The 119576-nt window shown below is 40.7% G+C and overlaps 6 protein-coding genes across 9 annotated transcripts in view; 2 read left to right on the top strand and 4 right to left on the bottom strand.

Moving 5' to 3' along the window:
• LOC311059872 (protocadherin-15-like) overlaps positions 1-6350 on the top strand; it is a 240989-nt gene extending 234639 nt beyond the window's left edge. The window contains exons 39-40 of the mRNA XM_084077970.1: positions 1552-1681; positions 5174-6350. Coding sequence (XP_083934096.1) covers positions 1552-1681; positions 5174-5980 — 937 coding nt within the window. The 3' untranslated portion in view covers positions 5981-6350. The remainder of the gene's footprint in view (positions 1-1551; positions 1682-5173) is intronic.
• Positions 6351-24276: 17926 nt separating this feature from the next.
• smarcd2 (SWI/SNF related BAF chromatin remodeling complex subunit D2) lies at positions 24277-44991 on the bottom strand. Its single transcript, XM_084077972.1, has 13 exons — positions 44131-44991; positions 36980-37191; positions 35899-35941; positions 35688-35810; positions 34773-34892; positions 33750-33845; positions 32985-33086; positions 31854-32015; positions 30801-30898; positions 29190-29325; positions 27139-27261; positions 26013-26114; positions 24277-25768 (listed from the first exon to the last, which is right to left on the bottom strand). The coding sequence occupies exons 1-13, from the start codon at positions 44338-44340 to the stop codon at positions 25715-25717; spliced, it is 1581 nt and encodes a 526-aa protein (XP_083934098.1). The 5' UTR covers positions 44341-44991; the 3' UTR covers positions 24277-25714.
• A 1665-nt stretch (positions 44992-46656) lies between these two features.
• Positions 46657-51923, bottom strand: atxn7l3b (ataxin 7 like 3b). 2 transcript variants are annotated; one of them, XM_084077975.1, is made up of 9 exons: positions 51800-51923; positions 51161-51221; positions 50819-50942; positions 50384-50516; positions 49515-49686; positions 48660-48760; positions 48533-48555; positions 48115-48160; positions 46657-47658 (listed from the first exon to the last, which is right to left on the bottom strand). In XM_084077975.1, exons 3-9 carry the CDS (start codon positions 50867-50869, stop codon positions 47579-47581), a joined length of 606 nt encoding a protein of 201 aa, XP_083934101.1. In that variant the 5' UTR covers positions 50870-50942; positions 51161-51221; positions 51800-51923; the 3' UTR covers positions 46657-47578. The 2 variants fall into 2 exon arrangements, with proteins under 2 accessions (XP_083934101.1, XP_083934100.1); XM_084077974.1 differs by having other exon boundaries at positions 48497-48555; positions 51800-51922.
• Positions 51924-53067: 1144 nt separating this feature from the next.
• LOC311060794 (nucleolar transcription factor 1-like) lies at positions 53068-62088 on the bottom strand. 2 transcript variants are annotated; one of them, XM_084079118.1, is made up of 15 exons: positions 61724-62088; positions 59936-60111; positions 59570-59650; positions 58912-59067; positions 58476-58540; positions 58234-58283; positions 57835-57892; positions 57314-57455; positions 56852-56911; positions 56665-56717; positions 55328-55517; positions 55104-55151; positions 54902-55000; positions 53967-54032; positions 53068-53421 (listed from the first exon to the last, which is right to left on the bottom strand). In XM_084079118.1, exons 1-15 carry the CDS (start codon positions 61767-61769, stop codon positions 53362-53364), a joined length of 1350 nt encoding a protein of 449 aa, XP_083935244.1. In that variant the 5' UTR covers positions 61770-62088; the 3' UTR covers positions 53068-53361. The 2 variants fall into 2 exon arrangements, with proteins under 2 accessions (XP_083935244.1, XP_083935243.1); XM_084079117.1 differs by having other exon boundaries at positions 57835-57896; positions 58232-58283.
• An 878-nt stretch (positions 62089-62966) lies between these two features.
• LOC311060101 (beta-1,4-galactosyltransferase 6-like) lies at positions 62967-64061 on the top strand (the record flags this gene model as incomplete). The annotated part of the gene is made up of 1 exon (XM_084078225.1): positions 62967-64061. One exon carries the CDS (start codon positions 62967-62969, stop codon positions 64059-64061), a length of 1095 nt encoding a protein of 364 aa, XP_083934351.1.
• A 2179-nt stretch (positions 64062-66240) lies between these two features.
• slc4a1b (solute carrier family 4 member 1b (Diego blood group)) lies at positions 66241-86439 on the bottom strand. 2 transcript variants are annotated; one of them, XM_084079115.1, is made up of 18 exons: positions 86350-86439; positions 84066-84112; positions 82657-82834; positions 81398-81533; positions 80727-80799; positions 80176-80218; positions 79450-79634; positions 77003-77213; positions 75256-75459; positions 74242-74390; positions 73063-73257; positions 72038-72280; positions 71540-71629; positions 71079-71245; positions 69881-70122; positions 69351-69520; positions 67964-68137; positions 66241-67795 (listed from the first exon to the last, which is right to left on the bottom strand). In XM_084079115.1, the coding sequence occupies exons 3-18, from the start codon at positions 82808-82810 to the stop codon at positions 67715-67717; spliced, it is 2517 nt and encodes an 838-aa protein (XP_083935241.1). In that variant the 5' UTR covers positions 82811-82834; positions 84066-84112; positions 86350-86439; the 3' UTR covers positions 66241-67714. The 2 variants fall into 2 exon arrangements, with proteins under 2 accessions (XP_083935241.1, XP_083935240.1); XM_084079114.1 differs by lacking the exon at positions 86350-86439 and having other exon boundaries at positions 84066-84322.
• Positions 86440-119576: the final 33137 nt, after the last annotated feature.

The raw sequence follows: 119576 nt of genomic DNA on the forward strand, positions 1-119576 counted from the left end.
AAGAAACTGCAATATCTTGCACACACGCGCACGTGCACACAGACAGACACGCTACATAAAAGCATCACAGAGCTTCAAACGGCCTCCAAAGAGTAAGACAAATCACAGCTCAAGTGTGCTTCTGTGTGAGTAAGAGAAAGAGACAGAGAGAGAGAGCACCTACTCTGCCATCTGTGATGCATTGTGTAATTTTTATCATTCTGTCTCCCTCTCACATGTACATAGTCATCCTTGTATCTGTCTTTTCCACACTTAACGGATACACACACACGCACACACACACACACACACACACACACACACACACACACACACACACACACACACACAAACACACACACACACACACACACACACACACACACACACACACACACACACACACACACACACACACACACACACACACACACACACACACACACACACACACACACACACACACACACACACACACAGACTCAACTCTAATTCCGCTCAGTCTAACATAAGTATAATCAGTCAGCCAGCCATGTTATTACACAATGGCCCAGATGCTGGTGGTTTAGAGCAACATCAACACAAACTCGCGTGTGTGTAGGATACGCTTCTAAAAATCCATATTTACACTCATTCTTAACCCTGTGTAAAACAAAGATTTAATCTTTTGTTTTCCATGTTTTTAAAGACCGTGTTATGGATTTTTAGAAGCGTATCATACCGAAATGGATGAGCTAAGCTAAGATCCTTCTCAGTGTCCCCTTAACTGTTGCAAAAGAAAGAAATGAGTAATGTAACAGCTTGATATGGATTCGTAAGTAAGGGGGGTGCGCGCATGAAGCACGTGTGAGATCAAAAAAAATGTATTATGTATATTTACAGACAGCAGCTGAAGTCCTTGTCATGTCTGTCTGTCTATCAGTCCCTCCCGGTACACACAACACCACTGACCACTTTCTTAACACGCTGAGGAAGGCTTGATACCGACACGCTATTATAGTAACAGAAGGTGTGTTTTTTTAAATGGCAGTCTTGACTGAGGGGGCGAGATGGTCCGGTTGAGGGGGGCGACGCCCCCACGTGATGCCGGCCCTGCCCATGACGCAGTTTTGTGCCAAGTTTGAGGCGTAAGCTCAGCGCAGCGGTGATACTATATACCAGTGGTTCTCAAACAATGGGTTTTGGGTTGACATATATGTGTATTCTTTTCAAAATATAAAAAAATAATTTCGTTGTGAACTTGTAGATCTGCCAGTGTCATTTAAAAGAAAATAGGACCTTTGTAAGTGTGGGTCCTCCAGGGGAGACACCATATGTACAGTATCTTTTGGGTCTTGAGCTGAAAAGTTTGGGAACCCCGTACATTAGTTGCACTGCACTGCCCTCTGCTGGTGAATCCAAGAGAGGCAGCGAGGGCAGACTGACAGTGAGAGTAGAGAGAGGGAGACGGATTAGAATTTCTGAGTCTTGTGTGTCAGAAAGAATCTCAAGTTTAACACCCATGTCTTATTCCAATGCCAATGTTTTATTCATCAACGCTCTCTCCTTTTTCATATACCCTTCTGCCTGCAGCTATGACCTTCCTCAGTACGGCAGCCGTAGGAAGCTGATCTCTCCTGCAGGCCTGTACGATGAATACGGAGAAGTGGTGGTGGACGATGACGGCAGTTATTACTACAGTCCACAGGACTCTGAGGGAGAGGTAAACACTATGAACACACACAACAGTTATTACTACAGTCCACAGGACTCTGAGGGAGAGGTAAACACTATGAACACACACAACAGTTATTACTACAGTCCACTGGACTCTGAGGGAGAGGTAAACACTATGAACACACACAACAGCAGCAGTAGAATACAATCAAGAAGCTTCACTGAAGAAGTGTGTGTGCAGTGGTGGACAGTGGTGGAAAAAGTACTCCATTTTTACTTAGTGTAGGATCTAGCCTAGCGGCTGCATCCTGCACAATCTGGAGCTCTAAAAATATTTTGGTTGAGAAATATAAAGGGCAGTGCAGGGAGAAGATAAAGGCTTGTACTGTATGATTGCCCCAATGTCTTTTAAATTCAGAACAGATCTAACGTTTACAAAACTTTTACAAAATATGTCGATATCTGTCTGGAGATGTGCTGAGGTCCAGTAACTGGGATCTCAATTTTAGCAGTTAAGCTGGAGAAAGTAATTGAATCTTTCACTTCGACTAAGCAGTCGTCTAGTGAGACCAGTGTGATTGACTGGAAGATACAGCTGGGTGTCTGCAGCTTAGCATTGAAAAAGGATACCGTTAGTCAGGGGTGGAAGACGTACTCAGATGTTCACTCAAGTAAAAGTAGCAATACCACAATTTAGAGATACTCTGTTACATGTAAATGTCCTGTATTCAAAATTAAGTTAAAAAAATAGATATGAAATCAAAATGTTTGAAATAGCACATCCACAAGCTCAAGTTTTTATTTTAATATAATAATGTGGTTCAGAGGAGAAACACATGAGAATTAACCCCCAAATTAATCACACGAGAGGAGACATGATTAACAATAGTCATGCATTATATATCTCTTTTTATGTATCTATTCATTATTATTTTAGCATTTTGCAGTTGTGTTATTTCATGTTTGCCATACTTCACATGTGTCATGTTTGCATATATACATTAGTTGACATGGCTTTGGAATAATATCACCATGACAACAGGTGCTGGGGCACGGGAGGAGACCAGTTCGAGGGGGCAGAGCTCACCCTGCCAACCTCCAGCCCCCACATGGTGCCCCCCTCAAGACCCCCGGACCCCCTACGACAGATCATGACAAAAAACAAATAATAAACGGTGGTACGACAACTAATACAGAGCCCCAGGGTTCCAGAGCTGCCTCCGCACTCAACGCTGTGAGGAAGCTGAGTTCTCTGTTCTCTTCTGGGAGTAAACCAGCCGCACAGCCCGCTACTGCCCACCCACCCTGGAATAACAGAGTGGGACCGATGGAGGACAGGAATGGGGTGACTAAAGAAGAATTAGGGATTGAGAAAGGGGCAGGAGACAGAATAGGAGGGAAAGGAGGGACAGCAGACACTGAAGGGGTTGGAGAGAATACACTTAAAGGAAGGGACGATACAGGAGGAAGAGGATGGGAGACGAGGGGAATAAGTGAGCGAGAAATTGAAACGAGGGGAAGAAGTGAAAGAGAAATTGAAACAAGGGGAAGAGGTGAAAGAAGCGATATGCCGAATGGTGGAGTTACATATGGCGGAGGAAGAGAAGGAAGAGGGAGAGAGGACAGAGGAGAGCTCCCTGGAGCAGCCGCTTCTCGGCGAGCAGCCGCCTCGGATGGCGGTGTGGTCATCGACGGCAGTTACTTCCAGACTTCCTTGGAAGCCAAGAGGCCGCCGTCGGGCAAGCAGCGCCTCAGCCAGGCTCTCAGCGTCATCTCCCTCACCCGAAGGCTCCACGGACCTGCAAGGGTGGGAGACGCAGGAGAGGAGGGATGGAGAGAGGGAGAGAGCTGGGGTTCGGGAGATGAAAGCAGGCGTAGACATGGATCCATTGGAGACATGAGTGTGTCAGCGGCAGTGAGTGACAAAGACTCTCCCTTAGAATTCAGCTTCTCGGAGCAAAGTAGTCCGAACTCGTCTCTTCAGGGAGAGAGCACAGAGGATTCCGATGAAGAGGCCAAGTCTAAAACCAACTCTGACACAGAAACTGAGAAAAACACAACAGAGTCTGAATCCGAAACGGAGCAGGAAGAGGGAACGTCCGACGGGGGGTCGGACAGCGAGGGGAGTGAGGTTTCGTCTGAGAGTGAGGAAGGAACAGAACGATCTAGAAGGAAGAGTAGCAGTCATAGTACTAGCAGTGGTGGCGGTAGTAGAAGTAGTAAAAGTGGTAGTAGGAAAAGTAGCAGTGCCAACTTAGAGGAAGATGGCGGTACCACTACCTCAGAAAGCGCTGGTTCAGACTCAAAGAGTTCCAGCTCTAGAAAGTCCAGTTCTAGCTCGGTCAGTGGAAGGCCCAAAACTTCTAGACACTCTCGCTCCTCTGGCTCGCAAGAAAGCATAGAGGAAGATAGCGAGGAAGGGGAGGATTCTGAGGAAGAGGAGGGCCTTTCACCCATCACCGAAGATAATGAAGAGGAAGAGGAGAATTCGGAAACTTCAGAGGAGGACGAAGAAGATTCCGAAAACAAGTCAGCCGATTGAAATGCAGAATGAGGCCTTAGTCTTCTAGATTCTCTCCCACCAAGTAAGATCTTCCAGAAAATGCCTGGACTGGGTTTGCAGTTCATTACCTGAGTGGATTTATCACTGTAATCTCTCTCTCTCTCACTCCCACTCCCTCAGTGTTATTTACAGAGAAGAGTTTACACAGCTCGCATGTCTTCTCTCAGCCTCTTTGAGAACGTACTTCCTCTCCATCATCGTACCTCATCTCTCCCTGCTGTCTTTGTGTCTATTTCTCTTATATTTTATATGTGAAAAAAATTGGTGACCTTACATTTCTCTCTATTGCGTGGCTCTTTGTGTGATAAATATGGGAAAGTTGTCTTGTCATGTCAGCATCTGTCCTTCCTACTGCTGTTGCAGCTCAATCACTTAAGCCTGATACAGTATTAGGCTTTGGCGACAATGGAAAAAATGCTTTCAAATGAAGACATAAGCATTTTTTACCTCTATGCTCTGACTCTTTGTTACACTGTTGTATTCCTCTTATTTCTGTTCATTAGTCAGTTATTGTATATGTATTTCACTCTTTGGGTTTCATTTTGTTTTGTTGCAGTGCTTAATTTTTCAGGGTTCTCTTTTCGTAAAATTGGGGAATGGTTGAAATGATTGTTAACCACGTGATACGTTGGCTTTTTAAAAATGGCTGATATACAAGCTTTACATCACATGTTATTGAAAACATTTGGGAGAAACTTTGAAAAATAATTAACAGATTTTTAACAGATTTTTTAACAGATTTTGTCGGCACGCTTAAACATTTCTTGTTTAGAGATTTGGTGTATGCTAATGATATACATGCAGTAACAACAATTCAGTCATCAGTCGTGTGTGTGTGTGTGTGTGTGTGTGTGTGTGTGTGTGTGTGTGTGTGTGTGTGTGTGTGTGTGTGTGTGTGTGTGTGTGTGTGTGTGTGTGTGTGTGTGTGTGTGTGTGTGTGTGTGTGTGTGTGTGAATGCCCTTCCTTCCCACCAGTATGGCAATAGGAAACGTCGGATCAAGCTGGTGTTGGACCGCGAGTATGAGACCAGTTCCACGGGTGAGGAGAGCGCAGCAGAGGGCCAGCGGAACCGCTTGTCCTCCAACCTCAACAGCCACAGTAACGCCAACGGCAGCATCTACGTGGCCCAGAACGGCTCCATCATCCGGACCCGGCGCTCGGCGACCGGCACGGGTCCCTCGCACACACACGCGCACACCACCAACAACAACCTCAAACACAACTCCCCCATCCTCAGCTCACGGCTGGCCAAGCACTTTAAGAAACTTGACAAAATGGCTGCCACGCAAGAAGAATGTATCCCCCTGAACAACCCCAAAGCGGCCACGGTCGGCGGCCACAACAGTTTGCGTAGCTTCAAAGGCTTCGGAATGACGGCATCCGCCACCGCCACCTCCTCCTTCTCCAACACGGACAACAACAAGACGCTGAACACGTTCAATGCTCGGCCCTCCAGTGTCTCTTTAGGTTCGAGCAGCACCAATAACACGGGCCTCGAAAGCATAGCGTCCAAATCGAACCTGCTGAAAGCTGCACAGAGCAACATTGAGCAGCCACAGGACACACCGGAGCGAGAGAGTGGGGAGGGGGAGAGAGAGCAGGAGGAGAAAGAGGAGGAGAGCGAGGCGATAGTGGATGACTGCAGCGATGGCGGTGATGCTGAAGTTGTTGTGAGTGAACCCACGGATTGTCCGACTCCTAGCGACAGAACCCAGTCGGATGAGGAAGAACTATGGATGGGCCCGTGGAACAGCCTGCACATACCCATGACCAAACTCTGAGTGACATACATTCCATTGTGTTTGATCCTGATTGCCAAGATGATTTTAGCAGTAAGACTCATTCATTTGGGACTAAGTAGGGATGCTCCAATCAGTCAATCACTATCTAAAGCAGTGGTTCTCGAGGGGGTTCCAGGGGGTTCCCAGCAAAGTGAGGAACAGTTTAAAAACGTACAGTTCATCCCCAAAATTACTCTTCTTTTTTTGTCGCATTAGTGATCCAATATTCCAATATTGGATGAATCGAAGTAGGCCAAGGCAAAACTATATCAAAAATAATTTATAAACTCCAAAACAACTGCAGAGGTTATAAGTGAATGTTTTAAATGTAGTTTTGCGCTTGTTAAGCTTAGCCTCCTGTTTACTTCAATTCATCAAATATTGGAATGTTGGATCAGGAATACGACAAACAAATTATAACCTACTTGAATTCAATGCTTCATGGGTGAGTAATTGATAGAAGAAAAGTATTTTGGTGGTTGAGCTATCCCTTTAAGCTCTATTCTTTTTTTCGACTAAATTTGAAAGATTTTTTACCAGTCTTGACAAATCTTCTCGGTAAGACTTTATATTAAGGTCGGGTCTATAATGCGTTATAAATGTTTATAATCATGCATACCAACTTAAAACAAGGTTTATGAAGTATTATAACTTATAATAATACAATTTATAAGTGCTGGTCATAATGCATTACAAACTCAGTGGAACAGCACATTATAACTACCAGGTAACACTTAAATTAAAGGTTGTGTCTATAATCCATTATAATCACGCTTATAATGCATCATAATGCATTCCAATGCACTTATAATGCTTCATTGTAACACTGGTTATAAAGGTTTATAATTATGCATAACCACTTATAACAAAGAAACTTTATATAAGTTATGGTAGTTATAATGTTCTGTTCGTCTGGGCTTATAATGATGCACTATTATGACCAGCACTTATTATAATACGTTATAAGTTGTCATACATGATTATAAACATTTATAACGAGTGTTATAATGCCTTATAATGCATTATCAATGTGATTATAATGCATTATAGACTTGACCTTAAGTATAATTGTAAGTGTACCATCTTCTCTTATGGAGGGCCCTGGCACCCAATACTTTCCGATAGGGGTCTGCGGCCAAATATTAATTGTGGGTCCTTGACATGAAAATGTTAGAGAACCGCTGATCTAAAGAATAGACTGGTGATTAGCCTTGCGGTGAATCAACCTCTCTCCTCAGTCCAATGAGATGCCATTGTGCTGTAACACATCATTGCAAATATCTTTTATTTATTATGTTTGATTTCCAATAGTCACCGTGAAGCATTTACAGAGGGTAAAATAAATACAAAAATGAATAATGACGGCAGACTAATCCACTGGTAAAAGATTGGTAATATTGGCCAATGCTTTTTATTGTACTTGCTGTACTTATTATTTATAGACTTTTGGTACTAGCTCAGACATTCCCAAATGGAGCATCCCCCAGAATCCATATTACTACTGTAACACTGAACCGTGAACTATACTGAGAGGACTGTTTTCTACTTTGCTAATACATAATGAAGTCAACTATGGAAAGACAATAGCCCTTTAAATGACTGAAGTCGCTTTGTGGAGCTGCACTTTGATTCAGTATCAAGGCTATTGGCACAGATCCAGTCTTAACATCCACACGTGATATCTTGTGTTGTTTCAACTTGCCTTTTTTACGTTATCAAGTTGCTCTGCAACCTTTATCCAAATAAAAGAGTGGCCAATCAACCAGTTGTTGACAATTAGCTTGAAGAGAGAGTTTGTCGTAGTTGCACAGTGGATGTCATACTGGTTTTACATGTTTACAGATATTTTTCAACTTTGGCTCTAATATTAGATAGCCCTGATGTAAATTAAAAAATGAGTGTAAAAGTATTTTCATTTAGTGCCTTCTATCGTTTCCAGGTTGTTTTTTTTACTTTTTCTGTGGGCACTCTGGTCATTTTGTAAATATGTCGTTTTCCCCACAACCAACGGGTGATATTCAGAAAAAATAAGTTACAGGAGCACCACTGGTATCCCCAAAACCGCTGCTCATGGAAGGGAACAACACGCAGGAGAGAGGGAAAATGATGTCAAAAAGGCATAAGAAATCCAGGTCCAGGCACTCAGGGTGGATTTATAAGGCCTTTATTACATTTGGACAAAAACACACCAACGTGTGTCGGCTTGCGCCTTCACTCTGAAGCACACACCACACCGCACACAGCAGGTGGTCATCTGCTCTGATTGCCCTGATGGCTCTGTAGGGGTCACAGGTCAGGCCAGATCTCATATGTGAACTCCTCACAGCACTATAGTGGGGTTTTTATAGGTTTCTGCTCATGTGGGGGTGGAGGGCAACGAGGCTGTTGATGGGGCAAGAAAAGAGTGTGGAGGTGGATGTGGGCATAGCCTTGGGCCTCAGAGTACCGCAGAATAAGAAAGGACAATATAACCAGGAGGTGGAAGAGGGAAGAGAGAGGAAGGTTTTATTGCAACATACAAAATAGTGTTAGTGGAGGGAACATCACTCTGGGGAACAACAGAAGAGAACAGGTGATCATGACAAGGTTGAGATTTAGACGCTGGCTTCAGCATGGGGACTGTCTCGCACTGGGAAACATGAAAATGGACCATGTGAATGTGGGAAAGAAGAAACTGCAGCATGTGATCATGGAGTGCTCCAAATACACAACGGAGAGGAATGTGCTATTCTCTGCAGTGCTTGATTCTGGGCTAACTTGCAGCTCTATGATCTGCTCAAACCTGAGGAACATCAAAGTGCAGTGGTGAAAGCTGTGGTGGATTTTCTTTTTGACACAGCACAATAATAATAACTAGAAAGTACTGTTCCTGAAGAAACAATGTGGGATCACTAAGGATGTTGAGGGTATTGAGTATGGATAGTTTTATAAGTGTTAAAGGTGTTAAAGTATTAGTAGTGTTAAAGGTTTAAGGTTCTAAAGGTTTGAAAGGTTTAAGGTTCTAAAGGTTTAAGGTTTGAAAGGTTTACGGTTCTAAATGTTTGAAAGGTTTGAAAGGTTTAAGGTTTGAAAGGTTTTAAAAGTTCTAAAGGTCTACGGCATAACTGCCAACTCTCCTGTTTTCACCAGGAGACTCCTGTTATTTGACAATTTCTCCTGGACAACTCCTGTTCTTCCATTTCTCCTATTTTGGGGGATTCCACCCTTTTTGTGTGACCCCTCACTGATATGCAGCCACGGCCATTCATGTTAATTTGCTAGATCCTTGAGTTTTTGATATAAATCATAATGGCAGTATTTGATTGTCCTTTTTGTTGGAAGGTGTGACTGGGCTCTCTCTCTCTCTCTCTCTCTCTCTCTCTCTCTCTCTCTCTCTCTCTCTCTCTCTCTCTCTCTCTCTCTCTCTCTCTCTCTCTCTCTCTCTCTCTTTGATTCTGGCACACTCACCCTCTTCCTGAGAGAATGGGAATGTTACTCTTTTACTGTAGCTTTATGTATATTATGTCTGGATAAACTCCAGACATAATGGAGCCTTTTGCAAAGGCTAAAATGTAATTTAGATAGCATGTTATGTAAACAGATGCTAGGTCATTTGTAGACCAGCCGCCTTACACAAAAGGAGAATTAAAAAAGCCTGGATTTAAGTAAAATCCAGGCTTGACAAAGTCTATATATCGTATACAGCCTGGTTTATTCCGTTCCATGAACGCCAAGCCAGGATGAAAAGGAGCGACTTTGCCGAGCTAGACCTTGTCAAGCCAGGCTGTGTCGAGCCAGGATGGTAAAGCCAGGCTTCACGTATTCCTATAAAAGACCATGAAAGTCGATAGCAGAATAGTTGAACTTGAGCAATCATGGAGCCCAAAACCAGAGCGGCGTTCTTCTCTGTGGCTGAACAGCAGCACTGCAGCAGCTCATGGAACAGTGGCGTTCCCCGGGGGGGAACTCGGGGAAAAATATAGGGGGAAACAAGTTAACAGCAACACCACACTGACTACAAAACTGAAAAACGTTAATAAAAACAATAGAGTACAGAAGTCCTGACGTCACTCGTTCATCCCCAGGTTCGTAAAGTAATTTCGCTATGGAGAATGACATTGGGTCATCATCATATCGTCTCGTATAAGAATTGTGGTCCAAAAATAAACAAACTGTCTTGGCGATATTGTCAGGGAGGAGGTTCTGTATCGTTTATAGTAGTCAGTCACTTATATTTGATACAGTCTGTTTCTGGCGAAAATTTAACTAATTCGGCGGAAGTAACATTAGCGTTTTATCACCGTCAGTTGATGCTTCATATCCATAAGAGTAAAACCGCCGGGGTCATTTGGAACACAGTTCTTATTTGACGCGATATTAAATACGTCTATGGGGATTCAGAATGGGGGTGGAAAACCGCGAACGAGGTAGACAAACCTAGGATGTATAAATTACGTCAGACTTCGGTGCTCTATATGCAAGTATAATCAATCAATCAATTCTTCAGCGGTGGTCTCTTCATGTTGCAATTTAGTAATGAATGGCTCAAGCTGCTCTCAGAGCCCCTTTTATGCCAGGTGAGTAGCCTACAGGTGATGGCCCAGACCCCCACCCCTGGCACTCCTGGTACCCCATGAAGACAAAGACATACATTTGCATCACTATAGTATATCCTACTGTAGGGTCGCTCTGCTGAATGGATACGGTGGTGATTAGCTGCCTGCCCGCGTGAATGGACGAGGAGGCGGGCTTATGGCCCGACGGCCACTATTCTGTTTGGATTTTTTTCACTGCTTGTTTTTCAGTCAGTCTTTTACTTCATTTTCTAGGGGAGGCGAGATTTTAGTTCCTGCCTCTACGGTGGGTACGCCACTGATAGCGTCACATTTTTAACCACTTAGCTTTGGCTGTTCAAAAATAGCAGATCTACAAGCTCATTGCGTGCCGCGCTATGAGCTTGTAGATTAGCTATTTTTGAAAAATCTTGAAAATCTGTGCATATCTTTGAAATATATATACACTTTAAAGCGAACATTTTTAACTAAAATCTTTGCTTCTGGGGGTTCCTGGCACAAAACATTTTCAGATGGGAGTCCGCGGCCAAATGTATATCAATTTAGGGGTCCTTGGCATGAAAAAGGTTGAAAACCACTGTTCTAAATGGCAGTGGTTCACAAACCTTTTAGCTGAAGAGTCTTGAGGCTTGGGTCCCGGCTCCCGGGGAGACATCAAATTTCTCTTTTGGGTCTTAAGTCCCAAGACTCAAAACCCAAAAGAGTCTTGAGTCAAGACCCAGGCTCCCGGGGAGACATCAATTTTCTCTTTTGGAGAAATTTGATATCTCCCCGGGAGCCTGGGTCTTGACTCAAGACCCAAAACAGAAATTTGATGTCTCCCCAGAATCATACGAGGAAGTAAAATGTATAATAAGCAAGAAAGGAAACACAGCCGCAATAAATGGATCCAGGGAGAAAGCGGGCAAAGTATTGCCGACAAATTAAATGCACAAGTCGTCCAAAAATATATACAATTTATATACAAGTCCATAAATATATAATTCAGTTAGGCTTAAACATGAGGAGTGTATAGTGAATATTAGAATTATCGCCTACTAATCTACAATGCGATAGCCTATTATATGCGCCATGCATCCAACCAATATGTCTGAGTCTGTGCTCAGGAATGTGTCAAAAACAAAAAAATCTCCATGAATTGAATTAAGGCTTCATGGAGTGTGTCATTGATAGAAAATAAGAAAATAAGGGAATCTCGCCTGCCCTAAATGTAATTCCTTATGAGCTGCTGTTCAGCCACAGAGAAGAACGCCGCTCTGGTTTTGGGCTTCATGATTGGTCAAGTTCAAAGATTCTGCTATCGACTTTCATGAATACGTGAAGCCTGCAGGCTTTACCATCCTGGCTCGACATAGCCTGGCTTGACAAGGTCTAGCTCGACAAAGTCGCTCCTTTTCAGCATGGCTTGGCGTTCATGGAACGGAATAAACCAGGCTGTACGGACCAGACTTTGTCAAACCCGGATTTGACTTAAATCCAGGCTTATTTAATTCTCCTTTCGTGCAATGGGCCCCAGGACTAGTAGCCTGCCAAAGTTTGGCCTTTTACCCCAGTTTAAATATCCATTGCTAATGCATTGGGCGCTTAAAGTTAAATATTTCAAAAACTACAAATCATTTTAAAGTAAGACATCTCAAGGATAAATGTCCACAGTAAGGTGGAATTATTGAACTGTGAATGGAGTTTCTAGGTGAAAGTGTTTTTTTGAGGTCCCAAAATGTTCCATCGGCCTCCATTATAAATCTCTGAATTTTTAAAGGAGTACAATTCTAAAAATATGAAACATTTCAAAGATTCCTTTTCAGGCAAACATGTCCACAGTAAGATGAACATTTTAAAGTATGAATGGGGTTACTTGCAGTAAGTATGTAGGATTAGTAGCCTGTACTCGATTCCCTTTGCCGCATCCACAATGCATGGGGCGCTTAAAGTTAAATATCTCCCAAACTACAAATGATTTAAAAGAAAAAATATCAAGCATGCATGTCCACAGTAAGGTTGATGTTTTGAACTGTGAATGGAGTTTCTAGGTGAAAGTTTTTTTTTGTTTATTTTTTAGGTGCCAAAATCCTCCATCGACCTCCATTATAATTCTCTGAACTTTTAAAGGAGTACAATTCTAAAACTATTAAACATTTCAAAGATTCCTTTTCAGGCAAACACGTCCACAGTAAGATGAACGTTTTAAAGTATGAATGGGGTTACTAGCAGTAAGTTTGTAAGATTAGTAGCCTGTACTCGTTTCCCTTTGCCGCATCCACAATGCATGGGGCGCTTAAAGTTAAATATCTCCCAAACTACAAATGATTTCAAAGAAAAAATCTCAAGCATGCATGTCCACAGTAAGGTGGAATTTTAAAATTGTGAATGGAGTTTCTAGGTGAAAGTTTTTTTTTGTTTATTTTGTAGGTGCGAAAATCCTCCATCGACCTCCATTATAAATCTCTGAACTTTTAAAGGAGTACAATTCTAAAACTATTAAACATTTCAAAGATTCCTTTTCAGGCAAACATGTCCACAGTAAGATGAACGTTTTAAAGTATGAATGGGGTTACTAGCAGTAAGTATGTAGGATTAGTAGCCAGCACTCGTTTCCCTTTGCCGCATCCACAATGCATGGGGCGCTTAAAGTTGAATATCTCCCAAACTACAAATTATTTCAAAGAAAAAATCTCAAGCATGCATGTCCACAGTAAGGTTGATTTTTTGAACTGTGAATGGAGTTTCTAGGTGAAAGTTTATTTTTGTTTATTTTTTAGGTGTCAAAATCCTCCATCGACCTCCATTATAAATCTCTGAACTTTTAAAGGAGTACAATTCTAAAACTATTAAACATTTCAAAGATTCCTTTTCAGGCAAACATGTCCATAGTAAGATGAACATTTTAAAGTATGAATGGGGTTACTAGCAGTAAGTATGTAGGATTAGTAGCCTGTACTCGTTTCCCTTTGCCGCATCCACAATGCATGGGGCGCTTCAAAAAATCACTAAGTGTAGAGGCCAAAATCGTCCTCCCAAAACTTTGTAGTGGAGTAATTTTTTTTTCACCATTGTGTCACTACCGAAACGTTTGTGTCACTACCGAAACGAAAGTTAAATCCGAAAACATCACAGAGTGTGGAGGCCAAAATCGTCCCCCCAAAAACCTGTTAGGTGTACGTTTCAGGCAATTTAGAGTTGATTGGTAGTACTTTGTAGTGGAGTAATTTTTGTTTTCACCATTGTGTCACTACCGAAACGTTTTTGTGTCACTACCGAAAGAAAGTTAAATCCGAAAAAATCACTAAGTGTAGAGGCCAAAATCGTCCCCCCCAAACTTTGTAGTGGAGTAATTTTTTTTTCACCATTGTGTCACTACCAAAACGTTTGTGTCACTACCGAAACGAAAGTTAAATCCGAAAAAATCACTAAGTGTGGAGGCCAAAATCGTCCCCCCAAAAACCTGTTAGGAGTACGTTTCAGGCAATTTAGAGTTGATTGGTAGTACTTTGTAGTGGAGTACATTTTTTTTTTCACCATTGTGTCACTACCGAAACGTTTTGTGTCACTACCGAAACGAAAGTTAAATCCGAAAAAATTACTAAGTGTGGAGGCCAAAATCGTCCCCCCAAAACTTTGTAGTGGAGTAATGTTTTTTTTTCACCATTGTGTCACTACCGAAACGTTTGTGTCACGACCGAAACGAAAATTAAATCCGAAAAAAACACTAAGTGTGGAGGCCAAAATCGTCCCCCCAAAAACCTGTTAGGAGTACGTTTCAGGCAATTTTGAGTTGATTGGTAGTACTTTGTAGTGGAGTAATTTTTTTTTCACCATTGTGTCACTACCGAAACGTTTTTGTGTCACTACCGAAACGAAAGTTAAATCCGAAAAAATCATTAAGTGTGGAGGCCAAAATCGTTCCCCCAAAAACCTGTTAGGAGTACGTTTCAGGCAATTTAGAGTTGATTGGTAGTACTTTGTAGTGGAGTAAATTTTTTTCCCACCATTGTGTCACTACCGAAACGTTTTTGTGTCACTACCGAAACGAAAGTTAAATCCGAAAAAATCGCTATTTTGGAGGCCAAAATCGTCCCCCAAAAAACCTGTTAGGAGTACGTTTCAGGCAATTTAGAGTTGATTGGTAGTACTTTGTGGTGGAGTCATTTTTTTCCCCCACCATTGTGTCACTACCGAAACGTTTTTGTGTCACTACCGAAACGAGAGTTAAATCCGGAAAAATCACTAAGTGTGGAGGCCAAAATCGTCCCCCCAAAAACCTGTTAGGAGTATGTTTCAGGCAATTTAGAGTTGATTGGTAGTACTTTGTAGTGGAGTAATTTTATTCACCATTGTGTCACTACCGAAACGTTTTTGTGTCACTACCGAAACGAAAGTTAAATCCGAAAAAATAACTAAGTGTAGAGGCCAAAATCGTCCCCCCAAAACTTTGTAGTGGAGTAATTTTTTTTCCCCACCATTGTGTCACTACCGAAACGTTTTTGTGTCACTACCGAAACGAAAGTTAAATCCGGAAAAATAACTAAGTGTAGAGGCCAAAATCGTCCCCCCAAAAACCTGTTAGGAGTACGTTTCAGGCAATTTTGAGTTGATTGGTAGTACTTTGTAGTGGAGTCATTTTTTTTTCACCATTGTGTCACTACCGAAACGTTTTTGTGTCACTACCGAAACGAAAGTTAAATCCAAAAAAATCGCTATTTTGGAGGCCAAAATCGCCCCCCAAAAAACCTGTTAGGAGTACGTTTCAGGCAATTTAGAGTTGATTGGTAGTACTTTGTGGTGGAGTCATTTTTTTCCCCCACTATTGTGTCACTACCGAAACGTTTTTGTGTCACTACCGAAACGAAAGTTAAATCCGGAAAAATAACTAAGTGTAGAGGCCAAAATCGTCCCCCCAAAAACCTGTCAGGAGTATGTTTCAGGCAATTTAGAGTTGATTGGTAGTACTTTGTAGTGGAGTAATTTTATTCACCTTTGTGTCACTACCGAAACGTTTTTGTGTCACTACCGAAACGAAAGTTAAATCCGAAAAAATAACTAAATGTAGAGGCCAAAATCGTCCCCCCAAAACTTTGTAGTGGAGTAACTTTTTTTTTCACCATTGTGTCACTACCGAAACGAAAGTTAAATCCGAAAAAATTACTAAGTATGGAGGCCAAAATCGTCCCCCAAAAAATCTGTTAGGAGTACGTTTCAGACAATTCAGAGTTGATTGGTAGTACTTTGTAGTGGAGTATTTTTTTTTCACCATTGTGTCACTACCGAAACGTTTTTGTGTCACTACCGAAACGAAAGTTAAATCCGGAAAAATTACTAAGTTTGGAGGCCAGAATCGTCCCCCCAAAAACCTGTTAGGAGTAGTTTCAGGAAATTTAGAGTTGATTGGTAGTACTTTGTAGTGGAGTAATTTTTTTTCACCATTGTGTCACTACCGAAACGTTTTTGTGTCACTACCGAAACGAAAGTTAAATCCGAAAAAATAACTAAGTTTAGAGGCCAAAATCGTCCCCCCAAAACTTTGTAGTGGAGTAACTTTTTTTTTCACCATTGTGTCACTACCGAAACGTTTGTGTCACGACCGAAACGAAAGTTAAATCCGAAAAAATCACTAAGTGTGGAGGCCAAAATCGTCCCCCCAAAACTTTTTAGTGGAGTAACTTTTTTTTCTCACCATTGTGTCACTACCGAAACGTTTGTGTCACTACCAAAACAAAAGTTAAATCCAAAAAAATCACTAAGTGTGGAGGCCAAAATCGTCCCCCCAAAAACCTGTTAGGAGTACGTTTCAGGCAATTTAGAGTTGATTGGTAATTTTCGTTTCGGTAAAATTTATTTTACCGAATTTTTTTTCGGATTTAACTTTCGTTTCGGTAGTGACAAACTTTCGTTTCGGTAGTGACACAATGGTGAAAAAATAAATGTATTTGTCTTGTTTGTTGTTCAAGTCAAAGCACCAGGAAGGCTGTATTTCTTGGCCAACAGTTAGCTCAATGGGTTGAGACGCAGTATTCATGATCCAGAGGCCATGAGTTCAAATCCCACTGGTGTCTTTACTGTGATGCTTCCCTTTGCAGACTAACTTCTAGAAAAACGAGTTAAAACCACCAGGAAACCTGTAACTGTCAGCCAATAGCTTAGCTCAACTGGTAGAGCGTCTGTCCAATAACATGACTTGACTTGAGTGGGTTCGATTCTCACTCGAGTCAAGTGTCCCCGGTAACTTGGGGCAACGGATAAATTGACTGATATCCTTAGTGATGCTTCCCTTTGCAGACTAACTTCTAGAAAAAACAAGTTAAAACCACTAGGAAACCTGTAACTCTCAGCCAACAGCATAGCTCAACTGGTAGAGCGTCTGTCCAATAACATGACTTGACCTGACTTGAGTGGGTTCGATTCCCACTCGAGTCAAGTGTCCCCGGTAACTTGGGGCAACGGATAAATTGACTGATATCCTTAGTGATGCTTCCCTTTGCAGACCAACTTCTAGAAAAACAAGTTAAAACCACCAGGAAATCTGTAAGTTAAAACCACCAGGAAACCTGTAACTCTCAGCCAACAGCATAGCTCAACTGGTAGAGCGTCTGTCCAATAACATGACTTGAGTAGAGGGACTTACAGACGCTCTACCAGTTGAGCTATACTGTTGGCTGAGAGTTACAGGTTTCCTGGTGCTTTTAACTTGTTTTTCTAGAAGTTAGTCTGCAAAGGGAAGCATCACTAAGGATATCAGTCAATTTATCCGTTGCCCCAAGTTACCGGGGACACTTGACTCGAGTGGGAATCGAACCCACTCAAGTCAAGTCAAGTCATGTTATTGGACAGACGCTCTACCAGTTGAGCTATGCTGTTGGCTGAGAGTTACAGGTTTCCTGGTGTTTTTAACTTGTTTTTCTAGAAGTTAGTCTGCAAAGGGAAGCATCACTAATGATATCAGTCAATTTATCCGTTGCCCCAAGTTACCGGGGACACTTGACTCGAGTGGGAATCGAACCCACTCAAGTCAAGTCAAGTCATGTTATTGGACAGACGCTCTACCAGTTGAGCTATGCTGTTGGCTGAGAGTTACAGGTTTCCTGGTGCTTTTAACTTGTTTTTCTAGAAGTTAGTCTGCAAAGGGAAGCATCACTAAGGATATCAGTCAATTTATCCGTTGCCCCAAGTTACCGGGGACACTTGACTCGAGTGGGAATCGAACCCACTCAAGTGAAGTCAAGTCATGTTATTGGACAGATGCTCTACCAGTTGAGCTATGCTGTTGGCTGAGAGTTACAGGTTTCCTGGTGCTTTTAACTTGTTTTTCTAGAAGTTAGTCTGCAAAGGGAAGCATCACTAAGGATATCAGTCAATTTATCCGTTGCCCCAAGTTACCGGGGACACTTGACTCGAGTGGGAATCGAACCCACTCAAGTCAAGTCAAGTCATGTTATTGGACAGACGCTCTACCAGTTGAGCTATGCTGTTGGCTGAGAGTTACAGGTTTCCTGGTGTTTTTAACTTGTTTTTCTAGAAGTTAGTCTGCAAAGGGAAGCATCACTAATGATATCAGTCAATTTATCCGTTGCCCCAAGTTACCGGGGACACTTGACTCGAGTGGGAATCGAACCCACTCAAGTCAAGTCAAGTCATGTTATTGGACAGACGCTCTACCAGTTGAGCTATGCTGTTGGCTGAGAGTTACAGGTTTCCTGGTGCTTTTAACTTGTTTTTCTAGAAGTTAGTCTGCAAAGGGAAGCATCACTAAGGATATCAGTCAATTTATCCGTTGCCCCAAGTTACCGGGGACACTTGACTCGAGTGGGAATCGAACCCACTCAAGTGAAGTCAAGTCATGTTATTGGACAGATGCTCTACCAGTTGAGCTATGCTGTTGGCTGAGAGTTACAGGTTTCCTGGTGCTTTTAACTTGTTTTTCTAGAAGTTAGTCTGCAAAGGGAAGCATCACTAAGGATATCAGTCAATTTATCCGTTGCCCCAAGTTACCGGGGACACTTGACTCGAGTGGGAATCGAACCCACTCAAGTCAAGTCAAGTCATGTTATTGGACAGACGCTCTACCAGTTGAGCTATGCTGTTGGCTGAGAGTTACAGGTTTCCTGGTGCTTTTAACGTTTTTTCTAGAAGTTAGTCTGCAAAGGGAAGCATCACTAAGGATATCAGTCAATGTATCCGTTGCCCCAAGTTACCCTTGACACTTGACACTTGACTCGAGTGGGAATCGAACCCACTCAAGTCAAGTCATGTTATTGGACAGATGCTCTACCAGTTGAGCTAAGCTGTTGGCTGAGAGTTACAGGTTTCCTGGTAGTTTTAACTTGTTTTTCTAGAAGTTAGTCTGCAAAGGGAAGCATCACAGTAAAGACACCAGTGGGATTTGAACTCATGGCCTCTGGATCGTGAATACTCCGTCTCAACCCATTGAGCTAACTGTTGGCAAAGAAATACAGCCTTCCTGGTGCTTTGATTTGAACAACAAACAAGACAAATACATTTATTTTTTCACCATTGTGTCACTACCAAAACGAAAGTTTGTCACTACCGAAACGAAAGTTAAATCCGAAAAAATCAAAAACCTGTTAGGAGTAAGTTTCAGGCAATTTAGAGTTGATTGGTAATTTTCGTTTCGGTAAAATACATTTTACCGAAACTTTGGCCTCCACACTTATTGATTTTTTCGGATTTAACTTTCGTTTCGGTAGTGACAAACTTTCGTTTTGGTAGTGACAAACTTTCGTTTCGGTAGTGACACAATGGTGAAAAAATTAATTTACTAAGTCCAGAGCTCGATGACTGTTAGGGACCAAAAAAAGTCACTACAAAGTACTACCAATCAACTCTAAATTGCCTAAAACGTACTCCTAACAGGTTTTTGGGAGGACGATTATGGCCTGCACACTTAGTGATTTTTTCGGATTTAACTTTCGTTTCGGTAAAATAAATTTTACCGAAACGAAAATTACCAATCAACTCTAAATTGCCTGAAACGTACTCCTAACAGGTTTTTGGGGGGACGATTTTGGCCTCCACAATTAGTGATTTTTTCGGATTTAACTTTTGTTTCGCTAGTGACAAACTTTCGTTTCGGTAGTGACACAATGGTGAAAAAATAAATTTACTAAGTCCAGAGCTCGATGAATGTTAGGGACAAAAAAAAGTCACTACAAAGTACTACCGATCAACTCTAAATTGCCTGAAACGTACTCCTAACAGGTTTTTGGGGGGACGATTTTGGCCTCCACACTTAGTGATTTTTTCGGATTTAACTTTCGTTTTGGTAAAATAAATTTTACCGAAACGAAAATTACCAATCAACTCTAAATTGCCTGAAACGTACTCCTAACAGGTTTTTGGGGGGACGATTTTGGCCTCCACACTTAGTGATTTTTTCGGATTTAACTTTCGTTTCGGTAAAATAAATTTTACCGAAACGAAAATTACCAATCAACTCTAAATTGCCTGAAACGTACTCCTAACAGGTTTTTGGGGGGACGATTTTGGCCTCCACAATTAGTGATTTTTTCGGATTTAACTTTTGTTTCGGTAGTGACAAACTTTCGTTTCGGTAGTGACACAATGGTGAAAAAATAAATTTACTAAGTCCAGAGCTCGATGAATGTTAGGGACAAAAAAAAGTCACTACAAAGTACTACCAATCAACTCTAAATTGCCTGAAACTTACTCCTAACAGGTTTTTGGGGGGACGATTTTGGCCTCCACACTTAGTGATTTTTTCGGATTTAACTTTCGTTTCGGTAAAATAAATTTTACCGAAACGAAAATTACCAATCAACTCTAAATTGCCTGAAACGTACTCCTAACAGGTTTTTGGGGGGACGATTTTGGCCTCCACACTTAGTGATTTTTTCGGATTTAACTTTCGTTTCGGTAAAATAAATTTTACCGAAACGAAAATTACCAATCAACTCTAAATTGCCTGAAACGTACTCCTAACAGGTTTTTGGGGGGACGATTTTGGCCTCCACAATTAGTGATTTTTTCGGATTTAACTTTTGTTTCGGTAGTGACAAACTTTCGTTTCGGTAGTGACACAATGGTGAAAAAATAAATTTACTAAGTCCAGAGCTCGATGAATGTTAGGGACAAAAAAAAGTCACTACAAAGTACTACCAATCAACTCTAAATTGCCTGAAACGTACTCCTAACAGGTTTTTGGGGGGACGATTTTGGCCTCCACACTTAGTGATTTTTTCGGATTTAACTTTCGTTTCGGTAAAATAAATTTTACCGAAACGAAAATTACCAATCAACTCTAAATTGCCTGAAACGTACTCCTAACAGGTTTTTGGGGGGACGATTTTGGCCTCCACACTTAGTGATTTTTTCGCATTTAACTTTCTTTTCGGTAAAATACATTTTACCGAAACGAAAAATACCAATCAACTCTAAATTGCCTGAAACGTACTCCTAACAGGTTTTTGGGGGGACGATTTTGGCCTCCACACTTAGTGAATTTTTCGGATTTAACTTTCGTTTCGGTAAAATAAATTTTACCGAAACGAAAATTACCAATCAACTCTAAATTGCCTGAAACGTACTCCTAATAGGTTTTTGGGGGGACGATTTTGGCCTACACACTTAGTGATTTTTTCGGATTTAACTTTCTTTTCGGTAAAATAAATTTACCAATCAACTCTAAATTGCCTGAAACGTACTCCTAACAGGTTTTTGGGGGGACGATTTTGGCCTCCACACTTAGTGATTTTTTCGGATTTAACTTTCGTTTCGGTAAAATAAATTTTACCGAAACGAAAATTACCAATCAACTCTAAATTGCCTGAAACGTACTCCTAATAGGTTTTTGGGGGGACGATTTTGGCCTCCACACTTAGTGATTTTTTCGGATTTAACTTTCTTTTCGGTAAAATAAATTTACCAATCAACTCTAAATTGCCTGAAACGTACTCCTAACAGGTTTTTGGGGGGGCGATTTTGGCCTCCATACTTAGTGATTTTTTCGGATTTAACTTTCGTTTCGGTAAAATAAATTTACCAATCAACTCTAAATTGCCTGAAACGTACTCCTAACAGGTTTTTGGGAGGACGATTATGGCCTGCACACTTAGTGATTTTTTCGGATTTAACTTTCGTTTCGGTAAAATAAATTTTACCGAAACGAAAATTACCAATCAACTCTAAATTGCCTGAAACGTACTCCTAACAGGTTTTTGGGGGGACGATTTTGGCCTCCACAATTAGTGATTTTTTCGGATTTAACTTTTGTTTCGCTAGTGACAAACTTTCGTTTCGGTAGTGACACAATGGTGAAAAAATAAATTTACTAAGTCCAGAGCTCGATGAATGTTAGGGACAAAAAAAAGTCACTACAAAGTACTACCGATCAACTCTAAATTGCCTGAAACGTACTCCTAACAGGTTTTTGGGGGGACGATTTTGGCCTCCACACTTAGTGATTTTTTCGGATTTAACTTTCGTTTTGGTAAAATAAATTTTACCGAAACGAAAATTACCAATCAACTCTAAATTGCCTGAAACGTACTCCTAACAGGTTTTTGGGGGGACGATTTTGGCCTCCACACTTAGTGATTTTTTCGGATTTAACTTTCGTTTCGGTAAAATAAATTTTACCGAAACGAAAATTACCAATCAACTCTAAATTGCCTGAAACGTACTCCTAACAGGTTTTTGGGGGGACGATTTTGGCCTCCACAATTAGTGATTTTTTCGGATTTAACTTTTGTTTCGGTAGTGACAAACTTTCGTTTCGGTAGTGACACAATGGTGAAAAAATAAATTTACTAAGTCCAGAGCTCGATGAATGTTAGGGACAAAAAAAAGTCACTACAAAGTACTACCAATCAACTCTAAATTGCCTGAAACGTACTCCTAACAGGTTTTTGGGGGGACGATTTTGGCCTCCACACTTAGTGATTTTTTCGGATTTAACTTTCTTTTCGGTAAAATAAATTTACCAATCAACTCTAAATTGCCTGAAACGTACTCCTAACAGGTTTTTGGGGGGACGATTTTGGCCTCCACACTTAGTGATTTTTTCGGATTTAACTTTCGTTTCGGTAAAATAAATTTTACCGAAACGAAACATTTTCCTGATTTTTTGGGGTAGGCTAGAAAATTGGAAAAATGGCAAAGACATTCTTTGATTTTTATTCTGGGATGAAAGATTTGGAGAAAAAAAACTATTTTGAGCTTTTCTCAGTGTCAGTCCCAAATCAAAAGAAGCCAAAATACTAAGCAGAATATCAGAAAAATTGAGCATTTTCCTGATTTTTTTGTGGGATAGAAAATTGAAAAAAATGAAACAATACGATACGATACGATACAACTTTATTGTCAGCTTTCACCGAAATTTGCTTTGTGTCCATGACGTCACCGTTCAAGATACAGGCAGGACATACACAATACATTACACAAAGTACATTACAGGACATACATCACAGAAGCAGACAGAAACAAGCAATGCTTTATTTAGGTTCTGAAACGAAAATCAGTAAGATAGACTTGAGAAGTGAATTCGAATTGAATCTCAGATTATACTAAAATACCTTCACAGGCCCGGGGGATCTTAGTATAATCTGAGCTTCAAATTGGAAGTGAATATTTGAAAAATTGAGCAATATCTAATTTGGGGTCTGAAAGGAAAATCAGTAAAATAATTGTTTAAAAAGTGAATTGGAATAGAATGTGAGATTATTCTAAGATCCCCTGACCGTTCACCTTCTTTTGGGTCTTGAGTCGAACCAATTACTCCCGCGGAGACATCAAATTTCTCTTTTGGCCCTTGAGTCCCAAGACTCAAGGCCCAAAAGAGAAATTTGATGTCTCCGCGGGAGTAATTGGTTCGACTCAAGACTCTTTTGGGTCTTGAGTCTTGGGAAAGAAAAAAAAAGTGTGTCAGTTGGATTTGAACCGGGAACCAATCCAATCCAAACCACTGCACCACCGTGGTTCTGACTTGTTCTGTTAACGTAGCCTGGCAAAGTTTGTACCCTTTTCCCTTTAAATATCCATTGCCATTGACAATGCATTGGGCGCTTAAAGTTAAATATTTCAAAAACTACAAATCATTTCAAAGTAAAACATCTCAAGGATGCATGTCCACAGTAAGGGGGAGGTTTTGAACTGTGAATGGAGTTTCTAGGTGAAAGTGTTTTTTTTAGGTCCCAAAATCTTCCATCGGCCTACATTATAAATCTCTGAACTTTTAAAGGAGTACAATTCTAAAACTATGAAACATTTCAAAGATTCCTTTTTACGCAAACATGTCCACATTACGAAGAACATTTTAAAGTTTGAATTGGGGTTCTAGGTGTAAGTATGTAGGACTAATAGCCTGCCTTTTCCCCCTGTAAATGTCCATTGCCATTGACAATGCATTGGGCGCTTAAGTCTGATAATGATGTACCGTGCATGTTCACATTATACTTTTCATTACTTATGTACTTACTTAAAATATTTAAGTTTTTAACATTCTGGGCAAAATAGCCAATTTTACATCGACCCTATATCCCTGAGACCACAAAGCTTTACAACCAGCCTGAACATGAACATTCACCACAACCCACCGCTGAGACAATCAAAGTCTTGAGACTTGTGTGAGCTTGCATACAGTAGTTGACGTTAGAGTTTACACACACATTAAACATATTGCTCCAAAAATAGCATCATCATCATTAAGTTTGTTTTAAGAATTAGGTGCACAAAGTAATGCTCTGGCAAAAAAAAAAAAAAAAAAACAGAAGACTGTGATTGTGCAAGTGTATTTATTGTACAAAATATTCCAAATGTATAAAAGATAAAGGCTTTTGATTAAAGATACAAAACATGCAATCATCTTAATATGCAGTATCAAAAAACTTGAGAGGCACAGTAATATGTCTCTAAAATGAGGCACCTCCTACACAAAAACAGCTTTGGCACAGTGACACACATGGTATTTTGGAATGTTCAATGGAAGGACATATCGAGATATTCCTCAAGGCAAATTCTGCCCACATGGCATTTAAACCTAAACTTGCAACAGTTTGGTGCAATGTTTACATACAATGGTTGGCATAAAAACATTCAATGGTTGGAATTCATATTTAATCACTACCAGTTAGCATTCTTAAGAGGCCTGAGTCAAATGTATTGTTTCCAGGGAGACCCCCCCCCCCCCTCAAACCTCACAGACCGCCACAGTTCCCTCTCTTGGCTTGAAGAGAACAAAACACCCTGACAACAAATCACAACAGCATGTAAACATTTAAGAAATACACACAAACAAATCTCTGCTGAACCAACAGCTGGACCGAGTGGACTCTTTTCCTTGCAAAAATGGGAAGCTCCCACAAACATCTTCCCAGAACAGAGTTTTCCTGAGAGTCCTGGATTCCTGCATACTATTGTAAGAGTTTAATTCCAAAATGAAATATCCACCATTTGGATAAAAAAAAGAAAAGTACATAGTAATTTGCAGGGAAATCACTGCGCTTTGACAGTGTGGTGAATTACGTATTATAGAAAAGAGGTTAGCACTCAAATGTCTAACATCCTTTGATGTTAAACCACTTTCAACCTGGCGTCCCTATTTTGTATTTTAAAAGATTTCCAGAAATATCAGATCTACAGAGCTTGAAGATACGCCATTGTCGCTGTGCAACACCGTCATACATCGAAATATAAAATAGGGCTTATGTGGTTAATGAAGAATAACTCAACCATACTGACCCTCTTTAAAAATAATGAAAGAAATACACCCACAAAAGAATTACATGGTTTATAATTAAAGTAAGTCAAGTACCATAGGCCTCTTGCTTACCAAATAATTATTTATTTTTAAAGACAGATAAGCTTCAGGTAAGAACAATGTGGACAGACCATTTCTTCCAAATATTATTTGCTGATATGTTACCAGACATCAGTTATTGTTCCTATGGAATGGTTATGGCTTTTTCTTTTTTAGAAATGGGGTAAACAGACACCCTTTGATAATGGTTAGAAACGGCTACACAGCACCAATGCTTAAAATATTTCAAGCAAAGTGTAGATGGACAAAAGACAAATTTGAACATACTGTAAAACAAGGCAAAGATAATTTGAACAAGCAATCGGTACAAAAAGACATTAAAAGGAACTGGAATCTTAACCCTGCTTAAACAATCGCATGATATCATGCCTGATAGGATGTCTAAAACTTAGGCTTTCATGTGAGTCGGATACCCAACACCTGCTCCAACTCTTGTCTTTTCTGCTGCACCTGAAACAAAGTAGGGACAAATGTTAAGGTGTAACATGCTTTATTGAAGATAACGCTGCATTGTGAATCAAGTCGAGAGCTCATCCATCAGCCACCCACCACAGATGTACAATATTTACACTAGCTGTTAGGGTCGAACATGTGCCCTTTGGGTCATGTAATAATCCTCTGCCGAAGACCAAAGAGGCCACCCTGCTACCTCTTTACAATGCATTACGACCTGCTGAATGGGCTGTTAGCTTACCTTGGAGTAAACGTATCTGCCCACAGCCTCTGGTACCCACGCAGCCTCATAGAACTCGGACCTCCTCTCCTCCTCTGGATTCCCTGCCACATCCGTCATCAACTGGGAAAAACAAAATTTGATATGTTTCAGCATTTCCACAAGTGATGTCCAGGCACCCATCCCTGGCAGGCTAACATAATTGGACTCTCTCATCATATTCATACAGTAGTCTTCCATCAGACACATCTTGGTGGCAAAAATAGGTTATTGTAATCAAACAGCATTAAATGACAGCCTTGGCCAATGTTGCATTGTTGTAATATTGTAGGGCAAGAAAACATGAGAGAACTATGAACTGGTTTGTCAATGAGTCAAAATCCTTATGCACTTGATCCTCTAGGGGGCTCTGTTCCATTCAACCAAGCTCATGTTGCATAAAAATGCTCATGCAACATGAGGAGACAGAGTGCATTATGGTTTGGTTCCAGGGTGTGGCATGTACTGAAAAGCTGAGGTATGATTCTGTTTAATCTGTAAAATAGAAACAACATTAGTAGAAGAAGTTTCACTACAGTTCCCATAACGGACCACTGCATAGTGCATACAAGTTACACAGACCTGTGTAACTTTACAGAACAGGGTATACAGATGAGGACTACTCTATTATTTAACCACTTAAACTCTATGTACTTAGTTGAGCGGGGTCCCCCGGGACTCTACACTAGCATTTTTTCCCTCTACACCAAATATTTTCGCTAAATGTCTGTTCCAGAATAGCGATGCTAGGGTTCATGTGGTTATATTGGCATGTCTGGACAAAGTTGTCATTCTTATGAACAATAAAAGGAATAACAATCAATGGTGTGATGTGTTGTTTGATTGCAATTGCCCTAGACGTTTTACGTTTCAAAATGACAATTAATAAATAACCAGATTATCATTACCAAAAAATATATTTGTACACCTTGTTATCCTTCAAAAACTTTGGGCCTGTATTGCAATCTTGTTAAGAGGTACGTTGTCCATATTGATAGATCTTGAAAAAGATTATTATGATGATACTTTCTAGCAGCACACATCAGGTTGTCTTTGGTAGACTGGAAAACAGAATTTGACCAATGAATGATAGAATTAGTAGAATTACCTTCAGATCTCTGCTTTGGGACTTCAGCCAGTCAGTAATGAAGTTTTGGGGGTTGTTGCTGAAGCTCAGCATGAAGTCCCTCTGGGTCTTCAGTTGGTTAATGGATTCAATGGTCTCATGGATCTACAGGAGGTACAGAACATGTCTGGTGAGAAGGCACTTCACATTGTATCTAATGAAAAGATAATATAATATATAACTGGATAAAATGGATAAAACTTAGAAACCAGACCAAAGAGGAGGGCCCTTTAGGCAAATTATTATCAAAATGTAGAGCACGCCCATTTAACACATTTAACCTGATAAACAGGTGCATGACAGAGGGAGAATCAAGATAAAGGATTGAGTCTGCACACTGTTAAATTTGATCCCAGTATGTTAATGATCAAAGTTTGGATCCCATAAGTAGCTTCACCCCGAGTTTAACAGTGTATAGACTTCCAAAATATTGCTAATAGTATGTTATTAGGTAAATTAGATATCAGAGATAGTTCACCTGCAAGTTTCCCTAAGAAATGGGTTAGTGCTGATGAATGGCCAGCATGTTGCTACAGTATTTTATTCACTGTATCACACTAAAATGTTACAACCATACAACGCCAAGAAAAATGCTACAGTAGTGTTGATTGGTACACTATGACTATGGACACAAACAGCCATGTTTTTTTTATAGTCAATTAATCAGTCAGGTATATTTTGTATTATTCAATTAATCCATACAATTAATATATACTATAAAGATTATGGTCAAATAAGATACAAACTGAAGATGAAAGCTGACAATAGATTGATCCCAAACAGACATCTTTAAGTTGCTTCAAAATCAGCTTCAAGAACATAACTTTTCCTTTTATAAGATGGAACAAAAGACTAAATTTCACATTTTGGTGAAGCTGTAAATAGCGCATTTTATATCAGTAAATCAATTTGTTTCCTAAAATGTAATTAGATAACTTACTGATTGATAATTCAATTAACACTACAAACAGCCCCTTGCATGTGCCAAATCTAAAACATGCACCACTCTTTGGTTACAACTAGGAGTGCAAGAGTAAATCAAACTAATCGATTGAATAAACTATACAAAATGATTTGTAATCGAAAATGTAATAAAATAATAGATTAATAATAAATCCCTATTTTGGCCATGTCATTGTTAGTGAAAAGTAAAAAAGAAAAAAAAAGAAAAAAGGTGAAAAGCTATTTTCACTATTTTGAATTATTATATTGTATAGGTTATTTTCACAGTGCTCAGCATGACATGAGCACGACAAAGTATAAAATAACGCTTCAGAGGTAGAACGATGTGTTGATATCGTCTCTGTCGGGTGGAAACCTCATATGTCCAAAACTGTTACTTTTCGTGGATTCAAATTCAAAACGAGTTTGGGAGTGGAGAGGATGGAATGGCCTGCTTGTGGGATCAGCTCGGGCGTGCTGTACGTGCTAGAGTGACCAACAGAACCACGTTGGCTGACTTGCAACAGATCCTGGTTGAGGAAAGGGATGCCATCCCACAGCAAAATGTGGCTAGGTTGGTGACCAGCATGCAGAGGAAGGTGCCAAGCTGTTGTGGCTGTGTATGGATCTTCCACACGCTACTGAGGTCCCTGACACTGAGTGTAACATTTATAAAGTGTAAAAATGGCCAATATGATAATTCAATGTGATTATTGATCTTTTGTATTTTATTGGTTGCACTAAGGAGCTTTTTTATGCACCTGATCATATGCATTTAATGCTGAATCCTGCTGTGAAAAACCCAATAAATAAAGTAAAATAAAATTTAAAAAATGGCCAATATGTTTAACGTTTAGTTGTGTTGCTCATTCCACGAAAGCCCGATCCTTACAAGCTGTACCTCGTTGTAAAGGTGACTAATCAACGATACAAATGATATACAATACAATACCAATTGGTATTATTAAAGGGGAGAACTTTTCGTGGGCAGTTTATGATTATTCGATAAATCGATAGTTGCAGCCCTAGTCACAACTCATTAAAAGATCGGGCCAGTATAGACCCCATAACTTGGAATAGACCACCCATACCTTCATCTCTAAAGCAGCGATCTCCTGCTGGTTGGTTGTAGAGGACAGGAAGCTGTTCATCTGGCCCTTCAGAGGGTCATCCACCTCCACATCAATGTCGTAGCACGCCGTTTTCTTCTGGTCTGTGGAGTCCACGCTGCTCATGAAGACACATAAAGGCATAATGAGGATTTCAGAAAATACATTCAGATCATTAGAGGAATGAGGATTCTAATAAACTGACAAGAGCTCCAAATACGTGCGGTGTCAAGGGTGAATATAAAGGATATAGATATAAAGGATACATTCTGAATGTGTGAGAAGATCATGGGATTGCTGACAATTTATAAGAATCTAAAGGGATTTATGACCAATGGAATGATCCATGATCCACTGTTACACAGCTTTGTTCAATACTAAGCGATTGGATAGGGAAGCCTTCTCGCTTCTCGACCCCATTTCGAATCCGACCTGAAGCTCTTTACTGTATGTCATCTCCCCTTCTTGCCTGTCCTGTCTCTCCGTTCACTGTCCTAACTAAATAAAGCATATACAATGCACCCCCACCCAAAAAAACATTCTGATTGGGAAAGTGTAGGCAGATTAAGCTTATTACCTTTAGCCTATACCTTTTTTGGTCATAACTATGTAATATAATGTCTTGTTGTTGTCGTTGTTTTTATGCACATGTAGTGTATTGTTTACATGGTTGAACTGATGACCAAAATAAAAATTGCAAAGTGAAGTGAACCAAGACAATGTATGATTTATTATTGCATTATTGTAATATATGAATTAATTAACATTTTCCTAAAGGAATAGTGATACATTTTTCGTTTAAACGGTTAACTGCTTAAACACCCCATCTCTATTACAAATATCAACATAGCTGCACATGGTCAATGCGTTAATAACAAAAAGAGAAGTTTGCGATCTAAACTCAAGGCTTACTAGGGCTGAAGACAGGCGTGAGAGGCCAGCATGAAAGTTGATGATGGTCTGAGGACCAAAACGTCCACTCTCTGTCACTATATTTCACAATGTCACTTTTTGCACTTTTGTTAGTAAAAGACTATGTTTTTGCATCCAAAAAGCCTCAATGTCCATTCGTCAGTGTGCGAGCCAATGTGTTAATATGTGCATTCATTGTCAAGTCATGTAGAATTTCTTCCAATTTGTTTGCAGAATAACAAAAGCTATATGTACATTTTTCTAGATGTTCCCTTTCCCTAAAACTTGGGACGATAAAGGTCCTTGCACACTGACTCGATTTGTTTTTATTGGTCAACCGAAGGAATTGAACTGTGTTCGATTGAAAACATGAAGCACCATCAGTCGCCGGACGGCAATATCGGAATACATGTAGGTGTTCAAGAGGTCATAGATACGTTTTGTTTGTTTTAAATGTTTGATCTCCCTTTCCTTTTCAGGCAAATAAAACGGAATCTGTGTTCAAGGGCTTGTGAATGAATGAGACTCTGATAACACACACACACACACACACGCACACACACACACACGCACGCGCACACACGCGCACACGCGCACACACGCACACACACACACACACACACACACACACACACACACACACACACACACACACACACGCAAACACGCACACACACCTACCTAATAATGTGATTGATGATGATGGGGTCAGGGTGCTGCAGCAGGCCAGCCAATTTCATGGGGATCTCAGAGAACCTCATGCGAGGACAGCCAAAAATCTGCAGGACATTATGTTAAAATAGAGCAAGCTGTGAACATTGTAGGACAAAACAAGTTTGTAGCAAGTGTCTCTTGCTAGCCTCGAAACAAATAAGAGCTTAAGTAAAGGTATGATATGAATGAAAAGCAAATCATGTGGATCCTGAGATCCACATTCAAACCATGTGGTTTCATGTGGAATTTAGACTTCATGTGGCCAGTCTGTGACGTCAATCGTCTATGAATTATCTGACTACAAATTTTGGCTTCAGGTTTCAGCCTGATCTGAGCCCCTTTGACCTCATTATACAATTAAAGTTAAAATTAAAAAATATATAAAGCACATGTGAAAAAAGAGGAGGCACTTCTTTGGCCTGCTACTGACAGCGTAAACAAGAAATTTGGCACTGATCGATCCAGCGGTTTGCAAGATTAACTTGGGAACCACACAAGACAGATGGCTAGCCTCCTGCAGAGCCATGCCGTAGAAATATCCTCAAAGTATTTGCAGTAGCAGAACTAACAGTGAGAAATGTAGTATTATTTCATCTTTCATTTTAGATTTCTTTGGCTATTCAAAAATAGCAGATATGCAAGCTTGTAGATCTGCTATTTTTGAAAAAACACGAAAATGTGTGCAAAGCTTTGAATATGTATTTTTTAAAGCGAACATGTGTGACTCACTCAAATCTTTGTTCTTGGGGTCCCTGCAACAAAATATTGTACAAATGTTCGCTTAAAAAAATATGTACTTAACGATTTTTCAAAAATAGCAGATCTACAAGCTCATAGTGCGGGTACTCAGTGCCACGCTATGACCTTGTAGATCTGCTATTTTGGAATAGCCAAAGAAATCTAAAATGACAGAGATGATTGAATGGGTTAAACAGCACTGGATTTAGTGGTTGCCACAGTTTCGTTGCAAAACGAGTAAAGACACGTGTCTCTCGTTTCTCGAATCCTGCTTCCCCCCACCTGTCTGAAGTAGCGGTTGCAGTTGATGTACTCCTTCTCGTGGCTGTCCTGCAGCTTGTTGTTCTTGATGTAGAGCCACAAGGCCTGCATGATGCTGGCCCTCGTCTGGGTGTGCACGCCCAGAAGCCGTGCCAGCCGCGGATCCAGTTTGTACTGAGGTGGCTGGCAGGAATAGGGAGAGAGGAAGGGTTATTGAGATGGGAGCACTATCTGTACCGAGTAGACCTACTGGCCATATAAACAGAGCTGTATAAGCTGTACAAGTATTAAAAAGCGCTTCTGACAAAACCAGCTAACTCCATTGGATCCTCAAACTTTCTGCTAAACCAGCTAGCTCCACCAAAGTGGGGTGGAGCTAGCTGGTTTTGCTGACTCCAGGCTTCACCCCCTTTTGACCTCCAACCTCATTGTGAGCTTGGAGGTCCATTTAGCTGTTCTTATCAATGATGAACAAAACCTCCTAAATCCACTTTTTTTCTTTCTTTTTTTCTGAAAGATTGCTGGTTCTGCCTGACAGCAGAGATATATAACATGTATATAACAACGCAATGTGACATAGCTCTGTTTAACACAATGCTGTACCCCCTCCAACTGTATATACTTTCCCCATTTTCTTAAATTGTTTTTATTATATTTTGACACTTGCTTTGGCAATGTAAACATGTTTTCTTGTGACAAAAAAGCTCCTTTGAATTGAATTCAATTGAGAAAGAAGGTTAGGCAGAATATGACAGTGGGAGGAACAGTAAAGGTGTGCTAGGTCGCTCAACAGGTGGAGCAATGCAGTAACTCTGCCAAGATAAGTGATTTGATTAGCAGTGGGGTGAGCTACACTCAAAAGTATGTACTCGTGCTGCTGTAAGGAACGTTGGATCGAAGGGTCTTCAAAATAGCAAAGCGTGATGTAATAAATGCCGACCTTAGCCTCCGCTGTACGAATTGACAGACTCAAAAGTTCTGTAAGCACTATCAACACAACACAAGCTGCTGATATCAACTTGGAGGTCTGCGGTCTAACATTCCTTACATTGCAAAAGGACTGATTCACATTCACACAAGCTGCATTCAAATGTTACGTGAAAGATGATAACGAGTACATTTCGTGTGGCTTGTGTGGAGATGATGGCATACCTGGTGGTCAAGCATGAGCAGCAGCGTACATTTAACATTCACGTCACCGGGCCTTTTCACCTGGAAGCCATCCGTCTCCTGAGTGGTGGGCATCCTGTGCCACTGACAAGAGTGAATTACACAGAGGGAAACGGTTCAGTCAGCAACTCAGCATAGACCCAGAGTGGATAGAATTGCATTCTCCTTCATTTAATGAATGGAAATGATAGTGTCATTGTAGCGAAGCATGAGAAAACACTGCAAGTTTATATTGGTTGGGTGCCAGCATCAGCAGATGGTGTACTTATCCTAGATCTGTTGCAATGACTGTAACCTGGCGAAGTTTGAGTGCTTTTGTGGGTGAAATATTCAACATTGTAATGCAGTAATCTTTCAGTCTTGTGAGACACTTCGTCAGGTCAATACATGCTAAAGAGTCCAATATCCTGGTATTGGTACTAAAATAGGACAGACCTATCTGTCCCAGACCTATCTGTTCTAGATGTTAGATCTTCTTTCAATTCTTCACTTGCCTATCAGACCATTCAAAAGAGATTCTCAAGAATATGATACAATGTAAGTATGATTCCAAAACATATTCTCAGTCAAGAATAAGAAATTATAAGAATGATTCCAGCTGAACCTAATGTTTTTAGTTATGGTTGGAGTACAAACAGTAACCATTAGGAAAGCTTTTTTTTGGCGTGCGCCCATCAATACATAACAGGTGCACATGTGTATGATTGTAACTTGTATCAAATCGATGCCTTTAAAAGTATGTCCTACCTCTACCAAGTGGTTGTCAGGTCCATAGAGGTCCTTGTCAAGCTCAATGACCAGGCTCTTGAAGAAAGACGAGAACTTCCTTTTCTGCTTGCCGGGCTATGGGAGTAGAATTTGCAGGGAAGGAGGTGAAAGGACAGACATTTTTTTTAAAGACTAGTTTCTGAGTTTCATTATGTTGCGTCCTTCCGTGCAGCTGCATTGTTTTGGCCGTGACCACATCTGGGGGTGGGGCTGTGGAGAATAAGCCAGAGATGTTGCACACCCCCCACACCCCCCCCCCCCCCCCTCTCAATCCCTGCCAAAGTGTCTAGTTTGCGCAACATGCCCCCTCTCACCCTACTCCCTTTCTGCCCTCCCATCCCTCCCCCTTCACTCCTACACATGCCTTAACCACAGAGGCAGACGGGGGGGGGGGAAAAGAGAAAAGAATAAAATAAAAAAACCTGCTTTTTCATGCGCCCCCCCCCCCCCAACTGATTTTTTAAGGCATGTGTCGACTGATGCTTTCAATTCCTTGTTTCGAAGGGGAACATGAGTGTGCATGTTCGAGTGTGGGTTTGAGAGAGTGTGTGTGTGTGTGTGTGTGTGTGTGTGTGTGTGTGTGTGTGTGTGTGTGTGTGTGTGTGTGTGTGTGTGTGTGTGTGTGTGTGTGTGTGTGTGTGTGTGTGTGTGTTAGGGAGAGTGGGTTGGGGACTAAACACACATCTGGTTGCATGGTGTGAGCTAAGGACACAGACCAACTGGGGCTGAGTAACTAGGGAGTTTTCAGAAGCGCCTGAAACGCATGGTGGTTGGACAGTGTTTGGACCTGCGTGGAACAAGACAACCAGACCAGACTAAGATGACATGACTATGTGGACAATGGACAATAGACATGGTGGTGAAAAGGGTGTATTTTAGACTGTCACAGTGATGGTGTGCAGAGACCAGTTGATGCTAAGGTGGAAGACGTGGTGTCTTTGGTGCGCGACATGGCCCACGCCCGAGTATAAATCAGGAATTATAAACAGTTTAGTCACTCACGTCCTCCAGAAGTTTGCCTTCCACCCTCAGCTCCCAGGAGGACACCTTCTCCACCTCCTCACCCTCAGGCTTGCCAGGCGTGTAGGTGTTTGAGATGTAGATCCTCAACTTGCGCTTTTGCTGTGGAACCGTGGGGGTTAAGGTGGAGGCTCATATCAAAAGGTAAACATACTCAGGTATTCCACTGAAAACAGCGTTTCTCAAAAAAGGAAATAGGTTCACAGGGTTTGAACGAGGTGGGCACAACGTTAAAATTCCATTAAAACTATATACTCAGCAAACATAAATAAAAGCAGTGGTGGAAAAAGTACTGAAATGTTTAATTGAGTAAAAGTATCAAAACTGCTATGTAGAAGTACTCTGTTACAAGTAAAAGTCCCGAATTAAAAATGTACTTGAGTAAAAGTACAAAAGTATTGGTATCAAAATGCACTTAAAGTACCAAAAGTAAAAGTACAAAAATGTTTGAAAATAGCAGATCTAGAAGCTCACAACGCGTCGCGATGCGACACGTTGTGAGCTTGTAGATCGGCTATTTTCAAATAGCCTTGGTTTAAAATAGGGCTAAAGTGGTAAATGTATGTTTTATAATGTAATAATGTATATCTGCAAAGTAACTAGTACCTAAAGTTTTTAAATAATTGTAGTGGAGTAAAAGTACAATATTTGCCTCTGAGATGTAGTGGAGTAGAAGTAAAAGTACTGATAATTGGAAATACTCCAGTAAAGTAAAAGTACCTCAAAATTGTACTCAAGTACAGTACTTGAGTAAATGTACTTAATGTAGTTACTTTACACCACTGAATAAAAGCAGCCCCATAAGGTTATGAGATTATTACATCAGTAAATGAAGCTTCAAATGTATCTTACATTCATCATCTCAAAACCTTATGGCAAAATATAATGAGTTGCTACCGTGATGGGCTTCTTGATGGCCTCCTGAATTTCCATGCGTTTACGGGCAATGGTCTGATCCAGTTTCCTCTCAAAGGCTAAGAGGTCCATGTAGGCCTGGGACTCTGGAACCAGGTCTCGGATCTAAAGAGCCAACAATAGGAGAGTTGGGTACTGCAGTACTACAGGCTGGTGATATTTAAAATGAAAGATGGGGGTAACATCATCTTACCCTCTGAGGGAGAACCTTGTCAGCCATCTTGCGTCTTTTGGCCCTAAAAAAGGATTTTGTTTTAAAAAGTCGTATAGTAAGGCTCCCAAAACCCAAATAGAATTAAACAAATGCCTATGAAAGCTCAGGGAAAAAGATCCAAGACAAGGACCTCTAATTTAATTATCAATTATTTGTGAACAGCTCATTTTGTTTTCAAAATCCTGTCTCTTTATTTTCTCCCTAGACTTACAATTCAGACCCTCAGGCTCCCACTTATCATCACTACTGACTCAATAAAAGCTTGTTTTGTTTCTCTAATTAAGTTACACCACTCTCTTTCTCTCTCTAATTGTGACAAATCTAATTCTCAGGAGCTTTAATGAGAGCTTAAGATGTCACTCTCCACCCTGTGGCTCCATTAGTACGTAACATTACTGAGCGGTCATGAGCTAAACCTCATGAGACAAAACACTTGTTGTGGATGGAATCATAAAATTCCGCTGGGCATCATTGCTTGCGAGATTTATGATCGAGTGGCGTCATAATGCGTTTTGATGTCAAAAATATCCCAGCTACACTTTTGCTCCTTTGATACTGAGGGCTGGTCATGAGACAGCCCTATTTCTTGGGTTAATTGAGTCTTTCCTTCGCTTGTTCCAACAAGCAGCTAAAACCCAGACTGCAAGGCTGGGGTCTGGCCTGGGAGCAGAAGGGTGCTGCTGTATTGTTAATGTAAACAACAATTTGAGTATCTTTATCTTGGTGAAGGTTTCCTGAATGGAAAGACATACAGTACATTATACTGCTAGACCGAATACTAAGCATTATTTAAAGGTGTATCAGAGAAGGCCAAGCTAGGACCGATAAATGTAGAAGAAAAAACACCTGCACACCATCTGAAAATGCAATACAACAAAACTAAACAAAAAAACATCAACAAACCTTGATTTTTGCATTTGAAGATGGTGTGCGAGAGTACCTATAAAATACCATGGCTATGATATGGCCCAACAGTCTCTTTTGTGTGTCTACATCAACATTGTGGGCTCCTTCCAGCTTGCAAGCACACTCATATTCTCATCTACACACAAAAACATACCCGCGTCTTAGGCCTCCCAGAGGCCCTTGCTGCTGTTGTTGTTGCTGCTGCTGCAGTAGGAGCCTCTTCCTGGAGGAGTCCATGGTGGGGGGCCCCATGGCAGGCCTTAAGGCCATGTTCCCAGCACCGTAAGAGGGCCCGGGGACTTGGCCCCCCATTGACACCAACCCCCCTAAAGTGCCCCCTACCCTAGGGGGTAGTATTCCCGGGCGCTGAAGAAAGTGAAGGGAGAAGAGACAGATTCAAATGTTTAACGAATGATATAAATAACATAATCTCATTGAAGAAATTCAACCCTCAGTACATTATAATAATCTATACAGGATTGTTGGAAGCAGAATATTTGAGGTACAACATACGATAATGTTAACCAATTTATTTGTTGACCAAGAAAAAGGCATAATTTCCTTGCATGACTCAATTCGTTTGGCTTTCAAAGACATAACTGATAACTGGTTGATAGCCTTAATAGAACCTTTTCTTTTTACTACAACATCTAATTATCAATGCTTAAACTCACCAGAACATACTTAACTATCTTTTTCAAATTATTGCTATAACAATAATAATAAACATTTAGCCTAAATCTCACAATTTCTCACTCTTTTCAACTTTTCTGTCATGTTCTTTTTTTTTCTTTTTTTATCTGCTGCTGCTGACTTGACCAGGTTGCTTATGACAGACTTCCTTTATCAGTAGAACTAAGCTGGATAATTAAATGATAAAACTGCCACACACTAAAAAAACGGAGGCAGATGAGATCAGTAAAATTGTATACGATCCACAGTCAATAGAAATCTGCAGATGGTGACAAAAACAATATGATAATATAGCTGCAAGCAGCGATAATACGGGGCCAGTGAATAGAGAGAGAGAGAGACATGGAAACGGAATAGATTGAAGAGAGAGAGAGTGACATGGAAACAATAGATTGATGAGAGAGAGAGATGGAAACATAATGGTTTGATTGGACATCTCAACCTACTGCTATTAACAGGATTCGAACTCTCAACCTTCAGACTAATAGGCTGCAACACTACCTATAGTGCTATAGCTTTGTCCAGGCTGATATTGTCTGTTGAAGATCATAAACTCTTGCCTTCTTTCATGAACCAAGCCCCTGTTTCACTAACACTAAGATCACTCGTTCACAAGCCATTTACCAATGAAGAAATTGTACATCTCCTCAGAACCAAAACTAATGAAAGTAGCCGATCTACAAGCTCACAAACCATGAAAAGTTGTGAGATTGTAGATCAGCTATTTTCAGAATGAAGTATGTCATACGTAAAAAACGTACTCTCAAATAAGCATTTCAGGTTATCTTTACCATTTGCACATGTATTCATTGATACAGTCATGTTGTTTGCAATTCAACTTAAATTAAGTCTACATCAAGTGAGGCTTGAACTGGCGACCTTGAGATTGTGAGGCATTCATTTAAGGGAGACGCCATTGGCCCAACAGACAAGTAACTGTGAAAAAGGAGATCACACAGATGATACAGTTTCACGCAAATAGCTGAAAAATCCTGGGTTTAAGTGTTTTTCAAACTGCTCAAAATTGCGGACAATCTAAGGGCGGAGCTTAATGGTCAAATCGATACGTGTGTTCCTCATGAGTCAAGGCACATGTGTAAGCAAGTTTCACAACTTTCGGCCAAACGAGGCATGACTTATGCCTGTTTAAAGTCTGCATTTTCAAAAAATTGCAATAGCGCCCCCTTTTGGCCAATTGGAGTAAGATTGGTTTCAGTGATATTTGGAATGACCCTGTACATTTCTGCAAAGTTTCAAAGAAATGTGAGTCTGCATGTATGTTTTAGGCACAGATGAATAATTTTCATAAAACTGTAATAGTTAAAATCTATCTCCTCCTGGGATTTTTGAGCAATCTGCATGAAACGTTTACCACTTGAACTTTGGACCTCTGCCTACAAAAATTTCCAACGGATTTTCCATAAGTGAAAAACTGCAGAAGTTAGGAGCCAATGACTGTTTTTCATATAATTCAAAATGGTGGGAGATCTAAAGGTCAGAGGTCAAAAGTCAGACCACGAAAGTTGTCGGGCATGAAGAGACGCATGTGTGTATCGAAGTTTCATGGTTGTAGGTCAAACAGGGCATGAGTTGTACCTGTTCAAAGTTGGCACTTTCAATTGAGTGCTATAGCGCCACCCTTTGACGAATGAGTGTGAGAATTATTTCTTGGTAGTTTTTCATGAGCATCTACCATATGGCCGAGTTTCGTAAAAAGCGTATGCATGGTTAAGCCAGAACTGGCAAAAACAAGTATTTTTCAAACTGCTCAAAATTGCGGAAAATCTAAGGGCGGAGCTTAATGGTCAAATCGATACGTGTGTTCCTCATGAGTCAAGGCACATGTGTAAGCAAGTTTCACGACTTTCGGCCAAACGAGGCATGACTTATGCCTGTTTAAAGTCTGCCTTTAAAAAAAATTGCTATAGCGCCCCCTTTTGGCCAATTGGAGTAAGATTGGTTTCAGTGATATTTGGAATGACCCTGTACATTTCTGCAAAGTTTCAAAGAAATGTGAGTCTGCATGTATGTTTTAGGCACAGATGAATAATTGTCTTTAAACTGTAATAGTTAAAATCTATCTCCTCCTGGGATTTTTGAGCAATCTGCACGAAACGTTTAGCACTTGAACCTTGGACCACTGCCTACAAAAAAATCCAACGGATTTTCCATAAGTGAAAAAATGCAGAAGTTAGGAGCCAATGACTGTTTTTCATATAATTCAAAATGGTGGGAGATCTAAAGGTCAGAGGTCAAAAGTCAGAGGGTGAAAGTTGTTCAGCATGAGGAGACGCATATGTGTATCCAAGTTTCATGGCTGTAGGTCAAACAGGGCATGAGTTGTACCTGGTCAAAGTTGGCATTTTCAATTGAGTGCTATAGCGCCACCTTTGGACGAAAGATTGTGAGAATTATTTTTTGATCGTTTTTCATGACCATCTACCATATGGCCGAGTTTCGTAAAAAGCGACACCGCGGTTCAGCCAGAACTGCGAAAAGTGGCAGAAGAAGAAGAAGAAGAAGAAGTGACAGAATACTGCCAATAACAATACGTGTACAGAGCAGAGCTCTGTCCCCGTAAATATATGCTGATCTAGATTGTTACTTGTGACAGATGGTGACCATAAAATTACAAACTATTGTTTTTCAGCAAAATGACAGAAGGCTGAGAAGAAGGCAAGGGATTCTTCCTCTTACTCTCTCTGTCACTCTCTTTCCACACACACACACACACACACACACACACACACACACACACACACACACACACACACACACACACACACACACACACACACACACACACACACTTCATGTCCAGCAATCACTTAACTAGAACCAGTATTTGAACTAAGGACATGGCAGGAAAACTGAAAATCATTTCAAATGCGGAAGTAATGATTTTTAGCCGCCAGCTGAAAGCGCGGCTCTATATTCACTCTGACTCTGACCCGACAGATTTCCGACATGTATTGAACACTTTTTTTGCGTGATTGGCTGTCGTTTAAGCCAATGGGATACGTTCCCATACTCTGAACGGCCGGCCTCGTCCTCCCAAGCTAATGGGACTAGACACGCCTCTGACTGCCCATGAAGACAGTCTTCTAGGGCTGGCTGATTTTCCAGAAGAGCTGAAATGAGCAATGAGCAAATGAAAAAAAACGTCTACAATATTCTAAACCCACTATAGCAATCTGGTAATATCAGGCTACATATCACTTAAATGTCAGAGCTTAACTCGGCATGTAAATATGATATAAATGTGTTAATGTGAAGTGGCTTCCTTCCAGCGCTAGCCGATTTTGGCTAATAGTAACAGCAACTAACTAACAGTTTTTAGCCAAACGCGGTCATGTCCGCTCTCCATTAGGTCTCGACGCAAGTCGCGTTATTACACCCGTACTTTTCATGTATTGTACATCCCACAATAAAATGTATTAACCATGTTATGGTGCTGTAATGTCTTTATATTTTCGCAACATAATACTGTCTTTCACACGGGAAAAAAACATCACTTCCGCATTTCCTTCTTCGCTGGTCTAAACAAAGACACGGTTGCCAGATTTATGAGAGAGAAATAAGCAACCAGGTCAATGAAAACAAGCCAAATATTTAAGTGACTATTAGGCTACATGAGCACTTTAAACCTATATGCATCGGCTATTTGAAAATAGACTATTTGGAAGTAGCCGATCTACAAGCTCACAACAAAATAATAACAAATAAAAAGCAACTACCAATATTTACAAGCAACTTCACAGAACACGAGGTCGCTTAAAATTAGTACACATGGCAACACTGTGTGTGTGTGTGTGTGTGTGTGTGTGTGTGTGTGTGTGTGTGTGTGTGTGTGTGTGTGTCAAGACTTTTAGGTCACTAAGTTAAAAGTATTGGTTGAAAGTATTGTAAAAGTATTAATGGGTCTAAATAATGTGACTTGTAAAAATATATTACAATGGTGGAGACGTTCATTCCTATTCTACCTGTCCTGCGTCAGGATCACACAGCCAGTTGGTATGTTGTTAGCTGCTAGCATGGCCTGCTACTTGTATTGTGTAACTGCTGGTTCATAATGCAACCTGATAATAATGTCCAAAGCATGTCTGTGAACGTTTACATCCATTACTGTGTTGGCATTAGTTGGGATTAATGATTATTAGCCAAACCAACTTAATATGAGCCGTTAGCGTGTTGCTAAGCTAACGGACGTTTAGCATTAGCATGCGGCTAACGTTAATGCTAACGTCGTCACCGTGACTGAACTAACAATGTAAACATCTCATCTACAAACTTTATGAACCTTACTGTGGTTAATGTTATCAGTGCTACCAAAGTAGTCCATTGAAAAGTATTATTTTGGTGTATTTTGTGTATTGTAACTTGGACACTGTAACTTAATGGTAGAGGGGGACGCGTTGTACGTTCAGAATGCCTCATGGGTAATGTAGTCATTTTCTGCTATTTCGGTTCTACTGTGATAGACTGTACTACATTACTTGCTGTTTATTTGTGAATCTTATATTCTATGAATATATGGTAATGCTGTTTATTTTCTATATTCCCAGGTTTATGACCTGTGTGTCATCTGTGGTCTGTGTACTGTGGACATTTGTTAGAAATAAAACTACAAAAAGACAAAACACGAGTTGTGACAAAGACGTGTGATTCCTGTCAGCCTATTCGGAGGGCTAAGAGTTTGAAGATCCGAACAGTGTGTGTGTGTGTGTGTGTGTGTGTGTGTGTGTGTGTGTGTGTGTGTGTGTGTGTGTGTGTGTGTGTGTGTGTGAATGAAAAACAAGCGCCGAAACAAGCGTTTTTTCCCCAAACAAACACATTTACACTTGCGTGTGTGTCACCTACATTGTCAATCTATATACCATTTTAAAGGTACGTGCCTTGTGATTAAAATGATGCAAACCATTCCAAGATTGATGATGCTTTTAGCATCAAAACTGACGCTACAATCAGCGTGTTTCATGCGTCATTAAAATAGCAGATCTACAAGCTCACAACGCGTCGCCGCCTTGTGTGCTTGTAGATCTGCTCTTTTTCATTTTTTATTGAATACTTGAATTAGAAAAGACATTAATGAAACCAAATGGACCCATTTGGGTATTTTGTTCATGTAAGCCAGTAGTGAAAAGGGCAAACTTGCATGAAATTAAAAGACACGTTGTGAGCTTCACTTTCATAAAGGCTATGTGGTATCTGAAACCCACAGACTTCAGTATGGTCTGGTAAAGGTTCTACTGCACTTTTCGTTAACACACACACACACACACACACACACACACACACACACACACACTTTATATTGGTAGCCAACCGATGAACCTCTCTGTGGAGTCCTTTCGGTTGCATTGGAATGGCTGACATTTCATTTTAAAGACCACTTTCACATTTTGTGCTGCAGATTGGGGCAAAAAGCCTGCCGCTGGCGGCTATATTATGACTTTAGTCATTTCTTGTTTTTCTTCTTTCTTTTAGACAGCTCTCACCTTTTCCCCTTTTAGCTTACGTTTGTTGTTAACAACCAGCTGTTGGGATTTGAGTTTAGTTTACACACACATCTAATTGTGCAATCCAAGGCAAGGAAGCCACAGCAGCCAGAAAGTAACCTGAACCTTCCACTTGTCAAGTAGCCTATCCCAGTTTACACACGCAGTCAAATCTGCGTTAATGTATCAAATTGTAACTCTGAGAGTATGCAAATGGAAGGAACCAACATTTGAGTTAATTTAAAAGAGGATTTGACTGTTTTTTCTGGCGCAGAACAGCGATCAGTGAGCAGTGGTGGAAAGTAACTAAGTACATTTACTTAATTTGTACTGTATTTGAGTATTTCCAATTTCCATTATTTTACTTCTTCTACTCAACTACATCTCAGATCCAAATATTGTACTTTTTGATACCAATACGTTTGTACTTTTACTCAAGTACATTTTTAATTCAGTACTTTTACTTCCAACAGAGTATTTCTACATTGCAGAATTGATACAGTACTTTTCCCACCACTGTCTGAGAGTACACAAACAGAAGGCACCAACATATGACTGTTATTTCTGGCACAGAACAGTAATCACACTGATCAGTGAGCTGCAGTGGTGTAAAGTAACTAAGTACATTTACTTAAGTACAATTTTGAGGTACTGAGGTCCAATTTTCAATACTTTTACTTCTACTACACTGCATCTCAGAGACAAATATTGTACTTTTACTCCACTACAATTATTTGATAACTAGTTACTAGTTACTTTGTAGATTTAGATAATTATTACGAAATACAGTATATATACTTTGGCTATTTGAAAATAGCCGATCTACAAACTTGTAGATCTGCTATTTTCAAAGGATTTCTAAACATTTTACACATTTGAGAGCTTGTGAAATGGAACCTTCAAGTTCTGCATAATGAGCACTTTCACTTTTGGAACTTCAAGTACATTTTTATACCAACGCTTTTGTACTTTTTACTAAAGTACATTTTTGAACACCTTACTTTTACTTGTAACAGAGTATTTTCTTACATCGCAGTATTGAAACCTTTTACTTAAGTAAAAACAAATGTGAGTACTTTTCCCACCAACTGGTGAGCTGTCAAACATGACTGACCTGGAGGTACTGGTGGTGAGGAGAGCTGTTGATCATGGGTCTGGAGGAGGAGGGGGGGAATAACCCACCGGCCGGTGGAGGAGGCAGCGGCGGCGGCAGCCCTGTCATCCTCAGCCCCGCAGCGTGCGCGGACAGCGCGGCGTTCATGGGGCTCAGGCTGCTGGATGGAGCAGGAGGAGGACCCGAAGAAAACATCCCCCTTAAAGCCATAACAATCGTCCACAGCTCAAAAGAACAAAAACAAAGTGTGTGTTCGAAGCAGCAGCCTCCCCCCTCGCGAACTTTTGAGAAGTTTCAGCCTCACTCTACGGGTCGTAGGAAAACTTTCTTGAGACAAAGTTTTGAAGGGCTCCAAGTTCAAGTTTACGCCGAAAGTTGTCAGTCAAGTTCCTGGACTGACAGCCACGCCGCGCACACTGTCTGACTGTCAACACGAAGCTAGCTCAGTGCGTTAGCTAACGTTTAGTTCCGGGATCTGGGAGTCACTCACTGGTTCTTCTTTTTCTTGTTTGTTTTTTAGACACCCCAGCCAGCAGCAGTTACAGTGGCCGTGGTGTGTGCGCGTGTGCGTGTGTGGGTGGGTGTGTGTGTGTGTGTGTCATCCCCTCCCGTGGGCTATTTGCCTCGCTATCTTTTCATCTAAGCTGTTTCTGACAGTTTGGCACATAAAACGTGACACTAGAAGCGTCTAACCACGTCTCTTCTTCTACCCACCTGGCTGCTTTCACTACTATCTGTACTAATGTACTGTACTACTGCTGCCTGTCTCCATCCCATAGCCGGTAGAGCTGGAGTCGTGCTGTAATTGGCTAGTTAGTTGTCAGACAAAATATAAACTAGAAAAGGTTCTCCTCGGAGCACAGGTCCCCACCAGGTCAGGTAGGTTATTGTGGGCCATCAGCGATGTGGATGGAATATGAAGAATCGGACAGACCTGTCCCGATTCTTCATATTGAAGATGGATTCATATCAAGATATTCATATCAAGATCTTGATCACTTGACTATAGAGATAATTAATATGTATTTGGCCGGGCGGCGGACCCACATCTGAAATTCTTTTGCCAAGATTTGTTATCTTTCAAAAAATATTCCACATTTTTGAATATAGCAGATCTACAAGCTCCCGACCCCTCGAATCACAATGCGTTGTGAGCTTGTACATAGGGTTAACGTTTTTTTTTTAATGCTTTATCAACTCATTTTGCTGGGGACCCCCAAACCCCATACAGAATTAAAGGAATGCTCATTAAACCTCAGGAAAAAGATCACGGCAAGGTCATCTACTGTAACTTAACTATCAATTATTTCAAGTCATTTTGTTTTTAAAATCCTGCCATCTCGTGTCTCTTTATTTTCTCCTAGACTCCCACTTCACTACTGCCTCAATCAAAGCTTCGTTTGTTTCTCTAATTAAGTTAAACCACTCTCTCTCATTGTGACTATTATAAATGTATATATAGACCCCTTAACAGACAACGTCACACTGATACTAATCTCTCAAGAACAGATTCTGCTCTGAGATAGTCAAAAGCAGCAGAGGGCGCTGTTTTTCCTTTTCATTTGGCGATGGGTTCCCAGATTGCACTGATACGAACCAGTATGCGTGCAACCAGTATGCGCGCAATGAAACCCATTCTGTCAGGTCTCGCTAGGACGCGCCTCACTAGCCAACACACAAGAGGGGGTTGGGGTGCGACCCCGAAACAACAGGTTGGGAATTGATTGCGTGAAACAATCACCTGTGCGTCCAGTCTCAATGTTAGTAAACAAATAATTGGTCTATATAATCACTTAATGCTTCATTTTTGCTGAGAAGCAGTGGGAGGTTCTGTCTCTCATTTATTGATATATATATATAATATATAGATATGGATATAGAGAGAGATACAATAGATAGATAAGATACAATCTATATATATAGAGTGCAAACCCCTGCTATTACTATTACTATGATCATCACTATTATTAAACGGCCTGTAAGAATTATCTGTACTAGACCATACCCGGTCGGCGCAGCCGTGGGGGGATATACGCACATGATCTGGCAACCCGGGAGGCAGTTTGTCCCATAGCTGGGCAGCCGCAGCTATGGGACGACATTCTTTGACACAAAAACGCTAATAAGAAGCTGAGATTTGATGAAATTGAAAAACGGGCTTCACAGTTAAGTTCAGATGGTAATGGTCAATGGCTGTGTGCAAAATCAGAGCAATTGGTCCAGCCAGTGGGGAGAACCGGGTAGCTTCACCACCACCACCACCACTACAAACGCACAGAGGTTACTAGAATTATAGTAGGATAGTAGGATAGTAGGATAGTAGGATATCTGACCCTAATCCAATAGCCCCTCCTAGTGGCAACCTGCTTTCTGCTCTGTAGGCCTTGCAGGTCAATTTGCTTGGTTAGTAATTAGGGAAGTAATGGAAGGTGCTAAGGCTCATTGTTCTCACTGGTTTACCCTCACAGAACTCCACACTCACTGTCTATACCCAAAAATGTGAAATTAATTATTAACACACCAAAGCACAGGTAACAAATCATTTATTATGCTAGACAGATGAACAAAACTGAGCCAGGATAGCAGCAATTCAACTATTGGAATATTTACACTATCACATCACACCGAGGATACATGTAACCCTTTACAATGTAAACACAAGATACAAAGACATTTTGTATGCTAGAAAACAAGCCCAACGATCCACTGAAAAAACTATAGAAACCCGCTTTTCTTAGCAAATACCTGCTTGTACAGTAAGGTGGGTTTGTTTGCTGAGCGTTTAAAAAAAAAGTGTTTCCACAGGTGACCAACAACTGACAGAGTCCCTTCTCATGTACACTGTATTAATTAATTGGCTAGAGAGTCAAGAAATTGACTGTATGAATGAGAAAATAAAAGACCAACCATTATTCATGATTGTCTGGAAGGTAATGTGATGACTTATCATTATTTTTTGTCATCAAAGAGACCTGAAATTGTGAGAAAATTAAAGTTGACATAATTCCTAATTACCCCTCTATGTGAACACTTAACATGATTAGCTCTTTCCTCAGCTGCCACCGTCTGGCCACTGGATGTCTTCCACCTACATCAGTCTCTGTGCAGTGAAAAGCTCTATGGCGCTATTCTTTTATTTTGGACTCCAGAAAATAATATACATAACAAAATTAACTGGAAAGAGAAAAACGATGAGTGTTGGTACGATTAGTTTGTGAAAAACAACAAAATGCGTCAAGTATACTGTGGAAGGTCTGGACTGCTTCTGCAGAACCGCAAACACCGTAGATGTCACCTAAAACATCAATGTCCATCCATTTAACAACAAAAAAAGAATCAAGGGTGAAGTGTTATTGGTCTTCCCCTTTCTATGTGTGTGCGTGTGTGTGTGTGAGAGAGAGAGAGAACATACACATGTGACAGTTTTGTGCGTTTGTGGGAGAGTGTGTTACTGGGGAAACGCTTCATCTTTCATCAACATACGTGGGCTCTCCTGGTTTTCCATACGGCGTCTGGGGCCCATCATGCCTGGGGGGGGTACATTATGATTTATTATGACTTCTGACTGAGTATGTTCAGTGTCAGTTAATATATTCAGTTAATATTCATGCTTCTATAGACTATGATAACCATCGACAATTAACTGAAATGTGCATCAATAGCATAATATTGTTCCTTTAAAACTGAAGTTTGTTTAAACTTGAACAGAGTATCAAATGGGTGGAGCATAATGCATTATGGAAAAAAACAAAACAAATGTAACTTTAAATGCATTATTGAAAAGACGTATTAAAGGTATTAGTAAACATGATTTCACCCTGCTCTAAATCTAAATACCACAGATGACGTCTTGGTACAAAAAACTGTCAAAATTCAAACATATCATCATGGCTATATCAGAAAAGGAAAATAATGTAATTAAAATAAGATCAAATCAACCGAGATGTCATCATATATCTATTGAAAGATACATATTTAACTTACCACTCTTATGCTTAAATGATTTGGATCTTCTAGGTGAGTTTGGATTCTGAGGTAGAAAGAGAAGCAAACATTTCAAATATTAAACAAAACAATGCACAAACAATCAACAACATTGTCGTGTATTTAATACAGTTAGATTCACAGTGATTTTGAAAATAAAGCATTTGGTATTATAACCCTAATAGAACTCTGTTAAGCCCACTCCAGGCGAAAAATGTCTTGGTTGTCGGCAGAAAAAATGACATTATTCTTTCACACTACGGCTATGATGTGATGCTGGATACATGACAGGGCAAAGGATTTCATTCGGCAGTAAAGTGGGGCAACCAGATAAAACTGTCATCGAAAGGCAATGTAACATTCTCCAGATCAAAGGACTTACTGTGCCGACAGGCTTTTTCACTGAACATGACAGTACCTTGTCAGATTTCCTTTTCTTAGCTGTTAAAGAAAAACACCATAACTTTTAGATTTCGGCAACAGAGATATGGATGATATACAAATCATGAAAGAAAAAAAGAAAAGGCCATGGTGTAGCACATTACCTTTCTTTTCTGCACCATAAGACCAATCATTGTCATTAACGTCATCATTATCCTCTTGGTCACTCTCCGACTTATTGTTGGTATTATTACCAGTGACTATTCTGTAGAGAGCAAGAGGGAGAGAGGGGAGGTGATGCAATGACTCAGCAATAATCAATAATAAGCTATAACATGATTATAAGGCATGATTGTGATTTGAATTGATGTTTTTGTCTACGACTGCCATGTCCTGATTTTGAACATTCATATCTGAATTATATATATAAATGATGCATGGCTCTATAGCGGGCAAATGCAACTGCAGCAGTGTCAGCCAATTTCCCTCTGCGTGCTTTGACTATCAATCGCCTTCATGAAGTCAAACACGGACACAGCCGCAACAACAAATAAAAGATAAATTCATGAGAAGCAGTATACCTCTGCAACACTGACAGTGCCAGAGTTGCATATCGTTGCTGTCGGGCAGAAACCTTGTATCTCCATATTTTCAATGCTTTTATCGTAAATGAATGCCCTACTTCGTCAGACAAGCGTGTCACACAAAACTAGGGAAAATAACCGATCTACAAGGTCATAATGCTTCGCATTGTGATGCGTTGTGATCTTGTAAATCATCTATTTTCACTATTTTTTAAACATTATTACAGTGAAAGTGGATAAGCCTGTGGGTTGTATAAATAATTAACCAATGAAAATATTTATACTAAATAATGACTACATTGGATCCATTAGAACACTGTTTTCTTTTTTCTTCCCCCATTTCCTGAAAAGTTGTGGACAACATTGGCACAGTCCAAAGATTATCTTTGCAAAATTTGATCTATCCATTATATATCATTTGGTCTGCTGATGTACCTGCGGTTGGCAATGCGGCTACTGTTGCGTCCCATGCCCAAGCATTTCTCCAGGTGAGGAGCGAAGCGCGAGGCAGCGATGCTGCGGCTGCAGTTGGGACAAACACACTCCTTGTTCTTCCACTGGTTGTACACCTGGCCGAACACGTCCACCCCTGGCTGGTCCACTATTTCTGGAGGTTTGAAAAGGAGGTGCAAAAGTATTCAAATACTAAGCCCCCTCTCAGCCCTGTAGCCACATCTTCTAACAAACTAAATATTATAACATTTTATTACTATTCTGGTCTCCAATTTCAACTTTGAATCACACAAACAATCACATGTGAACAACATTGTTGACTCATGTTACCTTTTCACTGTACTTGTCGCCATGTATCACTTCATGTATAAATTACTATGATATTGAATACATTTAATACATACTTGACTTATTTTTTTTTTTACTATAGTCCAAGTGCAGTGAGCCAGGCAAGTTGTTGTTTTGTTTCTGCAGTACAACCTGGTGTCTGGTACTACTCCTTTCCTAGCACCAGTGGACTGCTACCTGATGACTTTTTTTCCCCCCCTCAAATTAATGATTGATTACCTTTAGTATTTTTATTTTGCGGCACTTATCTGTTATCTCCTTTCTTCTCTGTGCTTTGTTTTTTATATGTTATTTGATATTTTCCTTATGATTATCCTTTAGACTGCAATTTGTGGAAGCTTGTACGGAAAATAATTTCACCCACACACCTGTGAACTTGTGATGCGACAGCACCCTTGAAATAATACAGGCTTAAAAGGTGTGGTGAAATAGAATCTAAAGGGTTAAATAACCCTTTAGATTAGCAGCCAGGCACACAAGCACGACAATGTCCTCGCGCTTACCAAAGTCCCTCATGCTTTCTTGGTCCGTGTCATCCAGGAAGAAGTAGCCCTGTTTGACGGCCCTGTGGACCTCAAAGCACAGGCCCAGGCACGCATCCTCCACCAAGTCAGACAGGATGTCCTGAGCTAGGCCCTGGCAGGCAGACAGCCAGTCGAGAGCCAGGGGAGGAAACAGTGGGAAGTTATAACCAACACCGACACTAGCACTGGATTGAAATAGCCTTGGATCGAGACTATCATAGATGTATTTTAAACATCTATGATAGTCTCGATCCAAGGCTAGGGTTGAAACATTTAGGAGCATTGCCATTACAGTCACACTTTTTTGGTAGGTTACATTGTTGCACAACTTGCCACTCATTCAATGTGTATGCAGCAGCTCTGCACACGTCATGTACTGTAGCTTTGTCATTGGTAACTATCCCTCTACTGTACCTCCAGTTTGCTGTTGTCCAGGCTGGACATTGAAACCTCCTCCATTTTCATTTGCCAGAACTACAAGATCAGCCAACACTGCTGTGGTCATGCTGTAGCGCAGCAAGCATTGGCCAAGACAGGGCTGAAGCAAGAGAACAGCAGATAGTTAACATCATTGCAGCATAAACAAAATGATCACTGTACACTCATGGGGGTTCATTTAGCTGTGAGAGTGTACAAAAATGGAACCAATTAAATTGCATATGTACACTGTCATAACACTGAGGATTTTAGTGTGTAGGTGCGTAAGTGTATGTCTGTCTGTCTGAGTGTGTGGTCTATGAAACGTGATGTGCTTACAACTGCACGTTGAATACTGCGAGGGAGTGGATTCCAGGCTCTCCACCACGTCTATAACCTTCTAATAACACAAAGAATGAGAAGTTAGGATCGCTGTCACAGAACTGCAATCATTACAATCGACACCAGATCGCACAGATTTCACATTAAACAGTAATAACTCGGCGACGATTCTATCTTGCTAATAATGTCTGATGATTAAAGTAGCTTAGCTAAAATCTTGCTAAACAAAACAAAGAGCATGGTCATGGATGGGGCTACATGAAATGAATACGCCAAGAATAGAGACACACGTTAAAATGGCAACACTTCTATGCGTAGAACCCTGCAAGCAAACAGGAATCGATAACGTCTTAACGGATTGAAATGTTTCCAACCGATCGGTTACTACAATGTAACTGATCTACAATGTAACGAGTAGTTCGTTACATCGTAGATCAGTTACATTGTAGCAGATCAGTGAATTGGTTTTGTTTGACTCAAGCCCAGTCCTACTACAACACTGCTGCACTGCGGCTGTTCGCACAACAACTCTCTCCCCACATCAAATGTAGGGATCTATATCACCAGATCCCAACGATCTACGACAAACATAAAAGGTCGCGTTTCTGCAGATTGCTGGTAATTGTGTTTATTTACCTAATTCGGCAGGCATCCATCTTTACACCAGAGTTCAGGCAGTAGCAATCGATCGCTACACGGGTCGGGGTTTTAATGCTGTAATGCTCCAGATCTCCTCAGTGAACTCCAGCTACAGTCAACAGCGTTGCCAGGCTTTGAGAGAGAAATAAGCAACCGGGCCTATGAAAACAAGCCCAAAATAATAGAGATATATAGATTGAATACTTTAACAGTTTGCGAAGACAAGCACAGGGAAGTACAGTTTAATACAAGGTCTGTTAAGAGGATTTTAAACCCAAGAAAGCACTATGGATTGTTTCCATTGAGGTCCTTTGTACTGAATTCCTTCGAAAGAAGCGAGCCCTTCATCCTTTAAACATAATATTGGCTATTTGAAAATAGCCGATACAAGCTCTTGAAGATCTGCTATTCAAAACAATATAATTGAAGAATGTTTTTGTATGGGGGTCCCTGGCATAGAATGTTTTCAGATGGGGGTCGATCTGGATTAAGAGCGTCTGCTAAATGCCTAAACTGCCTAAACTGTAAACCGGGGGTCCGCAGACAAATACATATAATTTGGGGGTCCTTGACATGAAAATGTTGAGAAACACTGCTTTGAACAACATAAGGACAAAGCCCAAATAAGCAATTACACTTTAGAAACAAGCCCAAAAAAACGCAACCCGCAACTACTAATAATAATTATTTACAAGCAACTTTACAGAAAAACAAGCCCAAAGTCGCTTATAATAAGCGGACATGGCAACACTGACAGTCAAGCACATGCATCTGATCATCCAGACTGACTGGTCATGTGACCCGATATTCGCCCGCAGTAGCTTCTATTGTCGTCACTTTATATTCACTAATATCACATGAAACGATTGGAAAGCATTTCATAATAAGCTGTGGCTGTGAATATGAATAGCCTTGGATCAAGAGACTATCAGAAACGTATTTGATCGATTCTTACATTTGCATATCTAAGTAAGAGTCAGACTCGATAAAATACTGTCTTGATCCAATTAAGGCTAGAATGTGACCAAATCGTACAACGAATCACACCATACAAGACATATTTACAAAAACAAGTGTTTCTGTTTATTAAGATATCCAAACGTACATTTGTAAAACTGTACCCCTTGATTAAATACTTTCAAAAAATAATTCTCCACATTCAGTTGTTTGCCACAATAATAATATTACATCTGAAACAAATGAAAAGTGAGCTGAAAAGCTCAAACAAGCACTTGTGTGGTCCAGTCCCCTTATGAAGACCTGAAAACACTTCAACAAGTCATTTAACCACAAACATAAAACAGCTTGATTTAACAGATCAAGCAATACCATTTAATGGCACATTTCTCATCATACGGCAGTCACTAACCCCAAATAACAGATTTTTAACTGAAAACTCAATATTTTCCCACTTGCAATATGCAAGTGGGAAATTCCATATTCCATGCATCCCACAGGCTGCTTTACTGATGAAGATGAAGGAGAGGAAAACCGCACTCCCAAATCAAAGTCCACTTCTGAACAGTTGGTGCCGAGGGATCTCCATCATGTCCGTTATATCAGACCTCAAACATCATCCCATCCTCTTCCTCGTCCTCTTCCTCATCGTCATCCTCATCCTATGTATCAACAGAACCAACATTATTGATCATAAAAACACAGTGGATTAGGGCTGGGCGACATGACTTCAAAATATCAGGATTATTTCCAACTTTTCCCCCCAATTATGATTTATGATTATGATTGATACGATTAAAAAAATTTAACGGCACCATTGGACAACTAAGTTAATTGTTTAATCAGACCAATTGGTAGAAGTTCTAGTCGCTTATGTATTGTTCTAATCGCTCTATTAGAACTTTTTCATGTTGATTCGTTGATATAAGTAGAAAAATATATTTAAAAAGACACCTTGCTTCTCGATTATTCGATTAGCCTTAAGATTAAAGGAGTAGTTAACCCAAAGAAAACATATATTCTATCCATTTCTATCAATTACACATTAATAGATAGAAAATAAGTATTTTTTTTGGGTGAACTACTCCTTTAAGTCAGTAATTGATTCTAAAAGTCGGTTTCTATATACCCATGTTCAAATAATTTCCCAGCCCTATAATAAAAATAATAAGGTTAAAAAATTGAGGCAGTGTTTCGATATTCTAACCTCGGTAGAATCATAATCTTCATCATCGTCACTGCTGTAGTACTCTAAGTCCTCATCTTCAGAATCCTATGAGAGATGTTAAACAAATTAAACATTATATTCCTTCATTAATCATAGCAGTTCATCAGCTCAACGGTAAAGGCATAATAAAACCCTAAACAGAATCCAGCATGTCAATTATAAGCAGAATTGCAAAAAAAGATGACAATATATTGTCGTTTCATCTTATTTATACCATACCCATTGTACCTGCTGTCAGAGTACTCTCTGTACCCATTGTTTGAGTACCCAGGGCGGTAACCATTACCACAACCATAGTACTAATGACGTGAGATATAAATACGGGCAGACAGTTGACAGACACCTGCAATGTTTTGGTTCTCGACAGGTCAGACCGAATTCCCACTCTGCACTGCACACTCCCCAGTAATCACCGCCACACATGGCAAGTTTGAGGTCAATTGGTCGAACGGCACCCGATTACGTCCAGGACAGACATACACTCACACATATACAGAAGTTTTGTGAATTTATAGATCGATGTGATGGGAGGTGCATGGTCTTATTGACACGTCATAAGCCACGTCTGTTTACGACTCGAATGCAAAAAAGACAAAAGTACCAAAATCGTGGCACTGTCCCTTTAATTATTCATGTGGATCCCCATTGACACATCCACTAGGCTGCACCAGCGCTCCTGTTTTCTGACAACAATAAAAGCCTGGAGATCGAGGCTACACATCCACTGATTGAGACGTTCACATTCTGATTGGTCTGATGAAGCCCTTTGTGTATTGATTAATAAAGCACGGAGCAACATTATACTGTGTGCGGACATGACCTTTCTTTACTTAAATGTTTCTTGCACATGCACTACGGCTGAAGACCCTTGTCCTACTACATATTTTTGGCGTATTGTCACAATATCAACTTACAGATGGTATGTTCAAGTTCTCCTTTTCAGCTTTTTTGGGAAACTTTTTTGGTCTGCTTCTCCTCATTGCCTCTATGTCCAAGTCAATGATTTCACAATTCTGCAAATAAATAAGTCAAAAGAAACTTTGAGAAAATAATTCTTGAAAACTAAGGACAACAAAAGTATCATGCTTGCAAACAAACGAGTGCTTGTAATTTTACCTGGGGTTTCTGTATGCGGTACTCAGTCTTCTTCTCGGATGACAAGTTCTGAAAAATATTGACAGCAATAGTTCAGAACACGCTGAACACAAGTCAGTTTAACCACATGAACCCTAGTGATCCAATTGTGGTACATTCTGTGAAAATAGGCGACATATTCTTGCTATTTGATGCACAACTAAGTATGTAGGGGTTAAGTGGTTAACGTGACTTGTGTACCATACCTCAAACCATTTCTTCAGCTCCACAGTGTACTTCATGAAGCCGTCCGCAGCCATGTTGCGGTAGTGTGCCTTGTCAGTTGAAGAGAGGGCCTGCCACAACGGACTAACCACGCTTAATCGCTTCGTTACCTCTGGGACCTCAGCCTTCAGGAGGTCCATATGCTCTCTGCAGAACAATACATGGCCTGATCTGTGTGAGGGAAAGATGATTAAGATTAGGCGTACATCATTTTATCGATTATAAAAAATATATGCAATTGATAATCGATTGTAATAACAATAACTGATTTTAGGGTGGGAAAATGTAATTTCGTTCACATGTTTTTTAAATAGCGAATGACAAGATCACAGTGTCAGTTTCTAAGTCGGATATTCTTGCAATTTGTTTGCGACACTGTTGTACGATGAAGCATATAATAGGGCTTAAGTGGTTAATCAGACTAGTCAATGTAGTCAATTATTAAAAGATATATTATAATTGATTAGTTGATACCAGTATATAAAAAACAAAGCAAATTATTTTTTTTTAAACGGCTTCTCAATTATTTTATCAATCGAAAAAGGAATCGATACAGGATACAGGATCAACAAGGGAAATTGGAAGTGATGACACAAAGAAGTGAGCAGACATTTTTTTAATGGAACACTATAAAATTTAAGCTGATAAATGAGTACCCTCTCCTGATTCGCTGAAATACCTAAACAATTATTTTCTGTTTAGAGAAGAGCTGGAAAGGCCAGGAGACCCCTGTTATTGAACAAACACTCTATAGTAATGTTACTATAGTTACTATCAGAATATAGACTTTTTAACAAAAAAACTTGTTTTATATTTATATATTGTTTTGTTTTAACAATTTGTTTTAATCAATTACAGGTACATACCTTTAACAGGCATCTGTCATAGTTCTCTAGTGTGCTGTACATCGCAGTACATTATGATTAAGATTATACATTTAATTTAAATATTATACATTTAATTTATACTCTGTTGTACGATGGTGTCGCATGAATAGGTATAACTAAGTAGTTCGGAGTGGCTTATTGTTAGTATCAGTTGAGAACGAGGGTGTCAAGTCCTTTTCAATGCGATAGACCCCTGGGAGATGGAATGCTAAGGTGGAACGCGAGGTGGAGTGCAACGCCTACTGTACAAGCTAGTTACCAAAGCCGTGCTACTCATACGTTAAGTTGTCGGTGCCCGGGATCGAACCCATGAACCTGCAGTTCAAAGGCGAGTGCTTTACAGACTGACATAGCCCGACACGGAGTAGCCACGTATAAACCAGGCTTCAGGAAGCATTTTAAATGCTCTGACATCATTCAGTTATACTCACTCAGTCGGCTTCTTGGGTTCATTTGGAAACTTTTCTGCAAGCATGACAGAGTTCTGTAAGAGCAACAGAATGTTTTGAGAAATGCAGCAACAGAGCAGTATTAGTAGGGCATTAAAGGCAAGTACACAAGTCAGATTCAGTTTTGTAATGTAAAAGTAAAGAACGGCGGATGAGAGGATTTTGTTACCTCAGATTTCTTAACTCTCCAGCCCTCAGCGCTTATATCCTGCTGGTATTCATTCTTCATCTAAAACGAAAGTAAACAGTAATACGTTCAGAGTTATACACTATGTCATGATGAATTCGCATAAAAGGTCAAGATGTGAAACGAGTAACATGCTTTATTGTATGGCGTATAACATGCTTTATTGCAAAATGAGGAACAGTTTAAAATGTCCAATCTTCAATCTCACAACGAGTCGCTGTACAACATGATGTGAGTTTGTAGATCGGCTATTTTCGCTATTCATTAAAAAGAAATGCATGAGCAAATCTTTACTTATGGGGGTCCTTGGCACAAAATCTTTTCAAATAGGGGTCCACGGCCAAATACTCCCTCTTGGCCGGCGGACATATTAGGCTTTTGGTCTTCAAGCTGAGGCTTCTCTACTACAGATGCAAATGTTTGAGAACCACAGGTTTGACAAACCTTACGGAAGCGCTGTTGATACTTGGTTTTCGTTTCCTTATCCATTTCTCGCCAGCGCTGGGCACACACAACAATGAAGTTGGAGTTGGTGATGCCCTCCCTGGCGGCCCACTGCTCCTTACAGAAGAGTGTGTAGCTATTGCTAAACACACACAAATGGGAATGTTGAGTTATCAATCGGTTATCAGATAAGAAAACATTAATTCACTATCAACGGAAAAAGGACATGGTAAACACTTGATGTATGATGTATTATCTTGTGTCCTTTCTTATTGTAAATCACTCTGGATTAAGAGCGTCTGCTAAATGCCTAAACAGTAAACTGTAAACTGTAAATATACAAAGAAATGACTGACAATGACTAGTACTTGTAGATAATCTATTTACGCTATTTTTCAACAGATAAATGAATGGAAACGATTTTAATGATCATGCAAAAATAATTGCGATTATCTCAATTGCGACCAGGCAATTATGTAATCATTATGACTCAATAATTGCAAGGCATACGCGTGACTTACGGAGGGGGTTTGACAGGCGTGAGTGGTTCAGTTGTCTTCTGATCTTCAGGCTGTTGCTCTTTCTGCCTCCAAGAATAGACAACAAGATGAGCAATTCAATATAAAATGATTATACGTTGGAAGACAACTTGGGAGCAATTATGAACATTCATGTGTTTAAGTCCTACTGATTTGTTAAGCCTGAGTTATACTTAATCTTACGAGTGTTGTGAGCTTGTAGAGCTGCTATTTTCAGTGTGGAACACCATTGTATGATGGAGTATAAATTAGGCATTACAGGAAAAAGATGTCCTGACTTGAGATTCTCTTAATCTGGTATGCGTATTCCAAGTTGCTCTATTGAAAGTATCCATCCAAAGAAAACATTTGTCATCACTTACACCTGTGTTTCACTTACACCACTCTTTTTCTTTTTACTGGGCGTTGTTTCCTTTTGATAGTACTGTTTCCTGAAAGATAAAGCTTTGAATGAATGTGGGTAACCTACAAGACTACAAGAGCACAATCCTGAGTGTTAATTTAAAACAAATAAACACTTAACACATTTTGCCATGTACCTCACAAATTGGCAAATAATGAAACATGTAAGTGACAGACAGACAGACAGACAGCACAGGAACACCGACAAGACATTTGTTTACCTGAACTGCTTCAAATTTTCTTCATATTCTTCGTGGGAACGTTTAAATTTATTGATATATTTCTCCTATGGTCAAAAATTAAAAATAAAAGGTTTTAATGTCCTAGTTAAAATCTGTGTGTATAGAGCAGTGTTTCCAAAGGTAATAGTAAAGACCCATAAGTGGAGTAACATTTGGACAGGGTTGTGAACAAAGGACAACTTAGTGGGATACTATGCAATATGTGACCCGAACATAAGAATTCTGAAAACATGTTTTGAGTAATATGCAATACAGAAAAACCTATTCTGAGCTTTTCTAGTGGTGTAAATATGAACAAAATATGATGTGAGATTATGCCACATTAGCCTACTGACAGTAAACTGCCTGATGCAGTGCCAGCTCAAAATTGTTTAAAATGTCTCTAGCATTACCCTTTTCGCCTTATAAACTGTACCTTTTTGTCTGCTGGAAGCTTCTTGTACTTTTCATTTGCTTTCTTCATTAGCTCGCTGAATCTAAGGTGTGGGAATTTCTTGTTAAACTTGGCCTGTTTCTCCTGAAAAAAGATGCTGTTCGGAGGCATGGGTTTCTTTGGGAAGCAAGGATGTATCTGCAGGAGAGAGCATTCATTGTAAAACAGAATCTGTGCGTGGTATTCACAAAACATATTCTGGATATTCCCCATCATACAAAAGTATGGAGTATTATTTCTGCATGTTACGTTGTTTAATGTATAATGGATCACTGCGATGTCTTCAGTGTGCTAGAGCAGTGGTTCTCAAACCTTTTCATGTCAAGGACCCCTAAATGTATATGTTTTTGGCCGCGGACCCCCATCTGAAAAGATTTTGTGCCAGGGACCTGCATAAGAGATTTTATTTTCACAATTTCTCTGGATTTTTCAAAATGTTTAAAAAATAGCTGATCCACAATCGCAATGCGTTGTGAGCTTGGAGATCTGCTAGTTTCGCATAGCCAAAGTATAAAATGGGTTTAAGTGGTTAGACTGCTCCTCATTTTGCTGGGGATCTCCTGAAACCCTCTCAAGGACCCCTGGACTTTGAGAACCACTGTGCTAGAGAAATTTGCCAGAGACCTTTCATTTTCCTTACCTTATAGTTCTTGGTCGAAGGATTACCTATGGCGTCCTGTGCCTCGTCAATGAGGTCTGGGAGGGTTCGAACCTTGCGCATCTAAATATTTTAAAAACAGAAGTATTTTACTTCTTACCACATATACGGTACATGAATTTGACCATTTTAGATAACCAATATTGGTAGCCAGATGCATCTATCTACAGTATGTATCTGGGTAAAAAAATATATATATTCTAAACAATTTTGTGTTTACAAATCACTGTGCGAAATTGATACCAATTTAAAAGACTGATTCTTAAATCAGAATATCGTTCAACTCATTTTAAAGTTACTAGTTAGAATAATTTAAACAACATGGGACAAAGTCAAAGTGTTGCTCACCTTCTGTGTAATCTGATGCCACTTAGCTTTGCATACTTCGGGAGAGTACGGAGGAAAAGCCACCACGCTCCAATTCAGCTTCATCTGTGCCTGGTTGTATGCAGACTTTTTTTTATCATTAGGGATGTTTTCTTGAATGGCAAGCAGGAGCTTCTGGAGGTCATCTGTGCTCCACTCTGTGTTCAAAGAATGAATGGACAAGGAGAACAATCTGAAGATGAGGTGTACCATGGAGCTCACTTTGTTTTAGTTTTTTAATGTCAAGGACCCCCAAATTAATTATCAATGTATTTGGCCGCAGACCCCCATCTGAAAATATGTGGTGCCAGCAAGGACCACCAAACAAGATTGTGTTGTTAAAAGGTTTTTCAAGATGTAGATTGTAGATCCGCTGTTTTAAAATAGTGAAATAGTGATGGTGAAAATGATTTTGATGCTATACTATCTAAATTAGCTGGGGACCCCCTCAAGGGGAGTCCCCCCGGACCCCACTTTGAGAACGACTGATGTACACAAATACAAATATGCAGACATGCCCAGACATCTCTCTCGCTTTGGTGTATGCTATGGATGGAGATCATCATGTTATCATTAGCAAAGCAAAATGACAGCTATTTTAGGATTGATCCATCCCTTCATAAAATGCATGGGTGTGGTGTAGATTGGCTTCAGAGACAACCCTTTAACACAGTAGGTTTGTATAAATACGTTACCTAGAACAGTGGTTCTCAAACAAATGGTTCTAAAAAAGGCGGTTCTAAATATTTAGGGTCCATTAACCGGTTCCATTTGTACACTTTCAGTTCTGGAGGGGGGGGTCCTTGAGATTAAAAAGTTTGAGAACCACTGGCCTATAACAGTGGTTCTCAAAGTGGGGTCCAGGGACCCTCAGGGTTCCTTGAGAGGGTTCCAAATGGACCCTTACAAGTCTGTAACTCTGAGAGTGTACAAATGGAATCAAAAGGATCCATTTGGTTCCATTTGTACACTCTCAGAGTTATGGGGGTCCTTGAGATTTAAAAAGTTTGAGAACCACTGGCCTAGATTAGAAGACATGCAGTGTTTTGGAGGTTTGATTGATTGATGTACTTTATTTAGTAAGACATGAGAACAACAGTACATGGAAGTACAAATTCACAATACAGGGTCTACTAAACTGGAAGACTCATAAAAGCACAGAGCTTGTTTCAAATGAGTTCCCCATGCACACAAATCATGATGACATATAAGAGACAGACAGATATACACAACTACTATAGAATGTCATACAATCAGTTTACAGGTTACTGGTATGAAGAGTGAGAAATATGTACAAAAGGAGAAGGAGAGAGGGGGGGGGGTAGGGGGGTAGGTTAGGTTAGGACTTAGACAGGGGGGTAGGTTAGGTTAGGACTTAGACAGGGGCCATTTTCCAATTGCAGCCTCCTGAAGGTGTATCTTTAGGGCTGTTTTGAAAGAGAGTAGGGTTTTACACTCCTTTACTCCTTTTGGTAGGGCGTTCCACATTTTTGATGAATAGCATGAGAACGAGTTACTTCCCTTTGTTGAGCCAAAAAAGGGTTGGACAAGGTTTGTGGAGCTGCCTCTGGTATATAGGTACATGACCTCACGTTAGTTTCTATTGACAGCTCAATTCTCGGGTCCGGTCTACAACCCGCCTACTGTATTTGGTAATTAGCACTCACACAAGCGCATGCACTCACACAACCGTTTCCGCATCCGCTCTAGTCCGGAACTGCAACGCACAACAAATAAAGCAACATTTACAACCCTACTCTAGGACGTTACCTTGTCCTTCTTCAATCTCCATTTGGGAAACGTCAGCGTCAGTCATCGTCCTCTCCTCATAGGACAGGTTATCTCAGTGTTGTTGTGAAGACTGGAACGACCGCTGGGTTCCAACTATAAAACTTGAACCAAAGTAGCCTACTTTCCTTAAAGAGTCGACCAACACACGTTAGCTGACCCACAGGGAGCTAGCGTGCTTATCCCCCCGTAAACACGTGGCTTATTGTTTAATAAGCACCACGTTGAAATTCACATGATAAAGCCACACTGCTGTGGAAGACACGAAAAAGCAGAACTATTTATTCCTTGAATGTATTAATAAAGAAAAACCGGCGGGTTGTAAACAAGACCCTCTCCACGTTTTCAAGGCGGGTGCAGTGTTGCCAGGTTTTGAGAGAGAAACAAGCCCCAATTTATGCGAGCCCTTCGCACTTTAAACGTATATGTACATTGGTTATTTGAAAATAGCCGATCTACATGCTCACAATGCGTCACGATGCGACGCGTTGTGAGCTTGTAGATCTGCTATAACAAAAAAAAATCTTTTCTCTAACAACACAATTCACAAATCTGGTTTGGGTGTCCCTGGAACAAAATATTTCCTGATAGGGGGTCCGCAGACAAATACATATTCATTTGGGGGTCCTTGACATGAACAATGTTTAAGAACCACTGGTTTCAACCATAATAATGAAAAATAAACATTAGGAAACAAGCAACTACACTTTAGAAACAAGCCCCCAAAAATGCCCAAAGCCGCTTATAATAAGCGGACATGGCAACACTGGTGCAGAAAGGAGGAGGAACCGATGACGTATCTATGACGTTTGCTATACGTCTACGTGACGTATCATGGCCGTTGTGATAAAGAGGCAGTTCATTTCAAGGCTTCTCTGATCATCACATTATCAATGTTGAAGAGTTGGAGTAATTATTTATGTGCAATCTACCAACAAGGTGCATTTACATAGACAGATAGAGGACACAATTATCATCAAATACCAAAACAAAATGTGTATAACAGTGTGTACTCAACAATAAAGGCAGAGTACCTCAGTCTCTTATTGGGCAAGTAAAGGAGCCAAGACCCAAGCTGTTCTCCAGCAATTCTGGTACTCTGTGTACTCCAGCTAGTACACAGACAACAGTTTAGACTGTATCGACCTGTTGGTGTCTTCAATTCAAGGACAGTGTTTTTTAATGGGATTTCTATTGGTGAGAGGGGAGTTTTGACTGAGCCAAAATGGTGAACTGTAGGGCGCTCCTACAAATGTCCATTCACTCATTTCTGGCCGTTATCTTGTTCTTCTTCCTATCCACTACGTGTATATACTTTGTTTACGCGGCTCCCGGAAAGGTTAATGAATACTATTATGTGGGAAAGGCCTGGGTCACCAGTAAGTTGTGCTGGGCAGATGTGAACACCTCCACAGAGCATCCATATCTACCCGATAACTTCCCCAAGAGCGAGAACCTTACCTGTCCAGAGCGATTACCTTCTATGAAGGGTCCTATGGAAGTAAACATGACAGAAATCTCTATGGAGGCCGTAGTGTCTAAGCATTTAGATATCCAGTCTGGGGGACACTGGAAACCAAAGGACTGCAAGCCACACTGGAAAGTGGCCATCCTAATCCCATTCAGAAACCGTCATGAACAGCTGCCCATCCTGTTAGACCATCTCACCCCCATGTTGCAGAGACAGCGGCTGCAGTTCGCCTACTATGTCATTGAGCAGAATGGGACCCAACCCTTCAACAGGGGCATGCTCTTTAACGTTGGCTTCCAGGAGGCCATGAAAGACCTGGATTGGGACTGTGTGATCTTCCACGACGTGGATCACCTCCCCGAGAACGACCGCAACTACTACGGCTGCGGCCTGATGCCACGCCACTTTGTTCCCGCACTCGACAAATACTCGTACGCGCTACCCTACAACAAGTTCGTGGGTGGCGTCACCGGAGTCACAGTAGAGCAGTACCGTGAAATCAATGGCTTTCCAAATGCATACTGGGGGTGGGGAGGAGAGGACGACGACTTATTGAACAGGTTGTATTCTGCTGGCCTGAAGATCTCTCGGCCAGAGGCAGAGATAGGGAAGTACCAGTCAATTCCACACCACCATAGAGGAGAGAAGCAGTTCCTAGGACGGTTCAAGCTGTTGAGGTATTCCAAAGAGAGGCAGTACGTCGATGGCCTCAACAACCTTCACTACAGCCGTCCCACCGAAGTCTCCTACAGCAAGCTCTACACCAATATCAGTGTGGACTTGCGTCCCATCCCACTACTGAACTGTGCCGGCTGGTGGTGTGGAGGCAACACCAAAAAGCTGCCTTGAATCCTTACTCTGAAAAATCCCAAAGTCATCCAGATCCCTCAAAAAAGGGGAAAGATGAAAAAGTAGTCTCTTAAATGTAACTCTTGACTGTATGTGTGTGTCAGAGTGAGCCTAGTTAATTGACCAGTGGTTAGGCCGAGCTATTGGCACCACTGCAGGATACGGATAGGCTGGTACCCCTTTTTTGCCCAGCCATTGTTGACAGCCTTTATGATAGTTGAGCAGGATGGGGATAGGATGACTCCCCCTTTAAAAGCCCTGTTTCTGATTCTGTGTTTCATGTGTGTCTCTCTCTTTGTTCTTGGTAGAGTTGGATGCAGGACAGCCCAAATGAACATTTATTGTCTGATGGTGCCAGGCAAGTGAAATTGACATTGATTCTCATTTTTAATGTGTCCTTTCTGAGAGTGCCTGCTGGCTGGTTATACTGGGGAAAATGGAGGCTGTATTTCCAGCAGGTGATCGAGATGAGGAGGCACAGACAACAGGGGGGATCAGAGAGACTATGAGGCTATACACAGTTCAACTACCATTCCTATCCTTATTGGTGTCTAGTTGTATTTTGTCTCTTGACTCTAACAGCACTGAAATGACTATGCTGTGCTCAGTGTGGGGCCCCATAGTTTGCTGGATTTCCATCATGGTCTATCCTTCCATGGTTGCTGACTCGGCAGTGGACGACGTTGCAAAGTCTGTTGCCCAGTAGGGTAAAAAACACCTTGAGGATGACAACAACAGACTCCCTCTGCCCCATTGAAATTGTGGTTGAGAGGAGGGGGTTTGGGAAACCCTGTACTGTACCATTTGATTGAGTTCATAGTGGCAGGCATTAATCTATGTGGGAGTTCATATCAGGTAGTAATGAATCTTAATTTTTGAATATCCGTGACAGTCACCAAAATGTGATTGTCATGTTGGAGTGTTAAACATATCATTTATATGTATTATCTCTGCCAGGCTGAAGGCGAAGGGGGGATTGTTTCTCCCCGGTTGGTCGGGGCGAATCTCACAAAGCACTGGACTGATCATCACCTAATGTGGAAGTACCACACACATTTCTTTTCCCCACCTACATTTTTAACTCAAATGTTATAATCAGTTAATAAGTCAGTGGCAGTGGGATTGGACTGGACTGAAACATTGCCCAAATATGGGGCCATACATACATACATCATAGATACAACAAAGGTGGCAGAGGCCATGGACAGGACACCTTGCCTGGCAGACATAGAGTATGCTCTTCCCTGAGTTGCATGAACCTGTCTAGTTTCTTTGTCTGTGGCTAATCGTGCATGCTGCCACTGCCAGTGTTGGTAAAGGAAGTCATACAGTACATCCACACATTTTTTGTTTTAAGTCCGAGATCCACATGGGAGCCATGCTGTTCGACTCGGTCTTGTTCCTGACCAGAAGCTGAGACTCGACAGATCCAGCCATGTTGCTCTGAAAGCGTGCACTGCTGCTTGTAATGCAGGACTTGTGTCTGGAGATAGTAAGGGAATGTAAAGTTGCATGCAAAATGGGCGACAGATGATGCCAACCAGCAAGGACAGAGTAGTGGAAACCCATTTCAACAAAGTGAATTGTGACGCATGTGACAGGAATTAAGAGACATCATCTCAGACTATAAAGTCTATCGTCCGTCTATCGTGAGTGCCTATGATGTTGCACTGATGATCTCAATTAATTCTATGCAGGTTTCAGGCTAACAATGCTAAACGTTAAACTTTGCAGCCGGTGCAGCCCTTGCCAAGTCTGACATCCACATTGGAGCCATGCCGTTTCTATGTAGAATTGTGGCTCCATCCCGAGACCTGTTCATTCCCTAATTTTTATTATTGAAGTCAATGGATTTGGATTCTCCAAATTTGGGCACGGATGATGTCATCGGCTATCCTCTTTTATAGTATGGCTCCGGGTTGTCATAGACAACTGGTGTCATAGACTGGCCATCTGAAGTCCGAGATCCACATGAAGACACGCCATTATTGGACCCAGTCTGTTTCTTTAAATATATAATATAACTTGAGTAAAAGTGAAATGCAACCGAGAAAATGTAGTCTGTTACTACCCAACTACCACACACTCAAAAAAAAAGAAAAGAAAGAAAGTTTTTTTTTCATTTGTTTTTATGTAAATGTTCATAATGTTTTTCAAGTACACAATGCCATCCTCACCATGTTTTGTGAATCCTTTATTCATTGAAAGTGTTTTAACTTATTGCATCATTATGCTGGTTTACGCCACCCTGAACAAACTCACAAATAATTTAACCACTTGAACCCTAGCATCCCTATTCTGGAGGGTAATGTTCACGGAAAATAGAAGATATTTCATCTCTGAGGCTAACAATGCTATTTTAGGGAATAAAAGAACAGCGAAGAATACAGAAGGCATTATGGACCACACCCTCCCCCTCTCAGCACACACTTTACTCTGTTCTCATTTGGGAAGAGGTTCTGTCTGTCCCACCGGTTAAAGATAATAACTGGTTCAGGAACTCAGGTGCCAAGAGACATTGCTCTACAAACCGTAGCATTATAGTCTGAGATAGACCACCAGCAGTTTTATTATGCACTTTAACTTCTAATCAAGCTGGTTTGTTATTTTGTGTATTATACTTTGTATTGTTTGGTATGTTATTTTGTGTATTATACTGTGTCTTTGTTTACTGTTTGGTTTAATGTCTTTCACTTGCACCATGACACTGTAAATCCAATTTCCCCATGAGGGATAATACAGTTTTCTACCTACCTACCGATTAAATATTCTTGTTTTAAAAATGTTCCGTATAAATTGTCAATGCAAAGTTTTCAACATTCTTGTTTTTATGTGTGTGCATGTGTGTTCATCGTCATTTTAAGTGGACATTTTATTCATATTTAATGAGATGACAACAGCATTATAAGACACAATATAAAATTAACGAACACACTCTTAAGCTTCTCTTTAACCACATGAACTCTAGTGTCCCTGTGTTCATAATTCGAACATTCAGCGAAAACAGCCAATCTACAAGAGTGGCTGTTTTCAACGAAAAAAATTGGTGTAGAGAGAAAAAACGAGGGGGCCAAGGATAGAGCCCTTGGGGACTCCGGTCAACATGGCACAATTAGCACAGAGTGATTTCACCCTATTTGGAAGGCACAAATGTGTTACTTGCAATTGCTTTGTACAAATTATGTAAAATAATGCAATTGGATACAGCAGGATACTGATACTTCTGTTCTCCCACTGTGAAGTCAGCGATATCATTTGTTAGAAGGGTAACGACACTGGACCTTTAGTGAAAAAAATACCAATAATATACTAATATTAAAAATCTAATGAATGACCTCATTCATTGAATGACCACAAAAATCTATCACGATGGCTTGCCAGAAAAAAAATATACATTGTGGAATACTTGACTCAAGGCAAATATGTACAGCAAATAAATTAAAATTTAAAAATCTATCTGAAAAAAAAATCTATTTGAAACATGGAATCTATTTGGGTTTTACATTATAAAAACCTCAAAAATATATTTCTTTACTTTATATGCTCATGGGCAGATCAAACGATAAACACTTTTTGTTGTGTCAATAAAAAAAGAAAGAAAAAGAGCTGCTTGTGCTGTTTAGTTAAGCCATAGTAGGTAAATGTCATGACATCTACAATGGCATTTGAGATTCGTAGTACACGTCCTGTCCTGGTTCTTCCTCAAATGTCACCTTAGCATCATCGGCGTCCAACTAAAAACACAAAGATCAAAGAGGAATGAGGATTATTCATATACAGGTAAATAAATACTTATTAGTTAAGGAAAACAAGAACAGACCAAGTACAGAGCCAACTCAGGTCCATTTTACTAAGTGCAGAGGGTTTAAGTGGTATTAAAATGACCGGAAATGTCCACTTACACATTTCATCTCCAGTTCTGTGAAGAAGCGTCCGGTCATAAACATACGTAGAGGGATGGTGAGGATTAGGACGAAGGGTAAAGCCAGGGAGGCCGGACTTGACTTAACGATCCACAGTAATGCAAGGCACACTATTTGGATGGCTGTGAATACGTTCATTCTGCCCGTGTTGACCTGTTTACAACAAGCATCATCAAAAGATTACTCAAATAGACACATCATGTTGAACACACCTTGGCTGTCCAAAACCGTTACAGGACATGGAAAAAAGTTCTTGTTAATAATTTTCCTTGGTTAAGTATTTATAACACCCACAGACAGACTTAACCCCTTTCATACTGGCATCCCTATTTGGGCCATATCATTATAGGCAAAGTTTTCCAGAAATGTTCAGATTGTAAAACATTTTAAAATAAATATAAAAGCAAATCTACAAGAGGTGAGCTTGTAGATTGGCTATTCATGCCGCTTTTTGTGCGACACTATCTTACAATGAAGTGTAAAAAAGTATACAGTATATAATATCAAAGCCATATGTGAAATTAACATTTCACATATGGTGGTTTGTGCCGGTCCAAAAAAGGTTCCTAAACACTACAATACCCCTGATGATACAAGATACAAGTACAAACCATAAATGCACTTTAACCTTCTTGCTATTTGTTTTCAAATGCCTTATAATGCCCTTAAAAGCCATTTCATGCCTTATGCGAAGCATTTTGAATTGCTTATGTGTATGGAATGTGTACAAATAAACATGCTGTGGCCCTAGCCAATGTAACATGAGATAGTAACAACATAACATGCACCAGTACACCAGGGGATGGTTAGCATTTGCAACCGTTTGCATGGGTAACCACCAGTGGTGGAAAAGGTAATGAAATGTTTTACTTAAGTAAGTAAAGGTCCGGAAATTCAAAATTTACTTGAGTAAAAGTACAAAAGTATTGGTATCAAAATGTACTTAGAGTGCCTAAAGTAAAAGTTCTAAGATGTTTGAAAATAGCAGATCTACAAGCTCTCAACGCGAGAGCTTGTAAATCGGCTATTTTCGAATAGTGTATAAAATAGGGCTAAAGTGGTTAATGTATGTTTTATAATGTAATAATTGATATCTGCAAAGTAACTAGAACTAAAGTTTTAAAATTTCAATTGTAGTGGAGTAAAAGCACAATATTTGCCTCTGGGATGTAGTGGAGTAAAACTAAAAGTATAGACAATTGGAAATACTACAGTAAAGTAAAGGTACCTCAAAATTGTACTTAAGTACAGTACTTGAGTAAATGTACTCAGTTACTTTACACCATTGGTAACCACTAGCCACATTGGTAATTCAACCCCCTGAACCTATAGCAGCGGTCGTGTCATTTTCAAGGTGGACTCGTACCCGGGTGGCATACGGTTCGTCAGGGTGGTACTTCTTAGGTATGAGGAGGAGAAGCATGCGGTCCCACAGCTGGATGCCATTGAGTGAAGTAATACCCATGTAGAGGAAGATGCCGAACAATGCTGCCATGGGAATCATCTTCAAGAGCGGCTCCATCAGAATAGATAGACCTTGATAGGATTGGAGGAGCAATACAGTAGTTAATTGCAATACATCTGAATCTAACAAACACCTATAGAACAAGCATGTTAGTGACAGTATTGTCTCATATAGTTTGACCACTCACTGCAAGGAGCCAATACATAAAGCAATATGAAAAGTTATCCTTTTTAGCCCAACCAGCTAGTTTATATTTTTTTCATAATCTGGGCAATGTATTGCCTACTGCATGCTACAAGGAATTTTACCATCAGTATGAAGTGATGGAGGAGGTGTAAAAAACAGACAATTTCAATAAATACAGTTTTGTCTTAAAATTCTAAACATCAGAAGAGAACCCTTCAGACAAATTGAAACTGGTTTGCACCTACCGACAAGCAGAGCCACCAAAATCCCACTGATCCTTTGTTCGATCACCTTCTCAATCACAGGCTTTGTCCCTTTGCTCATGACGGTCAGGGCGTTGGCGTGGGTGACGGAGCGCACGGTGGCAGCGCTCAGCCACGGCACGCCAAAGATGGCACCGATCCCTCCCATGCCGACCAGGAGGAGGAGGTCGAAGTGAAACCCAGAGCCTTTGACCATCTTCCTCTCAGGTTTACTCACAATCAGACTGGCAAAACAACGTGTGAATACAGAGGGAGGTAGGTTAGATTGATCACATAATCATACATTAATCATGAACCCTAGCATCCCTATTCTGGCAATGTCATTATGGGTGAACATTCGGCGAAAATTGCCTATCTACAAGTTCACAACGCGTTCCAACGCAACATGAGCCATCTTCAGTGAAGAGATTTGGTGTAGAGGGGAATAAGCAGCGAACCAATAGAGACCACTGGGGGATCCCAGTCAATGAAGTATACAGGGTTTAAATGGTTAAATAGTAAACAGTTCTATCCAGTGAATTATAAGGGGAATATTATAATCATAACTAATTAGCTTTTATTCCATATTCACCGGTCATGTCCGGTGATAAGCTTAGACTTTTTGGTGAGCATAATAAAGCTGCACAGCAAATACCATGACAATCCAGCCAGTAATTTTCGAGATAAGTTGTTTGGGTGACCAAAGTGTTAACCCATTAAAACCGGAAACGCATCTCTGTCATTTTAGATTTCTTTGGCTATTCAAAAATAGCAGATATAAAAGCTCAAGAGCCATGCTATGAGCAAATCTGTGAATATATGTTATTTTATTAACATTTGTAACTAAAATATTTGCTTCTGGAGGTCCCTGGAACATAAATATTTGAATTTTTGTTTTACAAATGTTCGCTTTAAAAAATACATATAATGAAAGATTTGCACAAAGTTTCCCGATTTTTCTAAAATAGCAGATCTACAAGCTCGTAGCGTGGCACTCGGTGCCACGCTATTGTATATCTGCTATTTTTTAATAGCCAAAGTATAAAATAATGGTTATAGCTGCAAATCGAAAATGACACAGTATGCGTTCCTGAATTGAATGGGTTAATGGTAGAAAAGGAAACATGAAGAGAGATTGTAGGCTGATTATATAGTGTTCTCTGATACATTCAATGGCTGAAGAGGGAAAACATTCACTCACGTGGTGATCTGAGACTCGAGAAAGATCAGGATGAAGACCAGCAGAGACGGGACGCAGCATGCAAACATCAGCCACACAGGGAAGGGCTTGCGCTCTCCAAAGGGGTTGATGAGCCATCCTCGTTTTGCCGGGTTGGACACCATCAGACCTTTAGGGACCACGAGTTTCTGGCAAGAAAAAAGGACATTTGACAATGTGGTCTTTACAGATTGTGTGTAAAGTTCAAAATTTAACCCATTCAATCCGGGAACGCATCCGTGTCATTTTAGATTTGAGCTATAATCATTATTTTATACCTTGGCTTTTCAAAAATAGCAGATATGCAAGCTCATAGCGTGGCACTCGGTTGATTTAGAAGACATTTGTAGATGCGTTCCCGGATTTGATGGGTTAAATCACTAATTATACACTCAACATACAGCAGCTGTCCAGCTTTTAAAGAGAATCATTCATGGACCAACCTGAGTATAAGTATCACCAAATTGGAGGTCCACAACACACATGAGGAAAATGGCGATGGGTACACCAAAATCACCCATCAAACGCCTGATCTGGAAGAACAGGTCCGAAAAACACTCATTTTAAGCAAGGAAAGGCAAGTGTATTTGTATTGGACATTTCACACACAAAGGAGATTCAAGGTGTTTTACATATACAGTAAAGTGTTAAATCAAATGTCTTTCATTTGAGACAGTATCTTGCTTGATGATCTAGGACAGTCTGGTTAAATAAATAGTGATGGACGCTCCCGACCCATTATGAGACACCTACCCAACCCATCCAACCTGAAAACAATTTGCGTCTGAAGCTTACCCAAACCCACCCAACCCATGGGTTGACCCTTGAACCACTACTAGTTAATGTAGAATAAACCACTATCAAACAGGATTTCAAGTTTCTCTGCTGACACTGATAGGAGATTACCTAAGGAATGCGATATCAAAAGTATCATCCCTCACCTTTCCAGGCAGAAACGTCCCATTCTTGAACTGCCGCAAGAAGTATGCAATGAAGAAACAGCCCAACATAAGGCACATGGAGAGCAGGGCTGTGTTGGGAAACACCCGGTTTATGTTGGTGATTTTCAAAGTGGTGTTGCCCGTAGCGTTGTCATAGACGGACTCCTTCATCACAATTGGCTGGAAGGGATCTGTCGCATTCAGATCCTCATAATTCAACACCAGTGGGTGAGATTTGAAGGTCTGTAGAGGTGCAGACAGAATACGGTCAATACATCAAATTCATATTTGATTTCACCACATGAAGAGATTTAGTGTAGAGGGAAAAGGTAAGGGACCCTATAGACCCCAACTAAGTAAGTAAGGGGGTTAAGTGGTTAAACATAAGAAAATTCAAAGGAACAATTCAGGTATCACTGTATAATTGTTAATTTCCTTTCTTTATGCAAGTTGCCATGAAGAATGTTCAGAATACGTAGCTATAAGGAAAATAAGTCAAAACATGAAATGGTAAAAAATAAATGTGGAAGGAAATAATGTTCTGTGAGGCCAAAATCAATCTAAAATATATTGTGAAAAATATTTACGTATATTTATGAATAGTTTTTGTTCAAAATAATGGGACATATATGGGAAATATACAGTGTAATCGCTGTCGGGCAGAAACCTTGTATCTCCATATTCAATCTTCTTTTGTTTTTTCATAAATGAACGCCCTATTTTATACTTTGACGAATGACAGTAGCGGCAAAAGTAGTGAAAATAACGGATCTACAAGCTCCCAACATTGTGGCACAAACAATGTGTTACGTTGTGAGCCTGTAGATCTGCTATATTTGAAACATTTTGAGAAAATTTGCCTTTTATTTTAAAAATGAAAAACATTAACTAGAACGTGTGGCTAAACATATGGGATCCATTGGAACACATGCTCTTTATTCCATTCCCTGAAAAATTACGTTTTTTGGACATGCAAGGTTTCTGCCCCGACAGTAACCGGTGAGAATAGGATGGAAATGGTTTACCCTGCCCAGCTTGGCGAAGGTTTCATAGATGAAGATGAGGGAAATGAGGATGGAAAAGATCTCCTGGGTGAAGCGGGAGATGAATCGCACCAGGAAGCTGCCCTCCAACGCCACGACGATCACCACGATGATTACCAGCCACACGCCAACCCACACTCTGCCCACAATGTACTCAATCTCCTGGGACTTGCAGAACTGAATGGGGGATGGATGCCAAGGTGGATCGTGAGTGTAACTTGTGTATTAATCCATTAAGACCGGGAACTCATCTGTGTCATTTTAAGATTTCTTTGGCTATTCAAAAATAGCAGATCTACAAGCTCATAGCGCTATGAGCTTGTAGATCTGCTATTTTTTGGGGGGGGAATCTTGAAAATGGGTGCAAATCTTTGAATATATTTGTAACTGAATATATAACATTTGTAACTAGGGATGTCCGATATTATCGGCCTCCCGATATTATCGGCCGATATTAGCATAAAAATTGATATCGGGAAAATATCGGTATCGATTTTTGAAAAAAAAGATATATATATTTTTTTGCTTTATAAATAAGTTACAGGAGTTCTTACTGTATATGGTGTGTGTGATATGAAATTTGAGCTTACCCTAATCACAATAATCCCCGCATATATCGGTATCGGTTGATATCGGTATCGGTAATTAAGAGTTGGACAATATCGGTATATCGGTTATCGGTAAAAAAGCCAATATCGGACAACCCTATTTGTAACTTAAATCTTTGGAACAAAATACTTTACAAATGTTCCCCGTCTTCATGGGTTAAAGACATGAATAGATGGAACAATATATATTTTTAAATCATCTTTAAAATTAATCTAGCATAGAGTATGTTTATAGTATGTTTGGCACCAGGGTTCGGAAGATTAGCATTCAATGTAGTCAATTCAATGTAGTCATTTACAGATGACCAATTATCTGAGTGTAACAGTGATATGTAATCTAAGCAAGTAATGTAATCTGCTCACTTTTTAAGTAGCCTTTGAGTTACTTAATCTAATAGTGTATTCTAGTCTATTGATTTTGGAGTAATCCAACACATCTCAAGTAATCAGATTACGTATTGTTTTAGGTTGCTGATTACAATTACGCGTACGGTAATCTGTTAGCGATTACATTCAGCACGTAACCTTCTTAGCCATGACTGGCATAACTCACGGCATAGAAGGCTTCCTCAAATACTAGCAGAGGTCCTGAGAAGCCGATGACCAGCGCAGGCTGAGCAGCCAGGATGCAGAAGATGATTCCCTGGACGCATGTGGAGATGAGGAGCTCAGACACGCCCATCATGCTGTCCACCTTATCGGCTGGAAGAACACAGACCACGTACAGTACGTGATTGTTCAGACCAGTGGATCTCAAACTTTTTCATGTCAAGGACATTTATTAGCCCGCGGACCCCCATTTGAAAAGATATGCCATAGGGACCCCCATAAGAGAACATTTATACGGCTCTAGCAGTGATTCTCAACCATTTTAATTTCAAGGACCCCCAGTTTGACATGCATTAGGCTACTGACGACCATTTAATGGCATTTCTATCTCTGGGACCCCAATTTATAATGCAAAATCAATGTTAATTTAACTCTCAGAGTTGCAGACCCATTTAGTTCCTAACTATCCATCATTTAGCTGCGGACCCCGTGGGACTCCCTCAACGGACCCCACTTTTAGAACCAATGGTTTACTTTAGACTGATACTCTGTAACTAGGCTCAGACAAAAGCCACGGTAGCAGAAAAATGCAGTCCTAAACCACCAACGACTGATGTTTTGACCGAGTTTGCCAAAAAGTGCAACATTTTCGAATCAATTAAACTCAGAAGCTAAATAGAAACTGAAGCTTCTATTTGAGAAATAGATTTAACGTAACAATTTAAGCCCTATTCAAAAACTTTTCAAAATGCGTTGTGAACTTATCTCCTATTTTTTTTATTTATCCTATGATGGCATGCCCAAAATAGGTATGCCAGGTTCAAAGTGGTTAAAATTCGAGACACATCGGCTGCATAATTGCCAATACCGATGTCCTCAAAAAAGTAAAGTAATGGCTAATATATCGACAAAACCATCGCTCTGGCTCTAACACGCACACGCACACACACACACACACACACACACACACACACACACACACACACACACACACACACACACACACACACACACACACCCAGCAGTCCTCCGAAGGTGACGGCAGGAGACAGGGCAGCAAAGTAGATAAAGATGACGGCAGCGAGGACTTGGCCATTGAGAGCATCTGTGATGTCACTCTTATAGTGCTGGTAGCGTCTCTTCACATCTTTTATCATCCCGCCAAATGGCCGCCCGGTACGGGCCAGGGGGTCCTCAGGCGGAGGCCCAGAAGCTTTAGAGGCTGTGGACAAAACACATTTTCTTTTTTTTATTGTTTGTTGACATCTTGGTGTGCTATTGTCTATAAACAGCATTGACTAAGTGTTCTTGGCACTATGTAGAATTTCACTGTCAATAGGTGCAGGATGGGCCTGTCACAATTATTACATAATCGCCTAATCACAATTATTTGAGATAATCGCAATTATGTTTTGCATAATCCATGTTCCATGTTAAAAATGTTCATATATATTTTTTAAATGTCAAAAATAGTGGAAATAGTATATCTACAAGCTCAAAACGTTTTGAGCTTATAGATCGGCTATTTCCACTATAAATGTATTTATTGTTTTTAAGTATTAAGTAAATATGTGTTATTTGCCCCATGCAACTTAAGCCAAACATAATGTAATTGTTATATGTTCCATTAATGTTCAACGACAGAAACACAATTAAATCGTTAATTGAAATTATTTGTGTGACAATTAATCGTCAAGTAAAATGCCATAATCGTGACAGCCCTAGTGCAGGGTTTATGCAGGTGTTAAATGTGGAGGACCACTCTGAAACAGCACTTCTTGCAGTCACAGAGGCCACTCCACCCTCAGTCCTCATCCTTCTTGACCTGTCTGCATGCATTGGACACTTTCATCCATCAGTTCCTCCTGGACACCTTTTTTCTGACGTTGCCTGGTATCACTGGGATGTAACTGAAGAGGTTTCTGCTCCTCCCTGACTTGTCGGACCGACCATGTTTCATAGAAATGATTGCTTTCATGCCCCTGTGTACCATCTTGTTGCCCCAAGTACCCTGCAGGGGTCTGTACTCGCCCCCCTCCTTTTTACCTTTAACCCATTAAGACCGGGAAACTTTGGCTATTCAATAATAGCAGATATACAAGCTCATAGCTTGAGCTTGTAGATCTGCTATTTTTTGAAAAATCATGAACATTTGTGCAAATCTTTATATATATTTTAAATCGATCATTTATAACTCAAATCTTTGAACTCTGTGCTGCGCTATGTATATCTGCTATTTTTGAATTGCCAAAGTATAAAATAATGATTAAAGTGGTTACACAGATGCGTTCCCGGTTTTAAAGGGGGGGGGGGGGGGGGGGTTCACAACGCGTCACGTTGTGATGCTTTGTGGATTGACTATTTTCACCTAATGTTCGCCTCAAAATAGAGATGTTAGGGCTCATGTTAACTAAATGGTAAATGGTGAGTATAGCACCTTAATCCAAAGCGCTTTACAATGTGCTTGACATTAACCCATTCACACACACATTCACACACGGATGGCTGAGGAAACCATGCAAGGCACCAACCTGCTCACCGGGAGCAGTTAGGGGTTCAGTGTCTTGCTCAAGCACACTTCGACACTAACACAGGGGGAGCTGGGAATCGAAACCGGGAACCTTCTGACACCCAAGTGGCCGCACTATCTCCCGAGCCACTGCTGCCCCAAAATTGTATACTGTATATTTTAAATGGTAAATCTAGAAACACCAATCCCATGCAAGTATGTTTTCCAAACACACACGCACGCGTCGCCCACTCACACGCGCGAGGCTTGACGTCCAGACGCAGCTTGGGGTCGGAGGGCCGCAGGCGGTCCTGCAGGAGCTTCTTCTGGAAGCCGATGATGGAGGTGAGCATGGCCTCGTTCTGGATCTCGGTGGGCGGGATCACTATGCTGCAGTCCATGAAGTCGGCCACGGCGTCCGTCAGCTCGCGGGCCTGCTGTGCCTGGAACGCCGTCTGGTTGAACACCTGGCATAGAGAAAGAGGGGGACGAAAGAAAGAGTTCAGTCGAGAGTCTAGGCAAGGCAAGGTAAATGTATTTGCAATTTCAACATTTCAACAACAAGGCAATTCAATGTGCTTTACATGAAAGAACTAGAAAAAGTGCTCCTCGGAGCACAGGTCTCCGCCAGGTCAGGTACGTTATTCTGGCCTCCTGGTGGCGCTATAATAGGCTAATGTGAAAATGGTGCCATTTATTCTTAGGTCTTTCACAGCAATCAGACACTGCATTCATGATTTGAGGCATTTTGTTCCAAAAATGTGTTTTGCTAAATTAGACCTGCTGGTGGCGCTATAACAGGCCAATGTGAAAAGGGTGGCATTTCTTCCTCGGCCTAGTGGGAATGTGTGTGTGAAATTTCACGGAAATCGCAAGCTGCGTTCATGGTTTGAGGCAGTTTGTTCAAAACGGACCAATCCTGCAAACTTTGGGTGGCAACCTTAACCAATGAGGATGTAATAAGGAAAATCGGACAGATCAGGGTTGATCACATGACTGTAGAGATACTGTGTACCGATTTGCATGACGTTTGGTTAAAAACTGTAGGAGTAATGTGAAAAAATGGGTTTTGCACAAATCGGCCTCCTGGTGGCGCTATAATAGGCCCATGTGAAAAATTTGGGGTAGAGGTTCTGAATTGGCATCCAGGGAGTGTGTGTGCACAGTTTCGCAGCGACCGGGCCAACGGTGCCGGAGATTAGGTGGTAACACACGGACAGGACGGACGGACGGACGGACACACGGACACACGGACACACACACGGACGGAGGGTAAAACATACTCTCTCGCCATGCCTTTCGGCCTGGCGGAGACAATAAGACAAAAAACACATTGTAAAAAGACATTTGAATTCCGCACAAATGAATAAAGAAAAGAGTTAAAACACATTTAAGACACAGAGCAAAAACTGAACATTATAAATACAATAAAACAGAAAAATAAGAGATACAAACTAGAAAAAGTGCTCCTCGGAGCACAGGTCTCCGCCAGGTCAGGTACGTTATTCTGGCCTCCTGGTGGCGCTATAATAGGCCAATGTGAAAAGGGTGCCATTTATTCTTAGGTCTTTCACGGCAATCAGACACTGCATTCATGATTTGAGGCATTTTGTTCCAAAAATGTGTTTTGCTAAATTAGACCTGCTGGTGGCGCTATAACAGGCCAATGTGAAAAGGGTTGCATTTCTTCCTCGGCCTAGTGGGAATGTGTGTGTGAAATTTCACGGAAATCGCAAGCTGCATGCATAGTTTGAGGTATTTTGTTCAAAACGGACCAATCCTGCAAACTTTGGAAGCCAACCATAGGCAATCAGGATGGAATATGGGAAATCGGACAGATCCGTGTTGATCTCATGACTATAGAGATACTGTGTACCGATTTGCATGACATTTGGATAAAATCTGTAGGAGTAATGTAAAAAAATGTGTTTTGCACAAATCGGCCTCCTGGTGGCGCTATAACAGGCCCATGTGAAAAAATTGGGGCAGAGGTTCTGAATTGGCATCCAGGGAGTGTGTGTGCACAGTTTCGGAGCGAACGGACCAACGGTGCCGGAGATTAGCTGGTAACACACAGACAGGACACACGGACACACGGACGGACGGAAGGACGGACGGAGGGTAAAACATACTCTCTCGCCATGCCTTTCGGCCTGGCGGAGACAATTACAGTGCAGAACAATAATCAAAGAAATCTCAATTAAAGCCAGCAGAAAACAGAGAGTTTTTTTTTATCTGTGATTTAAAAGACCTGAGAGTTGTAGCAGACCTGCAGTTTTCTGCGAGTTTGTTCCAGATATCTGGTGTATTAAAAGTGAACACTGCTTCTCCACGTTTAGTTTTGACTGTAGTATTACAGAAGCTCACACTGCGGTAAACATTTTTGTCTGTCTGGCTGCCTGCTCCAAACACCATGAAAAACACTCATGATCAATTTAATAGAAATTCAGAATTTAATCATTTAGAAAACACAATAGGGGCAAATAGTCTGGAAACATAAATAGACTAAATAGACATAAATATCTTTTCTTTTTCCATACTTATCCAGACCTGGAAATTACTCAAATCAAATTCCATACTTTTCCATATGTGTAGGAAAACTGCAGAGGGGGAAAAGGAGGGGATCTAGTATAGACCCCTGGGGGACTACGGTCAACTAAGTATATAGGGTTTAAGTGGTTAATGTTCCAGTTCCAGACTCACTTTATCAGCCATGAGAGCTGCCATGGCGCGTCCGGTCTCATGGTAGTCCATGTCAGTCTTACCAGGGCCCACCAGCATGAAGACAAAGCGAACAGGTACAGGGGCCTCTAGGGCAGAGTCTAGTACCGTGGCCTCCTTCAGACGCACAAACGCAACTGTAGGTTTCTCCAGGAAGTCCAGAGAACCTATTACAGAGAGACATGGATAAACACCCAGGCCGTGGTGGAAAAAGTACTCAAATGTTTTACTTAACTAAAATTATCAATACTGCAATATAGAAATACTCTGTTACAAGTCCGGAATTTAAAATTTACTTGAGTAAAAGTACAAAAGTATCTGGTATCAAAAAGTACCAAAAGTAGGAAGTACTCATTATGCAGAATGTCCTAATTCAAGTTTTTAAATGTATAAAAATCTGTAGAAAATAGCAGATCTACAAGCTCACAATGTGTCGCATCGCGACACTATTTTCAAATGGCCGAAATGTATATATAGGGCTTAAGTGGTTAATGTATGTTTTGTAATAATAATCAAAATCTACAAAGTAGTAGTAATTAAAGTTTTCAAATAATTGTAGTGGAGTAAAAGTAGTATTGAAAATTGGAAAAACTAAAGTTACTTTACACCACTGCACCCAGGCACATGTGCATATACTGTAAACACACGCACGCACGCACGCACGCACGCACGCATGCACAAATGAAATGGTTGCAAACATCCACTCACCTACTAGAACCATAGAAGCCTCTACACTGTCAGATGCATCCCTCTGAAGGAAAACAAATACACAGTATGTATCAATATGCATCATCACATACATTAGTTTAGTTAGTAGTATATTTAGTAAAATGTCATTGTCTTGATATTTTTACTTCAGTATACCATAATCAGTATCTCAAGCCAAAATACATTTTCATATTCCAAACTATGTTCTAAATTTAAAATAATACACAATAAAATACTTACTTGATGATCATGTTTGCCATGACAGATAATGTTTCCAAACTTTCAGTTGAAGCAAAAAAATTAATAAGATCCACTGTAGCCCATAAAGTAGTATTTCTTAAATGCATATAAATCTATATATAATGTCCATTTGAAAATAGACTAGAGAACAAATGTTGAATACTTGTTTGTTTAAATCTTCAGAGAACATTTTCAATCCTACAATTCTCTGAACTACTTTTCCCAAATGGTAGGCTGCCAGATGTCAACTTCATCAATTACACTATTGTGATGTGATAGTGGTTGATCGCATCAGTGAGAAGAGCACACACCCTCTCTTTGACTGAAAACTTCTGCATCTCTATGCCATTGGTCAGGGCTTGGCTCTCTGGATCACTTGACTGGCTGGAGAGAGAGAGAGTTACAATATTGATTAGCGTGAGATAAAGGGGTGGGGTGAACTACTATTTTGCTAAACCACTTAAACCCTAATTTGTTGACTCTGTACCTGGTCCCCTCCTGTTTTCCCTCTACACCATTTTCTTTGCTGAGAATAGCAAATCTACAAGCTCACAATATATTGCAATGTGATGCGTTGTTGTGAGCTTGTGGATCTGCAACTTTCGGTGAATGTTCACCTATTATGACATGCCCAGAATAGGGACGCTATATATAGCTATATATAAAACAACAACAAATGTGTCACGGAAGACCTCTGCTGACAAATATCACACAGATTACATCCACTTCCTTGTTTACAACGCTGGCAAGTCAGTATAATTGCTCAAGATCTTTGAGAGACGTTGTGCGACAGTCAACACATTTCTTACTTACACACTAAAAACGTACTATTTAAGTGATCGGATAATTATATATTATTGATTATGTATCATCTAAATGCCTAAAATGTGAATGACATGTATTTTACTGTAACATTTGGGTCACTGGTGGGAGTTAATATCTGATATAGTATTAAAAAATCAAGGCATGAATTTCACAACACCTGCGGTTCTGAAGTAATGATCTTAGCACCCCCTCCCGGTCTGTAGGTCTTATCTCCTTCTTGTTGACCAACTCGTCCACCATCTTCTCAGCGATGTTGGCCAGGCTCCTCTGCTCGCAGTCAAACAACACTACACCTGGACATGTGTACGGCCACAAACACAATGGAGGAAAAGGGGCCAACGGTCAGATAGGAACAGCAAAGTTTGATTTATTCTTAAATGACAGGCGACAGGCGTTCTGAGTCTGTAGAGCTGCTAGTTTCAGTGCATGACACTGTGCAAAATTAAGTATATCAAGCCCTTAAAGGAGTCACTTCAGCCTTCAACCTCATCTTCATATAGTTGGTCCTCACTAATGATCATTATAAGATGGCACCAATTTCGTCTACTCACTCTTCGTGTCATTGGCGGGCTATGGACAGTTCAGAAACCTGCCTAATGACATCATCACTAGGGATTCCAAGAAAATAGAAACTACAGTCTTTCTCTTCCTGGACTGTTAGCTGAAGTAGAAGCCATTGTTCTTGCATTCATACATAAAAAAATCACACCCTGTGTGAAGGTAGCGGCGCCTTTGATACATTTTGTCATCGATATGTGTTTATAATGTGTTTATAGCCATGTGTCACGTGAAGCTTGACCAATCACTTTGTTGACGGGTCTGACCAATCAGAGCGTTGACGGGTCTGACCAGTCAGAGCGTTGACGGGTCTGACCAGTCAGAGCGTTGACGGGTCTGACCAATCAGAGCGTTGACGGGTCTGACCAATCAGAGCATTGACGGGTCTGACCAATCAGAGCGCTGACGGGTCTGACCAATCAGAGCGTTGACGGGTCTGACCAATCAGAACGTTGACGGACCTGACCAATCAGAACCTTGGCGGGCCTGACCAATCAGAACGTTGACGGACCTGACCAATCAGAACCTTGGCGAGCCTGACCAATCAGAACGTTGACGCAAAAGCCAGGTATAGAGGGCTAATATCCGGTCTATACCTAAAGGTATAGAGCGGCTAGCGCCGCTAAAAAATCCTACAAAAATAGCGACCAAACCTGCCTACAGATGACGTCACTTGCAGGCAGGCCTCCTCTGAGACACAGAGCAAGTAGACAGAATGGTGTCATTTTATACAATAATGAGCATAAGTGAGGACCAATTATACGAAGAAATGTGCATCAAATGGGGGTCCGTGGGCCTAACGCATATCAAACTGGGGGTCCTTGAAATAAAGAAAGGGTTGAGAATCACTGTGCTAACCTGTGGTCATGGTGCGTCTGAGATGGATGAGGCTCTTGAAAGTGAGGTAGGAGATGTGTGATGGTCCCCAGGAGCCGTCCTGGGGGTCGTAGCTCTCCTCGTAGCCCACCCATCGGCCTGTCTCCTGCCAAACCTGTTGGTTCTGGTCCTTCATCAGCTCGCTCAGCTCCACGTAGGCCTGGGGACAACGCAGAACACAACACACACTACTCAACGGAACAGCTGGGGCAGGGGCGGGAGAGCTCCGCTTATAATGATGGCGTCTCATCCTGCCCCCAGTGAGTTTACCCGAAAGAGACATGTTGCCTGGTCAGGTCAGGGTAAAAAAATAAAATAATAATAAAAAGTGAAATATTAAAATAATTAACCCATTCAATCCGGGAACGCATCTGTGTCATTTTATATTTTTAGCTATACCCATTATTTTATACTTTGGCTATTCAAAAATAGCAGATATACAAGCTCATAGCGCGGCACCGAGTGCCACGCTATGAGCTTGTACATTTTTTGAACATCTAATCTTGAACATTTTGTGCAAATCAGTGGCCAAATCCATATCATTTTGGGTGGTCCTTGACATGAAAAAGGTTAAGCACCACCGATATTATAGCAACATAGGTTTTTCAGAAAACTGTTGGGATTTAGAAGGCATTCGTAGAATCGGCCAGGTGTCCAGGTCTTAATGGGCTTAAATAAGCAGTGCTGAATTTCAGACTACCACAACCTGGCCTTTGGTGACATTTTGCACGCCGTTTTATAATGAAATAAACATGTCCCATCGCGTCGTTGTCCTTTCAGCCGGCTTCATCGTCTCATTCAATGTGGCATGGAGAGGTGACAGACACTGTCTACAAGGTAAACACACTGTCTGTCTCTGACGGAGGCCTGACTGGCTCCGTGCCGCGCTCCGCTGCTCGTTTCCGATATGGAGATGAATGATGGCTCTCGACATGCCATGTTTGGACTGTCAATAGATGTAGCGTGCCTGGATTGTGGGTGCATGATGGTGCGTGTTTGTGTGTTTGTGTGCAGAGAGGGGGGATTTAAAGTATAGATGTACTGTATGTAGTATCTGCTGTATATTGTACATGTGTCATGTGTGTGTGTATTTGTGTTTGTAACGCACATGCACATGTCTGTATGTTTGTGGATGCATGTGTGCTTACTCGTATACAGTATGTGACAGTAGCGAGTAGATGATGAGGGGATGACAATGGAAAATGCTAGACTGAAACAATGTCTATCAATTGTGATACAGCACAGGTTTTCAATATGGGGGATGCCAGGGGGAACCGATTGGAATGGAGAGGAAATAAATTAATAAGTGTGTGTGTGTGTGTGTGTGTGTGTGTGTGTGTGTGTGTGTGTGTGTGTGTGTGTGCGCGTGCGTGTGCGTGCCTGCCACTTACCTGACAGTCTCCTCTGGGGTTGGCGTTGGTGTTGACGTTCCAAGCAGCTGGACCAAGTGAAAAAGCAGATAAGTTAGATAATAGTACAACAAGAAATCCACACCAGTCTGTCAAATTGTTGCTGTCCGATGAAAGATAATCAAGAATATTGGTCATTAATTCATACTATTTTGTTTATCTCTATGTCCATTTACTACTGAGGTTGATTATTAATTATTTCAGAATGTGCTTTGAATAAGTTTGATTGGTAGTTTTTGGGTTCTAACAATACATTTCTGGGTTTTAACAATCACTAACCATTACAAGTATAACTTCGTCTTCATTGTGCATTTTTGTAATTTACTGGCTGGTATTATGCAATATAATGTTAAATAATTTCAGCTATATATATATATAACCTGTGGAGAACTACTGAAGAATACTTCCACATGTATAGTATATTATGTTCACCCAGTATCACTGTATTTTGGTTATCTGAACACTGTTCAGTTAATTGTTATTGCAATATACAACTATACAAAAAGTTCAAATGGGTTTTGTTGCAAAGTGTCAAATCAATTCTTGAATGATTTTGTTGATTAAGTAATATAGTTGTTTGTCAACTTTTACAATGCAACTATAGAGGCTATATTGCATTGTATATGACATTATGAATCGGCTACAGTTTTCAGCTTTGAGATTTTATCTGGCCCTTTGGTGTGCCTTCGACACGAACAATTTGAAAACCACTGTGCCAAACAATGTCACAATAGTGGCTTGGAGTGAAAAAGTGAATGGATTTTCCACTACCTCTCTATTGATATATGAAACATGAATTCCGCTTGTACTACAGGAATCCTCTCTGTTTTATATTCTATCTGTCATATCAGAACATCTATATCTTAGAATGAACAGGACCATTGGAGTTGTCTCTGACAACAGAATTAATTATTCCCAAAACACAGCCTGGAGGGCAGGTTGAAGAGACAGATTATTATGACTGGTGACTGGTGTGTGTGTGTGTGTGTGTGTGTGTGTGTGTGTGTGTGTGTGTGTGTGTGTGTGTGTGTGTGTGTGTGTGTGCGCGCGCGCGCGCACACGCGCGTGCATGCTTGCTTACTATAAGTAAGTCTGTGTCTTTATTAGGTACATGCACATTACAATTAGTTTTAGTCCACAGACTGAACTGATCTGTGTTTTAAATGGACTCATACATTTCATGACTCTTAATTTATTAAGCACATTTTTCATCCACTTTATCTCTTCTATGCTCCTATTATCTATCTATATTTTAACTGCATTGATGACCCTACACAATTAAGAATTTCAGCAACTATTATGTGACAATAAAGATTGATTCTGATTCTGAATTAAATTCTTCAATTTATCACTTTATTTGTAATAGCTACTGTCCAATCTTTGTGGTACAGAAGCAAACTAACAATGTTAGTCTATAAATGCCTTTCATTACAAAATGTTTCAGTAAAAGAAAACTAAATCTTTCTCCACATCTTAAATGATGATGGACCTTCAAAAATGTATTATGTAGTACGCATTAATTTGATTGCACTACCTGTACTGTTAATAATCATGTTAGAAAATATTCAATCAATCAATTCGATGCAGCACAACATGATAACTACAAGCGATTGGAAGGCCAGTTGAATTTTCCCTTAAATTGCAAAAGTATGTTGGCATGTCATCTTTGCTGCAACATTATTTTCTTGAACATTATTAGCAGCTGTTGCTTCGTTGTTCATTATCTATAATTAGGTATGAGGCACAAGTCTATGTAACCTTAAACACATAACATATTTACACCTAATCGTTGCTGTCAGGCAGAAACCTTGTACAGTATCTCCATATATATATATATATTATGTTTTGTTGTAAATTAATGCCCTACATCATTATACAAGAGTGTCGCACAAAAGTAGTGAAAATAGCAGAGCCTGTAGATCGGCTATTTTCACTATTCTAATCCTTCCAAGTTGGCCATCCCCAGATTCCCCACCCATGACCCAGGACCCATTAAATATTTGTTTTAATAAGTTTTGGACTTACAAGGTTGTCACCCTAACAGCAACGATATGTAATTCATAATCATGTTTTAAGTGTTCATTAATATGTACTGTCCCTGTCGAATAAGCAAATAAAGTTAAGCATAACATAGCATTTTGTTCTGGCAGTTATATCAGCACTATATAACAAGACAATAACATTTAGTAGGACAGATTCTATACCCGGCAGCTACATGTGCCTCTCTATTGCTATGCCATTCCTATCAGAAAAGGGGGATACTTACCTGCAACAGACAGCAGCCAAGCCAGAAGCACTGACGAGTGAAAGACACCACAGTGCCAGAAAAGAGTGACTTTATAAACGCCACCTCTTTAGAATGGGATGTGTGTACTGTATGCATGCTGTCTGATGATGGGTGGGACCACAACACATGCATACAGTACATGTGCACATACGCGTGCACAGACAGATACCAATGTGCACGCATGAACTTTAAACACCAAATTAATTTCTACTCTTACCCATTCTCTCTCTCACACACACACATACACACACGCACGCACACACGCACGCATGCACGCATGCCAGACACGCAAATTTACACGTTTGCAGACACAGAAACACCAAGCATATATTGCTTTTACACACACATTCATATAAATAAATGTATACTGTATATACATGCACGCACGCACACATAGTTAAAAAGAGACAGACTCACACACACGCACGCACGCACACACACACACACACACACACACACACACACACACACACACACACACACACACACACACACACACACACACACACACACACACACACACACACACACACACACACACACACACACACACACACACACACACACACACACACAGCGTAGGTACACACAGTACACAGCGTGCGCTCTGGCCTCACCCATAATATTGATAGTAAATACGTTGACTTGATATGGAGAGCAGCCATACTGTGTCATTGTCTAACCTGCATCTTATCCTATTTACTGTCTGTGTTTGGAGGACAACAGAGGCTAGGATTACACTCTCACCTTCAACATCGCCAGGATAGATGGTGAACTTTTGGAAGAAGCCGTCTCTCACTACTTCCTCCTCCTCCTCCTCCTCCTCCTCCTCCTCCTCACCACCCATCTGTCCATATGAAGGCCTGCAACAGGACAAGGGACAGGGACTCAATGGATATTACGTAAGCCTTAAAGTATCAGATCTGATACGAATGATTCAAGCGTAACGTTGTAACAGAGTTCTCATCAATGTTTTTGATGTCAGTTATTATTAAACATGCAGAAGGCTGCACTACACATACATAGTACATACATGTATGACATATATCAGTTTCATGAGTACAAATGTACTCTTCACTGTACGGGACTTGGACAGGATTCACATTTACGCGTTTATATAGAACTTGTACTGTAATTCTTTGGCACACCATGTGATTGCGATACAGAAAAGAAAAAGACGATTCTGTTTTACAGCACTGCATAGCTCAAAGGGGGCAAAAATACATTATTATAAATGTAAACATAGGAAGCAGCCCTTATGCAGAACTGTACATGCAGTGTTACATGGGAAATTACAGTGCAGTCTTTGTGCACCTGACTCTTCACACGTTCACCTTCATTAATGAAAGTCAAGGTTCACCTGAGAGTAAGTCATCAGTTCAGGACCCTGACACTACAAAAATAGTCTAATAGAAATGATTAGAAAATAATACTGACAGATTATGACAACCGGTTAAACCATTTTGCATGTATAATGACTTATGTAATGAACTAATGCCTATATGTTTTGGAGGGGTAGGTTCTCACACATACATTTTAATCATCATTACATAATTAATCATGTAAGAACACAGCAGAGAATTGTACATAATCGTTTGCATGAATATGCAAAAGTATTTGCAATTTGCAGATCAGAATTTCATTTTTATCAGATTTTTTTTGTGGCAATAATTGTGGCATGTCACTGTTTTATTCTCACATAATGCTGTATGGAGCATATCAAATATATGCAATTAGAAAAGGAAGTAGAAAGGGTTAACGGACAAAAACAAATCAGGGAAGTAGAGGTGGGAAGTGTGGAGTGGCAACAAGACTCCATTTACCGCAATTATCTGGAAACCATCCACCACACTTGACCATTTTGTTTTGATTTGAACTCTTGTTTCAGGTTTTGTTGCCTCTACCAGCTTGTCATCAACCCCCTTGTATGAAACCCTCATGGAAGAAAATCAGCAGTGATTCAAACAGAAGCTTATGTGTTTGCTTTACTGTAAAGGGTCATTAACCTTAGAACATGTAAACATACAGTATATCTCACACTTAAAAGCACTGGATAATCCATAATGGATATTACTGTATTATATCATACTGATGAACTGATCGATTCCTACAATATATAAGTTGTGTGGGACACAATTTGTCATAATTTATGGTGTTACAATCACTGTTAAGTTACGATCAGTAAGATTTATATGTTTGTTTATCTTTCCCGAGGAAGAGAGGCAATAGGCTCTATGCACAGCAGCCATATTGGAAATAAATTGGGCCTCTTCCTTACTTCCTTTAAAAGTGTTACCAATAATGCTAATTGAGTCTCTGTTCCATTCTTGTCAAACAGAGTCAGGGTGCTGATATTGTGCATGTTGGCTCACTGGAAACACTCTTGCTACACCAGTGGGTCTCAAAGTGTGGTCCAGGTACCCTCAGGGTTCCTTGAGGGGATTTCAAAATGGCCCCTGACGGGTGTGTTAACTCTTGTACACTCTCAGAGTTATGGGGGGTCCTTGAAATGTAAATGTTTGAGAACCACTGTGCTACACTAAATGGAAGTATAATAGGTAACACCTGTGAAGGAAGTAAGGAAGAGACCCAATTTCTTTCCAATATGGCTGCTTTGCATACTGTAGAGCCTATTGGAGTTATGTCCAAACTACAACAACAATGGTGGCATATTTCTAGCTGTCTGTTTCAAGTAACTATAGCTGTATTGATACATATAGGTGTCATACCCGACTCCAGGGTCTACATTTCTCAGTGGAAGAGTATAGGGAGACCACGACCACCTCCAACCAGGTTGAGCATGTAAACACACCCTGTGTCCTCATGATCATGTCACATCTTTAACAGCACTGAGAGGTTGTAAACCCTCTCTTACAGTCGCACAGTGACACAGTTCTCCATAGTCTATGTACAAGCTTAAGTCCTTGCCCACAAGTGTTATAAGATCAGCATCTCACCACGCAACAAGGAATTGGATAAAAGCCTCTGCTAAATGACTGTAATGTAATGTAATGAATTATGCCAGAGCCGCTTTGTCTGTTACAAGCAATGCAAATGTGAGTTTCGGTGGGGTGTGGTGAGATGAGGTGGGGTGGGTGGGGAGGGGTGAGATGGAGGGGGAAGGGGTGGGGTGGGTCTGGGGTTTCTGATCTACTCATGATCTACTCATGAGACATGCTCTGACAGTAACACATTGTTGTCCATATTTTGCACTGATTCTGTTTTTGGCATTATTCAAAATTTGGGGGGCGGTGTAGCATCTTGATTTGATTTCTACCATTAAGTGATCTTTATTCCTGTTCTTCCGCTCATTACACAGTAGGTTCTGACATTTCTTATGTGTGAAACATGTGTGATTAGCAAAATGTTCCTTGTGCATGTTTAATTCTGCTGGGTGCCAATCACTTAAGTGAAGCGTTTATTATTAAGGCTTTGCTAAATATCATGGTCTGTGAACTTTAAACACAAAGTCCACATGGGTGTTATCTAGGCAAAATGCATTTCAAAAGTAGTGAGATGTGGGAACAAAAATGATGTGCATTATAGGCCTGTCACTATTATTACATGATCGTCTAATCGCAATTATTTGAGATAATAATAATCGTCATAATCTTTTTCCATGTTACAAAAACACAATTAAATCGTTAATCGCAATTATTTGTGTGACAATTCATTGTCACTTAAAATGTCATAATGGTGACAGCCCTGTGCATCGCTGAGAGAAAGTTGTCCCTGTGTTGACACAGACCATAAAAAAGTCTGCTGCAGGCCCATTGGCTGGAATGGAAGAACAGATATTTTGTCACTTACCCTCTGAGAGGTATGTACAGGGAGGAGTCCTCCTGGTCCTCAATGACTGTACCATTGCTCTGTGACGGAGTGATAGACAGACAGACAGACAGACAGACACACAGACAGAAAATATGTCAACTGTGCTGATCCATGGTTCAAGTAGAGGAGTTTGTTTGCAGCTATTTGTGTTTAGAATTTTGGATCTGCATGAGCGAGAGAGTGTGTGTGTGTGTGTGCGTGCGCGTGTGTGAGTCCAAGTGTGGATAGAGTAAGTGAGCGGGTGTGTGAGTTTTACTCACAGCTCCGAACGAGAGGTCAGATGCCATCGACATGTGTATCTGCAAATCTTTTGCTCTGTAACGTTTGGCTCACTCAGCATAACCTGCAATACATGAAGGCCATGACAGCAAAAAGAGAGCAGCAAATCAAAGGTCAAACATTTCTTCTTGAAGTAGGAGTTTCCTGTTTATTTTTTATCAGGGGGATGATCCTGTATTGGGGCTCCAGTTCAGTGCTCTGAGGTCTTACATACGTTAAGACACTGGCACATAAACACACACGCGCACGCAATTATCGGTCCTTTCCTCTGATGCACACAAGATAAACAATGGGCAAATAAATGACACGTGCGCCTTATAAGCAGCTATATTAGAGGACCACAATGGAAATAAGTCCCCAGGATTTTCTGGTTATTCTTTTAGCTCAAATGTCTGACTGTACCTTGTGCTATTACATTCAATCAATCAATCAGTAAGTATATCACTCATTATTTGAGGGGGGGGGGGGTCAAATATACTGTAACACATTCATGTGATAGTTATTAGTTATAAGTTTCTAAATGGATCCATAGTTAGCTGAGATGAAATAATACTGGAGAAAGCACAGGCATAAAATGAAAAGCATCTGTAATTGGGCTGAAGACAGATGTGTAATTTATAAATCCCTCACACAGCGGTGTCACGCGTTAGTTTGGAGATCTGTTCTATGTTGGCAAGTGACACTATCATGTGATGGAGTATAAATTGACAGTAAGGTCCTTTGCTATCAAGGCTCTGAGGAAATGAAATTACTTGTCTGAGATCAGGTCAAAGTCAGTGTCACATTTTAGGTCACTCCAGCTTTTATGTAAACTTTTAGTCTTTTAGCATTTTAATTCCTTTGATCATGTCCTTGATATATATAGTCAGTAATATTATTACTGACAGGACCACAATGGAAATACGCATTTCATTATACTTTGTGTTATCCTGAGTATGATTTATGTGTTTGTACTTAAAATCAATCAAATCAATAATATTGTTCTCATCTTTATGTCCTGTTTTCTTTCTGTCAAGCACTTTGTGTTAAAAAGGTTGCTATATAAACAAAGCTTATCATCATATTACTAATTGTTCAATATCTATTTAGAGGCATCTAATTATGTAAACTCTACTGTAACTCATGCAATGTTGAATCTAAAAAAACAGGTTGTAGTCATTAAAGTATAGAAGCCAATGATAGTAATGGTCATAATTATGTAAAATCATTCAGTCATTAATTGCTTGTTCAGGGTGGGATTGTCGGGTCTCTTCTCTACATGTAAAGTGTCTTGAGACAACTTGTTGTGATTTGACACTTTAATAAAATTGAATTGAATTGAATTAATGCATGTCTCAACTTCTATGATCTAACATTCAATGCAAAAAAAAGTAAATATCCATGTGCAATGGCATTAACTTCCTCAATGTAGAATGCATTGTGTGTACATCACCTGTAAATCATTGTCATTATCACACCATCAATTGTGTAATTAATGCATTATGCCATCCCTTGATTGTTCGTCAAATCAATAAGCCAATCAATCTAAAGAGATTAATTAATTGATTAATTGATCTTACCTGAGGAGTAGTATTCCTGATGTGGCGTCACGCCAAAACGTCCCAATGATTCACTGTGCGTCGGGCGGAAACTGCTCAGAGACTGAGATACGGTGTACTGGGAGACACCCACCCTGCCAAAATGGAACACGGACTATCCTGCACTGACCGGGGGTCAGTATGCTCAGGTGTCACGTCACTGTGTTCAATAGCACATGGCCAGGTTGAATTGATCCCAGATCAGGGTTAAGCGATCAAGGCTATAGCAGCTGTAGAACCAGTAACACATGGATGGGGGGAGATAAACTCTGTCCAGGGGTGTCTGGTGATATCAGCCCTCCACATCTGGTTCACACAGGGGGCTATCCCATCGAACATCACCCCCTCCCTAACCCCCAGCCACACCCATCCAGGGGCCATAGGTAGACTCCCCTATTTACGGTGTTCTTAAAATAGACCACTGTGTATGTTCAGCAAATGAGAGGCTGTGAAATAAGGAGTTAAAATGGAATTATGACATTTTCAAGGTTGTGACATAATATGACGAGTCATGGGGATTCCCTTTTCAAAGGGCCAGGTGAGAGTTATTATGAAACACGGACAGTACGTTATGTATAAAATCAACACATATTTGCCATATGACAGCTATATACCATAGGGTCAGCTGCTCAGGCATAACAGTGCTGGTTACACTGATGATTTGATTTCACACTGAATGACTTCAAACTTGCTACATCCCATATATCTTTCATATCCCTTTATAAAGCAATTAAACTCCAGGATGTATGACATTTGACATCAGTTCTTGAAGGTAACGTGACACGTGATAAAGCCTTGAAGGTGAAATACTGTGTGTTTGCCTCTGTTTTTATCATTTCTTTAAAGAGACAAATATGTCAAATCAAATTCTTCTGAAGCATTCTGTGTATGGTAGTATGTTTTCATTGTTGTAGGTATTCTCGTGCGGTATGGTAGGCCTATGTCACCAATATATTTCTGTTATTCAAAGACAAATACTCACATGCCCAAAATAGGGATGTCTGGTTGAAAGTGGTTGTTAAAAACAGTTCTCCCGTCTGTGTCCCCATTATAGAATATGAATTTCAGAACAATAACCAACTGAATTTGATTTAACCAACAACCAGAAATACAAATAAAAAATACCTACAGATCCCATAGACTGCGGGACACAAGGGTTGGATTGGGTAAGTCCCTGTGACGTACTAGTGTCATTTCCAGGGAGTATACACTACTTGTACATCAAGCCGCCTCACATTTAATAGCAGGAAAGGATTAATTTAATATTAGGATAATAGTAGGATTGACAACTCAAGATCAAAGGCAGGGATTTGGCACTGAGATTTGAGCCAAAGAAGCCCTAATTGGCACCGTCTCAGTTGTTGTACTATGTTGTGTGCATGATACTGGAATGTGGTCTGTACAGCAAGAGATAATTGTGAGAACATTCTGGCAAGCATTACATTGGGTGTGGCTCTATTAAGGGTATTAAGGTAATGTGCTACCATGAATGGTTCTGTACTAAACTAAATGAACAAGTTGTTTTGGCACACATTAGACATGGCAGTTGTCATCACCTTGCCTTTTACTGATGAGTGACTTGTAAACAATGAATGTTACTAACATTAACAAAAAAACATTTAAAAGCCATCAAAAGAGTTTCTAACGAGACACTGCAACATCCTGCGCTAATCCATTAAGACCGGGAATGCATCTGTGTGTAATTTCTTTGGCTATTTAAAAAATAGCAGATATATAAGCTCATAGCGAGGCACAGAGTGCTGTGCAATGAGCTTGTATCTGCTATTTTTGAAAAAAGTGAATTTCTTTTGCAAATCTTTGAATATATGTTTTAAAGCGAACATTTTTATTGCCGATCTGTGCCTCTGGGGGTCCCTGGAACAACCTTTTCTTGACATGGAAAAGTTGGAGCACCACTGATATAGCAACATGCTGTTACAATTTTGAAAACATTTTTAGATATTTATTTGGCCACGGACCCCCATCTCAAAATTGTTCCAGGGACCCCCAGAAGCAAAGATTTGAGTTACAAATGTTCACTTCAGAAAATATATATTCAAAGATTTGCACACATTTTCAAGATTTTTCAAAAATAGCAGATCTACAATCTCCGCGGCACTCGTGCCGAGGTATGAGCTTGTAGATCTGCTATTTTTTTGAATAGCCAAAGAAATCTAAAATGATACAGATAGGTTCCCGGATTGAGTGGGTCAATCTACAGTAGGCTTAAGTGGTTAATTGGAGCCTGAGTTGGGCCCATGCAGAGTGGCTGGTCCTGTGAATGTTGTTTCCTCTGTACAGAGAGGACAGAGCAGTGTGTTATCACTGCTAATGGAAACTGTTAGTGAGCTATCAGTGAGCTCCACGTGCTTCTCCCTTCACACAACATTATCTGGACTGAAACAGAGACATAGAAGACCGAGAGCAGGCCTGTGTGTGTGTGTGTGTGTGTGTGTGTGTGTGTGTGTGTGTGTGTGTGTTGTGCACACACATGTTACTTGGTTTATTTGTGTGTTTATCAGATCAAAGTATCAAAGTGGTTCTTAACCACATGAACCCTCGCATCATATCATGTCATAACAAAAATAGCAGATCTATACTCTCACAACACATCGCGGAAAGATGCATTGGGAGCTTGTAGATCATCTATTTTCGGCGAGGAGATTTGGTGTTGAGGGACAAAAGGAGGGGGCCAAGGACAGACCCCTGGAGGACCCTAGTCAATGAAGTATATACAGTGGTTAAAGAATAGTTTTGTATGTGCACACCCTGGGGTTTTTCTTGACCACTTGTCTTAAACCCCAGCATCCATATTGTGGGGAAAGCTTTCGCAAGAAAATAGCAGATCGACAAGCTCACAACTGAGCTTGTCGTTCGGCTAATTTAAACGAAAGCTTTCCCCACAATAACAGAAAACACACTAGTACAGTATAGAAACCAGATGCACAGAGAACCTGACTGCCGCCCTCCCCCCTTCCCCACCAACAACAACCATCATCACCTGAGGAGATAATTAAACAGCACCAACACCAACCAGCCAGAGGCTGCACCACATGGGGAGGCCGGCCCTTTAACCATCTTGGAGGACCACGTGAAAAACGTTTTTCTTGCAAAAAAGGCAAACGAACTAGAAAAAGTGCTCCTCGGAGCAAAGGTCTCTACCATGTCAGGTAGGTTATTGTGGGCCAGCAATGTTCGGAATTCAGTCACTACAGAGGTGAGTGGAATCGCTGAGTTCAAGATTTGAGGCATTTTGTTCAAAACGAGCCAATCTTAACCTATCAGGATGGAATATGAAAAACCGGACACATCCATCTTGATCACATGACTATAATACTGTGTACAGTATTTGCATGATGTTTGGACAAAAAAAAACAGCCTACTGGTGGCGCTATAACAGGCCGATGTGAAGAATTTGGGGCAGAGGTTCTGCTCTGGCATCCAGGAATTGTGTGTGGACAGTTCACTGAGTTCACTTCACAGACGGACGGACGGACGGACGGACGAAAAAAAATAATTTCACCCTCTCCTTTACAGCTGTAAACCAGTGATGTGACAAATAAAGCTGCAAAAACATCAGATGTAGATTGGCTATTTTTCTTATTTGTCCTTTGTCCTACGACAAAGTAGGGATAAAGTGGTTAATGATTCCCTGTAGATCCCCATCCAAGTGAATAATATATAATTCCATTTCACACGGATTCACAAAAAGGTTGAGCAGGGAGTAAAAGCTATGAGAATTCAGAAAAGAGGATATTTTCATCGTGGGCTTCTTTAGCGTCTGTCAGCTGCTACAGAATTGAGACAATTCCATCCTGACTCATGTTACAATTAATCCTTGGGGGCAAATCCATCTTAAACATGAGGCTTTGAAGGCAAATCCACACCTCTTGCGGGTCCATGAATGGAATGTGATAACCTGTAAGAGAAGATGAAAGTCTCTTTACAAAGTATAGCACGACAGAATCAGTCGCAGTTAAAAGGTAAATGAGGAGGCCTTCAATTACAGTACAATCACTATCCTGAAACACCAGAGGTAGAAATGACACAATGTTCATCAGCCACGAGAGAACAAGACAGCAGGGGGCAGCCTTGTACTTTTCTTATTGGCAGCATGGTGGGAGATCCACCTGCTGGCTTCATGTCATGTCAAAAATAAATGTTAATATGGTATTACCGATTATCACTGATTCTGATTCTCTGTCCCTCATTATTCCAATTAGTTCAGGACTGCTGATGATTTTCTGGGACATTGTGTTTTCCTTCATAAAACATAAAAAACATTTAAAAGACTGTTGTTCACATGTTTTTACTAAAGATAAATTAACTGCAGACTTGTTATGCAGCACAAAATACAAAAATGAACAAACAAAAAAAGAATTATACAAAGGATGAAACGAATATAATAAAATGCCAATCTGCATCATGCTTGGTCTTGCTCAATGAACCATCCTGGTAATGTCCAAGAGAAAAAAATGTGCGTGCGTGCGTGCGTGCGTGCGTGCGTGCGTGCGTGTGTGTGTGTGCGTGCGTGCGTGCGTGCGTGTCTGAAAGTGTGACTGTGAATGCATATCCATTTATGTACATTATGATCACTTCAGCAGGTGTGTGTGTACATAACATATACATATTTGTTTGAATCTCTGCGCATGCACAACAGTCTGTATACCTACGTCTCTGTGTAGGTTGACTATTATGTCCTTGTTGTTACCGTTTTGTGGGGTTACACTAGTGGTTGTGTGTGTGCATGTGTTTGCCCCATATCTGTCTGCACAACAGCATCAAGGTTGCCATGTCTGCTTATTATAAGCAACTTGTTTCTAAAGTGTAGTTGCTTATTGGGGCTTGCTTAAGTTCCTAATGTTGTCTAAATCAGTGGTTCTCAAACAATTTCATGTCAAGGACCCTGCCAAATTAATATGTATTTGTCCGCAGACCACCATCTGAAAATATTTTGTGCCAGGGACCCCCGTACCAGTTTTCTTTTTTCATGTTTCAACATTCCACATGTCACTTTTTTTCAAGATTTCTTTTGAAAATAGCAGATCTATAAGCGGACACGTTGTGAGCTTCATGTATATAGGTTTAAAGTGTTCATGTGGCCTATTAGTCGCTTCTCTTGGGCTTGTTTTCATAGACCGGTTGCTTATTTCTCTTTCTCAAAATCTGGCAACACTGACCAGCATCTGTCTGTGCATAATGGCTTGCATTGACAATCTGCACCCTAAGGCTCATTAATTTGCCAACATGTCAAACTGAACTACGTCTGGCCACGTCTGATCAATGCAAATGACTGTTCACCCCAAATAAGCCCCTTCATTGTCTGTCCTCATTAGGGCGTCAAGAGGGCAACAGTACAAGTACAAAACAACACTTTTCTTCTGATCGATTCAGGGAAGAGAATCTTTTAAAACACACGCAAATTTGCATGTAAACTGATGTTCATGCACATATAGTACAATACACCCCTGTCATGCATACAGGAGCATACACATTCAGACAGACAGACAGACAGACAGACAGAGAGACGGGGAGAGAGAGATCCATTTTGCAGTATATCCCTTAGGCGTGAATAGACTAAACTAAGCTAAGCTTACTATTAGTGTGGCTCATGTAATGCCTAATCTAACTGATCTCCAAGCTAACAACGCGTTGCATCAGCTTAACCTACCTAATTTCTCCTTCGCTTTCTGTGAGCAGATTTGGAAATCAGACCCCCTAAAATCACTGTATGTAAGACAAAGTGGTAGTTAGCTGACCCGTGCACTCAGATGCACACACACACACACACACACACAAACACACACACATGACAGAAATGTAGACAAAGTGACTGGCAGATGTGTACACACACACACACACACACACACACACACACACACACACACACACACACACACACACACACACACACACACACACACACACACACACACACACACACACACACACACACACACACACACGCCCACACGCAGACATAAGGACACACAGACCATCTGTCATCAGTAAATGGTCCAGGAAACACCACTGTCCCATCTCAGGTTCCCAAAAAACAAAACTCTGTCGCAGGTGGCCAGCCCTGAGGATAAAGTGTGTGTGTGTGTGTGTGTGTGTGTGTGTGTGTGTGTGTGTGTGTGAGAGAGAGTGTGTGTGTGTGAGTGTATATGTGTGTGTCTGTGTGGAAGAGAAGGTGCCATGTGTATCCTTAGGTGCCATGAACTATCAACCCGTTACATTTCCATGTAAATTAATTGTAATTGGTGGATTCAAATTAAGACTTAAAATGTGTGTATGTGCGCGCGAGCGTGCGTGTGTGTGCATGTGTGCGTGTGCATGCGTCTGTGTACCTGCCTTATGTCTGTGCTGTATGTGTCGTGGTAGTATACTGTATTATAAATGTTCTTGTTGGAGTGTAATTCCATGCAGGCATATTTTTATGACAGGCACACGTCTCTCAGTGCCAGTATTGTTTTTGCTATAACAGAAATCGAGCTAGGTTTCTATTCTTCTCCCTCAGTCTGAAGTGGAGACCACCTGTCAATCATGTGACATGGGCAGCAATAGACTAGTACTGCTGCAGGCAATGTGATCCAACGTCTTCTAGCTAGCTTTGCATCTAATGTACTGTAATAGATGGAAGGGGCATCGTATGACTGGGAGAAGAAAGCCCTTAAATTACTCTGAGAGCACTCACAGCAATAACAGACCTGAGAGTGATATCGTGCTGTCTACAAGGAAAACTTTCAAACTACACAACTTGCATCTTCATCGTTCTGACTGCACTCGTCCTAGGGCTGGGCGATATGGGCAAAATCTAATATCACCACATTCTTTACCAAATACCTCCATAATACGGTATTGCCATGATTTCATCAATTTTATTTCCTCAAAAAGAAAGAAAAATAGCTAAAATGACAAGCTCACAATGTGTCACAATACAATGCGCTGTGAGCTTGTAGGTCGGCTATTTTAGCTGTTTTATAATAATTGACAAATTGTTTAATATGCACAATATACAGTAGTAGCACTACTATGAACCCAATTAAAGTGATGATGTGTTAAGTACAAAGTGTACAAATGGAATTTGGACACTTTTGGAGTTCCAGTACATTAACATTGATGCTTTTGAATGTGAGGACTATACTGTATAGTAACCAGAGAGTGTATTGCATATCAGCTTATGCTTAATGTAGATATTGGTTTAATTGTACTGCGGTCCATTTTGTACAGTATCTTGGTGAACTGGGGGTCTGCCAGATGGTAACAGTCCCTCAATCTTCCCATGGGACCCACACATCTGTGATCTGTCCATCAGCCCCTCTCTCTCCTTCTGTCCATCCCTCACGCCATCGACCAGCCATGTGTGCCCTATTTTCTGCCAAATATTAAGTTAGGGGCAAAGGGCGGGGTTATGATATACACACAGATTGGGGTAGGCTTGATACATTGATTTTGTGTGTATCATATCACTCCAATTCTTAGATTTTTACTCTGGCTCACTGTCAAATAATTGATTTCAGATTTGTTTGGTTTATAAAACACTGAATAGTTCAGGGCCAAAACACATTTCTGATCTTGTGCTACATCATGAACCATCTAGACTTCTCAGGTCATTTGGGACATGTCTGCTTTCTGACCCCAGAGTCAAAACTAAACGAGGAGAAGCAGCATTCTGTTTTTAAGCATCATATTATCTACAACTGTTAAAACTCTCCGTTCTTTTTAATGTACATCAACATTTCATTTTAGAATGTGTTTCTTTTGCACTCTCTTAAAGCCTCACTATCTAACTTGTTTAATGAATACAATGTAATTTTGTCCAATCTGTATGGTAGAGTATGTTAATACGCTATAACTTACACAATTGGGGTGGTTGTATTTTGTCTCCTTGCTCTTCTATTGAGATATTTAGATCGTGTCAAAGGTCATGTCTCACCTAGACACAGGATCTGACACAAATTTTGACCCGATGGTCAAGATTCAAACCAGGTTCAAATCCGGGGTAGAAGAGGAAAGTTACATAGTGCTGCTTTAATGCAGTTGAAATGTCTAATGTTTAATGTTTTATGTAAAGCACTTTAAATTGACCTAGTTTGAAAAGTGTTTTAAAAATAAAATTGCCTTCCTATGTATACAATCAACCAAAGCTAAGATGGTACTACAACACTATACTTGACAATTGTAACAAACAAAAATATGTCCCTTGAAATCACAGGTTTAAAAATAGGTAAATATACCATGATATAACAGTGATATACCATGATAAATAAAATATTTTGAGCATCGAATGATTGTAATTTTTGTCGGGAAGGATGGGAGGGACAGAGGAAGATTAACTACATGATCAAAGTAAGAAATGGCAAGCGGGAGTAGAGTGAAGAGAGAGAGAGAGAGAGAGAGAGAGAGAGAGAGAGAGAGAGAGAGAGAGAGAGAGAGAGAGAGAGAGAGAGAGAGAGAGAGAGAGAGAAAGAGAGAGAGAGAGAGAGAGAGAGAGAGAGAGAGAGAGAGAGAAAGCGAGAGAGCTGTTGATATTCACATGAAAACTATGTATTGTTGTATGGCTCAAACAATAAATTAAAATGAGGACTGGGTGAGTTGTTATTGGAGGGTAAATAATGTAAAGAATAGTATAAATGAATCCATGAGAGAGAGAGAGAGAGAGAGAGAGAGAGAGAGAGAGTGAGTGAGTGAGTGAGAGAGAGAGAGAGAGAGAGAGAAAAAAAAAAAAGAGTGCGTGAGTGAGTGAGTGAGTGAGTGAGTGAGTGAGTGAGAGACAGACAGACAGACAGACAGACAGACAGACAGACAGACAGACAGACAGACAGACAGACAGACAGACAGACAGACGTCGGGGAGATCAGTTATTGTTTGCAAGGCTACAATAAAAAGTAGCACGAGTCAAATGTTATTGATCAAATTAAGCATTTGCACAATGAATGTCACTGCATTCAATCTAGTAATGTCACCCCACAGAATCCAGAGTACACATTACTCAGTAAGATGACCTGGACAACAAGTGGTTATCCTTTTAGCATAACCTTTGATTGTACTACCTACCTGTACTGTTAATCGTCAATCAATCAATCAATCAATTAATATAAGAATTGTCAAATACACAGTTAAAATCACAAGGTGAAGGAATGTGGAATTTGGCTATACAAAAAAAGATGCTCTATAGAAGGAACCAGCTCAAAATCCAAGAAATTTGTTTAGGAATTTGGGGGATTTTGAACTGGTACTTGTCTGCATGAAGACTGCATTGCATGAGCTTTCAAAACTAACAGATGCAACCTGTAATATGTAGGCGTACTGTAACCTCCTTTTACTTACTTAGGCCTTTGTATTCCTTTCAGAACGTAGGCCGTTGATGAATTGTTTCCACCCTCGTCTGTCTTGGAACCATCCTCTCTAGCGGTTTCCATGTCAGTCCCTTCTGAAATATGTAACTGTGAGCCTAAAAAAGAAACAGAAACAAGATCATATATTGGACTTTGAGAAAATATGATGAATTCATAGTGCTCCAAATAGTGGTCAGTGAAGTCAGGGGACATGGGAAAGGTTGGGGATTCAGGGATGAGTTCACATTAAAAAATGTATATTAAATGACATTAAACTGTAGCTTAAATTTTACTTTAAATTTGGGAATTATGCAGAATATGCAAATGCCAAGGTGTCAAACGTTATCAGAGTTATTTTCTGTGGGGAAAGGAAACTGTTGGTATTGTGGATGTGGGCTGTCATCCTCGGGGTGTAAAACAAGGTCAGTTCAGCACCATGGGAGAGAGGATACCAGTACCTATTCAAGCCTTTCAATCGCTTTCAATGAACAAAAAGTAGACCGCAGACTGGCTGATACCAGTAGAAGTAAAGGGGCCAGACGGAGCTAAGGACGAAGATTTATATTACACATTTAATGTATCTTGGCTGCAGTGGCTGAGACAGCAATGACACTGCATGTAACCCACATGGAGAAGTTGTGGATAATTAGTGTGGTTGCCCTAACAGGGCAACCAGACTATAGTACTCTATACACTTTATTTATTTATTAGTGTGGTTGCCCTAACAGGGCAACCAGACTATAGTACTCTATACACTTTATTTATTTATTTATAGATAAACTTTATTTCAAACCGCTATTTCTCCCACAGTTTTTATCCCCCAATGTTGTGCCATATGTCAAAATGACCGTCTAAATCGGGAATCGTGCGCGTGTATAGGGCTAAGAGATTGGTTAAATAGTTTAATTGATATTGATTTATTAGTGCATTAAATTTCCCCATCCACTTTAATGTAAAAGTGAAAAAACTCAAATTCAAGTATTTTTTTCTCAGAAACCTTAACAGCTACAGTTATCAGATTTGGAGGGATAATTCATAATATTGTCCGAAATTATTGAAAAAAATATCACACCTTTCGGCCTCATGGTGGCGCTATAACAGCCCCCTTTACGTTTTGGACTGTAACTCTTGAACCGTAGGTCCGAAAATCAAAATTTCTTTTCACCTGGATTCCTTGGGTCACTACGCATCTCCCCATATAGGCCACGCCCATTTGCGTCAGGATAGATTTTTTGATATTGATTTATTAGTGCATTAAATTTCCCCATCCACTTTAATGGGAATTGCAAAAACTCCCATTCAAGTATTTTTTTCTCGGAAACCGTAGGGGCTACAGTTACAAAACTTGGAGGGGAGGTTAATAGTTTTTTGAAAAATTATTAAGAAAATAATCACACCAGTCGGCCACATGGTGGCGCTATAACAGCCCCCTTTACCTTTTGGCCTATAACTCTTGAACCGTAGGTCGTAAAATCAAAATGTCTTTTTCCCTGGATTCCTTGGGTCACGACGCATCTTCCCATATAGGCCACGCCCATTTGCGTCAGGATAGATTTTCCGCCATTTTGAATTTTCTTCAAAACACACTTTTTGCTCCTTTTCCTTCAATTTTTTTCCAAATCTCACACAAATCGGTACACGTGATCTATGGACCCATGCGATAAACCTATCCAAGCGGAATTTTGATAGTCCGTACCGTCCGTCCGTAAATGGCTTCCAAAGTTAGCGGGAGGGGCCCGTTTGACCAAAAATGCCATAAATCACGAACAAGACGTCCGGTCAATCCCAAATTTGAATCACATGTCGAGGGTGGTATACTAAACCAATCCCCAAAAGCATTTCTACTTTGATCCATAGGGGGCGCCACGAATGCTCGAAATGTAACCGTTTGATGCAAAAACATGCTTTTTGGGGGATCAATCCTCTCAAAATGAAACGCAGGCGATCTCAGGAGTGACGTCACGATGTAATTGGCGCAGTCTCCGACGGTATTCCTCCCGGCGTATTACTGGAGTCCCGACCGCGTCGGCGCAACCACACTCTGCAATTTCCCCGGAATTGCGACGCGTCTAGTGTTAACATTGTTCCTGATCAATGTTAAACTTCAGACCTTAACTCCTCCCACAGTTTTTTCAGCACACACTCGTGCTATATGTCAAAATGACCGTCTAAATCGGGAATCGTGCGCGTGTATAGGGCTAAGAGATTGGTTAAATAGTTTAATTGATATTAATTTATTAGTGCATTAAATTTCCCCCATCCGCTTTAATGGAAAAGTGAAAAAAAACAAATTCAAGTATTTTTTTCTCAGAAACCGTAAGAGCTAGAGTTACCACATTTGGAGGGGAGGTTCATAATTTTCTCCGAAATTATTAAAAAATATATCACACCATTCGGCCTCATGGTGGCGCTATAACAGCCCCCTTGACGTTTTGGCCTGTAACTCTTGAACCGTAGGTCCTACAATCAAAATTTCTTTTCACCTGGATTCCTTGGGTCCCGACGCATCTCCCCATATAGGCCACGCCCATTTGCGTCAGGATAGATTTTCCGCCATTTTGAATTTCCTTCAAAACACACTTTTTGCTCCTTTTCCTTCAAATTTTGTCCTAATCTCACACAAATCGGTACACATGATCTATGGACCCATGCGGTAAAGATATCCAAACGGCATTTTGATTGTCCTTACCTTTCGTCCGTAAATGGCTTCCAAAGTTAGCGGGAGGGGCCCGTTTGACCAAAAATGCCATAAACCACTAACGAAACGTCCGGTCAATCCCAAATTCAAATCACATGTCGAGGGTGGTATACTAAACCAATCCCCAAAAGCATTTCTACTTTGATCCATAGGGGGCGCCACGAATGCTCAAAATGTAACCGTTTGATGCAAAAACCTTATTTCGGGGGGATCGATCCTCTCAAAATGAAACGCACGCGATCTCAGGAGTGACGACACGATGTAATTGGCGCAGCCTCCGACGTTATTCCTCCCGGCGTATTCCTCGAGTCCCGGCGGCCGCGACCCGCGACCGGCGTCGGCGCAACCACACTCTGCAATTTCCCCGGAATTGCGACGCGTCTAGTTAGTGTGGTTGCCCAACAGGGCAACCAGACTATTGTTATTGATAAACTGAGATACACAATATTTCGAACCGCATCTCCTCCCACAGTTTTCATCCCCTAATGTTGTGCCATATATCAAAATGACCGTCTAAATCGGGAATCGTGCGCTTGTATTTTGCTAAGAGATTGGTTGAATAGTTTAATTGATATTAATTTATTAGTGCCATTAAATGTCCCCATCCACTTTAATGGAAAAGTGAAAAAACTCAAATTCAAGTATTTTTTTCTCAGAAACCGTAAGAGCTAGAGTTATCAGATTTGGAGGGATAATTCATAATATTGTCCGAAATTATTGAAAAAAATATCACACCATTCGGCCTCATGGTGGCGCTATAACAGCCCCCTTTACGTTTTGGCCTGTAACTCTTGAACCGTAGGTCCGAAAATCAAAATTTCTTTTCACCTGGATTCCTTGGGTCACTACGCATCTCCCCATATAGGCCACTTCCATTTGCGTCAGGATAGATTTTTTGATATTGATTTATTTCTGCATTAAATTTCCCCATCCACTTTAATGGGAATTGCAAAAACTCCCATTCAAGTATTTTTTTCTCAGAAACCGTAAGGGCTACAGTTACAAGATTTGGACGGGAGGTTAATAGTTTTTTGCGAAATTATTATGAAAATAATCACACCAGTCGGCCACATGGTGGCGCTATAACAGCCCACTTTACCTTTTGGCCTATAACTCTTGAACCGTAGGTCGTAAAATCAAAATTTCTTTTTCCCTGGATTCCTTGGGTCATTACGCATCTCCCCATATAGGCCACGCCCATTTGCGTCAGGATAGATTTTCCGCCATTTTGAATTTTCTTCAAAACACACTTTTTGCTCCTTTTCCTACAATTTTTTTCCAAATCTCACACAAATCGGTACACATGATCTCTGAGCCCATGCGGTAAACATATCCAAACGGCATTTTCATAGACCTTACCGTTCGTCCGTAAATGGCTTCCAAAGTTAGCGGGAGGGGCCCGTTTTACCAAAAATGCCAGAAATCACGAACGAAACGTCCGGTCAATCCCAAATTCAAATCACATGTCGAGGGTGGTTTACTCAACAAATTCCCAAAAGCATTTCCACTTTGACCCATAGGGGGCGCCACAAATGCGCAAAATGTAACCGTTTGATGCAAAAACATTATTTCGGGGTGGATCGATCCTTTCAAAATGAAACGTAAGCGATCTCATGAGAGACGTGACAATGTAATTGGCGCAGCCTCCGACGTTATTCCTCCCGGCCTATTCCTCGAGTCCCGGCGGCCGCGACCCGCGACCGGCGTCGGCGCAACCACACTCTGCAATTTCCCCGGAATTGCGACGCGTCTAGTTAGTGTGGTTGCCCAACAGGGCAACCAGACTATAGTACTCTATACACTTTATTTATTTGTTTCCATCTTTATAGATTAACTTTTTTTCAAACCGCATCTCCTCCCACAGTTTTTATACCCTAATGTTGTGCCATATATCAAAATGACCGTCTTGAACGGGAATCGTGCGCGTGTATAGGGCTAAGAGATTGGTTGAATAGTTTAATTGATATTAATTTATTAGTGCATTAAATTTCCCCATCCACTTTCATGTAAAAGTCAAAAAACTCAAATTCAAGTATTTTTTTCTCAGAAACCTTAACAGCTAGAGTTATCAGATTTGGAGGGATAATTCATAATTAAGTCCCAAATTATTGAAAAAAATATCACACCATTCGGCCTCATGGTGGCGCTATAACAGCCCCCTTTACGTTTTGGCCTGTAACTCTTGAACCGTAGGTCCGAAAATCAAAATTTCTTTTCACCTGGATTCCTTGGGTCACTACGCATCTCCCCATATAGGCCACGCCCATTTGCGTCAGGATAGATTTTTTGATATTGATTTATTTGTGCATTAAATTTCCCCATCCACTTTAATGGGAATTGCAAAAACTCCCATTCAAGTATTTTTTTCTCGGAAACCGTAAGGGCTACAGTTACAAGATTTGGAGGGGAGGTTAATAGTTTTTTGCGAAATTATTATGAAAATAATCACACCAGTCGGCCACATGGTGGCGCTATAACAGCCCACTTTACCTTTTGGCCTATAACTCTTGAACCGTAGGTCGTAAAATCAAAATTTCTTTTTCCCTGGATTCCTTGGGTCACGACGCATCTTCCCATATAGGCTACGCCCATTTGCGTCAGGATAGATTTTCCGCCATTTTGAATTTTCTTCAAAACACACTTTTTGCTCCTTTTCCTTCAATTTTTTTTCAAATCTCACACAAATCGGTACACGTGATCTATGGACCCATGCGATAAACCTATCCAAGCGGAATTTTGATAGTCCGTACCGTCCGTCCGTAAATGGCTTCCAAAGTTAGCGGGAGGGGCCCGTTTGACCAAAAATGCCATAAATCACGAACAAAACGTCCGGTCAATCCCAAATTTGAATCACATGTCGAGGGTGGTATACTAAACCAATCCCCAAAAGCATTTCTACTTTGATCCATAGGGGGCGCCACGAATGCTCGAAACGTAACCGTTTGATGCAAAAACATGATTTTTGGGGGATCAATCCTCTCAAAATGAAACGCAGGCGATCTCAGGAGTGACGTGACGATGTAATTGGCGCAGTCTCCGACGGTATTCCTCCCGGCGTATTACTGGAGTCCCGACCGCGTCGGCGCAACCACACTCTGCAATTTCCCCGGAATTGCGACGCGTCTAGTTAGTGTGGTTGCCCAACAGGGCAACCAGACTATAGTACTCTATACACTTTCCATCTTTATTTATTTATAGATAAACTTTTTTTCAAACCGGATCTCCTCCCACAGTTTTTATCCCCTAATGTTGTGCCATATATCAAAATGACCGTCTAAATCGGGAATCGTGCGCTTGTATTTTGCTAAGAGATTGGTTAAATAGTTTAATTGATATTGATTTATTAGTGCATTAAATTTCCCCATCCACTTTAATGTAAAAGTGAAAAAAATCACATTCAAGTATTTTTTTCTCAGAAACCGTAAGAGCTAGAGTTACTACATTTGGAGGAAAGGTTCATAATATTATCCGAAATTATTATAAAAATAATTAAACCAATCGGCCTCATGGTGGCGCTATAACAGCCCCCTTTACGTTTTGGCCTATAACTTTTGAACCGTAGGTCGTAAAATCAAAATTTCTTTTTCCCTGGATTCCTTGGGTCACGACGCATCTCCCCATATAGGCCACGCCCATTTGCGTCAGGATAGATTTTTTGATATTGATTTATTTGTGCATTAAATTTCCCCATCCACTTTAATGGGAATTGCAAAAACTCCCATTCAAGTATTTTTTTCTCGGAAACCGTAAGGGCTAGAGTTACAAGACTTGGAGGGGAGGTTAATAGTTTTTTGCAAAATTATTAAGAAAATAATCACACCAGTCGGCCACATGGTGGCGCTATAACAGCCCACTTTACCTTTTGGCCTATAACTCTTGAACCGTAGGTCGTAAAATCAAAATTTCTTTTTCCCTGGATTCCTTGGGTCACAACGCATCTCGCCATATAGGCCACGCCCATTTGCGTCAGGACAGATTTTCCGCCATTTTGAATTTTCTTCAAAACACACTTTTTGCTCCTTTTCCTTCAATTTTTTTCCAAATCTCACACAAATCGGTACACGTGATCTATGGACCCATGCGATAAAACTATCCAAGCGGAATTTTGATAGTCCGTACCGTTCGTCCGTAAATGGCTTCCAAAGTTAGCGGGAGGGGCCCGTTTGACCAAAAATGCCATACATCACGAACGAAACGTCCAATCGATCCCAGATTTGAATCACATGTCAAGGTTGGTTTACTCAAGAAATCCCCAAAAGCATTTCCACTTTGACCCATAGGGGGCGCCACAAATGCGCAAAATGTAACCGTTCGATGCAAAAACATGATCTTTGGGGGGATCAATCCTCTCAAAATGAAACGCAAGCGATCTCAGGAGTGAAGACACAATGTAATTGGCGCAGCCTCCGACGTTATTCTTCCGGCGTATTCCTCGAGTCCCGGCGGCCGCGACCCGCGACCGGCGTCGGCGCAACCACACTCTGCAATTTCCCCGGAATTGCGACGCGTCTAGTGTTAACATTGTTCCTGATCAATGTTAAACTTCAGACCTTAACTCCTCCCACAGTTTTGCCAGCACACACTCGTGCCATATGTCAAAATGACCGTCTAAATCGGGAATCGTGCGCGTGTATAGGGCTAAGAGATTGGTTAAATAGTTTAATTGATATTCATTTATTAGTGCATTAAATTTCCCCCATCCGCTTTAATGGAAAAGTGAAAAAAATCAAATTCAAGTATTTTTTTCTCAGAAACCGTAAGAGCTACAGTTACCACATTTGGAGGGGAGGTTCATAATTTTCTCCGAAATTATTTAAAAAAATATCACACCATTCGGCCTCATGGTGGCGCTATAACAGCCCACTTTACGTTTTGGCCTGTAACTCTTGAACCATAGGTCCTAAAATCAAAATTTCTCTTCACCTGGATTCCTTGGGTCACAACGCATCTCCCCATATAGGCCACGGCCATTTGCGTCGGGATAGATTTTCCGCCATTTTGAATTTTCTTCAAAACACACTTTTTGCTCCTTTTCCTACAATTTTTTTCCAAATCTCACAAAAATCGGTACACGTGATCTATGGACCCATGCGATAAAGGTATCCAAACGGCATTTTGATAGTCCTTACCGTTCGTCCGTAATTGGCTTCCAAAGTTAGCGGGAGGGGCCCGTTTGACAAAGAATGCCAAAAATCACGAACGAAACGTCCAATCGATCCCAGATTTGAATCGCATGTCGAGGGTGGTTTACTCAACAAATCCCCAAAAGCATTTCCACTTTGACCTATAGGGGGCGCCACAAATGCGCAAAATGTAACCGTTCGATGCAAAAACATGATTTTTGGGGGGATCAATCCTCTCAAAATGAAACGCAAGCGATCTCAGGAGTGACGACACGATGTAATTGGCGCAGCCTCCGACGTTATTCCTCCCGGCGTATTCCTCGAGTCCCGGCGGCCGCGACCCGCGACCCGCGTCGGCGCAACCACACTCTGCAATTTCCCCGGAATTGCGACGCGTCTAGTGTTAACATTGTTCCTGATCAATGTTAAACTTCAGACCTTAACTCCTCCCACAGTTTTGCCAGCACAAACTCGTGCCATATGTCAAAATGACCGTCTAAATCGGGAATCGTGCGCGTGTATAGGGCTAAGAGATTGGTTAAATAGTTTAATTGATATTCATTTATTAGTGCATTCAATTTCCCCCATCCGCTTTAATGGAAAAGTGAAAAAAATCAAATTCAAGTATTTTTTTCTCAGAAACCGTAAGAGCTACAGTTACCACATTTGGAGGGGAGGTTCATAATTTTCTCCGAAATTATTTAAAAAAATATCACACCATTCGGCCTCATGGTGGCGCTATAACAGTCCCCTTTACGTTTTGGCCTGTAACTCTTGAACCATAGGTCCTAAAATCAAAATTTCTTTTCACCTGGATTCCTTGGGTCACAACGCATCTCCCCATATAGGCCACGCCCATTTGCGTCAGGATAGATTATCCGCCATTTTGAATTTTCTTCAAAACACACTTTTTGCTCCTTTTCCTACAATTTTTTTCCAAATCTCACAAAAATCGGTACACGTGATCTATGGACCCATGCGATAAAGGTATCCAAACGGCATTTTGATAGTCCTTACCGTTCGTCCGTAATTGGCTTCCAAAGTTAGCGGGAGGGGCCCGTTTTACAAAGAATGCCAAAAATCACGAACGAAACGTCCAATCGATCCCAGATTTGAATCGCATGTCGAGGGTGGTTTACTCAACAAATCCCCAAAAGCATTTCCACTTTGACCTATAGGGGGCGCCACAAATGCGCAAAATGTAACCGTTCGATGCAAAAACATGATTTTTGGGGGGATCAATCCTCTCAAAATGAAACGCAAGCGATCTCAGGAGTGACGACACAATGTAATTGGCGCAGCCTCCGACGTTATTCCTCCCGGCGTATTCCTCGAGTCCCGGCGGCCGCGACCCGCGACCCGCGTCGGCGCAACCACACTCTGCAATTTCCCCGGAATTGCGACGCGTCTAGTGTTAACATTGTTCCTGATCAATGTTAAACTTCAGACCTTAACTCCTCCCACAGTTTTGCCAGCACACACTCGTGCCATATGTCAAAATGACCGTCTAAATCGGGAATCGTGCGCGTGTATAGGGCTAAGAGATTGGTTAAATAGTTTAATTGATATTAATTTATTAGTGCATTAAATTTCCCCCATCCGCTTTAATGGAAAAGTGAAAAAAAACAAATTCAAGTATTTTTTTCTCAGAAACCGTAAGAGCTAGAGTTACCACATTTGGAGGGGAGGTTCTTAATTTTCCTTGAAATTATTCAAAAAAATATCACAACATTCGGCCTCATGGTGGCACTATAACAGCCCCCTTGACGTTTTGGCCTGTAACTCTTGAACCGTAGGTCCTACAATCAAAATTTACTTTCACCTGGATTTCTTGGGTCACGACGCATCTCCCCATATAGGCCACGCCCATTTTCGTCAGGATAGATTTTCCGCCATTTTGAATTTTCTTCAAAACACACTTTTTGATCCTTTTCCTACAAGTTTTTTCCAAATCTCACACAAATCGGTACACATGATCTATGGACCCATGCGATAAAGATATCCAAACAGCATTACGATAGTCCTTACCGTTCTTCCGTAAATTGTTTCCAAAGTTAGCGGGAGGGACCCGTTTCACCACAAATGTCAAAAATCAAGAACGAAATGTCCAATCGATCCCAAATTTGAATCACATGTCGAGGGTGATTTACTCAACGAGTCCCCGAAAGCGTTTCCACTTTGACCCATAGGGGGCCCCACGAATGCGCAAAATGTCACCGTTTGATGCGAAAACAGGATTTTTGGGGGGGTCAGTCCCTTCAAAAAGAAACGCAAGCGATCTCAGGAGTGACGTGACTATGTGATTGGCGCAGTCTCCGACGGTATTCCTCCCGGCGTATTGCTCAAGTCCCGACCGGCGTCGGCGCAACCACACTATGCAATTGCCAATTGCGACGCGTCTAGTGTTAACATTGTTCCTGATCAATGTTAAACTTTAGACCTTAACTCCTCCCACAGTTTTGCCAGCACACACTCGTGCCATATGTCAAAATGACCGTCTAAATCGGGAATCGTGCGCGTGTATAGGGCTAAGAGATTGGTTAAATAGTTTAATTGATATTCATTTATTAGTGCATTAAATTTCCCCCATCCGCTTTAATGGAAAAGTGAAAAAAATCAAATTCAAGTATTTTTTTCTCAGAAACCATAAGAGCTACAGTTACCACATTTGGAGGGGAGGTTCATAATTTTCTCCGAAATTATTTAAAAAAATATCACACCATTCGGCCTCATGGTGACGCTATAACAGCCCCCTTTACGTTTTGGCCTGTAACTCTTGAACCATAGGTCCTAAAATCAAAATTTCTTTTCACCTGGATTCCTTGGGTCACAACGCATCTCCCCATATAGGCCACGCCCATTTGCGTCAGGATAGATTTTCCGCCATTTTGAATTTTCTTCAAAACACACTTTTTGCTCCTTTTCCTACAATTTTTTTCCAAATCTCACAAAAATCGGTACACGTGATCTATGGACCCATGCGATAAAGGTATCCAAACGGCATTTTGATAGTCCTTACCGTTCGTCCGTAATTGGCTTCCAAAGTTAGCGGGAGGGGCCCGTTTTACAAAGAATGCCAAAAATCACGAACGAAACGTCCAATCGATCCCACATTTGAATCGCATGTCGAGGGTGGTTTACTCAACAAATCCCCAAAAGCATTTCCACTTTGACCTATAGGGGGCGCCACAAATGCGCAAAATGTAACCGTTCGATGCAAAAACATGATTTTTGGGGGGATCAATCCTCTCAAAATGAAACGCAAGCGATCTCAGGAGTGACGACACGATGTAATTGGCGCAGCCTCCGACGTTATTCCTCCCGGCGTATTCCTCGAGACCCGGCGGCCGCGACCCGCGACCCGCGTCGGCGCAACCACACTCTGCAATTTCCCCGGAATTGCGACGCGTCTAGTTAGTGTGGTTGCCCAACAGGGCAACCAGACTATTGTTATTGATAAACTTAGATAAACAATACTTTGGACCGCATCTCCTCCCACAGTTTTTATCCCCCAATGTTGTGCCATATGTCAAAATGACCGTCTAAATCGGGAATCGTGCGCTTGTATTTTGCTAAGAGATTGGTTAAATAGTTTAATTGATATTGATTTATTAGTGCATTAAATGTCCCCCATCCACTTTAATGTAAAAGTGACAAAACTCAAATTCAAGTATTTTTTTCTCAGAAACCTTAAGAGCTAGAGTTATCAGATTTGGAGGGAAAATTCATAATTAAGTCCCAAATTATTAAAAAAAATATCACACCATTCGGCCTCATGGTGGCGCTATAACAGCCCCCTTTACGTTTTGGCCCGTAACTCTTCAACCGTAGGTCCTAAAATCAAAATTTCTTTTCACCTGGATTCCTTGGGTCACGACGCATCTCCCCATATAGGCCACGCCCATTTGCGTCAGGATAGATTTTTTGATATTGATTTATTTGTGCATTAAATTTCCCCATCCACTTTAATGGGAATTGCAAAAACTCCCATTCAAGTATTATTTTCTCGGAAACCGTAAAGGCTACAGTTACAAAACTTGGAGGGGAGGTTAATAGTTTTTAGAAAAAATATTAAGAAAATAATCACACCAGTCGGCCACATGGTGGCGCTATAACAGCCCCCTTTACCTTTTGGCCTGTAACTCTTGAACCGTAGGTCGTCAAATCAAAATGTCCTTTTCCCTGGATTCCTTGGGTCACGACGCATCTTCCCATATAGGCCACGCCCATTTGCGTCAGGATAGATTTTCCGCCATTTTGAATTTTCTTCAAAACACACTTTTTGCTCCTTTTCCTTCAATTTTTTCCAAATCTCACACAAATCGGTACACGTGATCTATGGACCCATGCGATAAACCTATCCAAGCGGAATTTTGATAGTCCGTACCGTCCGTCCGTAAATGGCTTCCAAAGTTAGCGGGAGGGGCCCGTTTGACCAAAAATGCCATAAATCACGAACGAAACGTCCGGTCAATCCCAAATTTGAATCACATGTCGAGGGTGGTATGCTAAACCAATCCCCAAAAGCATTTCCACTTTGATCCATAGGGGGCGCCACGAATGCTCGAAATGTAACCGTTTGATGCAAAAACATGATTTTTGGGGGATCGATCCTCTCAAAATGAAACGCAGGCGATCTCAGGAGTGACGTGACGATGTAATTGGCGCAGTCTCCGACGGTATTCCTCCCGGCGTATCACTGGAGTCCCGACCGCGTCGGCGCAACCACACTTTGCAATTGCCAATTGCGACGCGTCTAGTTAGTGTGGTTGCCCAACAGGGCAACCAGACTATAGTACTCTATACACTTTCCATCTTTATTTATTTATAGATAAACTTTTTTCAAACCGCATCTCCTCCCACAGTTTTTATCCCCCAATGTTGTGCCATATGTCAAAATGACCGTCTAAATCGGGAATCGTGCGCTTGTATTTTGCTAAGAGATTGGTTGAATAGTTTAATTCATATTGATTTATTAGTGCATTAAATGTCCCCCATCCACTTTAATGTAAAAGTGAAAAAACTCAAATTCAATTATTTTTTTCTCAGAAACCTTAAGAGCTAGAGTTATCAGATTTGGAGGGAAAATTCATAATTAAGTCCCAAATTATTAAAAAAAATATCACACCATTCGGCCTCATGGTGGCGCTATAACAGCCCCCTTTACGTTTTGGCCCGTAACTCTTGAACCGTAGGTCCTAAAATCAAAATTTCTTTTCACCTGGATTCCTTGGGTCACTACGCATATCCCCATATAGGCCACGCCCATTTGCGTCAGGATAGATTTTTTGATATTGATTTATTAGTGCATTAAATTTCCCCATCCACTTTAATGGGAATTGCAAAAACTCCCATTCAAGTATTTTTTTCTCAGAAACCGTAAGAGCTACAGTTACCACATTTGGAGGGGAGGTTAATAGTTTTTTGCAAAATGATTAAAAAAATAATCACACCAGTCGGCCACATGGTGGCGCTATAACAGCCCACTTTACCTTTTGGCCTATAACTCTTGAACCGTAGGTCGTAAAAGCAAAATTTATTTTTCCCTGGATTCCTTGGGTCACGACGCATCTCCCCATATAGGCCACGCCCATTTGCGTCAGGATAAATTTTCCGCCATTTTGAATTTTCTTCAAAACACACTTTTTGCTCCTTTTCCTCAACTTTTTTTTCCAAATCTCACAAAAATCGGTACACGTGATCTATGGACCCATACGATAAACCTATCCAAGCGGCATTTTGATAGTCCGTACCGTTCGTCCGTAAATGGCTTCCAAAGTTAGCGGGAGGGGCCCTTTTTACACAAAATGCCAAAAATCACGAACAAAACGTCCAATCGATCCCACATTTGAATCACATGTCGAGGGTGGTTTACTCAACAAATCCCCAAAAGCATTTCCACTTTGACCCATAGGGGGCGCCACAAATGCGCAAAATGTCACCGTTTGATGCAAAAACATGATTTTTGGGGGGGTCAGTCCCTTCAAAATGAAACGCAAGTGATCTCAGGAGTGACGTGAAAATGTAATTGGCGCAGTCTCCGACGGTATTCCTCCCGGCGTATTACTCGAGTCCCGACCGGCGTCGGCGCAACCACACTTTGCAATTGCCAATTGCGACGCGTCTAGTTAGTGTGGTTGCCCTAACAGGGCAACCAGACTATAGTACTCTATACACTTTATTTGTTTCTATCTTTATTTATAGATAAACAATATTTCAAACCGCTACTCCTCCCACAGTTTATTTTTCCCAATTTAGTGCCATATATCAAAATGACCGGCGTCACCGGGAATCGTGTGCTTGTATTTTGTTAAGAGATTGGTTGCATAGTTTTATTGATATTGATTTATTAGTGCATTAAATTTCCCCATCCACTTTAATGGAAAAGTGACAAAACTCAAGTTCAAGTATTTCTTTCTCAGAAACCGTAAGAGCTAGAGTTACCACATTTGGAGGACAGGTTCATAATATTGTCCGAAATTATTGAAAAAATAATTACACCAGTCGGCCTCATGGTGGCGCTATAACAGCCCACTTTACGTTTTGGCCTATAACTCTTGAACCGTAGATCGTAAAATCAAAATTTCTTTTTCCCTAGATTCCTTGGGTCATTACGCAACTTTCCATATAGGCCACGCCCATTTGCGTCTAGATAGATTTTTTGATATTGATTTATTAGTGCATTAAATTTCCCCATCCACTTTAATGGGAATTGCAGAAAATCCCATTCAAGTATTTCTTTCTCGGAAACCGTAAGAGCTAGAGTTACCAGATTCGGAGGGGAGGTGTATGATTTAGTCTGAAATTATTAAAAAATATATCACACCATTCGGCCTCATGGTGGCGCTATAACAGCCCCCTTTACGTTTTGGCCTCTAACTCTTGAACCGTAAGTCGTAAAATATAAATTTCTTTTCCCCTGGATTCCTTGGGTCACGACGCATCTCCCCATATAGGCCACGCCCATTTGCGTCAGGATAGATTTTCCGCCATTTTGAATTTTCTTCAAAACACACTTTTTGCTCCTTTTCCTTCAATTTTTTTCCAAATCTCACACAAATCGGTACACGTGATCTATGGACCCATGCCATAAACCTATCCAAGCGGAATTTTGATAGTCCGTACCGTTCGTCCGTAAATGGCTTCCAAAGTTAGCGGGAGGGGCCCGTTTGACCAAAAATGCCAAAAATCACCAACGAAACGTCCGGTCAATCCCGAATTTGAATCACATGTCAAGGGTGGTATACTAAACCAATCCCCAAAAGCATTTCCACTTTGATCCATAGGGGGCGCCACAAATGCTCAAAATGTAACCGTTTGATGCAAAAACCGTATTTTGGGGGGATCGATCCTCTCAAAATGAAACGCAAGCGATCTCAGGAGTGACGTGACGATGTAATTGGCGCAGTCTCCGACGGTATTCCTCCCGGCGTATTACTGGAGTCCCGACCGGCGTCGGCGCAACCACACTTTGCAATTGCCAATTGCGACGCGTCTAGTGTTAACATTGTTCCTGATCAATGTTAAACTTCAAACCTTAACTCCTCCCACAGTTTTGCCAGCACACACTCGTGCCATATGTCAAAATGACCGGCTTCACCGGGAATCGTGCGCTTGTATTTTGCTAAGAGATAGGTTGTATAGTTTAATTGATATTAATTTATTAGTGAATTCATTAATCCCCATTCACTTATAATGGGAAAATGCAAAGACTAACATTCAAGTATTTATTTCTTCGAAATCGTAAGGGCTACAGTTACAACACTTTGAGGAAAGGTTCATGATTTAGTCCAAAATTATTAAAAAAATCATCACACCAATTGGCCCCATGGTGGCGCTATAACATCCCCCTTTACGTTTTGGCCTATAACTCTTGAACCGTAAGTCGTAAAATCAAAATTTCTTTTTCCCTGGATTCCTTGGGTCACGACACATCTTCCCATATAGGCCACGCCCATTTGCGTCAGGATAGATTTTCCGCCATTTTGAATTTTCTTCAAAACACACTTTTTGCTCCTTTTCCTTCAATTTTTTCCGACGTTACTCCTCCCGGCGTATTCCTCGAGTCCCGGCGGCCGCGACCCGCGACCGGCGTCGGCGCAACCACACTCTGCAATTTCCCCGGAATTGCGACGCGTCTAGTTAGTGTGGTTGCCCTAACAGGGCAACCAGACTATAGTACTCTATACACTTTATTTATTTATTTGTTTCCATCTTTATAGATTAACTTTTTTTCAAACCGCATCTCCTCCCACAGTTTTGATCCCCTAATGTCGTGCCATATATCAAAATGACCGTCTAAATCGGGAATCGTGCGCGTGTATAGGGCTAAGAGATTGGTTAAATAGTTTAATTGATATTGATTTATTAGTGCATTAAATTTCCCCATCCACTTTAATGTAAAAGTGAAAAAATTCACATTCAAGTATTTTTTTCTCAGAAACCGTAAGAGCTAGAGTTATCAGATTTGGAGGGATAATTCATAATATTGTCCGAAATTATTGAAAAAAATATCACACCATTCGGCCTCATGGTGGCGCTATAACAGCCCCCTTTACGTTTTGGCCTGTAACTCTTGAACCGTAGGTCCGAAAATCAAAATTTCTTTTCACCTGGATTCCTTGGGTCACTACGCATCTCCCCATATAGGCCACGCCCATTTGCGTCAGGATAGATTTTTTGATATTGATTTATTTCTGCATTAAATTTCCCCATCCACTTTAATGGGAATTGCAAAAACTCCCATTCAAGTATTTTTTTCTCGGAAACCGTAAGGGCTACAGTTACAAGATTTGGAGGGGAGGTTAATAGTTTTTTGCGAAATTATTATGAAAAGAATCACACCAGTCGGCCACATGGTGGCGCTATAACAGCCCACTTTACCTTTTGGCCTATAACTCTTGAACCGTAGGTCGTAAAATCAAAATTTATTTTTCCCTAGATTCCTTGGGTCATTACGCAGCTCCCCATATAGGCCACGCCCATTTGCGTCAGGATAGATTTTCCGCCATTTTGAATTTTCTTCAAAACACACTTTTTGCTCCTTTTCCTACAATTTCTCTCCAAATCTCACACAAATCGGTACACGTGATCTATGGACCCCTGCGATAAACCTGTCCGAACGACATTATGATAGTCCGACCGGCGTCGGCGCAACCACACTTTGCAATTTCCCCGGAATTGCGACGCGTCTAGTGTTAACATTGTTCCTGATCAATGTTAAACTTCAGACCTTAACTCCTTCCACAGTTTTGCCAGCACACACTCGTGCCATATGTCAAAATGACCGTCTAAATCGGGAATCGTGCGCGTGTATAGGGCTAAGAGATTGGTTAAATAGTTTAATTGATATTCATTTATTAGTGCCATTATATGTCCCCATCCACTTTAATGGAAAAGTGAAAAAACTAAAATTCAAGTATTTTTTTCTCAGAAACCGTAAGAGCTAGAGTTATCAGATTTGGAGGGATAATTCATAATATTGTCCGAAATTATTGAAAAAAATATCACACCATTCGGCCTCATGGTGGCGCTATAACAGCCCCCTTTACGTTTTGGCCTGTAACTCTTGAACCGTAGGTCCGAAAATCAAAATTTCTTTTCACCTGGATTCCTTGGGTCACGACGCATCTCCCCATATAGGTCACGTCCATTTGCGTCAGGATAGATTTTTTTATATTGATTTATTAGTGCATTAAATTTCCCCATCCACTTTAATGGGAATTGCAAAAACTCCCATTCAAGTATTTTTTTCTCAGAAACCGTAAGAGCTAGAGTTACCACATTTGGAAGGGAGGTTCATAATTTAGTCCAAAATTATTAGAAAAATAATTACACCAATCGGCCACATGGTGGCGCTATAACAGCCCACTTTACCTTTTGGCCTATAACTCTTGAACCGTAGCTCGTAAAATCAAAATTTCTTTTCACCTGGATTCCTTGGGTCCCGACGCATCTCCCCATATAGGCCACGCCCATTTGCGTCAGGATAGATTTTCCGCCATTTTGAATTTCCTTCAAAACACACTTTTTGCTCCTTTTCCTTCAAATTTTGTCCTAATCTCACACAAATCGGTACACATGATCTATGGACCCATGCGGTAAAGATATCCAAACGGCATTTTGATTGTCCTTACCGTTCGTCCGTAATTGGCTTCCAAAATTAGTGGGAGGGGCCCGTTTCACCAAAAATGCCAGAAATCACGAACGAAACGTCCGGTCAATCCCAAATTTGAATCACATGTCGAGGGTGCTTTACTCAACAAATTCCCAAAAGCATTTCCACTTTGACCCATAGGGGGACCGGCGTTGGCGCAACCACACTCTGCAATTTCCCCGGAATTGCGACGCGTCTAGT

This window comes from Gymnoscopelus microlampas, assembly GCF_963454915.1.
Source record: "Gymnoscopelus microlampas genome assembly, chromosome: 14".
Lineage (NCBI taxonomy): Eukaryota > Metazoa > Chordata > Actinopteri > Myctophiformes > Myctophidae > Gymnoscopelus > Gymnoscopelus microlampas.

Bases quoted from the DNA above. Each gene is read 5' to 3' on its own strand.
- smarcd2 (XM_084077972.1), bottom strand. From the start codon at position 44,340: ATGGCTTTAAGGGGGATGTTTTCTTCGGGTCCTCCTCCTGCTCCATCC. The intron at 30,899-31,853 runs GTGGGGGGAAGC...AATGTCCTGCAG, and splicing joins GCAACCGCTACTTCAGACAG to ATTTTTGGCTGTCCTCGCAT. The intron at 25,769-26,012 runs GTAAGCTAACAG...ACTTTGTTTCAG, and splicing joins GCAGATACGTTTACTCCAAG to GTGCAGCAGAAAAGACAAGA.
- atxn7l3b (XM_084077974.1), bottom strand. From the start codon at position 50,869: ATGAAAATGGAGGAGGTTTCAATGTCCAGCCTGGACAACAGCAAACTG. The intron at 49,687-50,383 runs GTAAGCGCGAGG...TCAAACCTCCAG, and splicing joins AGAAAGCATGAGGGACTTTG to AAATAGTGGACCAGCCAGGG. The intron at 48,161-48,496 runs GTAAGTCCTTTG...TTTCTACCTCAG, and splicing joins TGAAAAAGCCTGTCGGCACA to AATCCAAACTCACCTAGAAG.
- LOC311060794 (XM_084079117.1), bottom strand. From the start codon at position 61,769: ATGACTGACGCTGACGTTTCCCAAATGGAGATTGAAGAAGGACAAG. The intron at 56,912-57,313 runs GTTTGTCAAACC...CTTTCGTTTTAG, and splicing joins ATCAACAGCGCTTCCGTAAG to ATGAAGAATGAATACCAGCA. The intron at 55,001-55,103 runs GTAAAATTACAA...ATTTATTTGCAG, and splicing joins ACCGCATACAGAAACCCCAG to AATTGTGAAATCATTGACTT.
- slc4a1b (XM_084079114.1), bottom strand. From the start codon at position 84,221: ATGACCAATATTCTTGATTATCTTTCATCGGACAGCAACAATTTGACA. The intron at 72,281-73,062 runs GTAAACCATTTC...GCACCTCTACAG, and splicing joins CCTTCGCCAAGCTGGGCAGG to ACCTTCAAATCTCACCCACT. The intron at 67,796-67,963 runs GTAAGTGGACAT...TTGTGTTTTTAG, and splicing joins CAGAACTGGAGATGAAATGT to TTGGACGCCGATGATGCTAA.